The following is a 117,988-nucleotide window of genomic DNA, read 5'->3' as shown; positions in this document are numbered from 1 at the left end:
TCATAGAAATGGAATCATTCAATGCATGGTCTTTGTGTCTGGCTTTTTTCACTGAGCATAACATTTTCAAGGCTTGTCCATTTTTTTTTTTTTTCTTGTTTATTTTTTTTAAATATAAAAGACAACTTAAAGAAAGAAAAAGTAAACTTCCCATAATTAAAAGGTAAACAAACAAAAGCAACAACAACAAAAAAGCCCAATGCCTGGGTACAGCAGCTTGAGGTCCTAATTTAGTAGGTCTAGAATGGCATCTGGGCTTTGACATATTTTGAAACTCTTTAGGTGATTTAATGTGTAGGTGGAAATGTGATCTTCTGGAACTACACTGTCCAGTATGGTAGCCACTAGTGACATGTGGCTATATACATTTAAATTTAAACTAATTAAATAGTATTAAGAATTTAGTTGCCTAGTAACGGTAGGCACATTTCCAATGCTCAACTGTCACATGTGGCTGGGTTGGTACTTACCATCTTGGAGCTTGTCCATTTTTTAATGTGTATCGGCGCTTCTTTCTTTTTTACTCCCGAATACGGTCCATTGTATAGTCTCATTCATTCTAATGTATCCGTTGTTTGGATATATGACATTTTGTTTGTCCATTCATGAGTTGATGGACAACTGGCTTTTTCCCACTTTTTGGCTATTGTGAATAATGTTGCTATGAACATTCATGTCTAAGTTTTTGTGGACATTTGTCTTCATTTCTCTGGGGCATACGCCTAAGAGTGGAGTTGCTGTTTGATCTTTTGAGGAAACAACAGACTGTTTTCCAAAGTGACTGCACCATTTTCCCTTCCCACTGGCAGTGCACCAGCGTTCCGCTCCTCACATCCCCCACAACACTGTGACTGTTGGGCTTTTTATTGCAGCCACCACAGCAGGTGTGACGTCGTATCATTGAGGTGTCAGTTTGCATTCCCTAATGATTCGTGATGCTAAGCTCATCTGACATTGATTATCTTCACTGGAGGAATGTCTGTTCAGTGCTCTCACTATCCTGGTAGTGTCCTTTCAGACATAAAATTTTTAAATTTTGGTGAAATCCAATTTACATATGTTCTCCCTTTGTTGCTTGTGCTTTTGTTGCTCAATTGCTTCATGGAGGATGGGAGCTGCCTGGCCTCCTGGGTCATTAGAAAGGAAACCTCTTGGTGGGCACAGTGGCCCACTCCTGTAATCCCAGCACTTGTGGGAGGCCGAGGCCGGTGGATCACTTGAGGTCAGGAGTTCGAGAATAGCCTGGCCAACGTGGCAAAACTCCCGACTCTACTAAAAAACTACAAATATTAGCCGGGCTTGATGGTAAGCACCTGTAGTCCCAACTACTCAGGAGGCTGAGGCAGGAGAATCACTTGAACCCGGGAGGCGCAAGCTACAATGAGCCGAGATCACACCGCTGCATTCCAGCCTGGGTGACAGCGAGACAAGAAAGGAAAGGAGAGGAGAAGAAGGAAGGAAGGAAATAAACCTCTTTTCTGTTTGAGCCATTTCATTTTGGGCTTGTCTGTCCCAGAGGTTTAACTACACTAATATAGAGCATCTTTTAGTAAAGGTTTGTTGTTGATTTGTTTCTACTCACATGAGATGTCTTCATTTTACCCTCAGTCTTGAAATAAAATTTTGGTGCGTGTTCATTTTTGGTTTGAATTATTTTCTTGAACATAGGCAGGAGAACAGGGTCTGGAGGCCAATTCACGCTGACTCCCTAGAACTAAATCGAATGGAACACTTCCCGCTGACAGGAACTGTCCTCTCCATTTACATAGGGCTACACCAAATAACCAATGGAAACCTCTGGAAGGTATTTACACCCCCAAAAAAATCTGTAATGGGGCTCTTGAGCCCATATGCTCAGCCACTCCCACACTGTGGAGTTACTTTCCTTTTCTTGTTCCTTTTTTGAGAAGAAGTCTCGCTCTATCGCCCCATGCTGGAGTGCAGTGCTGCGATCTTGGCTCACTGCAACCTCCACCTCCTGGATTTAAGCAATTCTCCTGCCTCAGCCTCCCGAATAGCTGAGACTACAAGTGTGCACCACCATGCCCGGCTAGTTTTTGCATTTTTAGTAGAGAGGGGGTTTCACCATGTTGGCCAGATTGGTCTCGAACTCCTGACCTCAGGTGATCTGCCTGCCTTGGCCTCCCAAAGTGCTGGGATTGTAAGCGTGAGCCACCGAGCCCGGTCATACATTTGTTTTCCATAAATCTCGCTTTATTTACTTCCTTTTTTTTTTTTTGAGACGGAGTCTTGCTCTGTCGCCCAGGCTGGAGTGCAGTGGCCGGATCTCTGCTCACTGCAAGCTCCGCCTCCCGGGTTCACGCCATTCTCCTGCCTCAGCCTCCCAAGTAGCTGGGACTACAGGCGCCCGCCACCTCGCCCGGCTAGTTTTTTGTATTTTTTTTTAGTAGAGACGGGGTTTCACCGTGTTAGCCAGGATGGTCTCGATCTCCTGACCTCGTGATCCGCCCGTCTCGGCCTCCCAAAGTACTGGGATTACAGGCTTGAGCCACCGCGCCCGGCCTATTTACTTCCTTCCTTCCTTGCATCTTGTCCACTTCTTTGTTCAAGACGTCAAGAACCTGCACACCCTCCACCGGTCACAATAGCAGTTTCGCTTTCCGCTCCATTTTATCCAGGGTAGTTTTATCTCCACCCTGGCATTTGCAGAATCCGGGCAAGTACACGAAAGGATGCTCCACAATACTTGTCTAGATATAGACATATATATAAAAGTTACATATATAGATAAAAGTTATAAACAAAATAATTTTAATGAATCAAAATTTTATTATTTAAATCTGTTGAAGTCTTGACTGTGTACATGAAAATAAAACTCTTCCTAATGTGGCGTTCAATGCCCACGCCGCTGCCACCGTGCCTGGCCCCGCGCCCGGGCGCGCTGTGTCTGCAGCTGCGGACTTAGATGCGGGCGCGCGGGAGGCCGCGCAGAGCCCGGCAGGCGCCGCCGTTGCCTCTGCATCCGCGCGGTCTCCCCGGGGCCCCGATGGCTGGGGCGCGGGCGAAGGCGGCGGGGCCTGGAGGGGGCTGGCCCCAGCCCAGCGCGGGGTCCCCGGGGCGCCCCTGGGACTTAGATCCGCGAGCGGCCGCGCGGACCTGGGGGCGGGGCCTGGAGGGCGGTCCCGGCTCCCTCTGCGCGGGCTGATCTCGCGAGGGCCGCCTGATCTCGCGGCGTTTGCCTGTGGGCGGGGTGAGCCCTGAAAGGCCAGGCGAGGGGGCGGCTCCGCGGGGTGGGGAGAGTAGACTGGAGCGCCATGGCCGCCCTGCGTGTCCTGCTGCCCCGGCTCCGCGGCCCGCTGAGGCCCCCGGTTCGCTGTCCTGCGTGGCGTCCCTTCGCCTCGGGTGAGTGCGCGGTGAGAGCGGGCGGCCCGAATCTCCTCCTGACTCCGACCTGCACGCCCCGACCAGATCCCAGACCGCACCCCTCCCGCCTGACCCCGCATCCCCCACCTGACCCCGACCCGCACCCCCTCCCGCATGACCCTGCACCCCTACCTGGCCCCGCACCCCATCTGACCCCTACCCGCACCCCACTCCGCCTGACCCCGCACCCCCGGCCTGACCTCGCACCCCCATGGCCTGACTCCCCAGTCCCCTGCCTGACCCAGCACCCACCACCTGACCCCGACCCGCAGCCCTCTCCCACGTGACGCTGCACCCCTACCTGGCCCCGCACCCCACTCCACCTGACCCTGCACCCCCCACCAGACCCCGCTGCCCCGGCCTGACCCCGCACCCCTCTTCCGCCCGATCCCGCACCCCCGTGGCCTGACTCCGCAGTACTCTGCCTGACCCCGCACCCACCACCTGACCCCGACCCGCAGCCCTCTCCCACGTGACCCTGCACCCCTATCTGGCCCCGCACCCCATCTGACCCCTACCCGCACCCCACTCCGCCTGACCCCGCACCCCCCCCACCTGACCCCGCACCCCCGGCCTGACCCTGCACCCCTCTTCCGCCCGATCCCGCAGCCCCATGGCCTGACTCTGCAGTCCCCTGCCTGACCCAGCACCCACCACCTGACCCCAACCCGCAGCCCCTGCCTGGCCCAGGCCTGCAACACCCTACCCCCCTCGCCTAGTGCTGCACCCCCAACCTGGCCCACACCAACAGCCTGACCCAGCCTTAACAACCCCCCACCACCCGCCCCCCCGCAACCAACACCATCCACCTGACCCTGGCCCACACCCCATCCCCCCCCCACGCCTACCTCTGCAGGAGGCCACTCTCACCAGGCTGCGTCCTGCGGGAGGCCCAGGAGGCCTGGCCGCTGGCTCTTACTGCCCCAATGCCAAGACCTCTGGCCAACTGGGTGCAGGGTGAGGGTTGTGAAAATCCCAGGTGTTCCCTCGGCTCTAAGAGCAGGCATAGGTCCTGTGCAGCAGGCCAGCCCAAGAACAGGAGATGCAGGTTCATTTTGTCCTGGGTGCCTCCTGACCAGGGCTACCCCTCAGACGGTCCTAAGGAAAAAGCTGACACCTTCTCCCCAGCCACAGGGAGCTGCCCTCTTCCTCCCTCGGGGCTCACCCGGGGCCCCACTCATCAGTGGCCATCACCCGCTCTAGTATCTGAGGAATCTTGGGCCATGCCTTGGGCTGGGGAAGAACTCTTGCTTCCTCTTCCTCCCTCACCCTGTGTTTCCAGTGGACCGCTGAGTTGTGTTGTTTTCATCCCCAAGCTCTCCTTGGCCGTCGGCTTCTGCACCCTCACAGCAGCCCTTTCCTGGATCTTGCATAGCTGCCAGACACTTCACCTGTGATCTTCCAGTTACCCCTAGAAACCCACAGGATAAGGTGGGATACAGTGGCTCATGCCTGTAATCCCAGCACTTTGGGAGGCTGAGGTAGGTGGATCACCTGAGGTCAGGAATTCGAGATCACCTTGGCCAACGTAGTGCAACCTCATTTCTACTAAAAATACAAAAATTAGCCGGGTGTGGTGGTGTGTGTAGTCCCAGCTACTCGGGAGGCTGAGGCAGGAGAATCACCTGAACCCCCTGAACCCTGGAGGCGGAGGTTGCAGTGAGCCGAGATTGCACCACTGCACTCCTGGGCGATAGAATGAGACTCGGTCTCAAAAAAAAAAAAAAGAAACCCACAGGACAGGGACTATGATCCCTGCTTTGCCACCAAGAGAGCCAAGCATCCAACACGCAGGCTACCTTTGTCTTTTCAGGTTCACCTTCTCACCCTGAATGCCATTGTCCTTTGTCCCCTTCCCATCTTGCTGTCCACCCAGCAGGCACGGGTCCTGTGCAGCAGGCCAAGCTGAGATGCACTTGCGTCTCCCGTTTTCGGGCTGGCCTGCTGCACCAGACCTGACCTGTGCCTGATCTTAATGCCGCAGGAACACCCAGGATTTTCACAGCCCCCACCCAGTGTCCATTTGGCCAGAGGTCTTGGCAATGGGGAGGCACCAAGTACAAGGAGCTGGCGCTCCATCCTGTTTGAGGCTTACACCCCCTCACCTGTTGGCATGTGTTGAAAGAAGGCGTTTCCTGGTTCCTTAGCAGAGTCCAGGGCTGTCTCCAGTGTGGTGTCCTGGAAAGAGCTGCCCAAGGCATATTAGGAGAAGGGGAGCGGCCGTGGTCTGCGTTCTGTGCTGGGGATTTTTCTTTTCTTTTTTTTTTTTTTTTTTGAGACAGAGTCTCACTCTGTCGCTCAGGCTGGAGTGCAGTGGCATGATCTCAGCTCACTGCAAGCTCCACGTTCACGCCATTCTCCTGCCTCAGCCTCCTGAGTAGCTAGGACTACAGGTGCCCACCACAACAACCGACTAATTGTTTGTATTTTTAGTAGAGACAGTGTTTCACCGTGTTAACCAGGATGATCTCGATCTCCTGACCTCGTAATCTGCCCGCTTCAGCCTCCCAAAATGCTGGGATTACAGGCGTGAACCACCTCGCCCGGCCTGGGGATTTTCTTTAGGACATGTTCAAACACATGTGAAAGCAGAGAGAAAGGTACCAAGGCTACCCATCTATCGCTGTGGCTGAGAGCTACACCTGGAGCCACTGAGGACTGGGCAGGGAGCCCTCAGAGGGCCTCTTGGGGTCACACTGTATCCACTGATGGGGCCACATCCCTTCCCCCACTCTCCCCAGTTTGATACCTGTGTGAATAGATACCCCTTTTTGCCTTCTTGCTCTAGGTGCTAACTTTGAGTACATCATCGCAGAAAAAAGAGGGAAGAATAACACCGTGGGGTTGATCCAACTGAACCGCCCCAAGGCCCTCAATGCACTTTGCGATGGCCTGATTGAGGAGCTCAACCAGGCACTGAAGACCTTCGAGGAGGACACGGGCGTGGGGGCCATTGTCCTCACCGGCGGGGATAAGGCCTTTGCAGGTGTGCGCAGCAGCGGAGGCCTTTGTGTCTGGGCAGATGTGGGAGGCACGTGTGGCCTTGGGAGAAGCCTCCAGACTGACTTGTACCCCTGTGATGGCGGAGGCACGCGCGTGCGGACTTCCTCACATATCCAGTGAAGACGGGCATGGGAACAGCTTGCATGAGCAGCTTTGTGTATGCTGGAGAACCGCATGTGCTCCCCCAGCAAAATAGCTTCTTCAAAGAGATTCAGGTCCTTGGCAGTCAGGCTTTACACAAAGCCTGTCAAGGGCTTACGCCCTGATGAATATGCCCCGCCTCTGTGGGCACCTCCCTCGCACCTGCCACCTGCCCCGGAACCCCTCTTCATGACCTCTGTTAGAGCTGGCATAACAGCATTCCTACAGCTGTCCGCGTGGCCTGGTGTCACCCGTGCCCAGCAACCCCAGTGCCCGTGTCTGGTGTGCTCCGAAGCTGCCTGTTGGTCTGGGGGATACAGGACGCATGGGCTCTCTGCTGTCTGGTAACTGGAACCTCCTTTCCACTCCTGCTAGCTGGAGCTGATATCAAGGAAATGCAGAACCTGAGTTTCCAGGACTGTTACTCCAACAAGTTCTTGAAGCACTGGGACTACCTCACCCAGATGAAGAAGCCAGTCATCGCTGCTGTCAATGGCTATGCCGTGAGTATTGCTGCCGAGGGTCTCCTCTTGTGGCTGAAGGAACTGTGCTGTGCATACACAGCATAACAGATTTTTATTTTGAAGAGGCCTTTAGTTCCCAGGCCAGCAGCCTCCTTTCCTGCCTCATGGTGCTAAAGAGCCAGGAACCGTGCAGAGAGGACACCTCCTGGCATCTGTTTTTTTCATGGCTGTTCACCTGACAGCTTCTCCCCAGCAAGCTTCTCTCCCAGGGCGGTGGAAGAGAGGTGCTGGCTTTGGCTACGTCTATAAACTGGCTTCTTTTGCTGCCCTTAAAAGCTGTGTCCTGGGACTGTTTGAAGTGCTGAGGCTGATCTTGACTTACAGGGAAGCAGTGTGATCATTTCATGGCGCTCCCTTCCGTGGAAGCCAGGGGTCTGCGGGTGGAGTTTTCTCGGCGCAGCCACACCCCCCAGTCTCTGTGGCTGCGTCTCGGCCACAGCAGCAGAGGTTTTTTTTTTTTTTTTTGAGATGGAGTGTCGCTCTGTCCCCTGGGCTGGAGTGCGGTGGCGCGATCTCGGCTCGCTGCAAGCTCCGCCTCCCGGGTTTACACCATTCTCCTGCTTCAGCCTCCCGAATAGCTGGGACTACAGGGGCCGCCACGTCGCCTGGTTAATTTTTTGTACTTTTAGTGGAGACAGGGTTTCACCGTGTTAGCCAGGATGGCCTTGATCTCCTGACCTTGTGATCTGCCCGCCTTGGCCTCCCACAGTGCTGGGATTACAGGCGTGAGCCCCGCGCCCGGCACCCAGCAGCGGAGCTGAGTCGTCACAGCAGAGCCTGTAAGACCTTCATGGCCCTTTACGGAATGTTTGCCGGCCGCTGGTAAACAGCATCAGCCATCTGTAGTTAACTTATCACAACGATTATCTAGTTTGGTGCCACCATGTTAGTCTTTGTCATACACCTGACACTGTTGCTTTTCAATGGAAAATTTGAATAAGCAAGCAGAGTGATTTCTGACTGGGTTCCCCTCGTAAGACTGTCCTGATGCCGAATGTTTTACAGTTTGGCGGGGGCTGTGAGCTTGCCATGATGTGTGATATCATCTATGCCGGCGAGAAGGCCCAGTTTGCACAGCCGGAGATCTTACTAGGAACCATCCCAGGTAAAGGGTAACACTGTCTCTGATAGGCATAGATGCCTTAGGTAATTCCTCAAAATCGACCTGTGTCTCAGGGCCCACAGCTCGTATCTGACCAGAGGCCCTGGATGGACAGCCCCGTGTCTGGTCAGTGGTCTGTCTGTGGACAGCCACAGAGGCTGGAGTGGTTGTGACAGAGCTTGGCGTGGCCTCAGAGTCCCAGGACCATGTCTGGCTCCTGTGACTGTGCCCGGGTCGCACGTCTGATGGTGTTGGGAGAGGCAGGTCATGGGTAACACTGGCTTCTTTTTTTTTTTTTTTTTTTTTTTTGAGACGGAGTCTCACGCTGTTGCCCAGGCTGGAGTGCAGTGGCGCGATCTCGGCTCACTGCAAGCTCCGCCTCCCGGGTTCCCGCCATTCTCCTGCCTCAGCCTCCTGAGTAGCTGGGACTACAGGCGCCCGCCACCGCACCCGGCTAATTTTTTGTATTTTTAGTAGAGACGGGGTTTCACTGTGGTCTCGATCTCCTGACCTTGTGATCCGCCCGCCTCGGCCTCCCAAAGTGCTGGGATTACAGGCTTGAGCCACCGCGCCCGGCCAACACTGGCTTCTAACCATGGCAGTTCTTGCTTGCGATTCGTGTCCAGAGAGAGAACATGGTGACCCTGGGTGGCACTGGGAGCTTTGCCCACTGCCATCTCACTGGCCTGGAGGTCACGTGGCCTGAGTTCAGAGCGGGGAGTCAGACCCCCCACCATGCCCGTGGGAAGGGCCTGGGCTCTTGGCAAAGAGCAACACCCTCTACCCCCAGGGTCTTCCTGGTGGGCCTGGTAGAAGGGTGGGCACAGGCCGAGCAGCCAGGAGGGAGCTGAGACCCTGAGGGCGGGCCTGGTAGAAGGGTGGGCACAGGCCGGGCAGCCAGGAGGGAGCTGAGACCCTGAGGGCGGGCCTGGTAGAAGGGTGGGCACAGGCCGGGCAGCCAGGAGGGAGCTGAGACCCTGAGGGCGGGCCTGGTAGAAGGGTGGGCACAGGCCGGGCAGCCAGGAGGGAGCTGAGACCCTGAGGGCGGGCCTGGTAGAAGGGTGGGCACAGGCCAGGCAGCCAGGGGGGAGCTGAGACCCTGAGGGCGGGCCTGGTAGAAGGGTGGGCACAGGCCGGGCAGCCAGGAGGGAGCTGAGACCCTGAGGGCGGGCCTGGTAGAAGGGTGGGCACAGGCCGGGCAGCCAGGAGGGAGCTGAGACCCTGAGGGCGGGCCTGGTAGAAGGGTGGGCACAGGCCGGGCAGCCAGGAGGGAGCTGAGACCCTGAGGGCGGGCCTGGTAGAAGGGTGGGCACAGGCCGGGCAGCCAGGAGGGAGCTGAGACCCTGAGGGCGGGCCTGGTAGAAGGGTGGGCACAGGCCGGGCAGCCAGGAGGGAGCTGAGACCCTGAGGGCGGGCCTGGTAGAAGGGTGGGCACAGGCCGGGCAGCCAGGAGGGAGCTGAGACCCTGAGGGCGGGCCTGGTAGAAGGGTGGGCACTGAGGGGAGCAGCTGCACTCAGGACGCTCTTCGCCGCCCTCTGAGTTTGACCAGAGGCAGATTCTGAGGCCTTGAGCTGCGAGCTTGGTGCGTTGTTCAGGTTCTGATCCCTAGAAGAGCTGCTGCTCTAAGGGACCAGTGCCTGGGGTCAGGGAGGCCTATAAGCTTCTAAGATGTTGACCACAGAGGCTGGGGAGGGCCCCACGGAGCCACACACCTTGATCCAATATCAGGGTGTTGGGGGAGTGTGGGGTCCAGCCCTGCGGGGCTTAGCGGGTGTTCTCCTCGTGTGCGGAAACAAGAGATTGTAAGAAATAAAGACACAAGACAAAGAGATAAAGAGAAAACAGGTGGGCCTGGGGGACCACTACCACCAAGACGCAGAGACCGGTAGTGGCCCTAAACGGCTGGGCGCGCTGATATTTATTGCATACAAGAACAAGGAGGCAGGGTAAGGAGGGTGGATCTTCTAAGTGATTGACAAGGTGAAGCAAGTCACATGATCACACGACACGGGGGCCCTTCCCTCTTAAGTAGCCGAAGTAGAGAGGGAGGGCAGCGTATGTCAGCGTTTTCTTCTCTGCACTTATAAGAAAGATCAAAGACTTTAAGACTTTCACTATGTCTTCTACCGCTGTCCTCTACGAACTTCAAAGAGGAACCAGGAGTACGGGAGGAGCATGAAAGTGGACAAGGAGCGTGACCGTTGAAGCACAGCACCACAGGGAGGGGTTTAGGCCTCGGGATGACTGCGGGCAGGCCTGGATAATATCCAGCCTTCCACAAGAAGCTGGTGGAGCAGAGTGTTCCCTGACTCCTCCAAGGAAAGGAGACTCCCTTTCGCAGTCTGCTAAGTAACGGGTGCCTTCCCAGACACTGGTGTTACCACCTGACCAAGGAGTCCTCAAGCGGCTCTTATGCGGGCGTGACAGAAGGCTCACCTCTTGCCTTCTTCGTCACTTCTCACAGTGTCCCTTCAGCACCTGACCCTATGCCCACTGGTTATTCCTGGGTTATATAGTAATGGAACAAAGAGTAATATAAAAGCTAATGATTAATGTTTATAATAATGATTGATAGTTGTCCATGATCATCTCTATATCTAATTTGTATTATGACTATTCTTGTTCTAACTATTTTCTTTATTTTTTATTTTTTTTGAGACGGAGTCTCACTCTGTCACCCAGGCTGGAGTGCAGTGGCCGGATCTCAGCTCACTGCAAGCTCCGCCTCCCGGGTTTACGCCATTCTCCGGCCTCAGCCTCCCGAGTAGCTGGGACTACAGGCGCCCGCCACCTCGCCCGGCTAGTTTTTTTTTTGTATTTCTTAATAGAGACGGAGTTTCACCGTGTTAGCCAGGATGGTCTCGATCTCCTGACCTCGTGATCCGCCCGTCTCAGCCTCCCAAAGTGCTGGGATTACAGGCTTGAGCCACTGCGCCCGGCCACTATTTTCTTTATTACACTGAAACAGTTTGTGTCTTCAGTCTCTTCCCTCGGCACCTGGGTAATCCTTTGCCCACAGGGGAGCGCCAGATGTGGGACCTGAGCTTGAAAAGGGGCTGCTGCCCCTGATGTTGCCGGGCTCCTGTGCTGCTCGGCCTCTGACCCCTGGACCTTGTCTCGGGGCCTATCTTAAGCCCCTTGGAACTTGCTGGCTGCGCAGCTGCGATGTCCTCTTGGGTTCACTCACTGCGGTGCCAGCCATGACCAGCCCCTCCCCGCAGGTGCGGGTGGCACCCAGAGACTCACGCGTGCTGTTGGGAAGTCGCTGGCAATGGAGATGGTCCTCACCGGTGACCGGATCTCAGCCCAGGACGCCAAGCAAGCAGGTATGGGTTGGGGCTGCCCACGGAAGCCACACGGAAACCCGGGGCGGCATCCAGGTGTCTCCACAGTGGTTGCATGAGTTTTTGGGTCCTGAGGACCTGGGAGAAGACTGACTGCCTTTAGTTTTTACGTTTTGAAGTACTGTACGCACAGAAGTGGAGCCACGCATAAGTATCTGGTGCAGAAGAACAGCCCAGCAATTACGTCCCCAAAGTCCGGTGTAAGCAACGGGCGTCTCCGGGCCCTCACTGGCCAGTCCTCCCACTGCCCTGTTGGGGATCATGGTCCCCGGGTCTGGCTGCCTCTGCCGTCGGAGCTATGGACAGCCTGACCTGTGTGTCTGAGAGCACAGGGACTGCGGTGCCAAGAGCGCTCAGCACTCAGGAAGGGGCACGTGCGGCACTTACCGTGTGGAGCCACCCTTGCTAATGCTCAGAGGCTGGGATGCTCCAGCACGCTGCTCCCCAGCGGCCACTCCCTCGAAAAGGAATAGACAAGCGCTCTGTCTGCACTCACTCACCGACGTTCTTGTGTTTCAGGTCTCGTAAGCAAGATTTTTCCTGTTGAGACACTGGTGGAAGAAGCCATCCAGTGTGCAGAAAAAATTGCCAGCAATTCTAAAATTATAGTAGCCATGGCCAAAGAATCAGTGAATGCAGGTAGGGGATCCTGCCAGGAAGACAAGGTAGAGAGGTCTCCAGGGCTGTCAGGAGTATCCCTGAGGCGTCTCTGTGACTGTGGGGAGCCTTCCTGAGCGGCAGGCTTTCTGGCTCCGAATGGATATGCCTTAAGCCCTCCTGGGCAGAAATGGTTCTCAGTGTCTCAGTTCTGCTGTCTCTAGAGTTGTGGTTTCTGGTCACGCCCTCAGGAACTCCGCTGAGATGTTCCCAGCTCCCCTTTGTACCAGGGCCCAAGAACTGAGCCAGGCCTGGGAGGTGAGGGCAGTACAGAGCTGACCATGGCAGGAAAAGGCTGAGAAGGGAGCCGAGGTCCCAAAAGTAAAATGGTCTCGCCCACGGGGAGGCTCGGTTCACCTCCCGGGACCTGGAGTTGGCGGCCGCGTCCGCGCCTGGCAGGTGGCTACGCAGGCTTGCAGGCCAACACCACGCTGTTCATTCTTGGCCTGGATCCCTTTTAGTCTCCCTCTGCCAGAGAAGTGGATCTGATCTTCCCCCTCCTCAGAAATGCTCAAGTTTTATTGTCACAATTTATTCTCAGCATGAGAATGAGATGGTGGTTAGCTGGCTGAGTCCGGACAGGTGTGGGTGGCCCCAGGCAGGTCCCCTAACCTCTCTGAGTATGTATACCTCGAGGGTGTGGCCGTCCGCCGGGCTTGCCGTTGGCTTGAGGCAGGATACAGTGAGGAGAGCATTTTGAAAAAAAGGGAGGCTGCTGTTGCCCAAGGTGTTTGGCGAGGTCGGGCTCCTCTCGGAGAGGATGCTGGCTGCAGCCCTGGAACCACCGCGCCTGCCTCCATCTGTGCATCCAGATCTGCCCTGCTTGGCCTCGTGCAAAGAAGGGCCTGGAATGAGCAGAGCCAAAGGCGTTCTTGGTGCCAGCCACGCCCAGCTCTGGCTCCCGTGCTGTCCTTCCTGGTTTTCATCCTTGTTTACTTTTCTCTGTTTGCAGCCCTGTTGCTGCCTCACAGCCTCTCCTCAAGGGCGCAGTTTGCCATCTCACCTTTCATCCAGTTCCTGTCCCTTCCTTGGGGCCCTGGACCACCCGAGTGTGACGTGTGGGGCCATAGGAGAGCTGTTGGTTTTGCCAGGTCTCCGCTGGGGCAGTGCCTTTGAGAAGGGCAGCGCCGTGGAAGCCTGCGCAGGGCCGGGCCACGTCAGAAGCACAGTTGTGCGTGGGTCGGTGAGGAGGGAGGAGAAGTTCTGCATGGAATAGCTCCGTTCATAACTCTAGGACTTTGTTTTTCAGCTTTTGAAATGACATTAACAGAAGGAAGTAAGTTAGAGAAGAAACTCTTCTACTCAACCTTTGCCACCGTGAGTAAACAGCGGAGAATCTAGCAAATTTCAGTCACACAAGTTGCTGGGAATTTCCTTTTACATCTTATCATTAAGTGTCGTTTCTTTCTGGTCAGAACTGCCAGCCTCACCTTCAGCAGGATCAGATTTGTTCTATCAGTGGGTCTTGATGTTAGAAAAAAAGTAGAGCATGTGGAAGTTCAAAAGTATGAAATCTTACAGGTGCTTTTCTTGTCTTTCCTGTTATATGAGGTTTAGGAATTGCACCCTCAAGCAGCAGCTCCTTTTTTTTTCTTTTGACAGGGAGTCTTACTCTGTCTCCCAAGCTAGAGTGCAGTGGCCGGATCTCAGCTCACTGCAAGCTCCGCCTCCCGCCTCAGCCTCGAGTAGCTGGGACTACAGGAGCTCGCCACCACGCCCGGCTAATTTTTTGTATTTTTAGTAGAGACGGGGTTTCACCGAGTTAGTCAGTATGGTCTCGATCTCCTGACCTCGTGATCCGCCCGCCTCGGCCCCCCAAAGTGCTTGGATTACAGGCGTGAGCCACCATGCCCGGCCTGGCTACTTTATTTAAAATGCGGTGTCAGCTGGGTGTCGTGCATCCGTAGTCCCAGCTTCCTGGGAGGCTGAGGCGGGTTGTTCGCGTCCAACTGGTCAACAAAGCAAGACCCCGTCTCAAAAAAAAGACTTTTTTAAAAAATGAGGCCAGGCACCTCATTTTAATTGTTCGGTAAAATTAAAAGTGGTTTGGGCACTTGAGGAAGGGGTACAGATGCGTGCGTGCCTGGGGACGCTTGCACACAACTTGAGAAAAGCAGATGCAGAATTGAGTTCTCATGTCCTGCTCTGACACAGGGTAGCCCCTGATACAGGTCACCCATCGTCCACTTGATGACTTGGTGAGTGACCCATACAGGTGCATCTGAGGCTCTTTAGATGTGAGCTTGTTTGACATACACAAGCTCCTGAATGACCATCACCTAGACTGGTAGAAAGAGGCAGTGAAAATCCCCGCACCCAGGCCCAGCTCTGCTTGGGCAGGTGTCCCTGCCGCTGAGTCCCCTGCCTGGCCCCCTGGGCCCCTGTGGGCATGAGGAGTGAGGCAGGACCAGGGAGACACGGGCGGACAGTGGCATCAGGCTCTGTGAGGAGACTGCGCGTCCAGCTCTGTTTCTGCCCCTTTTCCTACCAGGATGACCGGAAAGAAGGGATGACTGCGTTTGTGGAAAAGAGAAAGGCCAACTTCAAAGACCAGTGAGACTCAGCCGCCCCTCCCTCACACCTTTGCTTGGAGAGGGCAAATGCAGCCTGCTGTCAGTTTTAGAAGCAAGCAAATCATCCTCTTTTCGAGAGCAGCGTCCGTGGTGCGCAGTTTCTCTCTGACTGCTGCGTGGTCACGGCCCGAGCTCTCACGGCATGACTGCCTTCTTCACCCAGCCTGTGAGGGTCCGTGTTCACGTCCTGATTGGAGCACCTTCTTCTCAATGTTAAGATTCTGCTGAGGAGCCCCTGCTGGTCCCTCTGGGCATGCTGTGCTTGGGCGGAAAGCAGGGCCTGCAGGTCCTTGTGTCCCTGCGGCTGGAGAGGGGCTGCTCTGAGGGAAACACTGCTGCCTTCACACAGATGCTCTGCTGATTAAAGTGACAGTGATTCAGGTGACACCACGCCTCGTAGGTCATGTCTGGAATGAGTATTCTGTCATGTTAGTTTTTTTTTTTTTTAACTTTTTTGTTTTTTCACTGTAAGGAACAACATTCAAAGAAAAAAGGTTTGTATAGTAAGTCGCCCCACATCATACTTCCTGGGTATCCACTGTGAACAGCTGGGCTCGTGGCTTCCTAGAGACTTCTGTGCGCACACACACACCCCTGCACACGTGCACAGGCATGGACTGTGGTTTTCTTCCATGCCCACTTACATAGAGCCCTTTCCTCACGAGAGCCCACCCTGTTTCCTTTGTACTTCTGTCATACGGAGCTCTCTGTTCAGTTTCACTGCTTTCTTCTCTGTTGTGGTAACACACGACGTAAACTTGCCCATCTTAACCATTGTTTTTTAGAGATGAGGCTAGAGTGCCGTGGTCAATCACAGCTCACTGCAGCCTGAATCTCCTGGGCTCAAGTGATCCTCCCTGCTCCCAAGTAGCTGGGGCCACAGGCCTGCACTACCACACCCAGCTAACTTTTAAAATCTATCTTTTGTAGAGATGGAGTCTCCCTATGTTGCCCAGGCTGGTCTGAACCATTTTAAGTCCACATTTCAGTGGCATTAAGTACATTCTCCTTGTGCAACCATTACTGTCTATCCAAGAAAGCTTTCATTTTCCCAAATGCAAACTGTCCCCATTAAACAATAACCCCTTTTCTGCTTCCCTGCAGCTCCTGGCACCCATGCTTCTACTTCCTGTCGCTATGGAGGGACCTCCATTTGTCCCTTTGGGTCAGGCTCGTTTCAGCCCCACCCCAGATCCCTGGGTTGAAATCCTAACCCCTACTGTGACTGCTTTAGGAGGGAGGACTTTGGGCAGTGACTAGTCATGAGGGCAGAGCTCCTCCAGTGGGATTAGTGCCCTATGAGGGGTCGGAGCTCCTCGAGTGGGATGAGTGCCCTGTGAGGGGGCAGAGCTCCTCTAGTGGGATTAGTGCCCCATGAGGGGATGGAGCTCCTCCAGTGGGATTAGTGCACTATGAGGAGGCAGAGCTCCTCCAGTGGGATTAGTGCACTATGAGGAGGCGGAGCTCCTCCAGTGGGATTAGTGCCCTATGAGGGGGCAGAGCTCCTTGAGCGGGATTAGTGCCTTATGAGGGGGCGGAGGGCCTCGAGTGGGGTTAGTGCCATATGAGGGGGCGGAGCTCCTCGAGTGAAATTAGTGGTCTATGAGGGGGCGGAGCCCCTCCAGTGGGATTAGTGTTCTATGAGGGGGTGGAGCTCCTCGAGTGGGATTAGTGCCCTATGAGGGGATGGAGCTCCAGTGAAATTAGTGCCCTATGAGGGGGCGGAGCCTCTCCAGTGGAATTAGTGCCTTATGAGAGGGCGGTGGTCTTCCAGTGGGATTATTGCCCTTAGGAGAGCCCCGAGGGCACTCTTTTGCCCCTCCCACCATGTGAGTGCTCTGTGGGAAGGTGCTGTCTGTGAACCATGGGCCTCACACACAACCTGCGTGGAGCCGTGGCCTCCAGAACTGTGGAAAGTCAGTGTTTATCAGCCACCCAGACCATACCACTGCATCACAGCAGCCCAAGCTAAGGCACATACCGTCCAGAAGGTTTGTGCCTGTTGTGGCATGTTTCACCATTTGATTTTTTTCACTGAATGACGATCCCATAACATTCTTTTTAGTGGCCCTGATGTTTCATACTGTGGATGTGTCATCGTGCCCATGGTTCTAGATATTTCCCCCAGGGAAGCCCACCTGCCCCCTAGCTCAGTGCAGACTCTAGAGAGCGTTCACAGGTGTCTCCTCCACTTGGCCCCGCAGCTTGGTGTGGGTAGTGGCCTAGATTGTGGTCATGGCCTTGGGCTGGGTGGGCAGAGTGTGTGAGCCCCCACCCCTGAGTTCTTGGGCTGAATACCAAGGACAGATTCACCTGCATCAAGAAGTACAGAGACCTTTGCTGAGCTCTGGCTCCCTGAATGCGGCAGGTGCCACGCCCGTGTGTCCAATTACATTTATAGGCAAAATGGGCACACGCGTGCTCTGCGACCGCTCGCCTTGCAAGCATTGGCTCTGCACTTCCACCCACCCCGTCTGTCCTCCTGTGTGCCATGATTGGAGTCCACTAGTTCAGAGCTGCCTTTAGGGTGGAGCAGGTTTATCTCGCCTCTGCCAGGGCAGGTGGGAGTTCTCATGCAGTTTACCTTCAAACAGGCAGATGTTCTTTTCAGATAAGCCTTGGGATCTGGGACTGTTTGACAAATACTGAAATAGGTACAAAAGGAGTTTGATTCAGGTCCAACAGGGCAGAACAGGCTCTTCCCTCGGGGTAGGGAACCTGGAACCTGCTCACTTACTGGAGTGGAGCACATGGAGGTTCGTGCAGGTCATGAACCACTGGCCCTGGAGCCTGGAGTAAACACGCAGGGATAGGCACCAAATGTTCAAGTATCCAAGGGAGGAAGCCTGAACATTGGGAAAATCCACTCCGTTTAATTTTTCATGTGCACTGGGGTCAGCCTCCATAATTTGATTTCAAGCAATGGAACCCCAGAGATCTGGAGGGCCGGTTACAGCCTCGTGTTCACACCTGTGTCAGCCACGCTTGGCTGGAAGCCGCGTCTCAGAGGTCTGCATCTTAGTTATCTGGTTCCAGAGTTTGGCAGGCACAGGCGCCCAACTCGTAGGCTCGGGAATGGACCTCGTCTTCATGCTGGCCCCAGGGAGCCTGGAGCAGGGGTACCACTGTCCCACGCAGGGGAACCCCAGACGCAGAGTGAGGCTTCCACTCCTGAGCTAGTTGACCTCTGGCCCCAATATTGTTTGGGGTTTGATTAGGTGTTTTTTGTTTGTTTGTTTTGGGTTTTTTTGAGACAGAGTCTCTCTCTGACACCCGGGCTGGAGAGCAGAGGAGTGATCTCAGCTCACTGCACCCTCCACCCTCCGGGTTCAAGCAATTCTCGTGCCTCAGCCTCCCAAGTAGCTGGGATTACAGGCGCCGGTCACCATGCCCGGATAATTTTTGTATATTTTGAAGAGACAGGGTTTCACCATATTGGCCAGGCTGGTCTCCAACCCCTGACCTCAGGTGATCCACCCACCTCAGCCTCCCAAAGTGCTGGGATTACAGGTGTTGAGTCACCGTGCCCGGCCTGATTTGGTTTTGAAGCTGAAAACTTTCTTGCCCATCTCTCTAAAATCGGCTGCCCTTGTATATTTGGGTAAATGGTGACTCTCCACTTACAGGTTGGAGTAGAAACTGCCCAGGGACAGCTCCGAACCCTGGTGGCCTCGGTGCAAAGCCGCCCTCATTGGCAGGCCCTGGGTAGCCCCAGTCTTCTCTCTGCCCGAGCGGCCAGCCCAGGGCCAGCTGTTCAGGTGCTGCTGGGTGCCAGCCTGGGTGGCCCCACCAGGCTTTTCTGACGAAGCCCAGTCCACTACCCGTGGGGACAGGCTCCTAGGGCCAAGCAGTTCAACATGGAGACGTCTGTTTCCTCTGGGTTTCTGAGGCGGCTTTGTCATTTTTCACATATAGATTGATTTTCAGAACTTTTTAGGAGCCACCAGGCCTCGGAGCATTTGTGTCACCTCAGGGCTGAGGGCCAGGGCCACAGAGCTGGCCCCACAGCTAGCGTCCAGCTGGGAATCAGGTGGAAGAAGATGGCTCCGCGGAGGGAGGGCTCGGCCAGCCTGAGCCCAGCCAAAGGTCAGGACGCCGCCATCCTGGGAAGGGGGTTGCAGGCCGCTGACACCGGGGGATGACGGAGGACCCTTAGGTGTCCTGGCACTCGCGGCTGAGCCTGGAAGCTGGGCCTGGCTGCCCTCCTGGACCCCCTCCAGGAGGTCTAATGTCCCGGCTCCCGTGTCCCGTGCTCCCGCCCCTCAGGAGCGTGGGCTGAAGGCCTGGGTCCAGCTGCCTGCCCTGGTGACCCCAGGGACCCGGTGCGCTCTGGCCATTCTGCCAGGCCTAAGGGCAGCACGACGTGGTCAGAGGGCAGAGACCCTCATGAGGGGAGGCCGCAGAGGGCGGCAGTTGAACCCCTTCTGCCTGAGGGAGCTCGAGGTGGGAAGCTCGGGTAGGGACACTGGGGAGCCCCGGCCACAGCGCGCGGGCGCCCAAATCTCGGACCTGGCGAGGGGCCTGTGGGTTGGGTGGGTGTTGCCCCCACGCCCCGACTCAGCCCGAGTGTCCCCAGTTCCCGGGGCTCCCCACCCTTCCAAGAGCCGTAAGCGGACCCCAGCCCCGAACCCTAGCCCCGGCGGATCCCCAAGCCCCAAGCCCCAAACCCGGGACCCAAAATCACCGTCCTCCCCACAAACCCCGCCCTCCGTGTAAAGCCCCGCCCCGGCCCGTAAACCCCGCCCTCCCCGCAAGGCCCCGCCCCGCCCCAGGCCCCGCCCGCCCCGTCCGCCAGGCCATGGTGGCGCTGAAGGGTGTCCCCGCGCTGCTGTCCCCCGAGCTGCTCTACGCGCTGGCGCGCATGGGGCACGGGGACGAGATCGGTGAGCGCCGCGGGCCGGGGCCTCGGGGACCACGCCGGGGCAGGCAGGCGGGCGAGGCTTGCGCGGGGACCCCCGGGCCGAGAAGGGCCGGGTCCTGGGGTGCGGGCGTCGCTCGGGCCTCCCTGGCTTCCCCCGCGTTCTTTAGGGAACCGCGACCTCGTGGGGCTCTGGGCGGGGCCGGCCGGAGCTTTTCCCCGAGTCCCTCCCCAGACGGCCCGAGAGCCGCCGCGTCTGGGCTGCGCCCGAGGGTTCGGCGCTTTTTCTTCTCCTGGGGCCTGGGGTCCCGGGGCGGGGGCTGGGTGGCCGGGGGCCTGGTCCGGGCATCGCGGGCGGCTGCGCGTCCTCTGGCCCCTGGGGAGGCGGCCGGGTCCGGGTCGGCCCCCTGGCCTGGGCAGCACCCGACAGCCTGGCGGGCAGCTGTTGACGCCTCTCCGCCTCCCAGACGGGGACCTTGCCCTCCCCACCTCCCCGCCTCCCCGCCTGGCTTCCAGCCCTGCAGACTGACTGCGGCCGGCGGTGGGGGCGCCAACCGGCTGACCTGAGACCCCTTGTGGCCACGATCTGCCGCCGTGACTGGGTGGGAGGATGGGCGGCGCCGACCCCGAGGGCAGGGATAGGTGCTGACCACGCGCTGTCCTCCCGGCTGTTTAGTTCTTGCGGACTTGAACTTCCCGGCCTCCTCCATCTGCCAGTGTGGGCCCCTGGAGATCCGTGCAGACGGTGAGCGAGCCCCAGGTCCCCCAGGGCAGGGCGGGTGGGTGAGCAGTGCCCCTGGCTCTGAGGCTCCTCTGTGGCCTGTGGTGGCCCCAAGTCCATGCTTGCAGTGTGGAGGGTGCAGGCGGGCAGGCGGGCTGGAGACTGAGTGCCGCCCCCTCTGCCCTCCAGGCCTGGGCATCCCGCCGCTCCTGGAGGCTCTGCTGAAGCTGCTCCCCCTGGACACCTATGTGGAGAGTCCGGTGAGGGCTGAGTCGCCCCTGCACCCTGCTGCTCCGCGCCTCGGTTTCCCCTTTTGCGGGCTTCATAGGGCCCACCTGCCTTGGAGTGGGGGGGAGAAGCCATGTGTCCCCAAGGGGCCCTGATCCTCACCAGGGGAGTCCTGAATGGTCACCTGACCAGGAAGGCTGGCAGCACCCCGGGCCCCAGAGCTGACCCTCCCTCTAGGCTGCAGTCATGGAGCTGGTGCCCAGCGACAAGGAGAGGGGCCTGCAGACCCCGGTGTGGACGGAGTACGAGTCCATTCTACACAGGGCCGGCTGCACGGTGAGCCTGCAGCCCCAATTGTGGGGAAAGGGCCAGGGACCCTCTGTCTCCTGGAGGCTCAATGGGAGCCAAAGACAGGGTCCCAAGCTCTGTCCTCAAGCGGTCTCCCACCCATCACCCTGAGAACCCCGGACCACTGGGCGCTCCCTCACCAGCCGGGTGGAAGAGGTGCACATGGGCAGTGTGGCCCCTCTTCCTCTGCCCCCGAGCTTTCCACCTGCCCCCCAACTCCGCCCAGGATCCTGACCTGCTGGGGCGAGGTGGGAGGGGTCCTCACCCACCACAGCCTGTGAGTGAAGCCTGGAGGACGCGGGATGCCTGGCCTCCACCTCCTCAGTCTCCCCTGGGGGAGTACCCCCTGGTCCCAGGTCTCTCGCCCCATCCTGGCTATGGTTGGTCAGAGGCCTAGCCCCCTCCTCACCTTGCCCTGCAAGGGGACAGGCCCATTCTCCCAGGCAACCCACTGGCAGGTCTCGGGCAGGGCCTCCATAAGGGGAGGCCAGGGTCTCTCGTCCTGGGCAGGGGACCCCCTAGGACAGCTGGCAAGGGCTTGACAGTCTGCTGAGCTGGCTGGGTGGTCCCAGGCCAGGCAGAAACCAAGCATGGCAGGTTCCTCATCCACAATGTCCTGGGGCCCCCATCCTAGGCCTCGGGAGCCAGAGGCTGAGTGACCCTGGGGCCCCTGCAGAGGGAGAGCCAAAGAAATGGAACTCAGGGGCCCCACTTCCTGGTGCCCTCCCTACTTGGGGCCCTGGGGAGTCCAGGGCTGGCCCATGAGGGTTTCTGGACAGGGTTTCCTCCAACCCAGCCATTTTGTCTTCCAGAGAGCCCTGGCAAAGTTAGAGAGGTTCGAGTTTTATGAGCGGGCTAAGAAGGCTTTTGCTGTTGTGGCAACAGGGTGAGTTCCAGCTGACTCAGACCTGTCCCCATCCCCACCAGGGCCCTAGGAGCTGCCCCCATCCCCACCGGGCCCTCAGGAGCTGCCCCCGTCCCCACCGGGCCCTCAGGAGCTGTCCCCGTCCCCACCGGGCCCTCAGGAGCTGTCCCTGTCCCCACCGGGCCCTCAGGACCTGCCCCCATCCCCACCGGAGCCTCAGGAGCTGCCCCTACCCTCTTCTCAGCTTCTGCCTGGCTGAGGCTAGATGTCCCACAGAGTGGAGAGACCAGGAAGGAATTTGGGGGGCAGGGCCCCCATTTGCCTGAGCATCAAGTGGGTGAAGGTGGACGGGGTCTGCTCCGTCCCCCAGAGGCTGGAGAAAGGTCTCAGCACCCTGGCCCTGCCGCCCAGCTTAGTGCTGGGCTTGGCTCCTCTGCAGGGAGACGGCCCCCTACGGAAACCTCATCCTCAAGAAGGGGGTGCTTGCCCTCAGCCCCCTGCTGTAGTCCTGGTGAAGACCACCTGGGCCGGAAGAGGAATTGGGGGCACCCTGAGCTCCGGTACCACCACTCACAACAGGCCTCCCAGCAGCAGCCCCAGACCTGGGCCCTGGCCAGGGCTCTAGGGGGCCGGCAGTCATGGGGTGGGCCCTGCCAATTGGTACAAATGTCCCTGATTTGTGAAAATGATGGAAAAACGTAGTCGCCGATAAACGTTCAGTCTAAAGGTTTTAATTCTGTTGTCACTCAGGCTTGTTTGGTGCTGAGCTCAAGGGAGGCTGCTGGCTCCAGAGAGGGCCCCCCATGTACCCTTGACAAAACGTTGAGTGCGAAATCAGGCCTGGGGCCTGGGGTCTGCATGGGTGCCTGGGGCCCTGGGGGCTGGGCGGGTGCCTGGGGCCTGGGGACACCAAGGGCTGGATGGGGGCAGTGGCTGCCCTGGAGGCCTTGAGGGGGTGAAGGCTCTGCCACAGCCTCTGGGCTGTGGACACTAAGGGGATTCTTCACCCAGGTCCGTTCTTTCCGCCCAGCAGGAGGGCAGGTGGCAGGGGCTAGCCTGGACACTTCGGGAGGAACTGTGGGAGCTCTGTTGAGGGAGGTGCCGGCTGGAGAGGCCTGGGTGTGGGCCATGCCCTGTGCTTGTGGCAGTAGGTGGCTGCCTGCTGGAAGCCTCACTTGCCCTGGCAGGCAGGGGAGGTAAAGGACACGAGGTCATTTGGAGCCCAGTGCCGGGCAGAGGTGGGATGCAGGGGGCTCCTGAAAGGGGGCGCCTGGAGGCTTCCCTATGGGATGCTTGGACTGGTCTCCAAGGATGGGGAAGAATAACCACCCGCTACTTTCCAGACCCTGGGCCTCACCCCAGGACCCTCCCCCTGCTCCCCAGAACTTGCCTCAGTGACAGGTACAGGAGAAAGATGGGGCAGGGCTGGAGTTTGAGGGACCAAGGGCAGGAGTGGGGATGACAGGGGCTCCCCCAGGGCCAGGGGCTGGTGTCCCCGGGGTTCCAGGGGGCAAGTCCCAGGGTCCCAGACCCACACTCCGGACCACAGGAGAACCTTGGGAGTGCAGGCAAGCCCCCCTCAGCTGAGATCTGGCTCCAAGTCTGGGGAAGGGATCCTGTCTGGGCTTCACTGTAGGCTCTGGGGACCTGTCCGCCTGCTGCCCCCAAATGGCAGCCAAGGCCTTCTCCGTGCTCACTAGCGGTCAACCTTGGCCCCATGGGCCTTGCGCTTGCCTGGCCAGTCACTGCCCGTCTCCAGACCCCATGGCCACGTTGTGGTCTGACATCAGAAGTGTGCAAGCTGATTGCACACACCCTCGCCCATCCTGTTTCAGCCCCACAGATGGGCCTCTGGGGCTAGGGTGCCCTCTCTAGCATTTTATGTAAATGAAACCATATATGAGCAAACTAATGAAATCATGAGAAAAAACAAAGTAATGGGCAAAACAAAATAAAGTCAAGATAGCTTTAAAAAAAAAAAAAAGCCACAAACACCAGCTTGGGCTCTCTAGGGCCAGACCCTCCTGCGATCCCGGAGATCCAGGGTCTTCTCCCTGCCTGGGGCCCCAGGAGTGGGGAAGGAGCTGCCCAGACCTCCGCCCTGAGCGTGTTGATCCCTCAATGCCCTCCCACCCCATGTTCTTATCAGGATGACAGGGGAAGCTGCCAAGAGGGAGACGGGGAGCCCAGCTCTGGCCCTTTCAGGACAGAACCTCAAAGGTCACTGGCCTCTCCAGCTCATCCGTAAGCCAGGGTAACAGCTCTTACACTGTGGGACGCCATGGGGCACCCTTGGGCAGTTACTCTCAGCTGTTTGTGTCCTGGGAGAGCAGGGGACTTGCCGGCGGTGCAGAGAGCTCTTCCGCACCTGGGCAAACCCTCGGCCCCCTGAGTGGCCGCACAAGGGCTGAGCATGGCAGGATGGAGGTTTGGGTGGCCTCTCTCCCTTGCTCTGTTGTGTCTTAGCTGCTGGAGCTGGCAAATGTGTGTGGCTCAGCCCCAGGCTTGGCACCGGGTACTTCTCTCTCACCATAGGGATGAGATCGCCATGCAGGAACCCCACCCATATTTGCATGTGCCCAGGACACGTGGCGTGTGAGTGACTGCAGCAGCCTGGACCTGCGCTGCAGCATTGGGCCTGCTGGGCCAGGCAGGGCAGGATGGGCACCCAGAGTGGGAGCTGCACAGAACGTCAGGAGGGCAGAAAGACCACGTCCTGGGCCTGGGTCTGCCCCCCTCACCTGAGACCTGTGCACTTTCCACCTGAGCACATGCCCGTCCGTCCAGCTGGGCCCTGAGCCCCAGGCACTCGGCCTCCCTCCTCCCCTGGCCCTGTCTCAGGCCCCTGCTGTGGGGAGCCCAGGGTGAGCTCTTTCCCGGCTGAGACTGGTCCCACGGGTGCCCTCTGGTCCCAGCCCCTAACTGCTGCCACACCCCTCAGCATCCCGGTATACAAGGAGGGGGCCTGGGGGTAGTGCAACGTTCTGGGAGCCAGGGGTCACCTGGGCCTTGTGCAGCCCTTACTTCTCCTGGGCAGAGCAGGCTGGGCCCTGGTCACCGGTCCTCCAGGGCGTGTGGCCTCCTGCCTGTTTGCAGGGGTTTATTATTTATTATTTATTTTTTTGAGACGAAGTCTTGCTCTGTTGCCCAGCCTGGAGTGCAATGGCGCGATCTCAGCTCAGTGCAACCTCCCCCTCCCAGATTCAAGCGATTCTCCTGACTCAGCCTCCCAAGTAGCTGGGATTACAGGCGCCTGGCACCACACCCGGCTAATTTTTGTGTTTTTAGTAGAGACGGGATTTCACCATGTTGCCCAGGCTGGTCTGGAACTCCTGATTTCAGGTGATCCGCCCGCCTCGGCCTCCAAAAGTGCTGGGATTACAGGCGTGAGCCACCGCGCCCGGCCTGCTGGGGTTTATTTGCCTACCTCTGGCAGGGGGAGGGTAGGAAGGGTTCCAGTCCCAACAGCCTGGGCCGCGGGACAGGGAGGGGCAGTGGTGGCCCCTGGAGCCCTACTGGGGGTGGTACATGTGGTCTTGGTCTTCCTCCGGTCCCCGGAGCACCTGGCGATTTGGCATCACCCACAACCGAGGCCCCTCCTCGCCCTGGTCCTCCTCGGGCGGAGGGTGGTGCAGGCTGTCATGGTCAGGCTCAGGACCCTGCTGGGGGCTTAGGACATGGCCCAGGATGTCCTCGGTCTCCACCGAGGCCTTAATGCCTAGGGACAAGCAGATGAAGGGATAGCCTCAGTTTCTCTCCCGAGACCCTTGGTCTGTCCAAGCCAACCCCACGAGCAGGCTTTGCTGCTATGGCCTCGTGCCCACCTGGAAGGACGGGGCCCCTGCCCTGACCTGGTGACTTCTCAGCGGTCAAGAGCTTTGGCTTCGGGACAGGGAGCAGCCCCACCAGCTGGTCGTCCTTCTCTGGAGGCTCCACCACACGGGCGCCCCAGGCCCTGCTGGCACAGTTCGGTCTTGTCCACACGCAGGTGGGGGAGGGGCACAGAACCCCCCGCAGGAGGGTGCCCACCATCCCGGGGCAGCCACTCCAGCCCCCACCACCAGCAGCCCCAGGACAAGCCCCTCTCTCAAGAGCCGCAGTGATGAGTGGCCCCCACAGTGCTCCTGGCCAGGCTTCCACACCACGTCCCTGTGCCACTGGGTGGGGGGCAGTGGTCAGAGCCTTGGTTGAGCAGCGTCCCAAAGACGTGGATGTGGGGAAACCTCAGGAGCCAAGACTGAGCCACCCTGGGTGCAGCCACCGGCCGTGGGGTACAAGCTGCCCTGGAGGCCGTGGGGAAGCTGAGTGGGGGACGCCCGGGAGCCCCAAGCCCTCTGGCTGTACTCTCTTCTCCCTGCACAGGGGCTGTTGACAGATCCCCATGAGGCTGAAGTGCCGCCTCCCTCCGAAAGCTGCTGGACAGGGTTCCCCTCTGCATCCTTCTCGTGCACTCCAGGTTCAGGAAAGGCCCAGAAGATCCGGCTGTAGCTTCAGGGAATGGCGGGGGTGGGGATGGGCAGGTGGGGCTGGGGGGACTTACTTCTCTGCCTCCTGCTCTGAGGGCCGGTGTTTGATGTGGACCTTGATAGGGAGAGTCACAGGTGTGGGCTCAGCCACAGTCCACACGGATGGAGGACACCTAGGGAGAGGCTGCTCCGAGGCCCACCTGGGGCTGCAGGGGTGGGGACAGGGCCAGCTCGGCACAGCCCGAGCGTCTCTAGTGGGTGTACCACTCTCGGGTGTCGGGATTGCAAGCCGGGAGTGAGGCTGCTGGCCTGTGCCCAGATGACCAGCTGGCCTGGAATTCTGGGCGGGCCTGGGGCGGCAGAGGACTGGGATGTAACTGGCACGATATCCCCGACCACCCCACCCCAGCTGTCAGCGCACTGGCTGGTTTCTGAGGTGACTGGTTGGGGCTGTGTCTCCTCCCTGGCAGGTGCCTAGAGAAGGCGGTCAGCTGCTCCGAGCCCAGCTAACCTTAGTTGTCAGCTGCTCCGAGCCCAGCTAACCTGAGTTGTCAGCTGCTCTAAGCCCAGCTAACCTGAGTTGTCAGCTGCTCTAAGCCCAGCCACCCTCAGTGGGGCAAAGGACAAACAGGAGAGCAAAGCAGGTGACCCCAGTGGAGGACCAGTGACCCTGGGGAGGACCAGTGACCCTGGGGAGGACCAGTGACCCTGGGGAGGACCAGTGACCCAGTGGAGGACCAGTGACCCCGGGGAGGACCAGTGACCCTGGGGAGGACCAGTGACCCTGGGGAAGACCAGTGATCTCAGCAGAGGACCAGTGACCCCGGGGAGGACCAGTGACCCTGGGGAGGATCAGTGACCCTGGGGAAGACCAGTGATCTCAGTGGAGGACCAGTGACCCTGGGGAAGACCAGTGATCTCAGCGGAGGACCAGTGACCCCAGTGGAGGACCAGTGACCCCGGGGAGGACCAGTGACCCCAGTGGAGGACCAGTGACCCTGGGGAGGACCAGTGATCTCAGCGGAGGACCAGTGACCCCGGGGAGGACCAGTGACCCCAGTAGAGGACCAGTGACCCCAGGGGAGGACCAGTGATCTCAGCGGAGGACCAGTGACCCCGGGGAGGACCAGTGACCTCAGCGGAGGACCAGTGACCCCAGTAGAGGACCAGTGACCCCAGGGGAGGACCAGTGATCTCAGCGGAGGACCAGTGACCCTGGGGAGGACCAGTGACCCCAGTAGAGGACCAGTGACCCCAGGGGAGGACCAGTGATCTCAGCAGAGGACCAGTGACCCCAGGGAAAACCAGTGATCTCAGCGGAGGACCAGTGACCCCAGGGGAGGACCAGTGACCCCAGGGAGGACCAGTGACCCCAGGGGAGGACCAGTGACCCCGGGGAGGACCAGTGACCCCGGAGAAGGCCAGTGACCCCAGGGGAGGACCAGCACCGTGGGAGGCCGTGCCCATGTTCCTGCGTCTCCAGTCAAGGAAGGCATGGACCTCCTTCCTCCTGATCCATGCCAGGTGTGCAAGACTGAGTGGTCTTGACATGGGCCAGGGAACAGGGCACATCCCCAGGCATAGTCCCAGCCAAGGACACCACTGTCAGCACAGACAGTGCAGCTGAGCTGCCGGCACATGGAGTCACCTCTGGCCTTCAGGGCCCAGGTGAGCATCAAGGGGTGTCATCCAGGCCCTCCTCCACCTGAGATCACGTGGGTTCATCTGACCCCACCTCCTCCACCTGGGTGTCCTGAGGCCTGTCCATCTGACCCCAGTGAAGGGAAACCTGCCCCCTCCTCGTCCTCAGGTGCCCAGGCATCAAGAGTCATGAGCGCACCCGCGCCTCTCTCCTAGGCCAGCCTGGGGTTTGAAGACGGAAGAGGGGACCTTTGTCCACATCTCCTGCTGTGGGGGCAGAAGGTGACAACTGGAGTTGGTGGCCAGATGGGAGGGGCTCACACCTACCTTGGGTGCTGAGGCCGCACCTGCCTCCCATAGCAGCACAGCCACCAGGCTGGTGACCATGAGGACCCTGAGGGGGGCCAGAGAGGAAAGTGTGGGGTAGGGGAAGGGCCGAGCCTGGCCATCAGTCCCGCCTCCCCCGAACTCCAGGCAGCACCCAATGGGCAGCTGGGAGGCCTGGGCTGGGTTCTTCCTTGGGAGGGCAAGTGGTTTTACTGGACTCTGCTCACATGGGCCAACACACAGGCACAGAGCGGGGAGAAGCCCCAGGCCCACCTGCCTCCAGCCCCGCTCAGGCCAGAGCCCACAGCCCCAGCCCCAGACCCTGCTCCCCACAGTCTGGGCAGACCCCACTGTAGCAGGCACTGGTGGTTGGCTCGGAAACTCCAGAAGTTCTGCTGCGACTTTCTGCCGCCCTCCACGTGGGGACACGTGAACACACTTGCACACAGATTGGGGTATGGGAGGGTATGGCACAGCGGGGGCCCACAGCCCCATACCCACAGAGCCCTGAGGCTGCACACTGCCGCAGGCGGGCACCCGCTGTGTCCCAGAGCTGTGGGGCCACGGCTGGAGGGCTCAGGGGTGCATGGCAGCACTGTTAGGCAGGCAGGCAGGGTGTCGGGTCTGTTTGGACACGGGACATGTGTGTTTGTGTATGTGGTGGGGGGTGTGCATATATGTTGTATGTGCACATGTGTTTTGTGGGTGTGGACTATGTGCATGGTGGGTGTGCGTGTATGCTGTGGGTGGTGTGTTTGGGTGTGTGTGCACCGTGTGCTTGAGTGTGCGTGGTGGATGTGTATGTTGTGCATGGTGTGGAGTGTGTGGGTTTGGGAGTCCGTGTGCTGTGTGTATGTTATGTGTGTTGTGTGTGTGATGGATGCATGTGTATGTTGTGTGTGGTGTGGAGTGTGTAGGCTTGGGTGTGTGTGTGTGCTGTGTGCGTGCGTGTGCCTGGTAGATATGCATGTATCTTCTGTGTGGGGAGTGTGTGTGGTGTATGTGTAGTGGATGAATGTGTATGTTGTGTGTGGAGTGTGAGGGTTTGGGGATGTGTGTGCTGTGTGCATGCGTGTGCTTGTGTGTGTATTGGATCCGTATGTTGTGTGTGGTGTGGAGCGTGAGGGTTTAGGGGTGTATGTGTGCTGTGTGCATGCATGTGTGCATGTGTGTGTGTTGGATGCATATGTATGTTGTGTCTGGTGTGGAGCATGAGGGTTTGGGGTGGGCGTGTGCTGTGTGCATGTGTGTGTGTGTGTGGTGTAGAGTGTGAGGGTTTGGGAGTGTGTGTGTGCGTGCACGTGTGTGTGTGCATGCACGTGTGTGTGTGCAGGCATGTGTGTGTGCGGGCGTGTGTGTGCGCGTGCGTATGTGGTGTGGTGTGGTGTAGAGTGAGGGTTTGGGAGTGTGTGTGTGTGCGGGTGTGTGTGTGCACGTGTGTGTGTGTGTGTGTGTGTGTGCACGTGTGGGTGGGCGTGTGTGGTGTGGTGTAGAGGGTTTGGGAGTGTGTGTGTGCGGCTGTGTGTGTGTGGGCGTGTGTGTGTGCACGTGTGTGCGGGCATGTGTGGTGTGGTGCAGTCTTGTCTCTTCAGGCCCCTGCGGGGAGGCTTCTGTCTGGGGAGGCTTCGGTCTCTCAGGGTGGGGTGGTCTTGGGGGTGGGGTGAGGCTCTGGGTCTGCACGGGGCTCAGCATGGCTGCAGTCAAGAGTGCCTGGGGCTGGGCACGGTGGTTCACACCCATAATCCCAGAACTTTGGGAGGCCGAGGTGGGCAGATCACCTGAGGTCAGGAGTTTGAAAACAGCCTGGCCAACATGGCAAAACTCCGTCTCTACTGAAAATATGAAACTGCCGGGCGCGGTGGCTCACGCCTGTAATCCCAGCACTTGGGGAGGCTGAGGCAACAGACCACTTGAGGTTAGACATTTGGAACCAGCCTGGCCAACATGGTGAAACCTCGTCTCTACTAAAAATACACACACACACACACAAAATTAGCCAGGCGTGGTGGCAGGTGCCTGTAATCCTAGCTACTTGGGAAGCTGAGGCCAGAGAATCGCTTGAACCTGGGAGGTGGAGGTTGCAGTAAGCCAAGATCGAGCCACTGCACTCACTCTAGCCTGGGCGACAGAGCGAGACTGTCTCAAAAAAAAAAAAAAAAAAAAAAAAAAACACTTAGCTGGGGTGGTGGCACAAGCCTGTAATCCCAGCTACTTCTGCGGAGGCAGAAGAGTCAGTGTCTGGGACGCCCTACAGGCCTGGATTGCAGCTCCACAGGGACCTTTGCCCCTTCTCTGGGTGACTCAGCCACAATGGGAGGAGGTCAAAGGGCAGGGGGTATGCCCCAGACAGCCCGGGGTCGGGGCCTGGCCTGGTCTGGTTCGGGGGCCCTGCTTCTCCTCAGGACCCCCAGCTGGTTCTGATGCTGGGCAGGGGCTCTTGTCCGGGCATTGGACCCCACTCCCACTGCCGTGCTGCCTGGGCCACCCCTGGAGCCCACCTCCCCGACACACAGCCTGGGGGCCCAGAATTCAGGACACAGTAGCCCCTAGAACAATGGTTGGTGGTGACTGCCAAGCAGCCAGACTGTGGGACTCCGAGGGTCCCCTCTCCAGACAAATGGCTCTGGGCACCAAAGGGTCCCCACGCCACCCAGAGGCCACCTCTCTACAAGGGAGAAACACCAGGAGAGGAGGGGCAGGAGGGCCCTGGCTTAGAGGAGGAGGAAGAGGAGGAGGGCACCTCCACAGGAGGGGGGGACCCCCACAGAAGGAGGGGGAAGAGGGACACCCCCACAGAAGGAAGGTAGCCTCTGATTCCAGGGTCCAGCAGGAGCCCGGGTGTTTCCCTGAGCTCCAAATTACAGCCACGCCCTGGCCCCAGCCCCCTTCCTGTTGGGCAGTCATAGGCCTGCTGGTTTCAGCCTGGCACCACCCCCTTCCTTGTTCTGGGTGATTCTCCACCAGGCCAGGGGAACCAAGGGGCAAGGCACTGTCTCATGCGTTTGGAGCCCCAGAGGAGGTGGAGCCTGGTGGCAGACCCCAGACCCTCAGAGGGCCCCTCCTTCTCCCTCCCACCTGTACACTCCCCTGAACCAGGTCCCTGAGCGCAGCACGGCCGGGCCCCCTCTGGCTAAGGGCCAGGCCTCCAGGTTTGGGTGGGGTGGGGATCGGGGCTCAGGGATGGTGGGCATTACCTCCTCATGTCTGGGTCCCCGTCTCTGTGGAGAGAGTGCTCAGGGAGCTGCAGTGGCTGATCCCAGTATCTGGCACCCGGCCCAGCTCCTCCTGCCCAGGCCCAGGCTGCTTGGGGCTTTATTGCTGCCTCTTGGGGCGTGTCAGGACAGAGGTCAGAGTCAGGGATCCCATCCTGCGCAGCCCAAGTGACTGGCTCTGCAGCCGCCCAGCCCACTCGGGCCTGGATCTGAGTGGGGACACCCAGCTGCCCCCTCAGGGCCTGCCACACCTGACTGAGGAAGAAGTTTGCCTTTAAAAACCCGCTTGGTGGCCGGGCGCGGTGGCTCAGGCCTCTAATCCCAGCACTTTGGGAGGCTGAGGCAGGAGAATCGCTTGAACCTGGGAGGTGGAGGTTGCAGTGAGCCAAAATGGTGCCACTGCAGTCCAGCCTGGGCAGCAAAGAGCGAAACTCCGTAAAAAAACAAAACAAAACAACAACAACAACAACAAAAACCTGCTTGTCATGAAGGCTGAACCGAGCTCACAGCCAAGGCAACTTGGAGGGGTGTCGCAGGCGGCTGTCCCCATGGAGGGGTGTCGTGGGCGGCTGTCCCCATGGAGGGGTGTCGTGGGTGGCTGTCCCCATGGAGGGGTGTCGTGGGCGGCTGTCCCCACCTCGGCTGAAGTGCTTCCTTCCTCAGGTGGGCGTGACAAATCAATCCCCCATCCAGCCCCACCCCACCTGCCTGTCACACCCGCCCCTGCCCACCACCTGCGGCAGCACTGTACCAGCTCAGCTCCACCATCACGGAACCCTCACCCCAACCCCACCACCTTCCCCACCCCTGCCAGGCGCTCCCACCAGTCCTTCCTTTCAGGCCACACCAGCCTGAGGAGTCTTACATGCTGTGTGGCTGAGGTCTGCCGCTCCACGGGGCCCAGTGCCCTGATTGCCTTTTTTATGTTTTTATTTTTTTTGAGACAGAGTCTCACTCCGTTGCCCAGGCTGGAGTGCGGTGGCGCAATCTCAGCTCACTGCAACCTCCGCCTCCCGGGTTCAAGTGATTCTCCCGCCTCAGCCTCCCGAGTAGCTGGGATTACAGACACGCACCACCGTGTCCAGCTAATTTTTGTATTTTTAATAGATACAAGGTTTCACCATGTTGCCCAGGCTGGTCTCGAACTCCTGACCTAAGTAATCCACCCATTTCGGGCTCCCAAAGTGCTGGGATTATAGGCGTGAGCCACCACACCTGGCCCTGACCACTGTCCTTAGCCATCCCTGGCACACCCTGTGAAACAAAAAAGATTCCAATCTTCCCCAACCCCACCCGGCTGATGGACCTCCCTAGGCCAAGGGCATTCCACCGTTAACCTACAAACTAGTTCAGGCCACAGTGGGAAGTGGGGGTCTGACAGGCCTCATTGTACCCTCTCCTCCTTTTGGAATTCAGGCAAAACGGACCAGCATTAACATTAAAACAGAGACCTCAAGACTGAAAGAACAAACTCTTTAAGTCTGACAAGAAATAGTCCCTTTTATTGATTCTATCTGCATAAACTTGGTCTCCACAACGCCTTGTCTTAATCCTGACTTTCCCTGCTGTTGATTCTAGGTCTTTAGACAATAACTTAACTCTTTTGACCAATTGTCAATTGGAAAATTACTGAATCCACCAATGACCTGGACACCCCCCGCCTTTCTGGACCAAACCAACGTACATCTCCTGTGTACTGAGTGATGTCTCGTGTCCCGAACGTGTATGAAACCAACTGCACCCCAACCCAAACCAGCTGCACCCCAACCCCTCGGGCCGCAGGTGTTCTCAGGATCTCCTGGGACGGCGTCATGGGCCTTCCTTCACTCATATTTGGCTCGGAATCACTCTCCAAGTATTTTACAGGATTTTACTCTTTTCCTCGACAGCCCCCAGTGGGCAGCTACTGTTGGGGGCTCTGAGCCCGCCGGCTGCAGGGTATGGGTTCCTCCCAGAGCTTCATGTGCAGACACAAGTGGGGGCAGTGCTTCCAAGCGGGTGGAGTGAGGGCCCTCAAGAACGGCCAACTCCGGGCTTTCCAGCGCGACCCGCAGCGTCTGAGCTGCTGAGGAGTGGTCACCCGAAGAGGCAGCTGGGCTTGGGTGAGAACAGACGTTCCCGGGGGCTTCTTGCTGGGGCTGTTCCTGAAACCACCTTTGCAGAAGCTTTGATGGTGAATCTGACCTAACCGACTCCATCTTACTTCTAACCTCCAGCCTGTCCTTGTTCTTTCCCGGGTGCAGGTCACACAACTTTGGGAGGATCTTAGTTTACAGTTTAATGTTACAACAGAGATGAAAACAGCCCTTTCCTGAACAAACTCCCTTCCTGCCTGGGGACCAGACGGCCTTTACAAAACTAACACAGTAGCCACAAGATTGGAAATTATGGTTTAGGAAACTTCTAGTGGCTTGAGGTATCGGCGGGAGTGGCCAGGTGGCGGGAGGAACCGTTACGGGAACTGAAGTTGCCGATTAAGCCTGATCAAGATGCCAAGCTCCCAAAAGCACTGAGACGTCAGGGCAGAGCCCATGGGGGAAAAGCCAGTGGGGAGCCTGGCCGGGACGGGTGAAGTCCTGGGCAAGAAGCTGGAGGAAAGAGGCTTTGACAAGGCCTATGTTGTCCTTGGCCAGTTTCTGGTGCTGAGGAAAGATGAAAACCTGCTCCGAGAGTGGCCGAAGGACTCGTGGTGCCAACGCCAAGCAGTCCCGGGACTTCGGATGCCTTCGAGAGCATGTGACGCCTTCTTGTGATGCTCTCCGGGAAGCTCTCGATCCCCAGCCCTCATGCAGAGTTTACAGCTGAGCAGGGACTCTTCCCCTGTCCTCTGCAAAGGAAAAGATTGCTACTGTCATACTCACCTCCAACGTACTCTGGGATCTTTTGGGAGTTTTCTCCCCTAACCATTTCAACTTTTTTGGATTCTCGTTCTTGCAGGACTCCCACTTCCTTTTTCCCTTGCCAGTTGCCTGGCGACAGTTACCAGCTTTCCTGAATGGACTCCTGGCCCCGTCCCTCACCCCCACCCTCACTTTCAGTCCATTTGATACCATTTGGCTCTTTTTTGGCAGCACAGTCACTGTCCTTGTAAAGTTCTTTAGATCAAGAAAGTCAGTGGCTTTCATGAAAGAAAAAAAAGTAAAATAAAAAGGAAATTATGGTTTAGGAGTCAGGCAGCTGGAGGCCACGAGATTCTAAACCTCCCCAATTACTCTTAGGGAAAACGTCACTATTGTAAAACCTAAGATTGGTACTCGAGACATTTTTCGGACTCTGAACTTGGTGGAACAGCTGGTGCCACCCAGATCCGTGAACCGGCTCATCTCGTCTTGTGGCCCCCACTTAGGAAGCACAAAAGGATAGACTCAGCTCCCTGTGATTTCATCTGCAACCCAACCCATCAGGACTCCCCACTTCCCAACCACTACCCACCAAATTCTCCTTTAAAATTTGAGTAGTAATAAAACTCCAGTCTCCCATTCAGCCGGCTCTGCGTGAATTAAACTTTCTGTGTTGCAATTTCTCTCTGTCTTGATAAATCGGCTGTCTCTGGGCAGCAGAAGGAGCCTGTTGGGCAGTTAAACTCCCACCCACCCCCCAGTGGCCGAGGGGCTCCACGGGGGAGGCAGCAGAAGGCCAGTGGCTCAGGGAACTGGGGTCCCCAAGGGGATAATGAGCAGTGATTGGCAGGCCAGCCCGAACTTGAACGGGGGGATCAGATCCGGAGTGAGAAAGTCACAGGGAACCTCCCTGGGTTCCCACATAGTCCCAGCTGACGGCACAACCTCTCCCCATCCCTCTGGCCCAACACAAGTCTGTGCATTCACACCGAGGAGCCAGGAGACACCTGGTGGGAAGTGGAGGCTGAGAGCCTTAAAAACTGCATCAACACAGAGCGTGCCCCTGGCCCCGCCTCGAGGCGCCAGCAGAGTGGGTTCCGCAGCCTGAGGTCTGTGCACACAGTCTCCAACTAAGGGAGGAGACCACCCCTCATATTGTCTTATGCCCAATTTCTGCCTCCAAAGAAAGAAGAAGTAAAAACTAAAAGGTGGAAATGAAATCCACAGGCAGACAGCCCACTGCCACGCCCTGGACCTGGTGGTTAAAGATCAACCCCTGACCTAACTGGTTATGTCATCTATAGATTCCGGACAGTGTATGGAAAAGCATTGTGAGAATCCCTGTCCTATTCTGTTCCGTTCTGATTACTGGTGCTCGAATCCCCCAGTCACATACCCACTGCTTGCTCCATTGATCACGACCCTCTCACGCGGACCCCCTTAGAGTTGTGAACCCTTAAAAGGGACAGGAACTGCTCACTCGGGAAGCTCGGTTGTTGGAAACGTAAGTCTTGCCGAAGCTCCTGGCTGAATAAACCCTCTCCTTCTTTAACTTGGTGTCTGAGGGGTTTTGTCTGAAGCTTGTCCTGCTATACAACCACACAGTCCAGTGTGATTCAAGGAAGACAGGCTTAAAAAAACTGGGTGGAGATACCGGGCCACATGCTACAGAGGAAACCACGTCCACTGATTTCAACAAAACAGCAACAACAACCCTTGGGAGAAAATATCAGACTCAAAATGTTTGCAATATATTATCTAAAACATCTAGTCTTTAGTAAAATGAGACAAGTCCCCAGGCTGGTCTCGAACTCCTGGGCTCAAGCAATCCTCCTACCTAGGCTTCCCAAAGTGCTGGGATCACAGGCATGGGTCACTACGCCTGGTCTGTTGTATATTTTAAATTAATAAAAAGCATAGGCCGGGCGCGGTGGCTCAAGCCTGTAATCCCAGCACTTTGGGAGGCCGAGACGGGTGGATCACCAGGTCAGGAGATCGAGACCATCCTGGCTAACATGGTGAAACCCCGTCTCTACTAAAAAATACAAAAAAAAAAAAAACTAGCCGGGAGGGTGGCGGGCGCCTGTAGTCCCAGCTACTCGGGAGGCTGAGGCAGGAGAATGGCGTAAACCCGGGAGGCGGAGCTTGCAGTGAGCTGAGATCCGGCCACTGCACTCCAGCCTGGACCACAAAGCGAGACTCCGTCTCAAAAAAAAAAAAAAAAAAAAAAAAAAAAGCATAGAATTAGAATGTTAGCACAAAGAAATGATATATTCTTGAGGTTATGGATACCCCAATTATCCTGATTTGATCATTACACGTGGCATCCATGTACCCCATGGATATATGCACCTATTATGTACCCATAATAATTAAAACTTTTTTTTTTTTTTGAGACGGAGTCTCGCTCTGTCGCCCAGGCTGGAGTGCAGTGGTGCGATCTCGGCTCACTGCAAGCTCCGCCTCCCGGGTTCACGCCATTCTCCTGCCTCAGCCTCCCGAGTAGCTGGGACTACAGGCGCCCACAACCGCGCCCGGCTAATTTTTTGTATTTTTAGTAGAGACGGGGTTTCACCATGGTCTCGATCTCCTGACCTTGTGATCCGCCCGCCTCGGCCTCCCAAAGTGCTGGGATTACAGGCGTGAGCCACCGCGCCTGGCCAATAATTAAAACTTTTTTAAAATTAAAAATAAAGGGCCAGGTGCAGTGGCTCACGCCTGGAATCCCAGCACTTTGGGAGGCCGAGGCGGGCAAATCACGAGGTCAGGAGATCAAGACCATCCTGGCTAACACGGTGAAACCCCGTCTCTACTAAAAATACAAAAAATTAGCCGGGCGAGGTGGCGGCGCCTGTGGTCCCAGCTACTCGGGAGGCTGAGGCAGGAGAATGGCGGGAACCCAGGAGGCGGAGCTTGCAGTGAGCCGAGATTGCATCACTGCACTCTAGCCTGGGCCACAGAGCAAGACTCCGTCTCACAAAAAAAAAATACAAAAATTAGCCGAGCGTGGTGGTGTGCACCTATAGTCCCAGCTACTAGGGAGGCTGAGGCAGGAGAATCACTTGAATCCGGGAGGCAGAAGTTGCAGTGAGATGTATTGTGCCACTGAACTCCAGCCTGGTTGACAGAGTAAGACTCCTTCTCAAAAAAATAATAGAGAGAAAGAGAGAAAGAGAGAAGGAGAGAAAGAGAGAAGGAGAGAAAGAAAGAGAAAGAAAGAAAGAAAGAAAGAAAGAAAGAAAGAAAGAAAGAAAGAAAGAAAGAAAGAAAGAAAGAAAGAAAGAAAGAAAGAAAGAAAGAAAGAAAGAAAGAAAAGGAAGGAAGGAAGGAAGGAAGGAAGGAAGGAAGGAAGGAAGGAAGGAAGGAAGGAAGGAAGGAAGGAAGGAAAGAAAGAAAGAAAGAAAGAGAGAGACTTATACCCAGAATATAAAACGAACTCTTACAATTCAACGATAGAAAGACAAACAACCCAACTGAAAAATATTCAAAACATTTGCACAGACATTTCACCACAGAAGATTTACAAATGGTGACTCCACCCCGAGGAGATGCTCAGCACCACTTGTCATTAGGGCGACATGGACTCAAACCACAGCTACACTCCTATAGGACGGCGTCATGGGCTGTGTCTCCCTAAATCCATAAATTGACGTCATTAGGGCGACGTGGACTCAAGCCACAGCTACACTCCTATAGGATGGCGTTATGAGCTGTGTCCCCCCTAAATTCATAGTGTGATGCCCTAACCCCTCCGAATGTGACGATGTTTGGAGGTGGGTTTTTAAAGATGTGAGTAAGGTAAAACGAGGTTATTAGGGTGGACCCTAATTCAACAGGACTGGTGTCCTTATGTGAAGAGATTAGGACACACAGATACGCCAAAGGGAAGACTAGTAAGGATACAGGGAGATGTGGCCACCCACAAACCCAGGGAGCGGCCTCAGGAGCTGCTGACAGCTTGATCTCAGACCTCAGCCTCCAGTGCTGAGAGAACATAAATTTCCATTGTTGAAGCCGCCCAAGCTCTGGCAATTTGTTATGGCAGCCTGAGCTAAGACCGATGGCTAGCATAAGAAGACAAAGTCAAGGATCAAGAGTTGGCTGCCGGGCACAGTGGCTCACACTTATCATCCCAGCACTTTGGGAGGCCGAGGTAGGTAGATCACGAGGTCAAGAGATTGAGACCAGCCTGGCCAACAAGGTGAAACCCCGTCTTTACTAAAAATACAAAAATTAGCCAGGCGTGGTGGCACGAGCCTATAGTCCCAGCTACTTGGGTGCCTGAGGCAGGAGAATCATTTGAACCTGGGAGGGGAGGTTGCAATGAGCCAAGATTGCGCCACGGCACTCCAGCCTGGCGATAGAGGGAGACTCTGTCTCAAAAAAATAATAATAATAATATCAAGAGTCGGTGAGGATGTGGAGAAACTGGAGCCCTCCTACACTGCAGATGGGAATGTAATACGGTACGGCCACTTTGGAAAACACACTTTAGCATTTTCTTTAAAAGTTAAATGTCAACTTCCCATCAAATTTGGCAATTCCACTCTTCAGTATCTACCCAAAAGAAATAAAAGCACACGTCCACCACGACTGGAACGAGAATGTTCATCACAACGTTGTAAGCAGCTGACAAACTGGAAGGAGTTCATGTGGACGAATGGATGAAACCTGGATAATCCATGGGTTAACAGCAATAATGGCCAGGCGCAGTGGCTCACACCTGTAATCCTAGTACTTTGGGAGGCCAAGGGCAGTGGAGTTCAAGACCAGCCTGGCCAACATGGTGAAACCTCGTCTCTACTAAAAATACAAAAAATTATCCAGGCGTGGTGGCGGCGCCTGTAGTCCCAGCTACTCGGGAGGCTGAGGCAGGAGAATGGTGGGAACCCGGGAGGCGGAGCTTGCAGTGAGCCGAGATCACGCCACTGCACTCCAGCCTGGGCAACTGAGCGAGGCTCCGTCTCAAAACAAACAAACAAAAATTCCTAGCCCTTTGAAGGGCTTACAACTCTAAGGGTTCCACGTGAAAGGGTCGTGATAGATCGAGCAAGCGTGGGGAACGTGACTGGGGGCTGTATGCATCAGCTAACAGAACAGAAAGTGGTGCAATGCTTCCTCATACAATGTCTGGAATTTACAGATAACACAAGTAGTTTAAGTCAGGGATCGATGTTACTATTTTCCTTTAACTACCAGGGCTGGGTGGTGGCGCCAGGCTGTCTGGCGATTTATTTTACTCTTGTTTCTTTTTAACTTTCTGCTTTCTTTTTCTCCTGTCTTATAAACTAGGCAAGGAGTGGGGGGCAGCAGGAGAAGTAGTGGTCTCCTTCCTGAGGATGTATGTGTCAGGTGTGTTTGTGAGGTGTGTTAGGTGTATGTGTGAGTGTCTGAGGTGTGTGTGAGGAGTGGTACGTGTGAGGTGTGTGTGGCGTGAGGCGTGTGTGTTCAGGTGTGTGTGGTGTTTCTGGGGTGTGTGTCTGGCATGTGTCAGATGTGTGGGGGTGTGTCTGGGGACGTGTGTAAGGTGTGTATGTCCGGGGTGTGTTTCAGGTGTGTGTGAGATGTGTGATGTGTGTATGGTGTGTGTGAGGTGCATGTGTCTGAGGGGTGTGTGGGGTGTGTATGGGTGGGGTGTGTGAGTTGTATGTGAAGGGGGCCTGCCCCTTGTATTTCTCATCAGGTGGAGACAAGAGACTGAGAAAAGAAATAAGACGCAAAGTACAGAGAAAGAACAGTGGGCCCAGGGGACCGGCACTCAGCATACGGAGGGCCTGCACCGGCGCTGGTCTCTGAGTTCCCTCAGTATTTATTGATTACTATTTTCACTATCTCAGCAAGGGGAGTGCAGCAGGAGAACAGGGTGATGGTGGGGAGAAGGTCAGCAGGAAAACATGTGAGCAAAGGAATCTGCGTCATAAATAAGTTCAAGGAAAGGTACTGTGCCCGGATGTGCACCTGGGCTAGATTTATGTTTCTCTTTACCCAAACATCTCAGTGTAGCAAAGAGTAACAAAGCAGTATCACTGCCAGCCTCTCAACTCCAGCCATAGGGCAGTTTTCTCCTGTCTCAGAATAAAATGAATGCTCAGCCTCACACCAAGACATTCCATTCCCAGGCACATGCAGGAAACAGAGGCCTTCCTCTTATCTCAACCGCAAAGAGGCCTTCCTCTTTTACTAATCCTCCTCAGCACAGACCCTTTACAGGTGTTGGGCTGGGGGACAGTAAGGTATTTCCCTGCCAACGAGGCCATATTTCAGGCTGTCTTAGTGAGGGGAAACCTTGGACAATATCCAGGCTTTCTTGGGCAGAGGTCCCTGTGGTTTTCCTCAGTGCATCGTGTTAATAGAGAATGGAGAATGGCAATGACTTTTACCAAGCATACTGCCTGCAAACATACTGTTAACAAGGCACATCCTGCACAGGCCTAAATCCCTTAAACCTTGATTCAACACAGCACATGTTTCTGTGAGCACAGGGCTGGGGCTGAAGTTACAGGTTAAGAGCATCTCAAAGCAGAACAATTTTTCTTAGTAGAAATCAAAACGGAGTTTCTTCTGTCTTCCTTTTCTCCATAGACACAGTAACAGTCTGATCTCTCTTCCTTTCCCCCACAGTATGTGTTTCTGGTGTCTACTGTCAGGTGCGTGGGTGTGTCCGGGGTGTGTATTGGTGCGTCTCATATGTGTGAAATGTATGTGTGAAGGGTGTGTGTGAGGTGTCAGGTGTGTGGGTGTGTCTGGGTTGTGTGTGAGGTGTGTGTGTGTCAGGGTGTGTTTCAGGTGTGTGTGAGATGCATGTGTGATGTGCGTATGGTGTGTGTGTCTGGTGTGTCTAAGGGGTGTGTGTGTTGTGTGTTTGGGTGTGTGGTGTGTGTGAAACGTGTGTTTCCTGTGTGACTGGTGCCAGGTGTGTGTTTGGGTATGTGAGGTGTGTGTCTGGGGTGTGTGAGGTGTGTGTGTTTGGGTGTGTCTGGTGTGTGTGTTTGGGTGTGTCTGGTGTGTGTGAACTGTATGTGTCAAGGGCATGTGTGAGGTGTGAGTTGGGAGTGTGTTTCAGATGTGTGTGTAAGAGGTGTGTGTGATGTGTGTATGGTGTGTGTGTCTGGTGTGTCTGAGGGGTGTGTGGGGTGTGTGTGAAGTGTGTGTTTGGGTATGTCTGGTGTGTGAGGTGTGTATTTCTGGGGTGTGTGTCAGGTATGTGGAGTGTGGGTCAGGTGTGTGTATGTCAGGTGTGTGGTGTGTGGGTCAAGGGTGTGTGAGGTGTGTTTGGGTGTGTCTGGTGTGTGTTTCTGGGGTATGTGTCAGGTGGGCATCAGGTGTGTGGGGGGCATGTGTGGGTGTGTCAGCTGTTTAAGGTGTGTGTTTCTGGGGTATCAGGTGTGTGTGTGGTATATATGAGGTGTGTGTGTGGATGTGTCTGGTGTGTGAGGTGTGTTTCTGGGGTATGTGTCAGGTGTGTGTGTCTGGGGTGTGTGTGAGGTGTGTGTCTGGGTGTGAGGTGTGTGTTTAGATGTATTTGGTGTTTGAGGGGTGTGTTTCTGGGGAGGGTGTCAGGTGTGTGTGGGGTGTATGTGTGACAGGTGTGTGTTTGGGTGCGTCTGGTGTGTAGGGTGTGTGTCAGGCGTGGATGTGTCGGGTGTGTGTGTGTGAAGTGTGTGTTTGGACGTGTCTGGTGTTTGAAGTGTGTTTCTGGGGGTGTCAGGTGTGTGTGTCAGGTGTGAGGTGTGTGGATGTCTGGTGTTTGACGAGTTTCTGCGGGGTGTGAGAGGTGTGTGTGTGAGAGGTGTGTGTTTGGATGTATCTGGTGTTTGAGGTGTGTTTCTGGGGTGTGTGTGTCAGGTGTGTGGGGTGTGTGTCAAATGTGTGGGGTATCAGGTGTGTGTCAGGTGTGTGTGCGGTGTCAGGTATATGTTTCTGGGGGTGTGTGAGGTGTGTGTGTGTCAGGTGTGGGGTGTGTATCTGGGGTGTCAGGTGTGTGTGTCAGGTGTGTCTGGGGTGTGTGTCAGGTGTGTGTCGGGTATGTGTGAGGTGTGTGTTTGAATGTCTGGTGTTTGAAGTGTGTGATTCTGGGGGTGTGTCAGGTGTGTGTCTGGGGTGTGTGTGCCTGGGGTGTGTGTTTGGATGTGTCTGGTGTTTGAGGTGTGTGTCAGGTGTGTGTCAGATGTATCTGGTGTGTGGGGTGTCTGTGAGGTGTGTGGGATGCGTGTGAGGTGTGTGGGTGGATGTTTCTGGTGTTTGAGGTGTGGTTTCTGGGGGTGTGTCAGGTGTGTGTGTGAGGTGTGTGGTGAGGACCAGGCAGGGTCCGAGGGGCGCATGCGCAGCTCCCTAGCAGGGGCGGTGGGGGGGTGGGGGGGGTGCAGGGCCAGAGCCCAGGCCCCGCCTCCAGCCGCGTTTCCATGGCGACCGCAGCCTCCGTCTCGCCGCTACAGCCCCCGCCCCGCCCGGCTGCGAAGCGTCTGGAACCGCATCCTCCGCATCCACATCCGCACCGTCGTCCTCCCCGACCGCGTCCTGCAGCAGCTGCCAGTGGAGCCGCCTGTGAGCTATTTCCACATTTCTCCTTGCAGAGTGGGGGCGGGGGGCCCGAGTGGGTGCGGGGGTGCGAGGCGCGTGTGCGGCAGTGTGCGAGGTGCGTGTGCTCGCAAGTGCGCTTGTGCGTGGCGCGCGTGCGGATGAGGGTGTGAGTGTGCGTGTGTGCGAGGCGCGTGTGCGGATGCGAGTGTGCAGGGCGCGCTGCACGGCCGGCCCCCTCCCGCGGGCCTCCTCTGGTTGTCCCAGGCCAGGCCGACCCCGCGGACCCGAGGCAGTGGTCTCCAGGCTTCCCGTGACGGCGGGGCCCCGGCACGAGGGTCGCAGCCTGCAGTTCAGGGTGTCTCCGAGGTGGGCAGGGGGTGCCAGTTCCAGCTCCTGCCCAGCTCTGTCTGCCGGGGGCGGGGTGGGGCGGGCGGCAGAAGGGGCGTCGGACCAGAGCACCGAGGAGCGGCTGCCCGCACGGTGGTGCGGGGTGGGGGGTGGTCTTGATGGGGGCGTCTGCGTGACAGGCAGGAAGCGGCCAGAAGGCCGGGAGGGGCGCGGCTCCGGAACCACCTGCAACAGGCGCGGGTGCGGGGCCACAGGTGGCTGGAGAGGGAGTGGAAGCGGAAGCAGCTGCGCGCCCACTCCCCTCCGCGGGGCTGCGCCGGCCCCGCAGTGCAGCTGCTTTTGAATCAGCCGGGCAGCCACGGCCGCCTGCAGCGCCAGGGGCAGGAGGCTGCGGTGGCGCCCGTGGGGGAGGGGCGGGACCCTCAGGGATCCGCAGTCACACGCTTTTGTGCCCCCCACATAAGCCCACCTGCGCGCACCCCCAGCGTGACGCAGCATTCCAGGTTGGGGGGCGCATGCGAAAGCGAGTCTGTGACGTGACCTCCAGCCGAGCTTCCGTGGACTTTCGACTGAGAGCCTGCACCCCCGCCCCCGCCATCCATCTGTCCATCCACACGCGCCCCCACCCATCTGCCGTCAGCATCCCACGCCTCCCCTTGCCCCAGAGACAGGAGCTGGGCACTGCCTCCCTGCCAGAACGCGGCGGGTGGGGCGCAGGGGACCCGCAGAAGATGCCGCCACAGCGCAGGTGCAGGGAGGGGCCGGGAGGAGGAGCAGAGGCGGCCCCCTAGTTCCACGAGCCGCGTGCCTTCCGTGGGAGGAGGCCCCCATGACGCAGCAGTGCAAAGGGACGGTCTGGTGTGTGGGGTGGGAGGGTTGGACCCCACACACAGGCCAGTCCCCCGTTCCAACCCCGCATTCCGCCTGGGGCGCTGGGCCTGGAACCAGAAGCGAGGCTCCAGTGGGCCCCCAACGGCTTTTTCTTCCGGAAGACGCCTCTCGGCCTGTCTCCGTTGCCATGCACACCCGCGATGACGTAAAGTGGCCGTCCGAGGAGTTGGAGTTGAAGTTTGGCTCGAAGGGGACCCCAGAAGCGAAGCTCCTCCTGGCGGGGTCCTGACCCCTGGCGCCGGCCCCCCGGGGCGTGGCTCTACCCTGTGGCGCTGTGGCCGTGACTGCGCCCCCTCTCCGCCCCGCTCCCGTCTGTACAGAGGCTGGGCTTGCTCTGGGAGTCCGCTGCGGGGAGACCCCGACCCCTCCTCCTCGGTGGTACCCCCACCCCCGCGGGCCAAGCTCCACCTCAAGCCCCGGCGCTCGCCGCCCTCGCCCCACGACCACGTCATTCCCCGGCCTCTTGGCCCTCGGCTGCTCCAACTCCGCTTCCATGGATCACTTCTGTATTTAAGCCCCGTAGGGCCTCGTCCGTCTCCACCTGCGCACACACGGACGCTGGCTGCACCGTGAAACCTCGTCCGCCGAGTGCCCATTGCCCCTGCCTGGGCCACGTGGGGACCCACCTCAGGCAGAGTCTCCAGCCCAGGGTGGGTGTTCGGGGGACCCTGCACGGCCTCTTCCGGAAAGGCCCGGCCGGGCACAGGGTCGCCTGTGATGAACGCCCAGCAAGGGGCACGGGTTAGGGCCCCAGAGCGCGTGGTCAGGTCCAGGACTGGGGACCCTGTCTCCGCTCATCCAGCTCCTTCCGGCTCAGAGTGGCCTCCCCCATCTCCTATCCAGCCCTCGCTTTCCAGCCTCACTCCCGCCCACGCAGATCCTTTCCCCCTCTGGTCCTTCCTCCTCAGTTCTTTCCACACGCAGAATCTGCCACCTCCAAATCCTTCCCCCTCTGATCCTTCCCCTTCAGATCCTTCCCCCCTCATATCCTTCCCCCTCAGGTCCTTCCCCCCTCAGATCCTTTCCCGCCTCATGCCCTTCCCCCCCATGCCCTTCCCCTTCAGATCCTTCCCCCTCAGATCCTTCCCCTTCAGATCCTTCCCCCCTCATATCCTTCCCCCTCATATCCTTCCCCCTCAGATCCTTTCCCCCCTCAGATCCTTCCCCCCTCAGATCCTTTCCCCTCATGCCCTTCCCCCCATGCCCTTCCCCTTCAGATCCTTCCCCCTCAGATCCTTTCCCCCCTCAGATCCTTCCCCCCTCATATCCTTCCCCCTCAGGTCCTTCCCCCCTCAGATCCTTTCCCGCCTCATGCCCTTCCCCCCCATGCCCTTCCCCCCCATGCCCTTCCCCTTCAGATCCTTCCCCCTCAGATCCTTCCCCTTCAGATCCTTCCCCCCTCATATCCTTCCCCCTCAGATCCTTTCCCCCCTCAGATCCTTTCCCCTCATGCCCTTCCCCCCCATGCCCTTCCCCTTCAGATCCTTCCCCCTCAGATCCTTTCCCCCCTCAGATCCTTCCCCCCTCAGATCCTTTCCCCTCATGCCCTTCCCCCCCATGCCCTTCCCCTTCAGATCCTTCCCCCTCAGATCTTTCCCCTTCAGGCCCTGCCCCTCAGATCCTTCCCCTTCAGATCCTTCCCCCTCCGATCCTTCAGAGCTTTCACCTTCAGAGCCTGCCCGCCTCAGATCCTTCCCCACTCTGATCATTCCGCTTTCAGATCCTTCCCTCTCAGGTCTTTCCACACCTCTCAGATTCTTTCACCCTCAGGTCTTTCCCCCTGAGACCCTTCCCCTTCATATCCTTCCCGCCTCAGAGCCTTCCACTCAGATCATTCCGCCCTCAGGTCCTTGCTTATCAGAGCCTTTCCCATCACATCCATCCACCTTCAGATTCTTCCCCAGGCGAAAGTTGCCACCTTCTAACCTTTTTGCCCTCGGGTCCTTCCCCCTCAGATCTTTCCACTCTCAGATCCTTCGCCCTTAGACCCTTCCCCCTTAGGTCCTTCCCCTTCATATCCTTTCCCGCTCAGAACTTTCCACTCACGGATCATTCCGCCCTCAGATTTTCCCCCCTCAGATCCTTTCCCCCTCAGATCCTTCCCCGTTCAGATTTTTCTGCCCACAGAGCTTTCCCGCCTCAGAGCCTTCCACTCTCACATCTTTCCCCCTCAGAGTCTTCTCCCTTCAGAACCTTCCCTCTCAGATACTTCCGCTCTCCGATCCTTCCCACCTGGGATCCTACCCACTTGGATCCTTCCGCCAGGCTGATTCTTCCCGCTCAGATCCTTCCACCCTCGGATCCTTCCCCCTGCGTCGGCTCCTTGCCCCCTCGGGTCCCTCCCCCACCCCGTTGGGGTCCCTCCCCTGTCATATTCTTCCACTCTCGACTCCCTCCGCTCCACCCCACCCCCACCCGCGCAATCCTCCCCCGTTGGATCCGTCTGCCCTTGGATCCTTCCCACCCTCCCCGCAATCCTTCATCCTTCCCCTTCTGATCCTTCCACCTTGCAATCATTCCACCCTCAGCTCCTTCCACCCTTAGATTCTTCTCCACGCAGATGCCTCCACATTACCTCTACTTGAGTGGCAGCAGCTGGGCAGAAGCTCTGTGACCGCGGGTCCCCTGCTCCTGTTCCCCTGGCGCCTTCCCACACCTGGAACCCGAAGCGGAGCCTGGCCACTGCAGGGCGAGAAAGAGTGGTCACTGCTGGCTCTGGCAGTTAACTGGACATCCTAGCGCTGCTGTCACAAATTACAAGCGGGTGGCTTAAAATAAGTTCTTTCGCAGTTCTGAAGTCAAGAAGTCCAAAATGAAGGTGTTCGCGGGGCCATGCTCCCTCCAAGCCTCTAGGGGAGCTTCTTCCTCGCTTCCTCCAGCTTCTGGTGGCCCAAGCAATCCTTGGGTTTCAGCTGCATCATTCCAGTCTCTGCTCCGTCTGCTCCGTCTCCTACATCTAATTTCCCTGTAATAAAGATACCAGTTTTGGATCAAGGCCCACCCTGATTCAGGACGAATTTATTTTAGCTTGATTACATCTGCAAAGACCATATTTTCAAATGAGGTCCCATTCAAAGGCACCCCTCACACAGATCCTAGGACTTGGATGTATTTTTGAGGGAACATCATTCAACCCACAATGTACCCTCCTCATTTGTGGGTTGCAACTGTCTTCTCCCAGTATTGGTTTTTTCCTACCATTTTTTGAAGGCTGTTTTGATAAGCAGAAGTTCATAGTTTTAATGAAGTCATTTTATCAATATTTCCTTTTGTTGTTAGTACCTATTGTCCTAATGAAAAAATTTTTCCCTCCCTGAGATCAGAAAAATCTTCTCCTGTATTATCTTTGAGGTGCTTTATTGTTTTGCTTTTCCAGTTCAGGTTTATCCACCTGGAGTAGACTTCTCTGTGTAATGTGAGGTAGGGATCAGGCTCACTGCTTTTGATGCAGACAGAGGTTTACTGAGAGGCAGCTATGCTGCAAATCAGGGTCCGTGTGTGCAAAGTGTGTCATGTGGGACTTCTTCCACCACACAGTAGCCCCACACCACTCCATTTCCAATGCTGTGCAATAAGCCAGACCCTGGCAGATGAGATCTCCTCCATGTTTTTTTGTTTTTGTTTTTGTTTTTTGGGGTTTTTTTTTTTTAATGGAGTTTTGCTCTTGTTGCCCAGGCTGGAGTGCAGTGGCACAATCTCGGTTCACTGCAACCTCTGCCTGCCAGGTTCAAGCGATTCTCCTGCCTCAGCCTCCCGAGTAGCTGGGATTATAGGCGTGTGCCACCATGCCTGGCTAATTTTTGTATTTTTAGTCAAGACCGGGTTTCACTATGTTGGCCAGGTTGGTCTCAAACTCCTGATCTTGTGATCCACCCACCTCTGCCTCCCAAAATGCTGGGATTACAGGTGTGAGCCACTATGCCTGGCAGTCCATGTTATTTTCCAAGATACTTGGTGTGTTCCTGCCCCTCTGCCTTCCATGTAAAATGACAGTGCTTGTCAAGTTCATTTAAAAAACTGTTGGGATTTTGATTAAGATTTACTGCATCTACAGATCGGGGGGTAGGTAATTTGTTTAAACATGGAAACTCCCCAAATCCATAGACACAGCCTTCCCCATTTACTTGGGGGATTTAGCTTTTCTTGGTCTCTGTCGACAATGTTCCCTGGTTTCCATGTGGAGGCCCTGCCCTGTCCCTGTTCCTCAGCTCTTTTTACACCTATTCCTGAGGATTTGATAGTTTTGATATTATTTAAATGGAGTACTTCAATAAATTATGTATTTATTTATTTTTGCCACTGACATATAGGAATGTAACTGATTTCTGAATACCTTAAATCCAACAGCCTTGCCAAACTCACTTTTTTTTTTTTTTTTTTTTTTTTGAGACGGAGTCTCGCTCTGTCCCAGGCTGGAGTGCAGTGGCGCTATCTCGGCTCACTGCAAGCTCCGCCTCCCGGGTTCCCGCCATTCTCCTGCCTCAGCCTCCCGAGTAGCTGGGACTACAGGCGCCCGCCACCTCGCCCGGCTAATTTTCTTGTATTTTTAGTAGAGACGGGGTTTCATTGTGTTAGCCAGGATGGTCTCGATCTCCTGACCTCGTGATCCGCCCGTCTCGGCCTCCCAAAGTGCTGGGATTACAGGCTTGAGCCACCGCGCCCGGCCCAAACTCACTTTTTGATCCTTATGATTTATCTATAGATTCTTCTGGGGTTTCTTTTTTTTTTTTTTTTTTTTTTTTTTTTTTTTTTTGAGACGGAGTCTCGCTGTGTCGCCCAGGCTGGAGTGCAGTGGCCGGATCTCAGCTCACTGCAAGCTCTGCCTCCCGGGTTTTTACGCCATTCTCCTGCCTCAGCCTCCCGAGTAGCCGGGACTACAGGCGCCCGCCACCTCGCCCGGCTAGTTTTTTGTATTTTTTAGTAGAGACGGGGTTTCACCGTGTTAGCCAGGATGGTCTCGAACTCCTGACCTCGTGATCCGCCCGTCTCGGCCTCCCAAAGTGCTGGGATTACAGGCTTGAGCCACCGCGCCCGGCCTCTTCTGGGGTTTCTAAACACAGAAAGTGTTTCATGGGTGAATAATCAGAGTATTATTTATTCTTGCCTGGCACTAGAGCTCATTTCTTTGTCCTACCCTACAGCATTGGCTGAGACCTCTAGCGCCATAACTTGTAGAACCGCAGATCAAGGCGCTTTCAGGATTCACATTCAGTGAGGTTTGCTGTGGGGATTTTGTGGTTCACTGTTACTGGGTTACAGCACTCGCCTCCTGCCTTAGTGTGCTAATGGGTCCGAGGAATAGTAAATGAGCCCTGAGTCTTACCCAGAGTTACTTCTACTCCTCTAGCAATTGATCAGATACGCTTTTTCATTGTTCTGTTAATACGGTGAAAAATACGATTGCTTGCCAAATGTTAAGCCAAACTTCATTTCCAGAATACACCCAACCTGTCATATGTTACCTTGTTGTATTCGCTGGACTCACCCTGCTTGAGCTTTGGGGCTTCGCAGTGGTGTGTGCGTGTGGAGGAGGCTGGCCTGTGAGCTCCTCTCCGATGCTGTCCTTGCTGGGTTAGGGGACTGAGGCTAGTTGGCCTCAGGAGCTGGTGAGTGCTCCCTTGTCTTTCTGGAAGTTTTGTGGACATTTGCATTACTTTCCCTGTAAATGGTTGGTAGAATGCTGTGGTGATGCTGTCTGCGCTTGGAGTTCTTTGTGAGAAGGTTGCAATGGCAGATTCTTCTTCTTCTTCTTCTTCTTTTTTTTTTTTTTTGAGGCGGAGTCTCATTCTGTCACTCACGTTGGAGTGCAGTGGCGCGATCTCGGCTCATTGCAACCTCTGCCTCCCGGGTTCAGGCGATTCTCCCACCTCAGCCTCCCGAGTAGCTGGGACCCCAGGTGCCACCATCGCACCGGGCCACAGGTTCCGTTTCTACTGCACACAGGACCTTTTTTTCCTTTGATTGATTGAATACATTTTGTTTTTCTGCTTTTTCCATTGATCAGCTCGGAGGTCATCCGCTGCATTCTTTTTCTCTAGGAGGTCCGCCTGAAGGCGAAGCCGAGCACCCTCGGCCTCTCCGGGGTTGGTGGGGCCCCGCTGTGGTGTTCAGCTCCGCAGGGGCCCCGCTCCCCGCGGCCTTCAGCGCCGGGCTCGCAGCTGGGCTGACTCGCGGGTGCCCTCTTGTGGCCGCTCTGTCTCACTTCCTGCGTCTCCGGCAGAGTCGCCGGACAGAACGAGGACTGACTGCAGGATAAGCACGTCCCATGAGGCTTATTGCGAGGGATGCTCTTATATTAAAAATGGGCTCGTTGCTTATCTGAAATTCAAATTTAGCTGGGTCTCCAGCATTTTTATGTGCTGAGTCTGGCACCCAACTCTCCAGACTGATGTCCAGGATTGTCGGCTTTAAGAGGTTGTCTAGAGTCAGGCGCGGTGGCTCATTCCTGTAATCCCAGCACTGTGGGAGGCTGAGGCAAGCAGATGGCTTGAGACCAGCCTGGGCAATCTGGCGAAACCCTGTCTCTACAAAACATGTAAAAATTAGCCAGGCGTGGTGGGGTGCGCCTGTGGTCCCAGGTACTCGGGAGGCTGAGATGGCAGGATTGCTTAAGCCCAGTAGGCAGAGGCTGCAGTGAGCCAAGATCACACCACTGCACTCCCACCTGGGCCACAAAACAAGATCCTATCTCAAAAAAAGAAAAAGAAAAAAGAAGAAGAAGAAGAAGGAAAAAGAGGAGATTGTCTTGTCTAGAGCAGCCGCTGGTGGAAGACTCCCCCGGCTTCATGGACAGTCACTGGTTGGGGTGCTTTCCCCTGCAGTGCTGTGGGGTCCAGAGGGGCTGTGGGGGTCAAGAAGGTACAGTACCCAGCATCTGGCTGGATTTGACCGGTTTGCCCAAGGAGGCTGGCCTGACCACTTACAGCCTGTCCCTGGTTCTGGTGTGAGGAGCATTAGGACCAGCTCAGGGTCCTCTGGCTTTAGAGCCAGCTGGCATGGGTGTCCAGGGGGCAGCCTGTGGGCAGTGACCCTGTCTGTCTCTGGACAGGACAAGCACTGCCATCCACCATGGTGAAGCTGGGCTGCAGCTTCTCTGGGAAGCCAGGTAAAGACCCTGGGGACCAGGATGGGGCTGCCATGGACAGTGTGCCTCTGATCAGCCCCTTGGACGTCAGCCAGCTCCAGCCGCCGCTCCCTGACCAGGTGAGGGCCTGGGCCAGCGTGGAGTCCCTTCTCAGGCTCCCCTGGGAACAAAGGGGTGTGGGGTGAGGTTTGTCTAGATGTGGCCTCTTCCCAGGTGCAGTAGAGCAAGCAGAAGAAGGACCGTGGGGACCAAAACCCCAGTTGGCCATGGGCACTCTATGTGACCTCCTGGTCAGCTCCCCCATATGCCAGGGCTGGGCAAACTGGCCGACGGGTAACCAAGAATTCACGCACTGACTCCTAGACAGCAGCCCGCCCACCTGCTGTCCATAGGGCACCCAGCAGGCAACGCTTCCCACCCTTCCCTCGGGGCATGGCCCTGTCCTGGGTTGAGCCTGAGATATGGAGGTCCTTGGGCAAGTGACCACTGGGGGTGCTTATAGCAGAAACTGGGGAGAAGCAAAGAGCTCAGTTCTAGCCCAATCCAGTTTGACCCCCTAGGGAGTTGTGCAGCATGGAAGGCACCCTGAGTTGTCCCTGCTGGAGGTGGGGGCAGCATCTATGCTGGGGACCCAGGACAGGAGGACCACCCCTGCTGGCCAAGGGCAATTCTCCAGCACCCTGAATTGAAGGCAGCAGGCAAAGCGAGGGGCTCCGTCAGCGACCAGGCCAAGCCCAGGACTGCCATGCGCCCAGCAGACTTTCAGTGTCCACCTTCCCTTGGCCTAACTTTGTGGCTGCTGGAGCCCTGCCATCCACCAGACGGTCCTGGGAGATGGTCAGGGTCAACACCACTGCCACGAAGCTGACCCTGGCTCCCTCCCCTCTCAGTTCAGGGCTCTCTTGGGTCCCTCCCAGCTGCCCACTGAGGCCATGGCCATCTCTTTTCACAGGTGGTCATCAAGACGCAGACAGAATACCAGCTGTCCTCCTTAGACCAGCAGAAGAAGTTCCCTGACCTGGAGGGCCAGAGGCTGAACTGCAGCCACCCAGAGGAAGGACGCAGGGTAACCACACTCACCCCACCCACTGTGGGGACTCAGGGCAGGGGGAGAAGGTGGAAGGCAGCTGGGGGTGCCTGGGCTCAGGCCAGGCCGGGCTGGAGTCCCCTTGCTGTCTGGGAGGAGAGGGTGGCGGTGAGACACCCCACCCAGAGCTGGCCTCCAACTGCCCTGCAGTCATCAGGCCCCCTGGCGAGGCTGCAGGTGCGGACTGACCAAACGGTAGTGCTCCTGAGATGTTTCTCTTCCTGGGAAGCGCTGGCCAGTGCTGCTTGCCTGTTTGCCCAGAGGGTCATTGTCTCATCTTCAGTGACTTACGGGCTTTCTATGTAATACTTTCTTTCTGCAGTATATCTGGCAAATATCTTCTCTCATCCTCTTGTTTAAATCTCTCAACGTATTAAGATAGCTTTAGTCATTTTTAGTGGACTGTTTCCAAAGCCTTCCATTCTCCAGTAGTAAGATCTGCTAGGGCTCCCCGCCCCTGGCTTCACGTTCCAGTCTGCAGCTCATGTTACAGCACCCACTGTGGGCAGTCCCCTGGGAGGCCTGGTGAGTGCAGCCTCCGACTCACCTGAGGCTGTGGCCCCCATCCCCTGTGGAGCCCACAGCGAAGGGAAGCTGCAAATTTCCACAAGACCCACCTGGGTCAAAGGCCACATCACTTTACCTGGTGGCAGATGTCTCCAGAACCCCAGTGGAGGGGCCGCCAGCAAGGCCTGGCCCCCAGGGGTGATGCCAGCACACTTGACCCTCGGAAAAGTGGGAAAAGCCACTGGCTGCCCAGGGCGGGGGGTGGGGTATCAAGACTGGAGGGCGGGGATGGTCCTGTGCCAGCACCAGCCCCTGAGGAGCTCCCCACAAAGGCGACCCCTGCCTGGCGTGGCTGAGCCCCTCTCTGCCCTCCTGCCAGCTGCCCACCGCGCGGATGATCGCCTTCGCCATGGCGCTGCTGGGCTGCGTGCTGATCATGTACAAGGCCATCTGGTACGATCAGTTCACCTGCCCCGATGGCTTCCTGCTGCGGGTAAGGGGGCCAGGGCTCTGGGTGGGGGGCGGTGGAGCGGCGCCTCCTCCCATAGCCTCCAGGCAGGGGGTGGTAGGGGTGTCTGCTGCTGCTGGGGGAAAGTGGTCTCCAAAGCCATGTTCCCGTTATTTCTCTAGAACATGAAAGTCTATCTTTTGAAAATTTAAAAGAAAAGATGTGTTAGTGATGGGTTTCTCTTCTTGTAATTTAAAAAATAAGTAAAAGACGAGGCAGAAAAGGTCGCCCTCCAGCCATCTCTCTAGGGGTCATCTGTCCTCCTGAGTGACTTGTGCGAGGTTTTATTTTCATATAACATGATATTAATGCTCCCTACATATTTGGCAAATATTTTCTTCCATCCTTTTTTTTTTAAATCTCTTTGCCAATAATAGTTATAGCATTTAGTGTGTTTTTAGAAAGCCTTTTATTCATCAGAAGTAAAATCTGCTCCTTTTCTCATAACTCCATGGTTTATGCTCTGGAGCGCGCTCGCAGAGGCCTTGCTGGGCTGAGCAGGTCCACTGGTGTCTGCGCCCCTCTCCCTGGGTGGCCCCCTCCCCTTACAACCCGCGACCTCCTGGCTCCGTGCCCCCCCCCACCCAGGGCCCTGAGTTCTGAACCGGAGGCTGACCTTCGGTGTCCTGAAACCATGGCTCCGTTACAAACTGTCCGCAGTGCCCCCAACCGCAGAAGCGGGAGGGCCCGGGCCCGGGGCGCACAGGAGGGCTCAGCCCGCCGGCCCTGACCCGGCCCCTCCCGCAGCACAAGATCTGCACGCCGCTGACCCTGGAGATGTACTACACGGAGATGGACCCCGAGCGCCACCGCAGCATCCTGGCGGCCATCGGGGCCTACCCGCTGAGCCGCAAGCACGGCACGGAGACGCCGGCGGCCTGGGGGGACGGCTACCGCGCCGCCAAGGAGGAGCGCAAGGGGCCCACCCAGGCTGGGGCGGCGGCGGCCGCCACCGAACCCCCCGGGAAGCCGTCGGCCAAGGCGGAGAAGGAGGCGGCGCGGAAGGCGGCCGGGAGCGCGGCGCCCCCGCCCGTGCAGTGATGGTCTCCGGCCCCGCAGCCCGGTCCGGGGTAGGTGCGCGCCGCGGGGCCCCGCCGGCTCTGCCCCGGTCTCTTCCTGGCCTCCCGCCACCGCTTCTGAGCCAGAGACCCCGGCCACCCCCCTCTTCCTCTTCCCTCCGACCCGGCCCGCCAGAACCTCGGGAGTGGGGGGTGTGAATCCGAGCCCGCCGTGGGGCGCGGTGTCCGTGGGGAGCCCCCGGCCGCGTCGCCGCTCTCAACCCTCGGGCTCTGTCTCCGCAGCGTCCCCCGCCAGCTCCTGTGACCAGCGCGTCGCCCGATGCTCTCCGCCGTGTTCGTGTCTCGCCCCCAGGCGCCCTCGCTGCAGCCCTGCCCCCGTGGGTCTCTGACTCTGTCGCTTTTCTCTAAGTAAAGATTTCACGTTCACCGGAGTCTTCCATCTCTCCTGCGCGTCCTCTGCCCGGCTGGCCTTTCTCCCGCCCCCCACCCTGCCAGCTGTGAGTGAGGCCGGCATTGTGCTCCCCCCAGGGACCCCCGAAGGACCCAGGAGAGATTCCGTGGGGGCAGCTCCCGGGAAGCCGTAGCGCGCCCAGGCGTCACGCGCATCCTCGCGCTGGGTGGTCCCGGCCTTGTCCAAGCCCCACCGGGATATGCCTTAATGGCGGGGCTCCGGCCCACCCAGGGGAGCCTCGGGTCCATCCCTAACCGCTGCCCAGCCCCTTGTCCTGCTGGTTCCACCCCCACCATCTACCTGGTGCTGGGCCTGGGTCCCGGGCATCCCCCCTCTGACAGGAGTGTCTGCCTCCCCGCTGACCCCTGGTTCTGGGCGGCACCCATGAGCAGCTTCTGCCTCCTAGATGTGCGGCCCACAGGCATAAATGACCAAGTGAAGAAAGAAGTGAATGGGGGCGTCTGAGTGGGGAGTGGCGCCTGAGGAGGGGTGAGCTCTGGCTCCTGGGGTCTGGGTTCTCCCGTGTCCCTGGAGCCAGATGAAAGATGGTAAGGCTGAAGGGCCAGGGGAGCCTAGAGCTGCTGAGTCCCCCCCCAAGCATCCCCACCTCAGCCCCAGCCAACTCCCGGCACTGAACACTACAGGGAATGGACTCTGGCAAATCTCACCCACCGCCTGCACCACCCCAACCAGCTGCAGCTCTGCAGCGCCGCCCACCCAAACACCTGTCCTCCTCGGATCCCTTTCACGTGGGGCCCAGACGCCCCACCTGGTGGGAGGGGAGTTCGGGCCTTGGGACTAAGGGCTTGCGGCTGAGAGACAGCAACAGAGCCTAGACGGTCCCGCCAGCCACTGGAAGCAGCTTCAGGCAGGAGGGGCCGGCATTTCCTGCACTGCGTGGTGGAGGGTGGGGGCCTCATACACAGGTGGGATCCCTTTGGGAAGCCCCGCCTTGATCTCAGCATGGAGCCCAGTGACTTGGAGAACAGCCCAGAGCAGCCTCTACGGCATCAAGGGAGCTGCCAGAGCCAGCGCCAGTGGATCTAACCTGTTCCTGGGCACTGGGCTAGGGGACTGGATGGTCACTGGAGTCCTGGTTGTGAACACAGGGCTGGATGCTCAGACCAAGAGTGGATGGAAGACCCCCACCATTGGCTCCCAGGCCTGCTGGCAAGGTGGGGGTCTAGGCAGCTTCCCAGCTCCGTGGGACTGGCCTGCTTTGGAACAGTGGGCAGTGCCCAGGAAGCCTGTGAACTGCGCCTGCCAGGGAAGCCGTGGTGAACTGGAGGCCAGCCAGGTGGGGTCAGGGAAGGCAGGGCTGTGCACACCACACCCTTCACTGCTGGGCTTCTAAGGGCATTGAACAGGCACACGCAGAACTGAGTTGGCCCTAATGGCCTGCAAGGGAGGAAGGTGGGGGACCTGGGACCTCAGCTGGGATATATGAGGGCAGGGAGTCTCTGCATGGCTGATGTTTGAATTAAAATACAGCTTTTTCCCTATATTTTATTATTTTTATTTTTATTTTATTTCATTTTATTTTTTGAGACAGAATCTTGCTCTGTCGCCCAGGCTGGAGTGCAGTGGCGCGATCTCCGTTCACTGCAAGCTCCGCCTCCTGGGTTCACGCCATTCTCCTGCCTCAGCCTCCCGAGTAGCTGGAATTACAGGCGCCTGCCACCTTGCCCGGCTAATTTTTTTGTATTTTTAGTAGAGATTGGGTTTCACTGTGTTAGCCAGGATGGTCTTGAACTCCTGACTTCGTGATCCACCCGCCTCGGCCTCCCAAAGTGCTGGGATTACAGGCGTGAGCCATTGCACCTGGCCATGACAGACTCTTTATAACAATCAGTTCTCAGCTAGACGCAAGCAATGGCTCATGCCTGTAATCCCAGCACTGTGGGAGGCCGAGGTGGGCGGATCACTGTAGGATCCAGCCCTACGGGGCTTAGCAGGTGTTCTCCCCGCCTGTGGAGATGAGAGATTGTAAGAAATAAAGACACAAGACAAAGAGATAAAGAGAAAGAGCTGGGCCTGGGGGACCACTACCACCAAGACGTGGAGACTGGTAGTGGCCCTGAACGGCCGGGCACGCTGATATTTATTGCATACAAGACAAAGGGGCAGGGTAAGGAGGGTGGATCTTCTAAGTGATTGACAAGGTGAAACAAGTCACGTGATCACAGGACACAGGGCCCTTCCCTCTTAGGTAGCCGAAGTAGAGAGGGAGGGCAGCATATGTCAGCGTTTTCTTCTATGCACTTATAGGAAAGATAAGACTTTAAGACTTTTACTATTTCTTCTACCTCTGTCTTCTACGAACTTCAAAGAGGAACCAGGAGTACGGGAGGAGCATGAAAGTGGACAAGGAGCGTGACCGTTGAAGCACAGCACCACAGGGAGGGGTTTAGGCCGCCAGATGACCGCGGGCAGGCCTGGATAATATCCAGCCTTCCACAAGAAGCTGCTGGAGCAGAGTGTTCCCTGACTCCTCCAAGGAAAGGAGACTCCCTTTTGCGGTCTGCTAAGTAACGGGTGCCTTCCCAGACACTGGTGTTACCACCTGACCAAGGAGTCCTCAAGCAGCCCTTATGCGGGCGTGACAGAGGGTTCACCTCTTGTCTTCTTCGTCACTTCTCACAGTGTCCCTTCAGCACCTGACCTTATGCCCACTGGTTATTCCTAGGTTATATTAGTAATACAACAAAGAGTAATATTAAAAGCTAATGTTTATACGAATGATTGATAATGTCCACGATCATCTCTATATCTAATTTGTATTATAACTATTCTTATTCTAACTACTTCCTTTATTATACTGAAACAGTTTGTGTCTTCAGTCTCTTGCCTTGGCACCTGGGTAATCCTTTACCCACAGATCACAAGGTCAGTAGATCGAGACCATCCTGGCTAACACAGTGAAACCCCCTTTCTACTAAAAAAAAAAAAAAAAAAAAAATTATCTGGTGTGGTGGCGGGCGCCTATAGTCCCAGCTACTTAGGAGGCTGAGGCAGGAGAATGGCGTGAACCTGGGAGGCGGAGCTTGCAGTGAGCCAAGATGACACCGCTGTACTCCAGCCTAGGCGACAGAGCAAAACTCCGTCAAAAAAAAAAATCAATTATCGGGTCAGGTGCTGTGGTTCACACCTGTAATCCCAGCACTTTGGTTGGCCAAGGTGGGTGGATCACAAGGTCAGGTGATCAAGATCATCCTCACTAGCACGGTGAAACGCGGTTGAGAGATGAAGCCAGCTGGATTTCCTGGGTCAAGTGGGTACTTGGAGAACTTTTCTGTCTTACAAGAGGATTATAAAATGCACCAATTAGCACTCTGTAGCTAGCTAGAGGTTTGTAAAATGCACAAATCAGTGCTCTGTAAAAACACACCAATCAGCGCTCTGTAGCTGGCTAGAGGTTTGTAAAATGCACCAATCAGTGCACTGTAAAAACACACCAATCAGCACTCTGTAGCTAGCTAGAGGTTTGTAAAATGGACCAATCAGCACTCTGTAAAATGGACCAATCAGCAGGACATGGGCAGGGACAAAGAAGGGAATAAAAGCTGGCCACCACCCCCCATATCCCCCAGCCAGCAGGGGCAACCTGTTCGGGTCCCCTTCCACAATGTGGAAGCTTTGTTCTTTGACACTTCACAATAGATCTTGCTGCTATATATGCTTTGGGTCCGTGCCACCTTTAAGAGCTGTAACACTCACTGCGAAGGTCTACAGCTTCATTCTTGAAGTCAGCGAGACCACAAACCCACCAGAAGGAACCAACTCCAGACACACTACACACCGTCTCTACTAAAAATACAAAAAATTATCTGCACGTTGTGCTGGGCGCCTGTAGTCCCAGCTACTCAGGAGGCTGAGGCAGGAGAATAGTGTGAACCTGGGAGGTGGAGCTTGCAGTGAGCCAAGATTGCACCGCTCACTCCAACCTGGGCAACAGAGCAAGACTCAAAAGAAAAAAAAAATAATTCCTCACAGTAAGTAATCAAGCAAGAACTCACTCATTACCTTGAGAGTGGCATCAACCCATTCATATCTGCCCCATGACCCAAACACCTCCCATCCAGGCCCCACCTTGAACGCTGGGGGTCAAATGTTAACATCCAAACTCCAGCATCTGGCATTCCACCCCATCCGCTCTATCACACTCCACCACCTCGTCTCTCTACCTACCAGCCTATCAATTATCTGCCACCTATTGTCTATGGCCTATTATCTATCATCGATCACCTATTGTCTATCACCTATTATCCTCTATCGTCTATCACCTACCGTCTATTACCTATCATCTATCAATAATCTGTCTTCTCTTTAGCTGCTACCTACCTAACGTTTTTTCTGAGCCAATGAGTGAATGGGGCATCTGAGTGGGGAGTGGGGAGTGGGGTCTGAGGAGGGGTAAGATCTGCCCCAGGGACGGGCATCTCCCATTCCCTTGGAGCCAGATGGGAGCTGAGAAGGGCCCAGGGGCTCCTGGAGCTGCCGTAAGTCCCATCCTCCCCACCCGGCCTGGCAACTCCTTGCACTCAGAGGAAGTGACCTCTTTATCCTTAAATACTTCAGTGTGGATTCCCCGCAAACAAGGGCGTTTTCTTACGTAAGCTTCATGCAATGATCGAAATCAGGAATTTAGGTTTCCAGATCCACACAACCCACATGAGAGCCAACAGGGTGGGGGTGGAGGGACTTCTGGCTTCCCTGTGTGCGAGCATGGATGCACGTACAGAGAGGGGGGGCATGGATTGTGTGTGTGAGTGTGTGTGAGTATGAGCACAGACGCACAGAGAGGAGGGAGTGTGGATTATGTGTGTGTGAGCGTGTGAGCACGGACAGACAGGAGAGGGTGTGCATTCTGTGTTAGCGTTAGTGTGAGCATGTGTGTGAGCACAGATGCACAGAGAGGGGGTGTGGATTGTGTGTGTGTGTGAAAGTGTTAGTGTGACCATGTGAGCACAGATGCATATACAAAGAGAAGGGGTGTGGATTGTGTGTGTGTCTTAGTGAGAGCGCGAATACAGATACACATAGAGGAGGTGGCATGGATTGTGTGTGTGCATGAGCATATGAGTGTGTGAATGTGAGCACAGATGCACATAAGAGAGGAGGGGCATGGATTGTGTGAGTGTGAGCGTGTGTGTGTGAGCAGGGATGCACATACAGAGAGGAGGGAGTGTGGAGTGTGTGTGAGAGTGTTAGTGGGAGTATATGTGTGTGTGAGCACGGAACCACATACAGAGAGGAGGGGTGTGGATTGTGTGTATGAGTGTGAGCATGTGTGTGAGCAGGGACACACATACAGAGAGGAGGGGCATGGATTGTGTGAGCGTGTGTGAGTGTGAGCACGGAACCACATACAGAGAGGAGGGACGTGGATTGTGTGAGCGTGTGTGAGTGTGAGCACGGAACCACATACAGAAAGGAGATCGAGTGGATCGTCTGACTGTGCACGTGAATGAGCGTGAGAGGCAGAGGGGCAAGGGGGACAGTAGGAGTCAAGGAATGTGTCCACTGTGTTCCCAGCACTGGGCTTCAAATCTGGCTAATTCTTGGAGCTCACCTGTCACCTGCTCATCTACAGATGGGTAAACTGAGGCCCGCGGCAGAGGCCTTACATTCGCGCAGGGTGGCTGGAGCCGGGAGGATCACTGCGGACCCCTGCCTGCTCCCACACCTCCTCCCACAGGCTCCCAGCCGCCTGCCCCTGGCAATGGGAGGCCTGGAAGCTGGGCCAGGACCACGGCGACCGCCGACTCTGCGCGGCTCCCCACGGGGCCACCCACATCCTCCAAGCGCATCCCTCCTGGTGTCCGAGCTGACACCCAGCGGAGAAGGCGACACTTTGCTGACGCCTCCAGGAGGGGGCGCTGCAGCCGGCCGGGCCGCCCCGGGCCGCGGGGAAAGGGGAGGACGGCGACCGGTCGCCTGAGGTCTTGTCTCCGCACGCCCCGGGGTGTCGGCCGGCTGGCGGTGGAGCGGACACGGGCACAGCCTGGCCGTGGGAGGAGCGGGCGCAGGGGCCGGAGGATGAAGGGACGGGGCTTGGCGGCCCCGGCCTCCCTGTTTCCTGTGAAGGACGGAGACCGGCACCGGCACCCACGGCTGCACTTCAGCCCGGAGTCATCCATGCACAGGTGGGCCCTGGCCTCTCCGCCTGTGTGTTGGGGGGGGGGGTGCGGCCTCCCCACCTGTGTGTGTTCGGGGGGGGGTGCGGCCTCTCCACCTGTGTGTTCCGGGGGGGGTGCGGCCTCTCCGCCTGTGTGTTCGGGGGGGGGATGCGGCCTCTCCACCTGTGTGTGTTCCGGGGGGGGGTGCGGCCTCTCCACCTGTGTGTGTTCGGGGCGGATGCGGCCTCTCCACCTGTGTGTGTTCCCGGGGGAGGATGCGGCCTCTCCACCTGTGTGTGTTCCGGGGGGGGGGATGCGGCCTCTCCACCTGTGTGTGTTCCGGGGGGGGGATGCGGCCTCTCCACCTGTGTGTTCGGGGGGGGGGTGCGGCCTCTCCACCTGTGTGTGTTCCGGGGGGAGGATGCGGCCTCTCCACCTGTGTGTGTTCCGGGGGGGGGGATGCGGCCTCTCCACCTGTGTGTTCGGGGGGGGGGTGCGGCCTCCCCACCTGTGTGTGTTCCGGGGGGGATGCGGCCTCTCCACCTGTGTGTGTTCCGGGGGGTGCGGCCTCTCCACCTGTGTGTGTTCGGGGGGGGGGGGGTGCGGCCTCTCCACCTGTGTGTGTTCCGGGGGGGATGTGGCCTCTCCACCTGTGTGTGTTCCGGGGGGGATGCGGCCTCTCCACCTGTGTGTGTTCCGGGGGGGATGCGGCCTCTCCACCTGTGTGTGTTCCGGGGGGTGCGGCCTCTCCACCTGTGTGTGTTCGGGGGGGGGTGCGGCCTCTCCACCTGTGTGTGTTCCGGGGGGGGGGGGATGCGGCCTCTCCACCTGTGTGTGTTCCGGGGGGGGGATGCGGCCTCTCCACCTGTGTGTGTTCCGGGGGGGGGATGCGGCCTCTCCACCTGTGTGTTCGGGGGGGGGGTGCGGCCTCCCCACCTGTGTGTGTTCCGGGGGGGATGCGGCCTCTCCACCTGTGTGTGTTCCGGGGGGTGCGGCCTCTCCACCTGTGTGTGTTCGGGGGGGGGTGCGGCCTCTCCACCTGTGTGTGTTCCGGGGGGGATGCGGCCTCTCCACCTGTGTGTGTTCCGGGGGAGATGCGGCCTCTCCACCTGTGTGTGTTCCGGGGGGGATGCGGCCTCTCCACCTGTGTGTGTTCCGGGGGGTGCGGCCTCTCCACCTGTGTGTGTTCGGGGGGGGGTGCGGCCTCTCCACCTGTGTGTGTTCGGGGGGGGGGTGCGGCCTCCCCACCTGTGTGTGTTCCGGGGGGGATGCGGCCTCTCCACCTGTGTGTGTTGGGGGGGGTGCGGCCTCTCCACCTGTGTGTGTTCCGGGGATGCGGCCTCACCACCTGTGTGTGTTCCGGGGGGGATGCGGCCTCTCCACCTGTGTGTGTTCCGTGGGTGGGGGTTGCGGCCTCTCCACCTGTGTGTGTTCGGGGGGCGGTGCGGCCTCTCCACCTGTGCGTGTTCAGGGGGGGGAGGCCTCCACCTGTGTGTGTTCGGGGGGGGAGGCCTCCACCTGTGTGTTCCGGGGGGGGGGTTGCGGCTTTTCCACCTGTGTGTGTTCCGGGGGGGTGCGGCCTCTCCATCTGTGTGTGTTCGGGGGGGTGCGGCCTCTCCACCTGTGTGTGTTCGGGGGCGGGGGCGCAGCCTCTCCACCTGTGTGTGTTCTGGGGGGGGAGGCCTCCACCTGTGTGTGTTCCGGGAGGAGAGGTGCAGCCTCTCCACCTGTGCGTGTTCCGGGGGGTGCAACCTCTCCATCTGTGTCCTTGGGGAGGGGAGGGTGCGGCCTTTCCATCTCTGTGTCCTGTGGGGGGGTGCGGCCCTTCCATCTCTGTGTCTGGGGGTTGTGGGCATTCCATCCTGTGTCTTGTCTGAGTCTTCTCTTGACAGCTGTGACCTGGAAGCCACGTCCAGGTGTGTTCAGAGTTGGTTCCTTCCAGTGGGTTCATGGTCTCGCTGACTTCAAGAATGGAGCCACGGACCTTAGCGGTGAGTGTTAAGGCTCTTAAAGATGGCATGGACCCAAAGAGTGAGCAGCAGCAAGATTTACTGTGAACAGCAGCGGGTTGCCACTGTTGGCTGGGAGGGGTGTAGGGGTGTAGGGGTGGGGATGTGTGTGTGTGGGAGGGGGGGCCAGCTTTTATTCTCTGTATTTGTCCCTGCCCATGTCCTGCTGATTGGTCCATTTTACAGGGTACTGATTGGCCCATTTTAAAAACGTCTAGCTAGCTACAGAGCACTGATTGGTGCGTTTTTACAGAGCCCTGATTGGTGCATTTTATAAACCTCTAGCTAGCTACAGAAAAGTTCTCCAAGTCCCTACTCAACCCAGGAAGTCCAGCTGGCTTCAGCTCTCACAGGTCTTGCAGCAGAAACATGAGCATCTGCCTGGCGCGGTGGTTCACGACTGTAATCCCAGCACTTGGGGAGGTTGAGGCAGGCAGATCACCTGAGGTCAGGAGTTCAAGACCAGCCTGGCCAACATAGTGAAACGCTGTATCTACTAAAAATACAAAAAGTAGCCAGGTATGGTGGTGTGCGTCTATAATCCCAGTTACTCAGGAGGCTGAGGCAGGAGAATCGCTTGAACCTGGGGGGCGGAGGTTGCAGTGAGCCAAGGTCATGCCACTGCACTCCAGCCTGGGCAAGAAGAGCAAGACTGTCTCAAAAAAAAAAAAAAAAAAAAAGGAAAAAAAGAAAAAGAAAGAAAAGAAACATGAGCATCTCCTTAGAAATGGATGCAGCCCACGTACAATTACGATGCTGGCTTTAAAAAAAAAATCAGTAACATTCTTCATACCGAAGTTCTACACTCCCCACTTGTCAGAAGAAAAACTGAGACAGAATAAACAAACAGCTTCCAGGCGGAGATGAAGCTAGGATTGGAACCCAGGACCTACAGCCCCCAAAGAGTATAAAACAGTCCTGCTGTGAACAAAAGAGTTTTAGCAGAATCTGCTGTTGTGGAAAGGGCTAACACATCCTCGTGGAGCACTGCCGCCAGCGCTGTGCTGCCGGCCTTGTGCAGGGAGCTCATGCAGGAGCTGGAGAAGGACTTGACGGGCTGGGACAGGATCTCTTCGGGGAGACAGAACGAGCAGTAAATGTGCATGTTTGCATTTTTCTTGTGTTGTGCTTTCTCAAGCGGCTGACGGGCCCCGGGCGACCCCGCCACAGCCACCCTCAGTCATTGCTCATCTCCCACCCCACACACGTGCATGTTAAGCCTCTCTTCACCTGTGCACCCAGGCCTGGGCTTCAGGCTTTAGTGTCTTCCCTTGAGTGCTTGGGAACCTGCCTTCAGTTTCCAGAGCACAAAGCACTGAGCGATGTCAGCTCTGAACCTGAGGCCCTTGAGATTCCCTGATTCCAGGTTGCTGGAGAGCTCTCAGCATTGCCCTGTGGAGCTGGGCAGCAGCTGCAGATGACCACCGGCTGCCTCCAGCCAGACCCAGAGCCCCAAAAGGAGTGCTGTGAGGTGATGCTGGAGGCTGTGAGGTGATGCCGGGGGCTGTGAGGTGATGCCGGGGGTGGGGGTGATGCCGGGGGCTGTGAGGTGATGCCGGGGGATGTGAGGTGATGCCGGGGGCGGGGGTGATGCCGGGGGCTGTGAGGTGATGCCGGGGGCGGAGGTGATGCGGGGGGTGGGGGTGATGCCGGGGGCTGTGAGGTGAGGCCGGGGGCGGGGGGCCAGGAGCACCTCAGTCACATGCTGTGGGAACAGGGCCTCTGGAGGAAAACATGGTCGGGGGTCCGAGAGCCCTAATTTTATCAAAACAGAGCGGTTTCTCCAGGACACACTGCTCCCAGTGTTCTCTGCAATCCAATGCCAGCCCCAACCTCCCGGCCTGCGTTTCCTGCTGCAGGTTCTGTGGTCCCTACTGGCACCAGTGATGGGTCCTGCGCCCTCTGGGGCAGCACCCTCCACCACCCCATACACCCCCAGCACCCCACACCCCCAGAGCCACTGTGCCCCTCCCTGTGGGCATCACTGCCTACCCCCACCAGGTCTACTTCCGGAGTGGTGTGGCAGGGACAACCGGGTGTGGCTCCCAAAGCCAAGTGGTCTGGGATGAGGCAGAGTGCTGTATCCTACGCCATCACCCACGTCTGAGGGGTGCCAGGACTTTATAAATCTTCCTGAAAACTGAGGGTGGAAAACAGAATACACATGGGTAACAATGACCATTCCCCACCTGACTCAACACAGAAATGAAGACATAAGACCATCAGTGAAAAATACTTATTTCATGTGTTTAAAAATACATTCTTAGGGTTTGCCCTGCAGGGGGAGGCAGGCTGTCCACATCTCAGTCCCAATAGTGTCTCGAGGTCGTTTCCAAAATCTGTGGGTCCCTCACTGCTTCTGATGATGGCTGCTGATGCCATTTGTTGAGGAACAGGGACAGGGAAGATGGCGAGGGCCTGGCCCCAGGGCGGCCACACCAGAAGGTCGGAGAAAGGCCCACGGTAGATGCCACTCCCACCAGTGGTGACTGCCCCCCACTCCTTTTCTGAATCTATCAGCACTGTTTGGTTTTCTTGTTGCTTTTAAATCCTCGAGCAGCACCCTGACCAAAGCAGATGGTAGAGGGTATTCTGGGATGGAAGAAAGTTTGTATTAGACGCTGCATTTGCCAACCAACAACCCAGGTCATAACAGTAGTCGTGTGTCTCCTTCTCATTCTCTTTCACTCTGGGAACATGCGGGATGCAGAGCCAGCCCTCCTGGGCCCTGGGGCAGCTCCCTTTCCACAGCCTGTCTGAGACCTACTTCCTGGGGGAGATCCCCGCCAGCCACCGACGCACACCCACTGGAAAGAACTCAGAGGAGACGGCGGCTCCTGCCAAGTCCTCTGGGGCTGAGACTTCCTGCTACCCCACGTCTGTCCAGTGGAAACCCCTACTGCCCCAGCCCCCCGGGGCTCATCCACAGGCCAAAGTCCAGGCATCTGTAAGGGGGTGCAGGGAACGCTAGTTGATCTTTCCACCTGTTCGGAGTCTTTGATGATGTTTTTCCCCAATTGTTCACTGTTTTCCCCAAATTAATTTGAAATCGACTTTAACCCAAGACAAGTACAGGTAACGCTAGGAAGGCAGACGGCACAAGTAGCGCGAGAAAAGCAGACGCCTGGGTTGTAACTGAAGCAACTGCAAGTGGGACTCTTTCCATCCCACTCAGACAGTGAGGAAAAGGGAGTGGTGCTCGGCATTCCTGCACTTCAGCGCCTCAAAAACAGAGTATGCGAGAGAAACTTAGCTATTCACAGGACCTGAAACATCTGGACTTTCTTCTCCGGCAAAATCGGAAGCCGATTTTCTTTCCCAGCGTTACCTTTCTGAATTCAGTATGAGAAGCGCAGCGGCCCAGGGTGCAACCCAGAATCCTCAGCACCGAACACACATTGAGAACGTGTTTCAGAAACAGCTTGGACACTGACCTATGACTGTAGGTCCGCCTCTCACCGGCCGGTGCAGGGGAGGCCGCCGCAGGCTCGGAGCAGATTTCCATGGCCTCCCCTTCTGACCGCTCTCCACTGTCCCCTGGGACTTCCGCTGAGGCTGGGCTGCGGGGACAGAGCAGTGAGCAGCAGCCCTGCATGGCTCCTACAGCCCCCGTGTTCCCCAGAAATGAATGTGCAAGAAAGAAACTGGATTTCCTTGTAAGTAGCATATTTTCTATTTTGGCATAGTCTAATTTCATAGTGTGGTTTTCAGGATACTGAGAAAAGGAAAATGATTACAGCAAGGTCATTGTTTATATAATAAAGCCTGCATTTTATAAACTTAACTGCAACAATCATACTTGTTTTTTTGTTGTTGTTGTTTTTTGTTTTTTTGAGACGGAGTCTCACTCTGCCGCCCAGGCTAGAGTGCAGTGGCCGGATCTCGGCTCACTGCAAGCTCCGTCTCCCGGGTTCACGCCATTCTCCTGCCTCAGCCTCCCGAGTAGCTGGGACTACAGACGCCCGCCACCTCGCCTGGCTAGTTTTTTTTTTTTTTATTTTTAGTAGAGACGGGGTTTCACCATGTTCGCCAGCATGGTCTCGATCTCCTGACCTTGTGATCCGCCCGTCTCGGCCTCCCAAAGTGCTGGGATTACAGGCTTGAGCCACCACGCCCGGCCTCATACTTGTTTTGAGAATAGTATTTTTGGTGCCAACAGTGCCACAGGTCTTTTTACGAGTGTGAGAAATTTACTCAAGTTAACCAGAGACTATAAACTAGTCTCTTCCATAATACGAATGTCTCAATCCAGCATTGCAGGGTTTTTCTCCTTAAAATGATCCCTTGGAAGGGAGACAATTACTTTATATATAAGTCTTTGTAAAAGCCTCCCATATTGCAGTGAGTTCTCCCAATTATTTTATTTTAAACAGCAAATTACTACTTGAGAAAATGTAGTCTGAAAGACTTTGATCAATACAATTTCAGATGATTATGAAGGTTCACCTAAGATAATCAGTTAAAAAAAAGAAGAAATGTAACACAATTTAAAAATTGTTCCAGCTGGATGTGGTAGCTCATACCTGTAATCTCAGCACTTTGTGAGGCTGAGGCAGGTGGATTGCTTGAGCCCAGGAGTTCACCACCAGAGTGGGCAACATAGCAAGACCCTGTCTCTACAAAAAATAGAACATTTTGCCAAGTGTGGTGATGCGTGTTGGCAGGTCCTAGCACTTTAGGAGGCTGAAGTGGGAGAATCGCTTGAGCCTGAGAAGTGGAGGTTGCAGTGAACCTAGATCACACCACTGCACTCCAGCCTGGGTGTCACAGCGAGACCCTGTCTCAAAAAAAAAAAAAAAGATTGTTCTTGGAAGTATTTCCCAGAGTGCGCTCTAGGCAAGAACGTGTTAATAAATGGCTTTGGCATCAAGTTCATCTGCGCACAACCAGGACAAAGAGAAAGCCAGGGCAGCATGATGTGTGAGCACAGCCAACTGCTGCAGGAGGTAGAGGCACAGCCCCAGGGGGTGTGAGTGCAGAGGTGCTGTGCCTGCTCATTCCCACACCCCCTCTGCTGCCTCCACCGGCACAGAGCTGGGCAGCCAGGGGCTCCCCTCCAGCCTCCCTTCGGCAGGGTGGCCGCCGGCACAACCACCTGTAGCTGTGCTGCCAGGGCTTCAAGTACCCGTAGGTGGACACCCCATTAGGGTAAGTCTGACAGTCTATGTGTTCTGGCTGGTTGGAAGCCTCTTCCTAAAATCAAAAACAGACACGTGCAGAGCCTGGTGGCTCCCTACCTTCTGTTTTTCTTTGGCTTATCAAACCGGAAGTCCACGGGGTACAGGTGTATCCTCACCAAGTGGTCCTTCCGGTCTCTGCTGGTCTTGAACTTCTCTGTGCAGCCTTCTACCAAGCACTGATACTGAAACAGAGACGGCATCACCTCCCTCTGACCCCTGGCCCTCCCCCACCACCACGCCCCTCTAGCAGGGCTGCCAAGGGCGGAAAGGTATCCCTGGCCTTGCCCCTGTGCACCTGAGAGCTGGGGGCAGCACTCTGAGCCCATCACCACTGGGGATGGCCTCGGCGGCTATGTAGACCTCACCCACCATGTCCTGCCTCTCAGACAGGATCTGGAAGAGCGAATCGTGCCACTCCAGGATGTGGGCGTCCAGCAGATGTCCGGACGGGAAGGCCCGCTTGCAAAAGGAGCAAACATTTCCATGCAGCGTGTGGTAGTGGTGCTCGTAGTCGTCCAGGGCATCGAACACCTGGCAGCAGCCGGCCACCTGGCAGGCAAACGCCGGCACCCTGCCAAGGAGACCTGCTTCAGGGGCCCTTCCTCCGGTGCGAGGAACCAAGCTGGACTTTCTGCACAGTTTCCCTTTGAGACCTCCAATAAAGCCCCCATGCATCTTTTGCGATCCCAAGCCCTCTTTTTATGAATTAAGTTTCACAAACAGACTAGGTGGTGGTGGAGTCAGCCATGCCAAATCTGGACAGGCACAGCGCCTTGGTGGGGCAGCCGCACATGTAAAGGCGGCAGCGCAGCCCCAGGGACTAGGCACGAGGCAGGGAGGCGGCGCAGAAATAGCACTGGCAGGGCACTGCCCAGCCGCTTACCTGGGCTTCTCAGGCGCGTCGGCCACCTGCATGAGCACGTCCTGGAGGTAGAGGTGGCGCTGCACGTCCCCATCCTGCAGGAGAAGTGCGCCGTCGGCGGGGCCAGGTGCCTCGCCGCAGGCCTCGCCCACACCCGTGGCCCCACCCATCCCGGGATCCGGCCCCGCCCCACAGCTGTAGGCTCCACCCTCCCGGCTCGGCCCCGCCCCACAACCATTGGCTCCGCCTGCTCCAGGCTTTGGCTCCGCCCTGCAGCCTCAGGCCCCGCCCACATCCGTTCCGGCCCCTCCCCACCGCCTCAGGTATCACCTGTCCCAGGCTCCGGCCCCGCTCCGCAGCCGTAGGCCCCGCCCACTCCAGGCTCCAGCACCGCCCTGCAGCCTCAGGCCCCGCCCACTCCCGGCTCCGGCCCCGCCCCGCAGCCGTAGGCCCAGCTGGATCCCACAACTGCCTTTTCCCAATTTTGTTCACGCACCTCGAAGAACTCGTGCTCTCGCGGGAAGCGCACCGGGCGCGCAACGAAGCGAAAGGGCGCGGCCCCAGCCGCGGGGTCCCGCTCTACAGGCAGTGGCTCCGCCACCCCGGGCCCCGCGGCAAGGCGGGCGCACAGCGCGGGGGGCAGCTGCATCACCCCGGGCGCGGGCGGCCGCAGCCTGTCGGCCACCGTCCGCCAGGCAAGCCGGACGTGACGTCGTGCGCACGTCCGCCGCCGTGGGGGGCTGCGCGGGAGCTGTGGCTCCGGTACTGCGGTGAGTCCCGGCAGAGCGCGGGCGCAGAGAGGGGTTTGGGGGACTGCCGGGCCCGGGGGACCACTAGGCGACGGAACTGGTGGGACGCGGCTCTTCCCGCGCGCTCCCTCTGGCTGCGCAGCGGTCCCCGAACTCTGGGCCGAAGCCCTTGGGGCCTGCACCGGCCAGGCCAGCGTCTTGCCCCGCGGCCCGACACTCAGCCGGGGCGGGGCGGAGCGGGCCTCCGGGTGGTCCCGGGTGTCCCCTCCCAGCCCTGGGAAGCCGGGTCGCAGGTCCCCCTCTCGCACGCTCTCTCCCGTCCGCCTTGCCCCGGCTCTCGTCTCCCGCCTGTTGGACCGCGGCAGTCCCTGGATCTTGTTTCCTCTAAACCAGTCGCAAACCGGAGCCAAAGTGGCTCCGGTTTTGTTGCAACCGTTTTTAACTTAAAGCGCTTGGGTGAATTCCCGTTACTTTAGTTCAAAGGCCCTTTCCTGGTTTGTCGGGGTCCTGTCGACGTCTCCGGTCCCCGCAGCTCCCGTGAAACCCACGACCTGTGCTAGGTGCCCAGGGTGTGTGGGTGAAGGCGTCACAGGAGAGCGCGGCAGCCTAGTAGGAGAGACAGACGTCAGACTAAAGAGTCATCTAATTAAAATGGTGATTGACAACACGGGGGAAGCAGTGGAGGCTTCAGATCTACTGCAGAGAATGTTCCCGGTGGCGGATAGAGGCTGTAGCTTTCTCGTTCTGTCATCCAGGCTGGAGTGCAGTGGTGCGATCATAGCTCATAGATCGCTGCGGCCTCAAAACTCTTGGGCTCAAGTGGTCCTCCTCCCTCAACCTTCCAAAGAGCTAGGACTGCAGGCGTGAGCCACCATGCCTGCCCCTGTACTTTTTCCGTGTTTAGGTACACGAATACCTCTGTGTTACAGTTGCGTAGTGTTCAGCACAGCCACCTGCTGGGCAGGTTTGTGGCCCACAAGCAGGAGGCTCCACTAGGTGGCTTAGGTTTATCGTAGGCCTTACACCATCTAGGTCTGCCAGTGACTGATGATTGCTAAGAAGGAAATCATGTAACCATACGTTTCACTTTTTTCTTTTGGAGATAGAGTCTCTGTCGCCCAGGCTGGAGTGCAGTGGCACGATCTGGGCTCACTACAACCTCTGCCTCCTGGGTTCAAGCGATTCTCGTACCTCAGCTTCCCAAGTAGTTGGGATTACAAGTGTGCGCCAGCAGGCCTGGCTAATTTTTGTATTTTTGTTAGAGACTGGTTTTCACCATGTTGGCCAGGCATTTGTCAGAACGCTGAGTGATGCCTGACTGTATTTTCTGTCTCTGTGAAAGCCTTTGGGCTCTTGGCATTTTCCACAAGTGGTAAAATAATTTTTCACACCAATTTGTACAGTTAGCTTTGAGCTCTCAGCAGAGGCTCTTGTTCACGCCCCTCTGTGTTTTAATCACTTATTCATGGGGAGTGTGTGCCCTGCTTGTCTGTGGTGGATTGTGGCATGCGTGCCTGGCTTCCTCAGCTCGCGTCCTTGTAGGGTCCAGCCCCACAGGGTCAGTGGGTTTTTCTCCCTGTGTGCGGAGATGAGAGGTTGTAGAAATAAAGACAGAAGACAAAGAGATCAAAGAAAAGACAGCTGGGCCCAGGGGACCCCTGCCACCAAGACGTGGAGACCAGTAGTGGCCCTGAACGCCAGACTGTGCTGATGTTTATTGGATACAAGTCAAAGGGGCAGGGTAAGGAGTGTGAGCCATCTCCAATGATAGGTAAGGTCACGTGGGTCACGTGTCCACTGGACAGGGGCCCTTCCCTGCCTGGCAGCCGAGGCACAGAGAGAGACAGCTTATGCCATTATTTCTGAATATCAGAGACTTTTAGTACTTTCACTAATTTTGGTATTATAAAATAATTTTTCACTATTTTGGTAATATAAAAAAGGCAGAGCCAGGTGCACAGGATGGAACATGAAAACGGACTAGGAGCATGACCACTGAAGCACAGCATCACAAGGAGACCGTTAGGCCTCTGGATAACTGTGGGCGGGCCTGACTGATGTCAGACCCTCCACAAAGAGGTGGAGGAGTAGAGTCTTCTCTGAACTCCCCCGGGGACAGGGAGACTCCCTTTCCTGGTCTGCTAAGTAGTGGGTGTTTTTCCTTAGCACCGACGCTACCGCTAGACCCCAGTCCACTTGGAAATAGGCATCTTCCCAGATGCTGGCGTTACCAGTGGAGCAAAGAGCCCTCTAGTGGCCCTGCCCAGGCATAACAGAGGCTCACACTGTCTTCTGGTCACTTCTCAGCGTGTACCTTCAGCTCTGTATGGCTCTGTATGGCCTGGTTTTTCCTAGGTTATGATTGTAGAGCGAGGATTATTATAATATTGGAATGAAGAGTGGTTGCTATGAACTAATGATTAATGATATTTATATGTAATCATGTTTATGATTTACATCTAGTATAACTTGTTGTTTAATGTATTTTATTATACTGGAATAGCTCGTGCCCTCGGTCTCTTGCCTTGGCACCTGGATGGCTTGCTGCCCTCATGTCCCTGCGTAGCTCACAGCCTCTGTGAAAAGGACTTCAGTCCCGCCCAGTCACAGACGCTGGGCCTGCCCGTTTGTGTGATTAATAGTAAGAATTCAGGAGCATCAAGAAGACCAAGTAAGCGGCCGAAGCTAAACAGTTCCTCAGAGCTCGAGAGGGACACGTTCTGGTGGGACAGCTGTCTGGATGATTAACGTCCCTGGCCCTGGCCCTCTAAGTACCGAGAGCAACCTCCGTGACCGTGACACCCCAGAGTTGCCCCAGGACTTTTCCAGAGGTCTCCCGAAGGGGGGGAACTCTGTGCGGGCGCAGGCTGCCCTTTTGGAGGACGGGTCCGCACATTCAGGGAGAGCAGCAGGCTCCTCACAGGGTGAACACTCATGACGTGCGGGCATCTGTGCTTCTATTTCTAGAAGAGATGGGAAGTTTCCTGAAGGTAGTTTTAATTTTTTTATTATTATTATTATTTTCTTTGAGACAGAGTCTTGCTCTGTTACCCAGGCTGGAGTGCAGTGGCGCGATCTTGGCTCACTGCAAACTCTGCCTCCCGGGTTCACGCCATTCTCCTGCCTCAGCCTCCCCGTAACTGGGACGACAGGCGCCCGCCACCACGCCCGGCTATTTTTTTTTTGTATTTTTAGTAGAGACGGGATTTCACCATGTTAGCCAGGATGGTCTCAATCTCCTGACCTCGTGATCTGCCCACCTTGGCCTCCCAAAGTGCTGGGATGACAGGCGGGAGCCACCATGCCCGGGAGGTAGTTTTTCAGTAAATACTCAGATGGTTTTCCTCAGAGGTAGCTTTCTCTCCCGACTTGTGTCTGGTGAGGGACTGCTTTGTTTTGGTGGCAGATGGTTTTCTTGCCACCTAGCATGACCAAAGTGTGTCCCAGTCCAGCAGCTACAGGGCAACCTGCAGTCCTCGGGGAGCCCAGTAGAATGTGGGTGAAACAGGCTCCCTTTGGATTTGAAGAGGCCGCTGGCCGGAAAGTTTTGGGCTGTCCTTCTGCTTCGCAGGTAGTTTGCAGGGCCTCATCCAGGGCTCCCGTGACTTAGAAAAGCAACTGGTAGTTTAAGATATTGTCAATGATTGGGACCCAATTTTCCTTTTGCAAACTTAACCATTTCTCAGGTAACTGAGTTAATACCTCCAGGTAGTAACAGTGGCCGCGTGTTTGTTTCTGCTTTCCTGGTAACAACACTGTAAGAACTTACCACGTATGGGCCCTTTTGTGCTTTTTCAGGATGATTTCACTTCTCTCCACCACAGGTCTAGGCAGGACCTAGGGCTTCCCCTTTTCAGAAGAAGCTTGGAGAGGACACATCCTTTTTCAGGTTCCTACAGCCTGGAAGTGGCCATGTCAGTGTCCGGACTGCGTGGGGCTCCGTGGCGCGTGCCCTGCCTTGTGCTTGAACTGTAGTTACCATGAGTGCCTCCTGAGTCAAAAGCATGTATGTGAGCAACTTGGGCACCATGCCTGCTTGTCGCTCTCCTTCCATTTTCAGAGATACCCTGCCTGTGACCAGTATTTGATGTTCATCTACGGATACGCCCTTCTGTCACACAGGATTAGAATCTCGGTGTCGAGTCCCACGCTAATAGTCACTAGTGAATTAGCATATTGTGGGAGTGCGTGCCAAGTCTTCTGTACTCGATGTTTTGTTGAACTCATCCTTGTCTTCCTGAAGCTGTCACAGAGTGGTTGCTTACCTTTTTTGGGTCATAGAGCCTTTGAGAATTTGTTGAAGGGCCATCTCCTCAGAAAATTCACAAATTATTTTGCCCATAACTTTCAAGGGCTTGTCTGTTATTGATTATTCATGGATACCAGATTAGGAACCCTTGTGTAGATGAATTGAAATGTTTGTGAAGCATGTAAAGTTTGCTTATGTTTGTTTTTTAATCTATAGCCAGTTGCCTTGCCTATGTGTGTTTTTTGTTTTGTTTTGTTTTTTTGTTGAGACAGGGTCTCCCTCTGTCGGCCAGGCTGCAGTGGCTCAAGTGATCCACCTCAGCCTCCCGAGTAGCTGAGACTACAGGCATATGCTACCATGCCCAGTTAGTTTTTGTATTTGTTGTAGAGACAGAGTCTCACTGTGTTGCCCAGGCTGTCTTGACTCCTGGCCTTGAGCGACTCACCTGACTCAGCCTCCAGAAATGCTGGGATTTCAGGCAGCAGCCACCGCACACAGCCATGTGTTTGTCTTGATGGCCTTGTGGCAGAACTCTCAGTGACAGAAGCTAACGACCAGCCACTGCTGGGAGAGTCGGGGTGGCGCTCACCCTGCACTCTGACCCCACGCAGTGTTCTGCTGCCCACTTGGGTGTGTCTGTGACGGCTTCGATCTCGTATGTGTTACGTGTCTCCTGGTGAGACCCTGGGGCAGCTGGAGCTGCAGTGGAACCTCACCTGGCTCAAACACGTAGGGAACGTGTAGAAATCTTACCAGAGCATCTCTGTCGGTAGCCACGCTTGGGCAAGAAAAGGAGATGTCACGGGTACTGGAGTGAAGAAGGAATGCAGAGCCGGCCAAGTGAATGGAGCTCCGGCCGAGCACCCCAGGGTCTGAGAACCAGGGTGGGCCTCTCGGGTGGAAGCTGGGATTTTGTTGTGTGTGCCGGGAGCTGGCACAGTGTCAATGGCTTGGGCCTGTGCAGAGCTCCCTGTGTAGACTCCACAAGCACTGCCTCCCATCTGCACATCTGGGACCAGAAAGCTCCGCCCACCAGCCGAGGCGAGCAGCCGAGCATCCCTGCTGGCCCAGACCCGTGTGTGGAGGGAGGTGCAGGAGAAAGGGAACCCGGGTCTCAGGCCCCATTCGTGCTGCCCACGGGGATGGCTCCCAGAGCTGTGGAGGCCGCCTGGAAGCTGGAGGCAGGTGAATCCCATTCCCATGCAGAGGACCCTCTCGAGGCTGCTGGGGTGTCGGGGGAGGGGCCCCAGGCCGGTTGATAACTTGGTTTGTCAAAGGCCTGACATTGGCCAGCCTTAAGGGTTAAAAAAATTTTGTTTTAATCCCAGCACTTTGGGAGGCTGAGGCGGGCGGATCACAAGGTCAGGAGATGGAGACCATCCTGGCTAACACAGTGAAACCCCATCTCTACTAAAAATACCAAAAATTAGCCGGGCGTGGTGGCAGCACCTGTAGTCCCAGCTACTCAGGAGGCTGAGGCAGGAGAATGGGGTGAACCCGGGAGGCGGAGCTTGCAGTGAGCCGAGATCGCGCCACTGCACTCCAGCCTGGGCCACAGAGCGAGACTCCGTCTCAAAAGAAAAAAAAATTTTTTTTTGTTTTATTTCTACAGTTTAAATTTTATGAGTAGCTGCCCTTTTACCTTAAGAACATATTGTGATGTTGGTGCCTCAGAGCTAAAACCATGAGTGAATTTCGGATTCACCATGACGTCAATGAACTGCTTAGCCTGCTGCGTGTCCACGGAGGAGACGGGGCTGAGGTCTACATTGACCTGCTTCAAAAGAACAGGACCCCGTACGTCACTACCACTGTCTCTGCTCACAGTGCCAAGGTGAGCACTGCCCTTGGGGTAGCTCTGTGCAGAGCGAGCATTGTTCTGGGGTCAGGATGGCGCGGGGTGAACCCACCCCTGGGTCCAGGTGCAGGGTGAGCGCCGTCCCGGGGTCAGGGTGTAGGGTGAGCCCACCCCTGGGTCTGGGTATAAAGTGAGCACCACCCCTGGTGCAGGATGGTGCAGGGTAAGCCCACCCCTGGGTCAGGGTGCATAATGAGCACCGCCCCGGTGCAGGCTGCAGGGTGAGCGCCGCCCCGGGGTCAGGGTGTAGGGTGAGCCCACCCCTGGGTCTGGGTATAAAGTGAGCACCACCCCTGGTGCAGGATGGTGCAGGGTAAGCCCACCCCTGGGTCAGGGTGCATAATGAGCACCGCCCCGGTGCAGGCTGCAGGGTGAGCGCCGCCCCAGGGTCAGGGTGTAGGGTGAGCCCACCCCTGGGTCTGGGTATAAAGTGAGCACCACCCCTGGTGCAGGATGGTGCAGGGTAAGCCCACCCCTGGGTCAGGGTGCATAATGAGCACCGCCCCGGTGCAGGCTGCAGGGTGAGCGCCGCCCCGGGGTCAGGGTGTAGGGTGAGCGCCGCCCCGGGGTCAGGATGGTGCAGGGTGAGCGCCACACCTGGTGCAGAGCTGTGTGCCGTGCAAGGTGAAGGGTGAGTGCCCATTCCTGGGTGGCCTCAGTGGTACCAGCAACGATGGCAGACAGTACTTGGGCTGTGTGTGTTCAGCTCTCATTCTGCTGACTCCCCCCAGCAGCTCCTGTGGTTCACCCCACTGTGCAGATGAGTAACGGAGGCCCCAGGAGAAAGCGGGGCCTAGAACCCTCCCTCTTCCCCACTCTGTCCGCTGCAGCTGTGAGGAGGGAGAGTCCTGACGTGCATTCCTGTGGTCTTAACCATGTTGAAATCCCTTTAAGATATTTCTTTATTCAAATTTTATGTAATTCAGAATTATAGATTTTCAGTAAAAAATGATTTTGAATTTGAAGTCTATTTTTAAAAACACATTATGATGCTTCAGTTATTTAAACAGGTTAACAATGGTATAAGGATAATTAGGCAAATTAGCCGAGTGGAATAGAGAGTTTAGGGACACCCATGTTATAGTTCATTCTGAGGGAAGCATCGTAAATCACTGAGTAAAACATAAACCCTGCCGGGCATGGTGGCTCACGCCTGTAATCCCAGCCCTTTGGGAGGCCGAGGCGGGTGGATCACCTGAGATTGGGGATTCGAGACCAGCCTGGCCAACATGGAGAAACCCCATCACTACTAAAAATACAAAAATTAGCAGGGCATGGTAGTGCGTGCCTGTCATGCAGCTACTCAGGAGGCTGAGGCAGGAGAATCACTTGAACCAGGGAGGCGGAGGTTGTGGTGAGCCTAGATCGCGCCATTGCACTCCAGCCTGGGCAACAAAAGCAAAACTCCGTCAAAAAAAAAATAGTGTAACTCCTAGGCTTGCACATAATAATAAATTCCAGAGGGAATACAGTGAAACGTATACAATGAATGCATAAACTACTGGGAGGAAATGCCAGTCACTACTTCCAGTACAAACCTGAAGAAGCATAAAAGGGCCGGGTGCGGGGGCTCATGCCTGTAACGCAGGCACTTTGGGAGGCCGAGGCAGGTGGATGGCTTGAGCCTGGGAGTTTGAGACCAGGCTGGGCAACATGGTGAAATCCCGTCTCTACAAAAAATTAAAATAATACGAAGAAGCACAAAAGGAAAGAAACCATTATGGGAAATATGGATAAGGTTTGTTTTGTTTTGTTTTGAGGTAGAGTCTCACTCTATCACCCAGGCTGGAATGCAGGTGGCACGATCTAGTCTTATGCAGTCTCAGCGTCCCAGGCTGAAGTGATCCTCCCATCTCAGCTTCCAGAGTAGTGACCACAGGCGAGTGCCACCACACCTTGTTAATGTTTGAATCTTTTTGTAGAAATGGGGTTTTGTTATTTTGGCCAGGCTGCTCTTGAACTCCTGGACTCAAAACAATCTACCAGCCTTAGCCTCCCAAAGTGCTGGGATTACAGGTGTGAGCCACTGCCTAGCTCAAAATATGGATAAGTTTAACACAACATGGAGATGGGTTTTCTTAGTTTATTTCAGAGGGATGATTATTTAGTCTACCCAATTTAACTGTATTGGCTTATTGTGCATAATTTTCTTAACAGTTTTTTTTTTTTTTTTTTTTACAGTGTTTTATTAATTATTGTCATTAAATCACTCATGTTTGTGCTTTTGAGGTTAAAATTGCAGAGTTTTCTCGTACTCCAGAAGACTTTCTAAAGAAATATGATGAACTGAAATCTAAAAATGCGAGGAACCTTGACCCGCTGGTGTACCTGTTGTCAAAGCTCACGGAAGACAAAGAGGTAGGTCCCCATGCCACATGCCACACCGCGCCCGTGCAGCCCGTGTTGGGAGTGAGGTCGCATCTCCTGCTCTCCGCGCCACCTTCCTGTCAGCTCTCCCTCCCTCACACCAGTAACGCTTCTAGACCGTGTAGGACACTTTTGGTGAATCAGAATGAAAGATTACCCATGTCGGGTGTAAACATGAGAAGCAGCCTCTGGGGCACTTTGACCTTCTCCCATGATGGATGTAAACATGAGAAGCAGCCTCTGGGGCACTTTGAGTTCCCGTGTGTGTCGCGCTCAGCTCCTGCCTGTTGCATGCGTCGTTTTGCTATTAACAGGGGTGCCTGTCAGGGTGGGGGGCCGTCCTGGTGGTGTCGCCCCTACTCTCCCACTGTGGCCAAAGAGGTGTTGGCCCAGCGTGAACACACAGTTTTACATGTTTTCAGACTCTGCTGTACTTACAACAGAATGCAAAAGAAAGAGCTGAGCTTGCAGCCGCTGCTGCAGGCAGCAGTACCACCAGCGTCAACGTCCCTGCTGCAGCCTCCAAGATCTCCATGCAGGAGCTTGAGGAGCTGAGGAAGCAGCTTGGCAGTGTAGCCACAGGCTCCACACTACAGCAGGTACTATGTGCATGGCTGTCCACAGGCTCCATGCTGCAGCAGGTACTGTGTCCATGGCAGTCCACAGGCTCCATGCTGCAGCACATACTGTGTCTGTGGCTGTCCACAGGCACCCACGCTGCAGCAGGTACTGCATGCATGGCCATCCACGGGCTCCACACTGCAGCAGGTACTGCGTCCGTGGCTGTCCACAGGCACCACACTCAGTGCTGTGCCGGACCCCTGCTGCAAGGGCATGTCTCTCTGTCGTTTATTAAAAATGAATCCCGGCCGGGCGCAGTGGCTCAAGCCTGTAATCCCAGCACTTTGGGAGGCTGAGACGGGTGGATCACGAGGTCAGGAGATCGAGACCATTCTGGCTAACACGGTGAAACCCCGTCTCTACTAAAAAATACAAAAAACTAGCCGGGCGAGGTGGCGGGCGCCTGTAGTCCCAGCTACTTGGGAGGCTGAGGCAGGAGAATGGCGTGAACCCGGGAGGCGGAGCTTGCAGTGAGCTGAGATCCGGCCACTGCACTCCAGCCTGGGCGACAGAGCGAGACTCCGTCTCAAAAAAAAAAAAATGAATCCCAATTTAGAGAGGTCAAGGCTTAACGCTTGATCATGACCTAGCTCTATATGTTTATTTTTGTTTTTAAAACCAAGAATTCTGAACCACAAGAATCAATAACAACAAGGTTCTGACCCACGTGGGAGTTGTGCTGCCAGGTGGCCACATGACTCTGAGCCTACCGAATCCTGACTCCCCATTTCCCTCCTCTAATTTTTGACAGTTTCGAGGGAATGCTTTCAGATTGTTATAATTTTTATTATTCCTTCCGTATTTGGTACTTGTTCTTGGTTTTGATTTTATGTCCTACCCTGGTCTTTTGATGTAAGTCATCTCCCAGTCTCTCTCCTTGGAGCTGCGACGTTCCTGCCTTTGTGACCTTAAAGCTCCCTTTGGAGCTGTGTCCCTGAGGCTTCCTGGCCTTGTGGTGCATGTTGAGTACAGCGGCTCCTGAGGGCCTGGCCGGTTTTTGCTGGGCACGTTCTGTGCTGGACATGGTGCTAGGCCTCTGTTCACGTCTCCCTCAGCCCTGGCGCCGCGCTGTGTGTGGCACGTAAGGAGACTGGGTCGTGCTGCCACGTGCAGAGACAGTTTGCACTTGCCCTGTGCCTGACCAGCCCTGAGTGGGAGTCAGTGCTTCCGAAAGCTGGGCCAGCCCAGGCCGACCTGTCAGCTTCCGGCGGCCACTGGCACAGGAGGGCAGGCGCTCTGACCACATGTCAGGAGCCAGCCTGTCGCGCTGGGGCCGTTCTCCAGCAGGGTAAGGACGCAAGTCTATTGCTAACACCTGTCTTCACCCAGCAAGTGGTGTTCAGACCTAGTCACTGCCAGGAAGAAGCAATTCAGCTTGTTCATGGGGCACCCTCCTCTGAAACAGCGGCTCTGTGCCAAGGTGCCCCCTCTCCTGTGGTTCCCACTGCTGGTGCCCATGGTTTCCCAGGGGGCCCTTGCTGGACCTGGACTCCTGAGAGGAGGGGCTGGGGCTCCCCATCTGCCCTGTTCTCCCCAGCCCCTCGTGTGGCAGGGATATCGAGCTGCATTTCATTTCTGTGTGGCTGACTCTTTGTAGGTGCTAAATTGACTAATCATCTTTGCTGTAGATGTTAGTTTCTACAGGTGTCTTGAGTGTTTGCACTAAAGTGTATCTTTCTGGTTTTGTTTTTAAAAATGTCCTTGCTAGTCTCTGGAACTTAAAAGAAAGATGCTTCGAGACAAGCAGAACAAAAAAAATTCGGGCCAGCACCTCCCTGTCTTCCCAGCGTGGGTGTATGAGAGACCTGCCCTGATCGGGGATTTCCTGATTGGTGCTGGCATCAGCACAGACACCGCTTTGCCGATAGGTACGTGATGCGTTTATTTCCGGGCTCTGCCGATAGGTATGTGATGGGTTTATTTCTGGCCCCTGGGCAGGACACTCTGAGGCCCAGCCCTCCCCTGGGCCTGCCCTTCCTCAGGTTGTGAGGCTCGATGCTGACTGGCCGCTGCCTCCATATTCCTATCCCAGGGTGGCAGCAGAAAGTGGCTCCCCTGGGTCCTTGAGGGTTCTTCTCCCGTCCCTCCTGCCAGAGCTGTGGGGCAGCCTACAGCAGGCCCCTCCCCAGCTGGCATCCTGGTGCCCTGGTGCAGACCTGCAGGCACCAGAATTGTGTGCAGCACTTACTTCTGAACAGCGGTTCATAACTCCCATAGATTCTGCTCCCAGAGGCCTCTTAAAGTAGTGCTCGTGTAAACAAGATGCAAGTGAGACCGCACAGTCATTTCAAGGCATGTTGTTGGGGACCCGGGGTGTGTTCATCTGTCACAATTCATGGGTACATTTTTATCTATTTTTAATTCTTTTGAGATGGAATCTCACTCTGTCGCTGGAGAGCAGTGGTGCGATCTCGGCTCACTGCAACCTCCACCTCCCAGGTTCAAGCAATTCTCCTGCCTCAGCCTCCCAAGTAGCTGGGACTGCAGGTGCCACCACGCCCGGCTAATTTTTGTATTTTTAGTAGAGGTGGGGTTTTGCCATGTTGGCCAGACTGGTCATGAACTCCTGACCTCTGGTGATCTGCCCACCTTGGCCTCCCAAAGTGTGGGATTGCAGGCGTGAGCCACCACACCTAGTCAAGTACATTTTTAGATTGAAAAATGAGATTTCACGAACTTAAGGACAGAGATACCTGCTTGTCTTGCTTGTCTTGCCTCTGCCTATTAGTCCAAACTCAAGAGGCAGCGTGGAACGCGATCTGCTTTCCCACTGCTCGCGCAGCTCTGCGGTGTAGGCACCGAGAGGCCAACCCTTGCCTTTGCCAGAAACCCTGGAGAACGGTGACATGAAATCCTCCTGTTTTCCTCATTCCCAACAAACAGAACTCTGCTGTAAGTTAATGAAAAGTGTAGAAAACAGTCTACTTTGGCCGGGCGTGGTGGCTCACACCTGTAATCCCAGCGCTTAGGGAGGGTGAGGTGGGTGGATCACCTGAGCCTAGGAATTCGAGACCAGCCTGGGCAACATGACAAGACTAGTCTCTACAAAAAGTATAAAAATTAGCCGAGTGTGGTAGCGGGCACCTGTAGTCCCAGCTCCTCAGGAGGCTGAGGTAGGAGATCACTTGAGCCTGGGAGGTCGAGGCTGCAGTGAGCTGTGATCATGCCACTGCACTCCAGCTTGGGCAACAGAGTAAGACCCTGTTTCAAAAAAAAAGAAAACAGTCTGCTTTGTGCAGTGTGTTTTCAGTAATAATCCAACTGTGAAGAGTTAGGGAGAGAGAGCCACTCCCTTAGCGGGTATTTAGCGGGCGGCCGGGGCAGCAGTGGGCATCTGAGAGCTCCTGATGATGCCCAGGGAGGCTTCAGAGAAGGACGCGCGGGTCCCTGGTGCCCGAGATCCCAGCAGTGGAGCACAGCGGAACCAGCTTTCTGGAGCAGGAAGCACCGAGGGGGGTGTTCAGGCTTTCCCCCCATGTTTCCCCATCCAGGGAAGGGGCTGTGTCCAATAATGCTGGGTGCCACGCGCATGGCGGTGATTGGAAGCAAGTGTGTGGGACTTGGCTGTGAACCCTGCAGCCGGCTCTCAGGTCAGGGTGCGGGTGCCCTCGGCACACTCAGCGCCCTAGGGAAGGGGCGGCCTTGCCCCACCTCCCTCCCACGGCCACAGGTCCCAGGCATGCCACCGGCATCGAGCCTGCCTCGCCTCCCTTTGTCCGCACTGTCCCCGCCCCCTCGTGCCACCTGTGCAGACTCGAGAATGGAGCTCACCGTGGTGTTCGTGCAGGGCCTGTCCAGCCCTTACCCCACGATTTGACCAGTGCCACACCACGGGACCTTGCATGACCTGGGGCCAGCGTCCTCTGGAAAACACCCCTGGAGTGGTGTGTGATGAGGACACGTGCCTTGGAAAGCATCAGGACCTTGTGAGCACGAGGCGGCTGCCAGCCCTCCACGTTCCCGCCGTGCCTCTCACAGTGTGGGCGTCCACCTGGCCAGCGCCGCCGCGGCAGTGTCCTCCCTCTCGTCGCTGCTGTGCAGCGTGCGGAGCTGTTTGCCTACCCGCGTCCTGCCTTTTCCCCACACCGGCACGGAGGAGCCACGTGGTCAGTGGTCGTTCGGACGTGGTGATTCGCAGACGACGACGCAGGTGTTGAGAAGACACCAAGGATGTTGAATATTGGGGAGGTGAAGCAACTGACTTCTTTTTTTCTTGAGACAGGGTCTCACTTCGTTGCCTTGGCTGGAGTGCAGTGGCGTGATCTCAGCTCACTGCAGCCTCGACCGCCCAAGCTCAGGTGATTCTCCCACCTCAGCCTGCCGAGTAGCTGGGACTGCAGGCGTGCACCATCACACGCAGCTAATTTCAGTATTTTTAGTAGAGACGGGAATTTGTCATGTTGCCCAGGCTGGTTTGAACTGGAGTCAAGCGATCTGTCCACCTTGGCCTCCTAAAGTGATGGGATTACAGGTGTGAGCCGCCGTGCCCGGCCTTGAGGTCCCTCCACAGTCAGGCAGCCGGATCCACACTAACCCCCACCCCACCGTGAGGCTTCTCCCCACATGGGCACTGGCCACTTCGTGGCTGTGGGTGAATGAGGCCAACAGGGTGGAAAGGAAGTGGTGCAGAGTCAGAGGCAGTTCCTGGAAGATGCACTTGCTGTTCTCGAACCCCCACGCCACACCTGCTGCTTTAGGAATGGCAGACCTCGGGGTCCCTGTTTTGTTGGTCGTCCTGAGAAGCCGCTGGAGTAATAGACAGAAATGGAACTTGAAGTTGAAAAGTGTAGATCTGCCAGCCTGGGCAACACGGCCGGACCCCACCTCTACAAAAAATTTAAAAATTAGCCGGGAATGGTGGCGTGCGCCTGTGTTCCCAGCTCTGAGGGAGGCTTAAGAGGCAGGATCGCTTGAGCCTAGGTGCTCAAGGCTGCAGTGAACTGAGATTGCACCACTGCACTCCAGCCTGGGTGACAGAGCAAGATTTGTCTCAAAAAGGAAAAAAAAACAAGGACAATGTGGATCTGCATCGTGATTGAGGCTTTTGCCGAAGGGCTTGCGTTGGTGACGGATTGCAGCTGCGCTCAGAGTCTTGAGGCCTGCAGTACAGGACACTTCCCAGCAGACGTGTGAGGCCGACAGTGATTTTGTAAACTGGAAGCGTGTTGTTTGGAGCCTTCCTGAGCTGCTAGGGCCTGGTTTGGGTGTGGTCTGGCTGGCACGGGGCCCTGTCAGGCCCACATGGGGACAGTTTCAACATCGTGCTTTCCTCTGGTGCTCCTCCTGGCCCCCCAGGCAGGGCCCGCCTGAGGCTGTGGACTGAGAACTTGGTCCTGGGACGTGAGGGGTTTGGTAGGTGACGGCCTGTGGCTGTCCTCATGAGGAAACTTAGCTGTGTGTCCTGCAGCCGTCTCATGCTGTGTGGATAGAAATTATCAGCGTTTCTTAACGTATAAATGATAACTTTTTGAAGACAAGGTTTTTTGTACCAGAGTAACCCAGACTTACCAAGTTGTACTTACGAATGTTGAAAGTGCTGCTTCTGCTGGAGTTGCCTTTTCAACTCCTAACTTCATCTTTTCAAATGTCAGCCATTATCTGAGCATCGCAGAGCCCAGTGTGGTGAGACCTTGACACAAGCCCCTCCGCCTCCCAGGCCGGCCGCGTCCTGTGGTGGCCGGAACTCAGCCTGTGGCTGCCCAGTGGGGTCAGTCAAAGCCAAGTGCAGTGGCCGACCTTTTATACCCATAAACAAGACGAGCAAGAGTGAGACTGACCCGCAGAGGAGGCACGTGGCTGTGGGGGCGTGGGAGTGGGGGCCGCGGCCACAGCGCTGTCTGTGCCTGCAGGCACGCTGCCCCTGGCCTCGCAGGAGTCGGCCGTGGTGGAGGACCTGCTGTACGTGCTGGTGGGCGTGGACGGGAGGTACGTCACTGCTCAGCCCCTGGCTGGGAGGCAGAGCCGGACCTTCCTCGTGGACCCCAACCTGGACCTGTCCATCAGGGAGCTGGTGAACAGGATCCTCCCGGTGGCTGCCAGCTACTCCACCGTGACCAGGTGGGCACCGGGTGTGGTCGCTGGGGGCGTGCCCTGTTGTGGGGGAGGGGTTGGGTCCCGTCCTGATGACCATGGGGACAGTGCCAGACTCAGTTTTGGAGGGTCTGTGAGTCACCGTCCAGGGTCCTGACTCATCTCCTCCTAGGGGCAAAAGTTCCCCTCTGGGATGTGGGGTTCGAGTGAGTCATGTGCTTCCTGTTTGGGATGAGACTTAGAATGTCAGACGTTGGATGTGCCTGCAGCTTGCCTTTTTGAGGAAGTCTGACAGCTTTTCTCATAGGTTCATTGAAGAGAAGTCTTCCTTCGAGTACGGGCAGGTGAACCACGCCCTGGCGGCCGCCATGCGCACTCTGGTGAAGGAGCACCTGATCCTGGTGTCACAGCTGGAGCAGCTGCACAGGCAGGGCCTCCTTTCGTTGCAGAAGCTCTGGTTCTACATCCAGCCGGCCATGCGCACCATGGACATCCTGGCCTCCCTCGGTGCGTGCCCGCCCGGGGGGCATGGGGCAGTGGGTGGCAGGTGTCTCAACACAGCACCCGGTGTGAGGAGAGACCACAGGGGCTGTGGAGCAGCCGCCCAGGGCAGGTGCGTGCGGCCAAAGCCCCTGTTGCTCCATGTGTTATTAACTTGCAAGAGGAAAGCCCTGGAGGCTCTCACTGGTCCGCTTAAATCAGCAGCTACAGCCATACAGTTCATACGTATCCCAGAGAAGCAGCAGCACGTCCCAGTAAGAAGGCTGGAGAAGCATGTGGGGCCCCAGCAGTGTTGTTGCTAGGCTAGGCGTGCACTTCCTTCTCGGCAGTGAGCCTTTCTTTCTCCCCGCAGCCACCTCGGTGGACAAAGGCGAGTGTCTTGGGGGGTCCACACTGAGCCTGCTCCATGACAGGAGCTTCAGCTACACAGGGGACAGCCAGGCGCAGGAACTCTGCCTGTACCTGACCAAGGCGGCCAGCGCTCCCTACTTTGAGGTTCTGGAGAAGTGGATCTACAGGGGCATCATCCACGACCCGTACAGGTAGGGCTCCCGGGACACAAAGGACGTGTGCCGCCCTGTCCCGTACAGGTAGGGCTCCCGGGACACGGAGGACGCGTGCTGCCCTGTCCCGTACAGGTAGGGCTCCCCGGGGACACACAGGACGCGTGCTGCCCTGTCCCGTACAGGTAGGGCTCCTGGGACATGGAGGACGCGTGCTGCCCTCTCCGGGGGGCTCTGGCCTTGTTTTGCTTGTGGTCTCAGGAAAGCACACACCAGACAGGCGTCCACTTGCTGCTGCCCATGCGGCCCAGGACAGGAATGGCCCAGCTGCTTATGGCCTTATTCTTTTGTGTGCAGAACATTAAATTGCCTCCAGCTAGGTCCTTCAGCCTCTTTGGTGCATGGATTTCCTGATCTGGTGGGGTCTGTCGGCTTCTCTTCGGCAAGATATATTTAAATGCATAAATATATGTTAGTTCCCAAAGCGTTGTATTAATGTCTATCATGTCGACATACCGTTGTTGAAATATTTTCAGAAGATGCATGTGTGATGTGGACATACTATGTCTTCCCTAACGGACCAAATACAATGTGGTACAATGGGCACCTTTAAACAAAGCACCTTCGCACTCGAAGCAGATGATGTTTGAGGTTGTTCAGATGACAACGTGGAGATGTCTGGTTTCTGTCCGTGTTGGCCCCACGCACCCCACACGAGCATCATTTTGTTGCCCGGGTTCATCATGGAAGGAAATGCTAAATTCCAAAAAGAGGCAGGTGCAGATAAAGACAAATCAGTTTCCCACCTAGCTCTGCGGACCCTGCATTCTCCCTGAGCCCAGGTTAAATGCTCCGTTCCAGAGTGAGGTTTGTAGGTTTGTTTGGTTTTCTTTTTTTTCTTTTTCTTTTTTTTTTTGAGACAGTCTCGCTCCATTGCCAGGCTGGAGTGTGGTGGCGTGATCTCGGCTCACTGCAACCTCCACCTCCCAGGTTCAAGTGATTCCCCTGCCTCAACCTCCCAAGTCACTGGGACTACAGTCGCATACCACCTCGCCCGGCTGCTTTTTTGTATTTTGGTAGAGACGGGGTTTCACTGTGTTGGCCAGGATGGTCTTGATCTCTTGGCTTTGTGATCCGCCCACCACAGCCTCCCAAAGTGCTGGGGTTACAGGTGTGAGCCACCGCGCTCGGCCCCTAGGTTTGTTTTAGCCCACAGTTGAGAAATAACTGGTAGGTTAGGCTTGGCCCTTGTGGAACGTTACTTGGAAGTATGCTGGCCTCCGTTAAGGTCCCTCCACGCTGCCGGCCTGGAGAAGTGTGTCGTCTGCCTCACAGGCGCCCTTGCTTTGCCTGTGACCGAAGCACTCCCTGTGGTTTTAGTGAGTTTATGGTCGAGGAGCACGAGCTGCGGAAGGAGAGGATCCAGGAGGATTACAATGACAAGTACTGGGACCAGCGGTACACCATCGTCCAGCAGCAGATCCCTTCCTTTCTGCAGAAGGTGGCGGACAAGATCCTCAGCACAGGTGCGGTGCACACAGCGGGGACCTGGCCCGGGGCCGCAGCACAGCTCTGCCTGGAGAGTCTCCTGCAGCCCAGGCCCTCCCGCGGGAGCCTGCGCCTCACCCTGTGGGCGTCCTGAGCCTGGGTGTCCGTGAATGTGGGGCCGAGGTCAGGACCGGCCCATGAGCTGGGCTGCAGTGCTGAGTTAAGCCGTGAGATGGTCTCTGTTGCCAGGTTTCATCAGGTTTCCATCGCCAGGACTTTGTTTTGTCCCTGACCCTAGAAGGCTCTCTCACGGGTGCCTTCCCTGTTTCTCATTTCTGATTTCTAAAACTCCATTAGCATGACAGGAAAATCCATCAAAGACACGCGCCTGCTGGCCGGCAGTGTTTTCAGTCTCTGACCACACAGGTTAGGGCCTGACCTCGACCCGGGGCAGCGGTGCGGGGTTGGACTCGGCACATCGGGGCCGTCACGAAAGGGTTGGGAAGCGGTTAGCCATCTGGTTCTCATAATGCCTTTTCGAAATTATTTCTGTGCCCTTGGTTAGAAAATTCCAGATGTGCAGAGCCACAGCAAAGCCCTGACGCCACCCGCTCAGTCTGTAGCAGCTGACCGTGATTTACCAGGAGGGAGCAAGGGTGTGGAGCCGCCTCATGCGGCCCAGTTTCCAGTCCACTGCCTCCTGTGTAGACGAAGACAGCTAGGGCCTGAGATCGACCATGTGGAGAATAAAACTTTTAATTTCTATCTGTTTTCAGGAAAATATCTAAATGTGGTCAGAGAGTGTGGCCATGACGTCACCTGCCCGGTGGCTAAAGAGATCATCTACACGTTAAAAGAGCGGGCGTACGTGGAGCAGATCGAGAAGGCATTTAACTATGCCAGCAAGGTGCTGCTGGACTTCCTGATGGAGGAGAAGGAACTGGTGGCACACCTCAGGTGATTCCCTGCTCTGTCCCTGTGCGGGCGCTCGCCTCCCTCAAACCGGAGCCTGTGGGACGTGGGGCTGAGATCGCTGGGTTTCTTCTGGCAGCTCTGCCTTGTCTTTTTGAAAGTGGGCACTGCCAGATGGTCTCTAGCTCAAGGACCTGGCACGCACAGTCGGTGGTGTAGGCCCCGGGTCACCTTGTCCAGGGGCCCCAGCTCCCTTCCTTGCCCAGGGCCCACCAGCCCTTTCTCGGCTCTTCCTGCCACAGCCTACATGGTGGTCGCACAGCCCCTGCCCGAGAGCCAAGCGCTTAGCCCGTTGTGGTGTGTTTTAGCATGATGGCTGTGGCGGGCACCTGCAGGTGGGACGTGCTCACGCCTGCTCCCTGGCTGTGGCGGGCACCTGCGGGTGGGACGTGCTCACGCCTGCTCCCTGGCTGTGGCGGGCACCTGCGGGTGGGACGTGCTCACGCCTGCTCCCTGGCTGTGGCGGGCACCTGCGGGTGGGACGTGCTCACGCCTGCTCCCTGGCGCAGGTCCATCAAGCGCTACTTCCTCATGGACCAGGGCGACTTCTTCGTGCACTTCATGGACCTGGCGGAGGAGGAGCTCCGGAAGCCGGTGGAGGACATCACGCCCCCCCGCCTGGAGGCGCTGCTGGAGCTGGCCCTGCGCATGAGCACGGCCAACACTGACCCCTACAAGGACGACCTCAAGGTGGGCGGGGGCGCCGGGGGCTGCCACCTCAGGCAGGGGCCTCGGAGGGGCTGGGAGGAGAGCGCAGCAGAGGCCAGCCCTGTCCCCCACTCCCCGCCCGGGTGGGGCAGCCGCGGGGTCTGTTTCCTTCACTCTCGGCTGTGGGGGCTGCTTGCCGGGATCGGGGGTCTTCGCACCTGTGCTCACGAGGGGCGCAGGTCTCGGGTTTTCCCGCAGTGCCCTTGTCAGCCTGGGTGTCAGGTTGTGCTGGCCTTGTGGAATGAGTGTGGACCTGTCCCTCCACCTGCTTTTTGAAAGGGTTTCAGGAGTGGTGTTCTTTTTGTTTTTGTCTTTCTGTTGTTGTTGTTGTTGTTTTTGAGACAGAGTTTCGCTCTTGTCACCCAGGCTGGAGTGCAGTGGCGCGATCTCAGCTCCCTGTAACCTCCGCCTCCCGGGTTCAAGCGATGCTCCTGCCTCAGCCCCACAAGTAGCTGGGATTACAGGTGTGCGCCACCATGCCCAGCTAGTTTTTGTATTTTTAGTAGAGAAGGGGTTTCAGCCGGGGGTGGTGGCGGATGCCTGTAATTCCAGCACTTTGGGAGGCCGAGACCGGCGGATCACAAGGTCAGGAGATCGACACCATCCTGGCTAACACGGTGAACGGCGTGAACCCGGGGGACAGAGCTTGCAGTGAGCTGAGATCGTGCCACTGCACTCCAGCCTGGGCGACAAAGTGAGACTCCGTCTCAAAAAAAAAAAGGGGGGGGGTTTCACCATGTTTCGCAGGCTGGTCTTGAACTCCTGACCTCAGGTGATCCACTCACTTTGGCCTCCCAAAGTGCTGGGATTACAGGCGTCAGCCACCACGCCTGGCCGTTTTTTTTTTTTTTTTTTTTTTTTCTGTTTGTTAATTTTTGTTTTTGATAGAGTCGGGGGTCTCACTATGTTGCCCAGGCTGGTTGAACCCCTGGGCTCGAGTGATCCTTCCACCTTTGCCTCCCCAGGAGTGTGTGGATTCTTGGACGTTTGACAGGGTTTGCCTGGGAGTCCTTGGGCCCTGGGCTTGTCTTTGTTGGAGGCTTTTGAGGCGGACTTGGCCCCTTGCTGGCCACAGGTCTGCTCAGTCCCTTTCCTCTTGGTCGGCTGTTCGTCTCGCATCTCGTCTGGTGCACAGTTCATGGAATTCTAGTTCGGCTTTTTATTTCTGTGAGGCTGGTAGTTATAGCCCTACTTTTTCTGATTTTAGTAATTTGAATGTTCTTTCATCTTAGCTGATGTAGCTGGGAATTTGTCGATTTCATTGAGCTTTTCAAAGAACCAACTCTTGGGTTTTTGGACTGTTTTTCTGTTTTCTCTCTTCTGTCATCTTTGTTACTCTTTCTGTCTGCTGCTTAGGGGCTTAGTGTGGTCTTTTTTTAGTTTCTTAATTTGCAAAGTTAGTTTACAGCTGTAAACATCCCTCTGCGCGCGGCCTTCGCTGATCCCCCAGCGTCCTCATTTCTGTTTGTCTGGAGGTGTTCCTGATTCCCTCTGATTTCTTGTTGGAGCCGTGGGTGGTTTATGTTTAACTTCCACGTTTGTGAATTTTCTGGTTTTCCTTCTGTTACTTGTTTCTAGCTTTATCTCTTTGTGGTTAGAGAACAGACTGTGTGGCTTCAGTTTTGTGAAATGTATTGATTTGTGTAGTGGCCCCACATCCATCCTGGAGAGTGTTCCGTGTGCACGGGAGAACGCGCCCTCGGTTCCGTGTGCGCGGGAGGAGGAGGCGCCCTCGGTTCCGTGTGCGCGGGAGGGAGGAGGACGCGCCCTCGGTTCTGCGTGCGCGGGAGGGAGGAGGAGGCGCCCTTGGTTCTGTGTGCGCGGGAGGGAGGAGGAGGCGCCCTTGGTTCCGTGCGCGCGGGAGGAGGACGTGCCTTCGGCCGCTGTTGGGTGTTCTGCAGTTGGGGTCCTGAGGCCCTGTCTTACCTCACTGATCTTCCGTCGGGCGGTTCTCTCCATGATTAGAAGTAGGGCACCGAGTCTCCCTGTCACTGAAGAGCTGTTTTTCTCCTGTCGTTCTGTCTATTCTTGCTTCAGATATTTTGGGGTCTCTTGTTAGAGCAGGAATGTTAATTGTTGGGTCAAAATATATGGCCCTTGTACAACTAGGCTGACCTTGGTGGACTTCGGTCTCAGGACGCTGGGCCACACAGCTGGGGGCTGCTGTCTGCACACCTGCGAAAGCCCCCGTCTTGTCTGCTCCATGGAGAAGTGACATCAGGGGTTCATTTCTACGTTCCTGATGGTCGGCGATTTCGTCCGTCTGCTGCTTGTTTCTTCTTGCTTTATCCTCTACCCTTCATTTTCTGTCCTGTCGTTGTGTGATGGTTTTGTAGGAACTCTGTCAGGTAGTTGGAACTTAGTAAGTACTTGAATGATTAACGTGAGGACAGTATTACTTGTCCATAATAACTAGTATATCCCTCATCAAATATGCTTTCTTTTTCTTTTTTTTTTTTTTTTTGAGACGGAGTCTCGCTTTGTCGCCCAGGCTGGAGTGCAGTGGCCGGATCTCAGCTCACTGCAAGCTCCGCCTCCCGGGTTCACGCCATTCTCCTGCCTCAGCCTCCCGAGTAGCTGGGACTACAGGCGCCCACCACCTCGCCTGGCTAGTTTTTTGTATTTTTAGTAGAGACGGGGTTTCACCGTGTTAGCCAGGATGGTCTCGATCTCCTGACCTCGTGGCCGCCCGTCTCGGCCTCCCAAAGTGCTGGGATTACAGGCTTGAGCCACCGTGCCCGGCCTAAATATGCTTTATTTTTCAACCTGGGCCTGGTGCTTATCGTGTACTAAGGTTTCCGTCCTAAGGAATCACCTTTCTTTCACCATCCCAAGCGTTTTTCCCTTACACCATCCACAGCAGCATTGGGTATTTACAAAGTACTTCATCTGAATTTCTCTTGTTTTGTTTTGATAGGAAGTGGTTCAGTTTTGAATTTGATTTATCAGTAGACGTTTGGGTTTTCGAAAAGCCTCTGAGGTTTAGAATCGGAATGTAGGGAACCTTATGTCAGTGCTGGGCCTGTGAGCGTGAATGGTGTCGGGATGGGACTTCGCGTCTTTTCCTTAAAACAGGATGCTTTGTTTCATTTCCTTCCCTCCAAGATCGACCTGATGCCCCATGACCTCATCACTCAGCTCTTGCGTGTTCTGGCCATCGAGACCAAGCAGGAGAAGGCGATGGCCCACGCCGACCCCACAGAGCTGACGCTGAGTGGCCTGGAGGCCTTCTCTTTCGACTACATCGTCAAGTGGCCCCTTTCACTCATCATCAACAGGTGCGGGTCGGCCACTCAGGCACTCGCTAGGTGTTCACTCAGGTTTGGCAGAAGCGAGAACTGTGCCACCCAGTGGCCACCTCGTCCCACAGAGGACCCAAGGCGGCTGTCCCCGGCCTTCAGTGCCCGGGGGATTCACGGGCTGTCCGGGGGCCACCGTGCAGACTGTGGAGCACAGACACCGTGTGCACGATGCCACCTGTCATGGAGGCCCGCCTGAGGTGCCACTGCCTCTCTTGCAGGAAGGCCCTCACTCGCTACCAGATGCTCTTCAGGCACATGTTCTACTGCAAGCACGTGGAGCGGCAGCTCTGCAGCGTCTGGATCAGCAACAAAACCGCCAAGCAGCACTCGCTGCCCTCCGCCCAGTGGTGCGTTCCTCCTCTGTCCCCGTGTGCCCTCCTGGTAGACAGCTCTGCTTTCTAGGCTTCTGGAAACGTCATCTGGAAGCGCACGTTTGTAGCTTTAGATCCATAATGCTTCATTTTCCTGTCTTGGGGCTGCGCGGCGCTGCCGTCCACCCCTCAGGGCATGCTGGCTCTGTCCCTCAGCCCTCTCTGGAGCCTTGTGGTGACTGCACGGGCATGGAGACCACCCAGGTCAGTGTGCAGGACAGAAGCTCCTCCCGAGAGCGGGCAGCCACATCTTGCTGGAACCAGAGGTGCTTTGCTGCTGGTCTGTGGCTCTAGGGTGTTGAAAAAAGGGGTCGATGGCAGAGCTGCTTAAGAATTTGTCCAGTCGGGTGCGGTGGCTCCTGCCTGTAATCTCAGCACTTTGGGAAGCTGAGGTGGGAGGATTGCTTGAGCCCACGAGTTTGAGACCAGCCTGGACAATGTAATGAGAGCTCATCTCTTAAAAAAAAAAAAAAAAAATGGAAAATTGTTTTAATGAGCTGGGAATGCCTGTAGTTCCGGCGACTCAGGAGGCTAAGGTGGGAGGATTGCTTGAGCCCAGGAAGTCAAGGCTGCAGTGAGCCAAGATCCAGCCACTGCACTGCAGCCTGGGCGACAGCAAGACCCTGTCTTTCAAAAAAAAAAATTAGATGAAAAAGACGTCATCTCAGTCATGAAGCACAAATGTGCATCTGCCGTGTGGCACCTTCCTGGTGTGGGCTCCTGGGGCTCCAAGGAGTCCGTCCACCAAGGAGCCCGCATCCCAGTCTCCACTGTCCGGCTGGCTGGGGGTGTCCCTGCGGGGCACAGGTTGGTAGACAGTGACAGCTTGTGCTGGGCAGACACAGGAGCAGCGGCCACGTCTGATGGACTGGGAGAGGCACCTGTTTTGCAGAGGAAACAGCCACATCCACTGGGTGCCGTCGGGGCCACGTCCTCCATGGCTGTCCTCCGTCCTCCGTGTCACTCAGGTTTGCCGGGGCTTTCACATTGCGGCAGCGAATGCTTAACTTCGTCCAGAACATTCAGTACTACATGATGTTCGAAGTGATGGAACCGACCTGGCATATCCTGGAGAAAAACCTGAAATCTGTGAGTTTTAGCTCCATAGATCGTAACAATTGAAAGCCAGTTTCCTTTCACATAATTAATGTGAGGGAGACAGGGAGGGCAGGAGAGGCAGGGGAGGGGAGAGGCAGGGGGAGGGGAGAGGCGAGGGAGGGGAGAGGCAGGGGGAGGGGAGAGGTGGGGGGAGGGCAGGAGAGGCAGGGGAGGGGAGAGGCAGGGGGAGGGCACAGGCAGGGGGAGGCCAGGAGAGGCAGGGGAGGGGAGAGGCAGGGGGAGGGGAGAGGCAGGGGGAGGGGAGAGGCGAGGGAGGGGAGAGGCAGGGGGAGGGGAGAGGCGGGGGGAGGGCAGGAGAGGCAGGGGAGGGGAGAGGCAGGGGGAGGGCACAGGCAGGGGGAGGGGAGAGGCAGGGGGAGGGGAGAGGCAGGGGGAGGGGAGAGGCAGGGGGAGGGCACAGGCAGGGGGAGGGGAGAGGCAGGGAGAGGGGAGAGGCAGGGGGAGGGGAGAGGCAGGGGGAGGGGAGAGGCAGGGGGAGGGGAGAGGCAGGGGGAGGGGAGAGGCAGGGGTTCCCTCCGGGGCGGAGCTGTCCCAGCATTGCTGGCCACACAGGGGACCCCTTGCTGCCTGCCATCATCTGGGGACTCTGAGCCGTCATTGCCCCCAGGGTCATCCCTTTCACACTGCGCATCTGAGGCTGAGGGGCCTGAAGGCAGACTCTGTTGTTACCAAATTCTAGAAGCAGCCGCAGCCTCCCTTCCTGTCTTCTGCCTTAAGAACTGAAACCCCTTCGGGACGTGCCCATCATTTTTTTAGTGGTATTTGGAATTTTCCCCCTAAAAGCCCAAGGCCCATTTAAGAGGTGGAAATGCGTGAACAGGAATGCGCAAAGCCCGAACTGAGCACGTGCGCACGCGAAGCCCGTCTGTCGGCCACGTCTTTCTGAGAAGGGGCTTGGTCTGTTCCCCAAAGGCCTCCAACATCGATGACGTCCTTGGCCACCACACGGGCTTCCTGGACACCTGCCTGAAGGACTGCATGCTCACCAACCCTGAGCTGCTGAAGGTCTTTTCCAAGCTCATGTCTGTGTGCGTCATGTTCACCAACTGCATGCAGGTGCGTGGCGTGGGCGGCACCATTGGGTGGGCAGACCGTATCCCGACCGCGGTCGCACGCAGCCTGCTCACCTTTTCCTGCCCTTGTGTGGGTGGAGGAGCCGCTGGGATCTGAGTGTTTCCAGAACTCCCGGTCTTCCTGGCCGGGTGGTTCCCTCCTGGAGCCCCTGCCCTGGCAGCGTGAGCAGGGCTGTGTTCCTCCGAACCATCCCTCAGCCTCCGTGGTGCTGGTCTCTGTCTGGGGCCTTTGTTCACGGCCCTTGTGCGCTCTTTTCCTCAGCACTTGAGTTATTTGGTTCCGTTAAGGACCTGTGGGCACTAGTCACAAGCAGCTGCCCAGTGGTGATGGCACAGAACCTGAGCGTCTAGCGGCAGAAGGGGCACCTGGGGCCACACTAGGGCTCCAGGGGTCTGGGGATCAGGCTCTCCAGGCAGTGCCATGGGGAGGGTCCGGAGGAGGGCACGGGCGCTTTCAGCTATTGCTGACATGTGAGAGCCATCTCGGGGTCCCAAATCGGGAAACACAAAAAACACTGCTCTTAGGAAAATTAGTTGGTCTCTGTGAAGGCAGACCTGGGAATTCTGTCGGCACAGCTGAAGCATTTCCCCTGCAGCCGCGGGGACGCCCGTGTGTTCCCGCGGCCGCGGGCACGCCCGTGTGTTCCCGCGGCCGCGGGGATGCTTGTGTGTTCCTGCGGCCGCAGGCTACAACAGAGATGCAGCGGGTGATGTACCTGCAGGAGTTATTTTTTCTGCAAAGCGTTGTGGTTGTAACTAACAGAAGCATTTCCTTGCAACTCTCCACCCACTAGAAATTTACACAGAGCATGAAATTGGACAGCGAGCTGGGCGGGCAGATGCTGGAGCAAGGCACCGTCCCGGGGCTGCCCACAGGGGCCGAGGAGCGGGCCCGGAAGGAGCTCACCAGGAAGGTGCGTGGCCTCCAGGGTTGGCCAGAGGGAGACGCTTCCTCCCGCCTGGGGCAGCGGCCTGAGCATCCTGACACAGGGAGAACAAACCTCCCCCCCTTTTTTTTCCGTCTCCCCTCGGATTGAAGAAAAGACTTAAAAGTTGCTTCTAAGCACAAGCACGAGAGCCTCTCACAACCTTCTCAGCTCGCTGGTTCCCACCTCAGCCAGTCAGACTCGAGGGCGCCCCCACAGATCTTCAGAGCAAGCACTGTGCAGGGCACCCTGGTGAGGACAGGGGCCACAGCCGCTGTCCCTGCTGAGTGCCGGTCCTGAGTCAGAACCATCAGGCTCTCAGCAGGCACAGACAGGCCGCATGTCCTCGGAGGCATGGCCCTGCGGCACCAGCTCTGGAGTGGCATGAGGGGGTGGGTAGTCCCGTGTTCACACGCTGGAGTGGAGCTGCAGAGAGGAGTTGGGTTTGGGGGCCTGTGGGGGCCGGAAGTGAGGGACACTGAGAGGCGCCCCGACCTCCTTGCTGAGAAGCTGCTGGGAAAGCTTGTGCTTTGCTTGTAGATCTGACCCCAAAGGAGAGCTCGAGGTACAGTCTTGTGGGGTCTGATCCTTTACCACCTCATCCCGCGAGGCCGGGAGTGTTTCTCTGAGTGCTGGGTTTTCAGGAACGTTTTTTGACGTCCTTTTTACATTGAATCCCATGAAAACATCGTGGAACCCATGTTTTCTATTTAAGAAAAGAGGGGCCGGGCGCGGTGGCTCAAGCCTGTAATCCCAGCACTTTGGGAGGCCGAGACGGGCGGATCACAAGGTCAGGAGATCGAGACCATCCTGGCTAACCCGGTGAAACCCCATCTCTACTAAAAAAAAAAATACAAAAAACTAGCCGGGCGAGGTGGCGGGCGCCTGTAGTCCCAGCTACTCGGGAGGCTGAGGCAGGAGAATGGCGTGAACCCGGGAGGCGGAGCTTGCAGTGAGCTGAGATCCGGCCACTGCACTCCAGCCTGGGTGACAGAGCGAGACTCCGTCTCAAAAAAAAAAAAAGAAAAGAGGAAGGGAAAGGACATTGGCCTGCTGGGAACAGCGTGGAGCCAGGAAGGCCCGTGGTGGGGGTGGGCCTGGCTCATTTGCCCCGGCTTTCTTTCCAGCACCTGGCCGAGCACGCAGACGCTGCACAGCTGGTGTCTGGCTTTGAGGCCACCATCAACAAGTTTGACAAGAACTTCTCAGCCCACCTGCTGGACCTCCTGGCTCGGCTGAGCATCTACAGCACCAGTGACTGTGAGCATGGCATGGCCAGCGTCATCTCCAGGTGGGTGGGCGCCTGCCCCGGCCCAGTGCCTCCCCCAGCCCAGCCCAGTGCCTGCCCCCGCCCAGAGCCTGCTCCAGTCTAGCGCCTGCCGGCCCAGCGCCTCCCCCACCCCAACACTTGCCCCAGCCCAGCGCCTGCCCCAGCTCAGCACGTGCCCCTGCATCCAGGCCCCATCTCCCCTGCACCCTCCCCTGGTCCACCTGGTGTGGCCTCCTTCAGAAGGTGGGGCAGGTCTGTGTCCTGGTGCTAGTGCTGGTCATGTGCCACTCCCTGAAGTCAGGCTAGCCCGGCTCTCCCTGGGGTGTGACATTCTGTGCAGCTGGGCTGCCCCGTTGGCACCCTGCGGCTGTGTGTGTCCTGTGGGGCTGGTCAGGCCTGGGTCAGCTTCCCTCATGCTGCACTGAACGCCTAGCCTGGGGAAAGGGGCCCAGCCCTCGGGGGCAGGGAGGGGAAAGGTGGCTAAGCTGCCAGCCCGGAGGAGGTGCTGACCGGGAGTTGGGGGTGCTGTCCTTGGGGGTGCTGTCCTTGGGGCTGCTGTCCTTGGGGGTGCTGTCCTTGGGGGTGCTGTCTTTGGGGCTGCTGTCCTTGGGGCTGCTGTCTTTGGGGGTGCTGTCTTTGGGGGTGCTGTCCTTGGGGCTGCTGTCTTTGGGGGTGCTGTCCTTGGGAAATTGCCTATTTGTGCTTTTGGACCACACTGGGCCCTGTGCCCCCAACAAACGTCCTGATTTCCTGAGCAGGGGTTTCTGAGGCCACCCTGCATTGAGAACTACTGCTTGGTTCTCCAAGCCCCTGACACCTCAGGCCCCATTGCCAGGCCCTGCTGAGGTGACGGAAGCCCCAACTTTCTGGGGCCAGGAGAGAAGAAACCTGTGTTTGTGCCTTTGACCAGGACTGCACAGGACTGAAGACCTTTCTGTGGAAACATTAGTTAGGTGTCTCACCCTCACCGCAGGGCCTCCTATGGTCTCTGTAGCTGAGCACTTCCCCATGGTAGGAGCAGGGCTGCCCAGCGTGCACCCACAGAAGGGGTGCGCGCCCCAGCTCCACCGTCCTCCCTCACAGGCTTGACTTCAACGGCTTCTACACGGAGCGCCTGGAGCGCCTGTCTGCAGAGAGGAGCCAGAAGGCTGCCCCCCAAGTGCCTGTCCCACGAGGGCCCCCGGCTCCTGCACCCAGGGTCGCAGTCACGGCACAGTGAGCCTTGGCTGTGACAGGAAGGAAGGGTGTGGGGTCAGCAGCGACTGGTGCAAATGGGTCCAGAATTTTCAAATCAAAATGCTCTGTGTTCTCTGTCTTTGCAGTTTAAATATAAAGCAGGCATGATTGACTTACCTCATTTTGTTTCTCAAGGCGCTGGGTTTCATTTTATAGAAGCTGCCCAGATAGGGTGGGTGTCTCCCTGGATTTGCTAGTCTGTTTGCTTTTTAAAATTACACTATCACCTTTTTGGGTGTTTTTGGCCTCAAAGTGGAAATACATGGTGTTTAAGCAAGAAGCAAGCAAAGATGCATGCGGGGTGAGATCCAGGCCTGGTGTCCACATCCTTCCAGGTGAGCTGGGGCCAGGCTCCCTGAGGTCGGTCGGAACCGGGAAGAGCCTCTGAAAATGGCCAGGGAATCCCCGAAACCCGCCAGGCGTTGGGTTTGCTTCAGCCCCAGAGGCAGCCCCGTTCCTTCTCCTGAGGACTCACCCACCTCCATGCCCCTCCTCCTGCTGCTGCTCCAACTGGTCTGGAGCAGGAGGCCACGGCAGGGCCCTCAGGCACCTGGGAGCCCACACCTCCCCCTCCGTGGGACGTACCCACTGAAGAGTGGCCACGGGGCAGGCTCTGCTCCTGGCTGGCACTCCTGCCCCACCCTATCCGGTGCCGCCTTGTCACGTAGAAGTTACTCAGCAGATTGACACCCTACCCAGTCCCCCTCGGGCAATCGTCTGCCCTCTGTCTTCCCACCTTCTCCAGGGCTACAGTGGGCAGCACAGCCATCCCCGGTGTGACAGGGCCCTGGGAGCCTCAGGGCTGCCCTGGCCAGGTTGGTCTGCTCTGGCTACGTTCTGGCCAGGCTGCCCCTTCCTGCCGACCTGCATGTGTGTTGTCACTGTTCAGCTCTCAGCACCTCGGCCCCCTTGGGCAGCGAGGAAGGGCCCTGGAGGCGAGGTTGGGAGGAAGGATAGCTGGAACAGTTTCCTGTGGGGAACAAGGGTGTGGGCAGCTCTCGCCCGGGGCTGCCTCACTGAGAACACCACAGAGCGGGGGTGTGGGGGTGTCCAACTCTCGAGCCACAAACTGCTTCCTCTCGTCTGCAGCCTGTGCAGGTCTGGCCTGTGAGTAAACACATTTGTCAGCAACCCGAGTTGTCACAGTCTTAGTGTTGGGCAAATGCTGGGCCCGTGAGCAGAGGATCCTGCTAGCTTTCCTGCCTGGCCGCAAGGCCCAGAAACCCCTGGTCTTGTCTCCTGGGCTCTGGGAAACCCTGGGCCTTGAGAAGTGGGGTTTGCAGGTGGTGACAGGAGGAGAGGAGGGAAACCTCCAGGGCTGTGGAGTCCAGGCTTCCAGACCCCCCGGCGCCTGCTGGAGATGAGTGAGCTATGTTCTGTGGGATTGGGTGGGACTTCCTCAGCGTGGGAGGAGCCCATTCTGGCCCGAGCTGTGTTTTTAAGAATAAATCCCTGGGAGCTCAGCATCGGCAGGGGCCTTGCTGTGCCTCCGATGTGGCCAGCGTGCCGCCTTTGCACTTTTGCTGTTGAGTGACTTGCACCACGGGGTCAGGGAAGGGCAGTGTGATTGCTGGCTAGGCATCGTTCTGTAATACAGGGTCGCCTGCATGAGCTCAGGCACAGGCCAGCATCCCCAGCCCTACCTGGGAGCCTCATGACATTCTCAGCAGCCTGCGGGGCCTTGTTCTGTGCCACACAGGCAAGCGGGGACACCCCCAGGTAGCAGAAGTCACCTGCAGCCCAGCGCCAGCTGCTGCTTTCTTGCTTTTCATGCCATTCACACTGGGGTAAGAATGGCTTCGAGACAAAATGTGACAGCATCACTCAGGCCAGCTTAGATCCTCAGGGTTCCCTGTCTTCCCAGGATAACGTCCAAGGCCCCGGCCTCTTGCCACTGCCCCTTGACCTCTGTCCTCTGCCCTAGGCCCGTGCAGTTCCCTGACTCGCCCTGCCCTGGGGCTCTCTCTCCAGGCAGGACTCCCAGCCCCTTGCTGGCCCTGCCCTGCCTCTCCCCAGGGAGGCCCTGAGGCCCTCCCCCAATATGTTCAGTCAAGCAGTGTCCCGTGTGGTCGGCCGAGCTGCCGTTCCTGCCACTACCACTGTTCCCACCCAAGGAGGGAGGCCTGGCTGTGAAAGTCCCAGGGAGGGGTCCGGGGTAGACTGTCTGGGGAGCCATGGTGTCGGCCTGAACCTGCACTCGGCCTGAAGCTGAGCCCACCACGGGGAATGTGGCTACCAAGGGCAAGCACGCTTGGCCGCAGGCCTGGAGAAGCTGGAGCCAGACCACGGTGGGCTGCTGCAGGCTTTGGTCCATGTCCACCAGCGTCAGCTGCTGTCTGGGGATCTTAGGCTGGGGACGGACCCTGCACCTGACATCACCTGGGCTGGGACCCCCACCTGGGGCTCCCCTTCTGCACTTGGACACCTGGGGGGCCAACGGGTCCACGCCTATCCCACTCCAGCCCGTGCCTGTCCCATTCCAGTGAGGCCTCAGCCTGGTGGAGGGGGTGCAGGCTTGCGGGGAGCAGAGCTTCCCACAGGGCTGACCCTATGCACACAAAGCCATGACTGCCCCTGCCTGGGGCTTTCTGTTCCCCAGGAAGTCAGAGCCCCCCTCTCCTGAAACCGCCAGGCCCTCACAAGTCCCTTCCCCTCCAGGATCTGTCTGGCACCATCTCCTTCCCGCCGCCGGGTCCGCCTCTCAGGCTGCCTCTCAGGGTGCTGGCCGGACTTGGGACAGGCTGTGCCTCAGTTTCCTCGCCTGTGCAAGGGAGGATGTTGGATTGTTGGGGGAGGGGGAAGCGGACCCCGCCCCCAGGTGCCGCCCGTCCCGCCCCTCCCGCCGGCCGAGGGGCCCATTGGCTGCGGGGCACCGGGGCGGGGCGGGGCGCGGCGCGCGGAAAGGAGCCTCAGGCCGGGAGCACAGGAACCAGACCGTGTCCCGCGGAGCTGTCACCTCCGCCTCCGCGCCCCGACCCGGCCATGCGCGACCTCGGGCTCTGGCTGCTGTGCGCGATGGCGCTGCCTGGTGAGTGGCTCCAGGAAGCCGTCCCGGGCGCGGCGCGGGGCAGGGTGGTTCTTCCCGCAGGAGGCGACGCGGGCCCCGAACCCCTGGCCTGCTCGCACCAGGCACCCTGCCCCGCTTCGGGCTGGTTCCTGGGAGCCAGGCGTCGGGTGCACAGTGGTCTCTGGGTGGATACACCTGGGCCGGGGAGGCCGGGGAGGCCGGGGAGGTCGGAGAGAACCTTCAAAGGTGAACTGTGAGAGGGAAGTCCCGCCTCTGAGCTTGTTAGTGGGGTCGGGGCCAGGCCAGGCAGGACGGCTTCACCTGCTGCGGGAGGCGCCCTGGGTTCCTGGGATTCGCCTGTGGGGCTGCCCACCCCCACTATTTGGCCAGGGAGGGAAGGGAGGGCAGAGAAGCTGGGGCCTGGAGGGCAAGGGTGTGGGCCTGAGGGGACCCGTCTCCTGCCTGGGGGAGGACCCGGGGCTGCTGACCCTGGATCCCGCCCCTGCTTCTGGAGTGACTTGGGCTGGGGTGTGTGAGGGAGCTTCAGGCTGGAGGCCGGGATGCTTTTCCGCCAGTTTCCTGGGCAGATGGGGCCGGCCGCTCCCTCCCCTGCTGCCTCTCCAGGTTAGAATGCCGTCATGGAGACACGTCCATTATTGTTTTTAACGGGAGAAAAGGGTCCTGGGGTTGGTGGTCTCCGAAACTCTGCCCATTGCATGCTGGGTCCCTGCCCTCTGCTCTTGGAAACCAGGGAGTTTCCAGTACTTGGGAGGTGAACAGCCTCCGAGAGGCCCTTCCTGCTCCCCAGTTAGGTACAACCAGATGATCAGATGAATGGAGGAGGAGATGGAAACGGTCGGCGGCCGGGGGCCTCCTCCCATCTGAGACAGCCTGGAGGCCTGTGGAGTCGCTGGCACCTGCAGGGTCTCCGAGCACCGTGTGTGGGTGCTGCGGGACACAGACCCACCGGCCCTGCCGGGGGGACTCCTGGGGTCTTTTAGGCACAGAACCCTCACTTGAGTCTTTGTTTCTGAGCTATCTGGCAATTTCCCCAGGGGAGGGTCAAGACCAGGAAGGGGCAGAATCTGAGGGCCCAGGACTCTGGGAAGGAAACCCCTTCCCCCCACGCCCGCTTGCTGCTGACACTCCCTCCCGCAGCGATCGTCCCCAGCCGGCCCTGGGCCCGCGTGGAGCGGTATGAGGTGGTGCTGCCGCGGCGTCTGCCAGGACCCCGAGTCCGCCGAGCTCTGCCCTCCCACGTGGTGAGTCTAAGCTGGTCTGGGGGGTTCCTGACTGGCCCCTGAGCCCGTTTCTATGAAAGGAGCTTTAGCCTACGGGAAGTGGTGAGACCAGGTGGACATCTGGGGCTACCCTGTTCAGCTCCAGTCGCCTGGGGCCCATCTCCATTCCTCCCTCCAGCGCTGCCTGGGGGCTCAGGGCCTCACGGTTCCTTCAGGAACTCTATGCGCCCCCAGAAGGGAGCAGGGGTAGGTTGTGCTGGCCCCGGGCCCCTCCCCAGTTTCACTTGGCGAGGCTGATAAGCCAAATTCCTCTTTGAGAAGTGACGCTGGCCCACCGCAGAGTTGACACACCTTCCTGTGTGTGTGGGACCTGGCAGGGGTTTCCCGGGGCTAGGAACCGAGAGTGGCCTCCCTCCCCCACCGGGGCTGCCCAAGGGTGATTCCTGAAACCTGAGTGGGTGGGTGTGCACACGTGTGCACTGCATGCACGCGTGTGCGTGTTTCCAGGGAGGGTGGCCCCGGCCCCAGCCCTGTCCTTCCTTCAGCATCCTGGGAACCTGCCACCGACCTGCCCACTGCTCTGGGCTCTCATCCAGCCGGGGTCACAGCTAAGGCTGTCCCGGGGCTCAGCAGGCCGCGTCCCAGCCTCCATATGGGGGCTGAAGATGCAGTAGTTGAGGAGGAGGCTCTGCAGGCACCACCAGGTCCGGCAGCTGCTGGGAGGGACGGGGCCTGGAGGCAGACAGCTGCCGCTGGAGGGGCCTGTGTGTGCCATCCCCACCGCCCACCTCCTTTGCTGCCTGGCTGAGGCTGTGTCTCCCCCACCTTGTGCTTTCTTGGGGAAGGGGCATTGTTGTTACCCATGTGTGGTCAGATGGGGAAACTGAGGCCTGGGAGGCCCGAGGAGCACTGTGTCCTTCCTGTCCACCCAAGTGCTGGGCTCTGCCGGTCCCCTCCAGCACAGCCCCACCCCCACCCCCCACCTTCCACCCTCTACCCTGCCTGAGGCTGTGGACCCTCAAGGACGGAGCTTTGGCCTGGGGCTGGAGGCCGGCACCCCTTCCCCACCAGCTGAGCTTCTCTGGCCCCCAGGATTGAGGTGGGCCCAGCCCAGGCAGGCTGCTCACCCAGGACCCTTCCCTCCTCGCTCAGGGCCTGTACCCAGAGAGGGTGAGCTATGTCCTTGGGGCCACAGGGCACAACTTCACTCTGCACCTTCGGAAGAACAGGTGAGTGGGTCTCAGGTCACCCCCCTGCCTGGGCCTGGCTCCAGCACACTGGTGTCCTCGGCGTCCAGCCTCTGGGCCGGCCTCTGTACCGAGGGGCACGAGGCAGCCACAGCACTTCTTTTTCAGGGACCTGCTGGGCTCCGGCTACACGGAGACCTACACGGCTGCCAATGGGTCCGAGGTGACGGAGCAGCCGCGCGGGCAGGTGTGGGTCGGTCGAAGCAGCTGGGCGGACAGAGATGGGTTGGGCGGCCCTCCCCAAGCCTGTGGGGCTGTGGGGGCACAGCCTGTGGACCCCTCCTGCTTCCCCTGCAGGACCACTGCTTCTACCAGGGCCATGTGGAGGGGCACCCGGACTCAGCCGCCAGCCTCAGCACCTGTGCCGGCCTCAGGTGGGTGCAGCGGACGAACACCAGGGCTCCTGTGGGTGGAGAAGAAGGCCTAAGCCTGGGACGGGGGTGGGGAAGGGAGGCGGGGAGGTGCCTCCTTCTCGCACTCAGGCCTTTGCTGTCGCACAGAGGGGTCTGCTCGGGGCACCCCGCCAAGCCCAAGAGGCTCACCCTCCTGTACCCTGGGGCCTGAAGTCACCTGTCGGGGGCTACAGGTGGCAGGGTAGGGGGAGCCGTGGGCAGCAAACTAGAGCCTCTGGTCCTTCGGGGCAGGACCAGGCCACTCTGAAGCCCACGGCACACCCGGCTCCCACTCCCCTCAGGGGTTTCTTCCAGGTGGGCTCAGACCTGCACCTGATCGAGCCCCTGGATGAAGGTGGAGAGGGTGGGCGGCACGCCGTGTACGAGGCTGAGCACCTCCTGCAGACAGCTGGGACCTGCGGGGTCAGTGACGACAGCCTGGGCAGCCTCCTGGGGCCCCGGACGGCAGCCGTCTTCAGGCCTCAGCCCGGGGTGAGCACCGTTGTCTCCCGTGTTTGGCTGGTCCTGCCGGTGTCCGCTTGCCTGACCTGTGAGTCTCCCTGGCTCCCCATGCACTGGGTGCTGCCCACGGTCTGCAGCCTGCAGCAGGCCTGGCCACACTCCCCCAGCACTGGGCAGGGGCTGGACAGTGGCCCCAGGTCCCTGAGGGAGGGTCCAGGCCCTGGGGCTGGGAAGGCTGACTGGCTTCTTGTGGCTGTTCCCAAGGGCTCTCTGCCGTCCCGAGAGACGCGCTATGTGGAGCTCTATGTGGTCGCGGACAATGCAGAGGTGCGCTGGGGGCGGGGAAGATGGGAGAGCGGCCGGCGGAGGGTGGATGGGGGGTGTGTGGGCTCCAACCTGAGGGTCTCGTGTCCCCAGTTCCAGATGCTGGGGAGCGAAGCAGCTGTGCGCCATCGGGTGCTGGAGGTGGTGAACCACGTGGACAAGGTGGGCAGCAGTCCTGGCTGCAGAGGTGCCGGCTGCAGAGGTGCCGGCTGCAGAGGTGCCGGCTGCAGAGGTGCCGGCTGCAGAGGTCCTGGCTGCAGAGGTGCCGGCTGCAGAGGTGCCGGCTGCAGAGGTGCCGGAGCCCCTGGTGGGAGGTGGGGGAGCGTTGCCACGGGATTCGTTCCACCTGCTCTGCCTCTGCCCCGCACCTGTGCCTGGCCCTACCTCGCAGCGGGACAGGTGCAGCCTCCGCCCCCACCCTCCCTGCTGCACCGTCCGCCACCCCGCCTGACCCCCAGGACTCCACCATCTCTCCAGCTATATCAGAAACTCAACTTCCGTGTGGTCCTGGTGGGCCTGGAGATTTGGAATCGTCAGGACAGGTTCCACGTCAGCCCCCATCCCGATGTCACACTGGAGAACCTCCTGGCCTGGCAGGCACAGCGGCTGACACAGCGGCACCTGCAGGACAACGTGCAGCTCATCACGTGAGTTGGCGGAGTGGGCAGGGTGGGGAGGGCTGGGGAGGGAGGGTGGACAGGGTTGGGGTGGGAGGGAGAGCATGGCTGGGGTGGGAGGGAAGTGGGGAGGGAGCCATGTCCAGGGCATCTGTGTCACTCCCACCTTCAGGGGCGTCGACTTCACTGGGACCACCGTGGGGCTTGCCAGGGTGTCTGCCATGTGCTCCCACGGCTCAGGGGCTGTGAACCAGGTGAGGGGCTCTTGCCCAGGTTTGCCAGGCCAAGGCCAGAGCTGGCTAGGGGAGGGGAAGCCTCGGTTCAGGTCTCTGGAGCAGGCCACCTTCCCTCAGGCCAGGTTTAATGCCTGATTTTATGTTTTAAGGTGGTGTTGGCGGGAAGCTGTGCCAAGTCCTGGGCCCTGGTGGGGTGAGGGTGGCAGGTGTGGGGAGTTGGCCACATGGTTCCTGAGAGCACAGACCCTCCCACAGGACCACAGCAAGAACCCCGTGGGCGTGGCCTGCACCATGGCCCACGAGATGGGCCACAACCTGGGCATGGACCACGACGAGAACGTCCAGGGCTGCCACTGCCGGGAACCCTCTGAGGCCGGCCGCTGCATTATGGCGGGCAGCATTGGGTGAGGCGGCCGGGCCTGGCGGAGCCAGGGTATGCTGGAGGTGCAAGGTGGGTGGGGAAGGGGCCCGGCCGCCTCCCTGACGGGTCGCTCCCCACCAGCTCCACGTTCCCCAGGATGTTCAGTGACTGCAGCCGGGCCTACCTGGAGGGCTTTTTGGAGCAGCCACAGTCGGCCTGCCTCACCAACGCCCCTGACCTCAGCCACCTGGTGGGCGGCCCTGTGTGCGGGAACCTGTTTGTAGAGCGTGGGGAGCAGTGCGACTGCGGCCCCCCCGAGGTGCGTCCATACCCCGCACCTGCTCCCGTCAGCATGGGGTGCCACGACCTCTGTCCCTTCAGGTCAGGGCGACCACTGCACGAACATGTGGAACTTGGGGCTCCATTGGTGTCCAAAGTGGTCACAGGGAGGGAGTGGCTGCAGGGCACCCCAGTGGTCAGGGGAGGCGGCCAGTCCGCCCTGGAGCCTGTCCCGGCCCCGGTGCAGCCTGCCAAGGCCTTTGCCGTCGCCCCAGGACTGCCGGAACCACTGCTGCAACTCCACCACCTGCCAGCTGGCTGAGGGGGCCCAGTGTGCGCACGGTACCTGCTGCCAGGAGTGCAGGGTGAGTGCAGCCTCCCACCGGGGACCCCCAGAGCCCATGGCTGGCAGGTGGGAGGGGACCCTGGGGCGCCAGGGACCAGGCAGCTTGCATGGGCCTGTCCCCACGGTGAGCTCTTCTCTGCTGGGCCAGGTGAAGCCAGCTGGTGAGCTGTGCCGTCCCAAGAAGGACACATGTGACCTCGAGGAGTTCTGTGACGGCCGGCACCCTGAGTGCCCAGAAGACGCCTTCCAGGAGAACGGCACGCCCTGCTTTGGGGGCTACTGCTACAACGGGACCTGCCCCACACTGACCCAGCAGTGCCAGGCCTTCTGGGGGCCAGGTGAAATAGGCACAGAGCTGACCTGGCAGGGTGGCTGCAGGCTTTGCCAGGGCTAACCCGCTCCTGGTCCCACAGGTGGGCGGGCTGCCGAGGAGTCCTGCTTCTCCTATGACATCCTACCAGGCTGCAAGACCAGCTGGTACAGGTGAGCTTCTGAGACCAGATTCCCCTGGGCTCAGGACATGTGATGTTCCCACAGCAGGCTCAGCCCCAGAAGGTCCTCTACAAAGGAGTCCTGTTCCCATGAGGGTCTGCCCTGGGCCCGTGGACCCAGGCTCAAGCACACTGTGTTGTGGGAGGGAGGTGGGTCACTGTGGCCCCAGCCTGCTGTGGTTCCTGGGCCCCCCAGCATGGGCCTGGGCAAGCCGGCCCACGACCTGCCTCCGTCCACAGGGCTGACATGTGTGGCGTTCTGCAGTGCAAGGGCGGGCAGCATCCCCCGGGGCGCACCAGCTGCATCCTGAACCGTGTGTGCCACGCGCTCACCACAGAGGATGGCACTGCCTATGAGCTAGTGCCCGAGGGCACCCGGTGTGGACCAGAGAAGGTAAGTCCCTGGCTCAGAGGCCGTGCCACCCCCAGGCATCCCAGGCGTGTGCCCCACCTGCAGATGGGTTTCTGGCTTGGCAGCTGCTTGAGGCTGTGGGAACAGAGTTCTCTCCACACTTCTGGTAGAGACTGAAAGGTTGCTGGGGGATGGGGAGGGACATGGTTCTCAGTTCATCTGATGGCCATCGCCGGCTGCCACGTGCCCCAGGAGCACCATTTCCTAGGGGCTCCAGGGGTAGGCAGCCGGCAGATGGGCTGAAGCACAGCCACCCCGGACGTGGTGACCACAGCCCACCCCCAGCTTACCCCGCGGTTTCAAGGGACACGGGCGGGGGTCCAGAGCGGACGCCTGAGAGACGCCTCCTACCCCCAGGTTTGCTGGAAGGGACGTTGCCAGGACTTACACGTTTACAGATCCAGAAACTGCTCTGCCCAGTGCCACAGCCACGGGGTATGTGTGGCCCCTCGGGACAGTGCCACAGCCACGGGGTATGTGTGGCCCCTCGGGACAGTGCCACAGCCACGGGGTATGTGTGGCCCCTTGGGACAGTGCCACAGCCACGGGGTATGTGTGGCCTCTCGGGACAGTGCCACAACCACGGGGTATGTGTGGCCCCTCGGGACAGTGCCACAGCCACGGGGTATGTGTGGCCTCTCAGGACAGTGCCACAACCACGGGGTATGTGTGGCCCCTGCACAGAGGCTGCCACTCTGAGGGAGCCTGAGGCTGGGGGAGCCCGGCATGTCCTATCCATGGGGGTCTCAGTGGAGCCCATCTCAGGGCTGAGGCCCGGCCTGGGTGGCCTCCGCGGATGGAACCTGCGTGGTCACCGGGCAGTGGGCAGGGGCTACTTGGAGAGGCCTCACCGTTGGCGCACACGGGCGGGTACCCAGGGGCCCTCAGGGGTGAGGCTGGCCCGGGGCCCTCATGCTGGAGGCACAGCCCCCACGGCCCCTTGGGGTCCACGCTGGGATTGGCCCTGAGCCCAGCCGTCCCCACAGGTGTGCAACCACAAGCAGGAGTGCCACTGCCACGCGGGCTGGGCCCCGCCCTACTGCGCGAAGCTGCTGACTGAGGTGCACGCAGGTAGGCTTCCCTGGCCAGCGTGGGTAGGGCTGGGGTCCAAGCTCAGAGGGCCCGAATGGAGCCCAGGCAGAAGCTGCGGGCCCGGGAAGCTGGTGGCATTCACAGTGCTGGTTTTCCCCCACAGGCATCGATGCACAGGTATAGGCAGAGTCTGTCTGCCCCCAGGCTGATGTGAGGAGGGGAGAGCCCTGTCCCAGAGTGGGGGCAGTGGCCGAGGGCAGGGCACGGTGGTGAGCTGAGACTCCAGTGTCCTCAGCCTGTGTCTTCCAGCCCCTCCTCAGCCCACGGCCCTGAGGCACCCAGCATTTCCTCCTTGGTGGCCACTGAGCACATGGCTGTCCAGAGCATCAGGCCTCAAAGGCACAGCTGTGCCCACAGCACTGTGGCCCAGGGCCACCTTGCCAAGCTCTCCAACCCATCTCTGGAGAGCTGGGAGTCCCGGTGTAACGTACTGGGTCCTCCCTGAGGGGTCCACAGGGCACGGCCTATGGGTGCTGAGAAAGGCTGTGGCTCTGGGAACCTCCCTGGCCCCTGCCTGAGGTTGTGGCCTGCCTGCCTGAAGTGGGGCCGTGTGTCCCACAGCATCCGGGAGCCTCCCTGTCATCGTGGCGGTGGTTCTGGTGCTCCTGGCAGTTGTGGTCACCCTGGCAGGCATCATCATCTACCGCAAAGCCTGGAGCCGCATCCTGAGCAGGTGAGGGCGGCGGGGGCCGTGACGGGGCAGCGGGGGCCGTGGCGGAGGGCGGCGGGGGCCGTGACGAAGGGCGGCGGGGGCCGTGGCGGAGGGCGGCGGGGGCCGTGACGAAGGGCGGCGGGGGCCGTGGCGGAGGGCGGCGGGGGGCCGTGGCGGAGGGCGGCGGGGGCCGTGACGGAGGGCGGTGGGGGCCGTGACAGGGCGGCGGGGGCCGTGGCGGAGGGCGGCGGGGGGCCGTGACAGGGCGCCGGGGGCCGTGGCGGAGGGCGGCGGGGGGCCGTGACGGGGCGGCGGGGGCCGTGGCGGAGGGCGGCGGGGGCTGTGACGGAGGGTAGTAAGTGCTTCCCGTGCTCGGCTGCAGGGAAATGTCCCTGCTGCTGGAGGAAGGGCACCCAGCACGGGCCCACGGTGGGCGGCACGGACACCCAGGCTCCTCCATGCCCCAACGTCGTGACGCCCCCCAGCCTGAGCTGAGTTTGAAGGGCCTTCCTGGCTCCACTGGGCCGGTGCTGCTCTGGACTCTGCCATCCCCCGAGGCTAGGGCAGGGGATGGTTTTGGTGGCAGGTTGGGCTTGGAGCAAATCCAGAGAGGCCCGGTGGGGCCCCCACACCCTGGCCCAGCCCCATGAGCACCCCACCAGTTCCCTGCTGAGCCCCACGCAGCGGAGACCCCCACGGTGCAGGACACACTGGCCCCACAGCCTGCAAGCATCTCCCGCCCACCTGACTGGGGCCCCCAGGACATGGAGGGGTGTCCCTGCCTCTTCAGGGTCCGCCGCGTCTCCTGGGCCTGTCTGTCTCTCATGGCTGCGACCTCTCACCCTGCAGCTTCTCGGGTCGGCTGGAGCTGGGAGGGACCGACAGGGTGTGGTGCTGGGGCCCCGTGGCCGGACACTGACCACGTGCCCTGTGCTTCCTCCCCAGGAACGCGACTCCCAAGACCACCACGGGGCTCTCCAACCCCCTGTTTCACCAGGCTGCCAGCCGCATGCCGGCCAAGCAGGGGGCTCCGGCCCCAACCGGGGGCCCCCAAGAGCAGGTCCCCACCACCCACGCGGGCCAGCCCGCCAGACACCTGGCCTCCTCGGTGGCTCTGAAGAGGCCGCCCCCTGCTGTAAGCACTACCCCTGGCGGATTCGTGAGGCTGAAAGCAGTGTCCAGGCCCCGTCCTGTGACCCCAAGTGCAGCCCGAGGCCAGCAGAGCCCTTTCATTAACTTCACACGTGGGCTGGCAGTGGCCCCGAGGCCCAGAGCAGCTGCTGTGGTCATCCTGCTGGGAACACTGAGGCTTTGGGAGTGGGTGCTTCATGGACCCCTTTGAGCCATGACAGAATCTGAGCTTGAACTTAAAATTGGGGCTCGGAGGCCAGGGAAGCTTCCTGGACTCAGCAGAGCCCGTCTGAGGACCGTGTCGAGAGGCAGATGCTCACCGGCCCGCAGCTCGGGGTCATGCCGCTGAGGGGAGGACTGGGGTGGGGCTGCACAGACCCCTCCGGCACACACAAGAGGCAGGAACCTCGGATCCTGGAGCTGGGGGTGCTGGAGGGGCACGGGGTGGGGTCCCAGCTCTGACCCCGGCTCTCGGCCCTATCTCCTCCAGCCTCCAGCCACTGTGTCCAGGCCACCCTTCCCAGTTCCTGTCTATGCCCAGCAGGCACCAAAGCAGGTAAGCCGTGGTGATTGGGCAGCCAAGCCGTCTGAGGGCGTCCAGGCCTTCCTGATGGGATGGGGTCTGTGCACTTGCACTTTGGAAGTGCGGCCAGCAGTGTTTTCAGGGTCCCTCAGCTTCGGTGTGTCCCGTTGTTTCCTCGTGTGGATGAGGGCCGTGCACTGCTGGCAGGGGCAGCACTGGACACACCCTTCCCAGGACACAGCCCAGGCCTGGCCCCACGTGCAGCTTCGGTCACGGGTGATGTTGACAGGGCGCCTGGTTGGAGCAGCGTCCACAGATTTTTCCGTAGAAATCCCCTGTCTTCTTTTTATAGCTAGCAGATGTCTCGGGGAGATACCTTGAGACTCTTTGAACCTTAAACTTGGACCCACTAGTTTTGGCATCCATTGGTGAACATTGGCTGCAACAGTTGTTCTGGGCTGTTTGCATAATAGTGATTTTCTTTTTTTCTTTTTTTTGAGACGGAGTGTCGCTCTGTCGCCCAGGCTGGAGTGCAGTGGTACAATCTCAGCTCACTGCAAGCTCCGTCTCTCAGGTTCACGCCCTTCTCCTGCCTCAGCCTCCCAATGTAGCTGAGACTACAGGTGCCTGCCGCCATGCCCAGCTAAATTTTTATATGTGTATATATATATATATATATATTTTTTTTTTTAGTAGAGACAGAGTTTCACTGTGTTAGCCAAGATGGTCTTGATCTCCTGACCTCGTAATCTGCCTGCCTTGGTCTCCCAGAGTGCTGGGGTTACAGACGTGAGCCACCGCACCCAGCCCTAATAGTGATTTTTCTATTTCTCTCTTTCCTTTTTAACTTTTTATTTGAGCTAACTTCGGACTTACATGTGAGTTGCAGAAATAGTCCTAGAAGGGGTCTGGACAGGCAAAACGGGGGCCTGGAGGGGGCGGAGAAATTTCTGGCCAAGGAAGTGATGGTCACCAGGCATGGAGGGCGATGGGGCAGAGGCTACAGCAGGAACCACGCGTGGCGGGAGATGGGGCAGAGGCTACAGCAGGAACCACGCGTGGCAGGAGATGGGGCAGAGGCTGCAGCAGGAGCCAGGCATGGCGGGAGATGGGGCAGAGGCTGCAGCAGAACTATGCAGGAGGGAAGTCACTCACTCTTCACTTGCATCGGCCTCCCCTGGCTGCTCAGTGGGGTCCTTTGGAAACTGCTGAAAATTGCAAATGCTCAGCCCACCCAGGCTCCGTGCGATGCAGCCAGGAGTGAGCTCCACAGCTCTGTGTGGTGGACTTCCAGCCTCCCTACCCTGGGAAAGCTGACATGCAAAGAAACACGTGTTTTAGTAGTTAATTATTGGCCTTTGAGCTTCCAAAACCCCACATTCTGGCAGTTTAAGAGCTCTTCAGGCCAGGCGCATTGGCTCACGCCTGTAATCCCAGCACTTGGGAGGCTGGAGCGGGAGGATCACTTGAGCCCAGGAGTTCAAGACCAGCCTGGGCAACATAGGGAGACCCCATCTCTACAAAAAATAAAAAATTAGCTGGATGTGGTGGCTTGTGCCTGTAGTCCCAGCTACTCAGGAGGCTGAAGCAGGAGGATTGCTTGAATCCAGGAAGAGAGGCTGCAGTAAGCCAAAATCATGCCTCTGCACTCCAGCCTGGGTGACAGAGGGAGATCCTGACTCAAAAAAAAAAAAAGGAAAAAAGTTCTTCAAGGATAATATGGGGGTTGGGTAGGGGATGTGGAAGGTGTGGCCGGAGCTGGACTGGGCAGATGGGCCCCGGATGGCGTTCGGCCACTGACGGGCTTTATTCTGTGGGCGGTGGTGGCCAGGAGGGTTTTTCTGTAGCGGGCTCAGTGGTGGTGGAGCCTGCAGGCCCCTGGGGGGCAGAGCGAGGCCTGTGGGGAGCTTCATTCCGGATCCAGGGAAGGTGATGTCCAGGTTAGGGCCGGGACTGCCTGGGGCACCCATGTCAGCTATGTCTGTTTCCCTCCCAGGTCATCAAGCCGACATTCGCGCCCCCAGCACCCCCAGTCAAACCCGGGGCTGGTGCGACCAAGCCTGGTCCAGCTGAGGTGAGGCCCCACCACACACCAGGCGGAGTCCCCTGTGCGATGGACGGCATATGGCCTCCCCACAGGGCTGATGGTGGCACTGCTCTGGAGCGGTGGAGTTTTCTCCTAATTATCTGTGGATAAACTTGGTGACTGTCTGAAAGAAAAGGGAAGGGCATCGGCGGTGGGTGTACTGTGACGTCTGTGCTGCGATCGGGGGTTTCTCAGCAGACGCTGACCCCGGCTGTCAAGGTGCCTGACTTTCCCCCAGTGACCGCAGGGAAGGACGTCTGGGCCTCCGTGCGCCGTATCTACTGCGGCTGCCACACTTGCCATCGTGTGGATGGGCTATGTTGTTGTTGGATGAACCAAGAATCCACATTTTAAGAAATGTTAAAGGAAGTAAAATTGAGTTGTACCCTTTATATGCCTTTTATAGCAGGTAGTTTTTCAACACCATTTATCTTTCCTCCTTCCAGAGTGCTGTTGGCCCAAAGGTTGCCCTGAAGCCCCCCATCCAGAGGAAGAAAGGGGCCGGAGCTCCCACTGCACCCTAGGGAGGCACCTGTGCCTGTGTGGAAATTTGGAGAAGTTGCAGCGGAAAAACCATGCCTTCCAGCATTCCAGGGTCCAGCTAGTGCCGCTCGGCTCCAGACCCTGACTTTGCAGGCTCAGCTGCTGTTCTGACCTCAGGAATGCATCCACCTGAGAGGCTCCTGCTCTCAGGCCCTCAGCCACTCCCTTCTCCCCGCCTTGGCCCCGCGTAGCCCCAGCTGTCTGCAGGCACCAGGCTGGGATGAGCTGTGTGCTTGTGGGTGCATGTGTGTGTGTGTGTCTCCAGGTGGCCACTGGTCTCCCCCTGTGTTCAGGAGGCCACCTACACAGCCCCTTCCGGCCACACCTGCCCCAGCTCTGGGGCCTGCTGAGTGGCTGCCCTGGGTACCCAGTTCCAGGCGGCGCAGATGTGGGGTATCCCCAGAAAGACTCCATCCCAGGACCACGTTCCCCTGGGTGCCCTTCGAGAGGGTGTCAGGGAGCGGACTGCACCCCAGGCTCCTGACTCCAAGTCCCCTGATCGTGGGGCCTGTTTCCCACGGGATTCAAGAGGGACAGCCCCAGCTTCGTGCGTGTTTAAGCTTAGGAAGCGCCTTTAGGGAAAGGGCTGCTTGGGAGTCAGCTGTCTTGTCTGGTTTTCTTGAGACCGCAGATGTGTGTTCAGCAGGGCTGAAAGCTTTTATTCTTTAATAATGAGAAATGTATATTTTACTAATAAATTATTGACCGAGTTCTGCAGATGCTTGTTGGATCAGCGGGTAAGGGTGGTGGGTTTCAGTTCACGAGATACAAGGGTCGGCGCTTGGTAAAATGTTCTCCCTGGATTTCTCAGGCCCTCCCCAGCGGAACTAAGCAGTCCCGCCCCTCCCGCGGGCAGACGATCGGATCCCGGAACCCGCGCCCGAGGCGACTTCGCTACGATGCACGGAGGAGACCGCCCCGCCCCGCCCCGTCCCGCCCCGCCCCGTCCCGTCTCCCGGCAACGGCCGCGCCCCGCCCATTCCGTCTCGTCTCCCGGCAACGGCCCCGCCTCTTCCGGCCCCATCCCCTAGTCCGGGCCGCGTCCCCGCACGTCACCCGCCATGCTGGGCTCGCACCCAGCCGCGCGCGGCCTCCACGCCTGGCTGAACGCGCTCCCGCTCAGCCACCCACGCGCCGCCTGGCCCGGGACCTCAGCGGCGACGGTGGGCGCGCGTCCGCGAAGTCGTGGAGTCCGAGGGGCCCCCGCGACCTGGGCCTGCGCCCTCGGCCCAGGAGAAGCGGCGAATGGCCCGCGGCGCCCTCCCCACCGCTCGCTGACCTCCCCAGAGTCTGGGGCTGCGAACCCCGCTTCGCCTTTGCTGCATCGGACTCAGCCTTTCGGATCTGTAGGATCCGGGACTCCAGTGACCGGCCACAGGGCAGGGCTCGCAGCCCACACGCGCCGCAGTACCCAGCCCGATGCGCACGTTTCCTGTGGGCACCTCTGGGAGCGTCCCCTGGTGCCAGGCTGGCGCGCTGGCCTCTGAGGAGGTGGCTTCTGCTCTAGGCACCTGGGCAGCACGTCTGAGTGGGCGCCCACGGGGCGGAGGCTGTTAGACGCATCTGGTGCTGCACCGAGGAGGCCTGACATTGGCCATCGACGTCCCCCCAGCCTGTGGCCAAGCCCCTAACCCCATGGGTGCTGCCTCCGGGTGGTTCCTCCGACGAGAGTCCTGAGCTGATAGCGCCCATTCGTCTCGCAGGCCTGCCAAGCCTCCAGCTTCCTTCAGCACGAAGAATGAGAGCGTTCCGGAGGGGACAGGCCACTGTACTTGCAGGGGTGGGTCCCTGTCTCTCAAGCCCTCCAACCGCCCATACCTCCCTCCCTCCCGGTCTCCCCAGCCTCCATCGGCCACCCCATTTCCTCGACAGTTGGATTCAAGGCTGGTGTCTGCCTTGTAGTGGGGACCCAGCCACCAGGCGCCAGAGCAGCCAGACCCCGGGGTCCAGCAGCTACTGGAGGACAAGGAGCAGGCGCTGTCCTTTCCGCAGGAGACAGGGTACAGGCGACCTGGCGCCCTTGTTGCCTGGACACCCTGTGGCCGAAGGACTGGGAAACAGAGGGCCTGTGCCGAGCCTTGCAGAGAGGGCATGGCCTTCGTTTTCTCCAGCCCTCCCCAAAATGTAGACATTTGCTGAGTACCTATGGGCACCAGCTCTTATCACCTGGGGGTGCTGGCTGGCAAGTCTGCTGGCTGCCCTCCAGCCAGAGCCGAGCCCCTTCTGGCATCCCCAAATGCACAGAAGACAGCCAGAGAGGCAGGGTCCTGGGCAGCACCTTCCCAGCCCGAAACTCCACACGAGCACTTAGATATGCAGTGCACACCTGGCTCTCTGCACACACCTGGTTCTCAACAGATACCTGGCTCTCCTTGCACACCTGGCTCTCAGTGCACACGCGGTTCTGCAGTGCACACCTGGTTCTCTGGATACCTAGTTCTCAGTGCACACCTCTCAGGGCACACCTGACTCCTCAATGCACACCTGGTTCTCAGCGCATACCCAGCTCTGTGGTGTAAACCAGGCTTGACAGGCTCTGTGGGCCCATGCCTGCCTCTGCAGGTGCACACCTGGCTCTTTGACCAGGAGTCTCCAGTTTTCCTGCATGCAGGAAGCCCCTTGCCATACCTGCCTCCCCCAGCTCCAGCCATCAGGACCCTTAAGGGATGCTGGATGGGAGCCCTGGCTCCACACAGACGTTCACTCTAGGCCTGCTGGGCAGTGCACGGCCGCATCGGGAAGAATCCCTCTCACCCCAGGCACCTGCCTCGGGCATGGTGGCCACAGGAGAGGGCTGCTGACTGCCTCCTAAACCTTCCCACACTGGAAGCACAGTCCCAGCCAGTCTCCAGCAGCAAACAACGTGACTTCCACTGGATTTGGAAAACCTGAGCTGCCTCAAATGACGTTTCCGGGAAGCCCAGGAGTGACAGCCACCTATGGACAGAGCTGGGTGGCAAGGGGCAAGCCAGCACTCAGTAGACCCAGCCGGACCAGGGCCCCCTTGTGGACTGAACGCCACTCGCTGGTCATCCCCACAGCGTCCCTTGCTCAGAGACAAACTCCAAAGGGAAGGGTGGCCTCGGCCTTCATGTGAGGAGCACGGCCCCGGGTGCTGGGCCTCTGCCAGAGGACACTGGAGGTGCCTGCTCTTCACGGCCCAGGCCACTCACTGCCCCTGCCGGGGGTCCCTGCTGACTCCTCCAGGGCATCCATCTGACCCCGTGCTGTGCAACAGCTAAGCCAGGACACTCCGTGGCGTCTCCTTAAACTGCAGCCTGAGCTGCTTTCCCTCTGGTGTCATAATGAGCCTGAGCTGCTTTCCCTCTGGTGTCATAATGAGCCTGAGCTGCTTTCCCTCTGGTGTCATAATGCAGCTGTGATTCCCGCTGCCACACGTGGGCCATGGAGGCCGTGGCTGGGAAGTCAGCAGCTTCACTTCGGGCACCACTTCCTCTCTGTCAGGCTGCGGTCAATCTGAAGCCACAAAATGACGTCGCTTTCCTGCCTCCTCCAGAAAACAGCTCATCCAGATCTGAGCACCCGCTACGAACTGTGAGATATCATTTCTGAGAGCCCCTTTGACCCCGAGACCCTTGGGCACAGCCTGCACACCTGCCCCACACTGTCCTGCGTCCTGAGCCCCTGTCTCGAGGTTCTGCCCTCCCCGGTGCCCTTGGGCCAAGGGCTCAGTCCCCTGCAGGGTCTCAGGAAGGAACTTCAGGGCCACAAACCTCAGGAGGGTTTCAAAGCCGCCTCCTGAGGCGAAGGCAGCTGAAAGCAGCCGCTTCCCCCTGAGTCAGAAGGCAAGGCCCCTCCCCCTGCATGGACGGCCACTGCACAGGCCCCTCCACCCAGTGTCCCTGCAGTGCACAGGCTGAGAGGGCGGCTTCCCAAAGACTGGCCCAGTCAGGTGTGGTCAGCTACTCAGAGCCGCCTGTTCCCAGACCCCTTCTGGAAGCCAGGCCAGGGCTGCCTCTAGGAAGGGGCCATTCCCAGAGAGCAGCCCCTCCGTGCCACAGTGGGCTGGGGAGGGGCCACGGTGGGTGCCAGCCCCCAGGGTCCGCCACTTCCCCACTGTCAGGGGGACTCTTGGTCCTGGATCTGGAGTCCGGGTCATGCTGAGTCATGAAGGTGGCGGCTCAAGCAGTGCTCCTGGAATCAGGAGCAGGGAGACTCAGGTTTCCCAGTCACTGCAGTGACCCCTCAGAGACAGGGCTCCCACAGCACAGATTTCAGCAGGTCCTGCAGCTGGGGCCGGGCAGGAAGTGCTGGGGAAGGGCCTGGCTGAGAAGCCCGAGCCAGCCCAGGCCCAGGCAACTTCCGTCGGGAGTGGTGGCAGCGCCAGACCCCGCTCTGCCACCCCGGGTAGTGACAGCACAG

The 117,988-nt window shown here is 57.9% G+C and overlaps 7 protein-coding genes, 1 long non-coding RNA gene and 1 pseudogene across 18 annotated transcripts; 7 read left to right on the top strand and 2 right to left on the bottom strand.

Annotated features, from left to right (window-relative positions):
- The first annotated feature begins 3,257 nt into the window (after positions 1–3,257).
- On the top strand, positions 3,258–15,114 carry ECHS1 (enoyl-CoA hydratase, short chain 1). 2 transcript variants are annotated; one of them, XM_015148516.3, is made up of 8 exons: positions 3,258–3,363; positions 6,173–6,370; positions 6,904–7,031; positions 8,058–8,157; positions 11,377–11,481; positions 12,019–12,138; positions 13,406–13,473; positions 14,648–15,114. In XM_015148516.3, the coding sequence occupies exons 1-8, from the start codon at positions 3,276–3,278 to the stop codon at positions 14,711–14,713; spliced, it is 873 nt and encodes a 290-aa protein (XP_015004002.1). In that variant the 5' UTR covers positions 3,258–3,275; the 3' UTR covers positions 14,714–15,114. The 2 variants fall into 2 exon arrangements, with proteins under 2 accessions (XP_015004002.1, XP_015004003.1); XM_015148517.3 differs by lacking the exon at positions 12,019–12,138.
- A 4,401-nt stretch (positions 15,115–19,515) lies between these two features.
- Positions 19,516–22,483, top strand: FUOM (fucose mutarotase). Of its 4 annotated transcripts, none has more exons than XM_015148520.3 (6): positions 19,516–19,612; positions 20,264–20,332; positions 20,498–20,568; positions 20,774–20,872; positions 21,697–21,770; positions 22,189–22,483. In XM_015148520.3, exons 1-6 carry the CDS (start codon positions 19,528–19,530, stop codon positions 22,253–22,255), a joined length of 465 nt encoding a protein of 154 aa, XP_015004006.2. In that variant the 5' UTR covers positions 19,516–19,527; the 3' UTR covers positions 22,256–22,483. The 4 variants fall into 4 exon arrangements, with proteins under 4 accessions (XP_015004006.2, XP_015004004.2, XP_028682893.2 ...); XM_015148518.3 differs by having other exon boundaries at positions 22,161–22,483; XM_028827060.2 differs by having other exon boundaries at positions 22,120–22,483.
- Positions 22,484–25,016: 2,533 nt separating this feature from the next.
- On the bottom strand, positions 25,017–31,519 carry PRAP1 (proline rich acidic protein 1). 4 transcript variants are annotated; one of them, XM_015148511.3, is made up of 5 exons: positions 31,378–31,519; positions 28,184–28,250; positions 26,290–26,330; positions 25,574–25,707; positions 25,017–25,467 (listed from the first exon to the last, which is right to left on the bottom strand). In XM_015148511.3, the coding sequence occupies exons 1-5, from the start codon at positions 31,383–31,385 to the stop codon at positions 25,262–25,264; spliced, it is 456 nt and encodes a 151-aa protein (XP_015003997.3). In that variant the 5' UTR covers positions 31,386–31,519; the 3' UTR covers positions 25,017–25,261. The 4 variants fall into 4 exon arrangements, with proteins under 4 accessions (XP_015003997.3, XP_028682892.2, XP_015003998.3 ...); XM_028827059.2 differs by having other exon boundaries at positions 25,601–25,707; XM_015148512.3 differs by having other exon boundaries at positions 25,574–25,704.
- A 2,217-nt stretch (positions 31,520–33,736) lies between these two features.
- LOC144331374 (barrier-to-autointegration factor pseudogene) lies at positions 33,737–34,348 on the top strand (annotated as a pseudogene).
- An 8,355-nt stretch (positions 34,349–42,703) lies between these two features.
- CALY (calcyon neuron specific vesicular protein) lies at positions 42,704–54,596 on the top strand. The gene is made up of 6 exons (NM_001266433.1): positions 42,704–42,779; positions 51,043–51,197; positions 52,031–52,144; positions 53,052–53,165; positions 53,928–54,250; positions 54,482–54,596. Exons 2-5 carry the CDS (start codon positions 51,063–51,065, stop codon positions 54,219–54,221), a joined length of 657 nt encoding a protein of 218 aa, NP_001253362.1. The 5' UTR covers positions 42,704–42,779; positions 51,043–51,062; the 3' UTR covers positions 54,222–54,250; positions 54,482–54,596.
- Positions 54,597–60,659: 6,063 nt separating this feature from the next.
- Positions 60,660–63,202, top strand: LOC144331375 (uncharacterized). Its single transcript, XR_013398472.1, has 3 exons — positions 60,660–60,796; positions 62,662–62,760; positions 63,064–63,202. It is a non-coding gene; the product is annotated as an uncharacterized LOC144331375 (long non-coding RNA).
- Positions 63,203–65,294: 2,092 nt separating this feature from the next.
- ZNF511 (zinc finger protein 511) lies at positions 65,295–69,469 on the bottom strand. Its single transcript, NM_001190952.1, is given in 6 exon segments — positions 65,295–65,370; positions 66,213–66,338; positions 68,016–68,140; positions 68,328–68,529; positions 68,842–68,915; positions 69,317–69,469. Coding segments are annotated over 6 exon segments (756 nt in total).
- Positions 69,470–69,538: 69 nt separating this feature from the next.
- TUBGCP2 (tubulin gamma complex component 2) lies at positions 69,539–98,284 on the top strand. 4 transcript variants are annotated; one of them, XM_077947916.1, is made up of 19 exons: positions 69,539–69,590; positions 74,592–75,003; positions 75,431–75,652; positions 77,906–78,034; positions 78,466–78,642; positions 80,373–80,532; positions 84,514–84,721; positions 85,002–85,201; positions 85,548–85,737; positions 87,079–87,224; positions 87,963–88,143; positions 88,668–88,848; positions 91,972–92,144; positions 92,387–92,515; positions 93,508–93,628; positions 94,571–94,714; positions 95,526–95,645; positions 96,785–96,948; positions 98,011–98,284. In XM_077947916.1, the coding sequence occupies exons 3-19, from the start codon at positions 75,503–75,505 to the stop codon at positions 98,144–98,146; spliced, it is 2,709 nt and encodes a 902-aa protein (XP_077804042.1). In that variant the 5' UTR covers positions 69,539–69,590; positions 74,592–75,003; positions 75,431–75,502; the 3' UTR covers positions 98,147–98,284. The 4 variants fall into 4 exon arrangements, with proteins under 4 accessions (XP_077804042.1, XP_015003993.3, XP_077804041.1 ...); XM_015148507.3 differs by lacking the exon at positions 74,592–75,003 and adding an exon at positions 72,073–72,559; XM_077947915.1 differs by lacking the exon at positions 74,592–75,003.
- A 2,700-nt stretch (positions 98,285–100,984) lies between these two features.
- Positions 100,985–114,322, top strand: ADAM8 (ADAM metallopeptidase domain 8). The gene is made up of 23 exons (XM_002805873.4): positions 100,985–101,191; positions 102,329–102,432; positions 103,564–103,640; positions 103,767–103,845; positions 103,956–104,032; positions 104,353–104,542; positions 104,777–104,839; positions 104,930–104,998; positions 105,314–105,483; positions 105,626–105,707; positions 105,945–106,093; positions 106,192–106,369; positions 106,605–106,694; positions 106,824–107,013; positions 107,089–107,158; positions 107,407–107,560; positions 107,936–108,013; positions 108,565–108,649; positions 109,232–109,343; positions 110,268–110,457; positions 110,944–111,009; positions 112,973–113,050; positions 113,509–114,322. Exons 1-23 carry the CDS (start codon positions 101,146–101,148, stop codon positions 113,584–113,586), a joined length of 2,475 nt encoding a protein of 824 aa, XP_002805919.3. The 5' UTR covers positions 100,985–101,145; the 3' UTR covers positions 113,587–114,322.
- The last annotated feature ends 3,666 nt before the right edge of the window (positions 114,323–117,988 follow it).

Source organism: Macaca mulatta, chromosome 9 (assembly GCF_049350105.2).
Source record: "Macaca mulatta isolate MMU2019108-1 chromosome 9, T2T-MMU8v2.0, whole genome shotgun sequence".
Lineage (NCBI taxonomy): Eukaryota > Metazoa > Chordata > Mammalia > Primates > Cercopithecidae > Macaca > Macaca mulatta.
This window is presented reverse-complemented; position numbering and strand designations above follow the sequence as displayed.

Bases quoted from the DNA above. Each gene is read 5' to 3' on its own strand.
- PRAP1 (XM_015148511.3), bottom strand. The intron at 25,708-26,289 runs GTAAGTCCCCCC...GAACTGTGCCAG, and splicing joins TCAGAGCAGGAGGCAGAGAA to CAGGGCCTGGGGCGCCCGTG. The intron at 25,468-25,573 runs GTGGGCACGAGG...GCTTGTCCCTAG, and splicing joins CAGGGGCCCCGTCCTTCCAG to GCATTAAGGCCTCGGTGGAG.
- ADAM8 (XM_002805873.4), top strand. From the start codon at position 101,146: ATGCGCGACCTCGGGCTCTGGCTGCTGTGCGCGATGGCGCTGCCTG. The intron at 105,708-105,944 runs GTGAGGGGCTCT...ACCCTCCCACAG, and splicing joins GCTCAGGGGCTGTGAACCAG to GACCACAGCAAGAACCCCGT. The intron at 113,051-113,508 runs GTGAGGCCCCAC...TCCTCCTTCCAG, and splicing joins CCAAGCCTGGTCCAGCTGAG to AGTGCTGTTGGCCCAAAGGT.
- CALY (NM_001266433.1), top strand. From the start codon at position 51,063: ATGGTGAAGCTGGGCTGCAGCTTCTCTGGGAAGCCAGGTAAAGACCCT. The intron at 52,145-53,051 runs GTAACCACACTC...CCCTCCTGCCAG, and splicing joins ACCCAGAGGAAGGACGCAGG to CTGCCCACCGCGCGGATGAT. The intron at 53,166-53,927 runs GTAAGGGGGCCA...CCCCTCCCGCAG, and splicing joins CCGATGGCTTCCTGCTGCGG to CACAAGATCTGCACGCCGCT.
- TUBGCP2 (XM_077947915.1), top strand. From the start codon at position 75,503: ATGAGTGAATTTCGGATTCACCATGACGTCAATGAACTGCTTAGCCTG. The intron at 84,722-85,001 runs GTGGGCACCGGG...CTTTTCTCATAG, and splicing joins AGCTACTCCACCGTGACCAG to GTTCATTGAAGAGAAGTCTT. The intron at 88,849-91,971 runs GTGGGCGGGGGC...CTTCCCTCCAAG, and splicing joins CCTACAAGGACGACCTCAAG to ATCGACCTGATGCCCCATGA.
- FUOM (XM_015148518.3), top strand. From the start codon at position 19,528: ATGGTGGCGCTGAAGGGTGTCCCCGCGCTGCTGTCCCCCGAGCTGCTC. The intron at 20,569-20,773 runs GTGAGGGCTGAG...CCCTCCCTCTAG, and splicing joins ACACCTATGTGGAGAGTCCG to GCTGCAGTCATGGAGCTGGT. The intron at 20,873-21,696 runs GTGAGCCTGCAG...TTTGTCTTCCAG, and splicing joins TACACAGGGCCGGCTGCACG to AGAGCCCTGGCAAAGTTAGA.
- ECHS1 (XM_015148516.3), top strand. From the start codon at position 3,276: ATGGCCGCCCTGCGTGTCCTGCTGCCCCGGCTCCGCGGCCCGCTGAGG. The intron at 6,371-6,903 runs GTGTGCGCAGCA...CACTCCTGCTAG, and splicing joins CGGGGATAAGGCCTTTGCAG to CTGGAGCTGATATCAAGGAA. The intron at 13,474-14,647 runs GTGAGTAAACAG...TTTTCCTACCAG, and splicing joins TCTACTCAACCTTTGCCACC to GATGACCGGAAAGAAGGGAT.